The sequence below is a fragment of the Salmo salar genome, chromosome 23 (assembly GCF_965601325.2).
Source record: "Salmo salar chromosome 23, fSalSal1, whole genome shotgun sequence".
Classification (NCBI taxonomy): Eukaryota; Metazoa; Chordata; class Actinopteri; order Salmoniformes; family Salmonidae; genus Salmo; species Salmo salar.
In genome coordinates, this window is record NC_138313.1 from 15,103,018 (window position 1) to 15,247,196 (window position 144,179).

At 41.8% G+C, this 144,179-nt stretch overlaps 2 protein-coding genes and 1 pseudogene across 3 annotated transcripts; 1 reads left to right on the forward strand and 2 right to left on the reverse strand.

The window, feature by feature from the left end:
* Positions 1 to 5,732: 5,732 nt before the first annotated feature.
* Positions 5,733 to 51,834, forward strand: LOC106584194 (beta-1,4-galactosyltransferase 6). 2 transcript variants are annotated; one of them, XM_014169187.3, is made up of 9 exons: positions 5,733 to 6,605; positions 25,635 to 25,751; positions 32,422 to 32,535; positions 37,534 to 37,658; positions 37,925 to 38,041; positions 41,452 to 41,639; positions 42,378 to 42,500; positions 44,035 to 44,136; positions 46,150 to 51,834. In XM_014169187.3, the coding sequence occupies exons 1-9, from the start codon at positions 6,491 to 6,493 to the stop codon at positions 46,295 to 46,297; spliced, it is 1,149 nt and encodes a 382-aa protein (XP_014024662.1). In that variant the 5' UTR covers positions 5,733 to 6,490; the 3' UTR covers positions 46,298 to 51,834. The 2 variants fall into 2 exon arrangements, with proteins under 2 accessions (XP_014024662.1, XP_045562485.1); XM_045706529.2 differs by lacking the exon at positions 5,733 to 6,605 and adding an exon at positions 30,036 to 30,259.
* A 447-nt stretch (positions 51,835 to 52,281) lies between these two features.
* On the reverse strand, positions 52,282 to 55,095 carry LOC106584193 (transthyretin). Its single transcript, XM_045705893.1, has 4 exons — positions 55,022 to 55,095; positions 53,325 to 53,462; positions 53,039 to 53,150; positions 52,282 to 52,395 (listed from the first exon to the last, which is right to left on the reverse strand). The coding sequence occupies exons 1-4, from the start codon at positions 55,093 to 55,095 to the stop codon at positions 52,282 to 52,284; spliced, it is 438 nt and encodes a 145-aa protein (XP_045561849.1).
* A 67,309-nt stretch (positions 55,096 to 122,404) lies between these two features.
* Positions 122,405 to 122,983, reverse strand: LOC106584083 (E3 ubiquitin-protein ligase RNF170 pseudogene; annotated as a pseudogene).
* Positions 122,984 to 144,179: the final 21,196 nt, after the last annotated feature.

Consider the following 144,179-nt stretch of genomic DNA (forward strand, 5'->3'; position numbering starts at 1 on the left):
CTTTTGCCCCATGTCTTTCAACCATACTGTTTTTCAATTCCTTATCAATCCATGGAGCCTTAACAGTTCTAACAGTCAGTTTCTTAACAGGTGCATGTTCATCAATAATTGGAAGAAGCAATTTCATAAATACATCAAGTGCAGTGTCTGGATGCTCCTCATTAATCATTTACACAGGCAGACAAATTCTGATATTTTTCCACTAATTGGTATTTTGACCAATCACACCAGAGCATTTTCAGAGCTGATCTGATTGGTTAAAAAAACTATTAATGAAACAAATATCAGAATTGGGCTGCCTGTCTAAATGCAGCTCATGATGTGCAAAAAGCCTGTAAGATGTATGATTTCACAAATCAATTGCAGCAAAATGCATAATGCTCATTTTGAAATGTTCTGAGTAGGCTCTTATCTTCATGCATTTGATGTCTCATCTCCAACTGCCACCATAAAAGTCTCTATTTGAGTCATGGGTAACTGCATACTTGGAGTGTGTCTGGAAGAGGGTGTGTCAACAGAAGTGGGTGTATCAACAGAAGTGGGTGTATCAACAGAAGTGGGTGTATCAACAGAAGTGGGTGTATCAACAGAAGTGGGTGTATCAACAGAAGTGGGTGTATGGAAAGCGAATCAGCTAATTGGGCAGATTTGTTGCCACTCGAACGTTTTGGGTGGTTGCTGTGTTTTCAAACTTCCTGTGTTTTCAAAGTTCTTCGTTGATGTATACTAGCTTTTTATTGCTGTCTAAATTGTGTGGCTGTAATCTACCAAGCTAACGTTAGCCAACTGTTAAAGTACGTTAGCTATCATCACCGAGAGTCCTGTTTGTGGTGAGAAACTGTTCGCTAACGTTATCAATTAATCTAGCAAGCTAACTTACTAAACTATTTGTCATTTATGTTTGTGTTTGACAGCATATCATATGAATAATGATATTACAGATAGCTACACATAGGCCTACTCATTTCTTGTTGTCTATTGCTAGCAAAGCATCCAGGACTTCCTTGAACTCTTAATTTTTTTTTAAAGGGAGCATGATTATCCACAATAGTATTGAAGACATCTGCAAAAAGGCTAAACGCTAGATAGGGATAGCTGAAATACAATCAAGGTCACTGAAATAAAGATCATGTAAAAAAAGCCTGTTTACTCTAGTTTTTAAAAGTTGCTTTTTGTGATTACATGAGGCTTAGATTTTTGTATTCTCACATCTCTAACATAATTCCACTTTGACATTATGGGCTATTGTGTGTGTGTAAGTAAGCAAGTGACAAAAAAATCTAAAATATATCAATTTTAAATTCAGGCTGTAACACAACAAAATGTGGAAAGAGTTTAAGGGCAGTATCATCAGAAAACTATATAGTTAGCAGGTGTCTACTTGTGCATTCATTTGTATATAGTCTGAATAGGATGGGTGAACTATCAGCTTATGGGGCACCTTAATGACAAACTCAGTCAGGGTCTCGTTCACTTGGACCTGCTGGTTCCTGTTGGTCAGAAATGCATCATGCCACCTAATGGTAGGGTTTGACTGTCTGAGCTTACTGATGAGGATGTGTGTCTGCAAGATGTCAAATGCTGAACAAAAATTCACAAATAGCAGTGGAGCATAGGCCTTGGGGTTCTCCAGATTTTTCAGGATGAGATGCACTATGGTGAGGATTGCTTCTTCAGTGCCACATTTGTATTTGGAAGCAAACTGATAGGGGTCCAACAGTGTGTTTAGGCTGACTGAAGCTTCTGCACGATGATCATTTCAAGACACATCATTATAATGGAGGTCAGAGCAACATGTTTACAGTCTTTGTTTTCTTCAGGAGAAGGATTCTGGAGAAGAGGGGTGATGATTGGGGATGCACAGACCGTTGACAGGGACCCAGTCTGGTGTAAGTTCCTCTACACAAAGCATAGACGTCATCGTGGCCTGTTGCCAGTTTGCTTAAAGACTCTTGTGGCCTTTCTAGGGTTAAATTCTAACTTGGGGTCACAGCCTTCAATAACAATGGTGTGGAGCATGTTAACACACTTGGCAGAGAAATAATGTCAGTCAAACTTTATGTAGAAGTCATTAAGTTACCACCTTCTGCCACCTCCCCTGCTCTTCTTTGTCCCCCTGTTCGTCCCCCCGTACAGTAGTCTTCCTCTGCGCCTGGGACCGCTCATATTAGGGATGGATTTTATTGTTAACCCTTGTCCTTGAATACTCGTAATTCTAAACTGGTTTGCTGCACAATTCTACAAGGGTAATTATTTTGAGCCAAACAGCATTTTGTCATCATCTGATGATAGTCAAATAGATGTCATGAGTTATAATAATCAAACATAGATCTATTGGTAAATGAAAAATCGGTAGGCTGTTTACTGTTGTATAATTGGGCAGCAATTATAATTAGCCTTATTCACAAAACACACTTTTATTTTAAACATCAGATGATAGCCGGAGAGACGTCATAATGAGTTATAGGCAATGTTCCCTCAAATGTTTTGAATCACTGAGAAAATGTCAGGTCTGCTGAGTGCAAAAAAGAACGTTGTGAAAATTCTGTGCAACTTCTGGCACGCATTTACTGTTAACACTGAGGCTGTACCGGCTTTAAGTTAGTAGCCTACTTGGCCACTGTTAAAACTGAGGCTATATGATCATAATGTAGGCCTACCAGAGTGGCCTACCATCAAAAACAATGGAGAAAATGGAAATAGCTGTTCTATCATTCAGCCTACAGTAGCAGCCAATGTGTGGTGTTCAATGTAGGCCTACATTCCAGACTTTTAAAAAAACATGCAGAGCTTGACATTAACCTGTTTATACACTTCAGGCAAGGTGACTGAAAATGTTATTTGATGCAAGAAACCACTTCATAAAATAAAATGCATTATTATTCCCATACCATTATTACAGAGAATCAGACAAATTATGCTATCCTCTGCCTATTGGCTACTTAGATTATTCAAAATACAACATTGCCCCTTTAGGACAAAAAAAAAAGCTCTTTACCTGACTCGCTTTTCAAAGATGTCTGGAAATGTTGTAGGATTGTAGGAAGCAATCACTCCTGCATTGCTGACTATGTCCCTTCCGTCTTCAAGAGAGCGAGAGTTGCACCCCTTCTCAAAAAACCTACACTCGATCCCTCCGATGTCAACAACTACAGACCAGTATCCCTTCTTTCTTTTCTCTCCAAAACCCTTGAGCGTGCCGTCCTTGGCCAGCTCTCTTGCTATCTCCCTCAGAATTACCTTCTTGATCCAAATCAGTCAGGTTTCAAGACTGGTCATTCAACTGAGACTGCTCTTCTCTGTGTCACGAAGGCTCTCCGCACTTCTAAAGCCAACTCTCTCTCCTCTGCTCTCATCCTTCTAGACGTATCTGCTGCCTTTGATACTGTGAACCATCAGATCCTCCTCTCCACCCTCTCCGAGTTGGGCATCTCCGGTGCGGCTCACTCTTGGATTGCGTCCTACCTGACAGGTCGCTCCTACCAGGTGGCGTGGCGAGAATCCGTCTCCGCACCACGTGCTCTCCCCACTGGTGTCCCCCAGGGCTCAGTTCTAGGCCCTCTCCTATTCTCGCTATACACCAAGTCACTTGGCTCCGTCATATCCTCACATGGTCTCTCCTATCATTGCTACGTAGACGACACACAATTAATCTTCTCCTTTCCCCCTTCTGATAACCAGGTGGCGAATCACATCTCTGCATGTCTGGCAGACATATCAGTGTGGATGACGGATCACCACCTCAAGCTGAACCTCGGCAAGACGGAGCTGCTCTTCCTCCCGGGGAAGGACTGCCCTTTCCATGATCTCGCCATCACGGTGGACAACTCCATTGTGTCCTCCTCCCAGAGTGCTAAGAGCCTTGGCGTGACCCCGGACAACACCCTGTCGTTCTCCGCTAACATCAAGGCGGTGACCCGATCCTGTAGGTTCATGCTCTACAACATTCGCAGAGTACGACCCTGCCTTACACAGGAAGCGGCGCAGGTCCTAATCCAGGCACTTGTCATCTCCCGTCTGGATTACTGCAACTCGCTGCTGGCGGGGCTCCCTGCCTGTGCCATTAAACCCCTACAACTCATCCAGAACGACGCAGCCCGTCTGGTGTTCAACCTTCCCAAGTTCTCTCAAGTCACCCCGCTCCTCCGCACACTCCACTGGCTTCCAGTTGAAGCTCGCATCTGCTACAAGACCATGGTGCTTGCCTACGGAGCTGTGAAGGGAACGGCACTTCCGTACCTTCAGGCTCTGATCAGGCCCTACACCCAAACAAGGGCACTGCGTTCATCCATCTCTGGCCTGCTGGCCCCCCTACCTCTGCGGAAGCACAGTTCCCGCTCAGCCCAGTCAAAAATGTTCGCTGCTCTGGCACCCCAATGGTGGAACAAGCTCCCTCACGACGCCAGGACAGCGGAGTCAATCACCACCTTCCGTAGACACCTGAAACCCAACCTCTTTAAGGAATACCTGGGATAGGATAAAGTAATCCTTCTAACCCCCCCCCCCCCCACCCCCCAAAAAAAAATATATATAGATGTACTATTGTAAAGTGGTTGTTCCACTGGATATCATAATGTGAATGCACCAATTTGTAAGTCGCTCTGGATAAGAGCGTCTGCTAAATGACGTAAATGTAAATGTTATGTACAAATGATCTATAACTGGGTTAACAACTCACTATCTAGCAAAAGATATGAACAAATGTAAAAATGTGCACAAGTCGCTACATGTAGCTCCAAGTTTGATCTCAAAACAAGTGCCTCTAGTCAGGACCACTCATACTGTAAAAACAGTCCAGTTCAAAGTGAATGGCACAGATCTATACATGGCAATGGTCTATTTGCATATAGGCCTACTGCAGCTCTGATTGGTGCCTGTCAAGTATGGGCCTGAGTGGTGCCTGTCAATGCAATAGAATACTACTCTGATGTGTTCTCCCTAGTGGTGCAGCGGTCTAAGGCACTGCATCTCGCTATAGTACCTGGTTCAAATCCACGCTGTATCACATCTGGCTGTGATTGGGAGTCCCATAGGGTGGAGCACAATTGGCACAGCATCGTCTGGGTTCGGCTGGAGTAGACTGTCATTGTAAATAAGAATTTGTTCTTAACTGACTTGCCTAGTTAAATAAAAAAAAATACAACAAAATCTCTTGCATAGTTAGTTTTGTTTCGGTATGTTGCATTTAAAGTGGCTAATCTTGTGTTTTGATCACAATTCTCACAGTAAATTTAAACATTGATAGTGTTATCTAATGAGGAAAACTCTAGATAGTTGAGTGAAGTTCAATCTCCTGCTTGTCTGCACACTGATATTTCTTCTGTGCAGCAGTCCTGGGGGGAGCATCGCACCCTGCAGCTTAGAGGGAACATTGGTTATAGGCCTAATAATGATGATTTATTGGTAATAAAAAAAATCTGGTAGACTTAAGTAGGTCAAAATTACTTTACTTTCATATTTAGGCTATAAGTGAGTTGTTTGTGGCACAGTATGATTCTCTCTTAAGACCTGAGCTAGTGCTTTCTGTCTTATTTCACACGGTCGGGAATTTAACAACAAAAACGTGAAAAGAAATGAAAAACAACAAGCTCAATCAAAACCGTCTAACCAATTACAGAGCGCTGGTGTAACACCTATCGCTGTTGATCCTCCCACTTCTGCTGACCCACCTACTTTCAGACACAACATATAAGAAATTATTTGAGAGAAGCAGCGACCCCATGAACCCAAAGGCCCTTACTGCAGCCCCCACGGTGTCTATGGCGACAAAATATAACGGGGTTGGGCGGACGGAAAGAGAGCACTTACACCCACCGGAAACCATGTCTGCAGCACCAGCAGAAATGAAATTGAACGAATCCAAATTTATTTTTGTGATCACTCTAAAATCCCCGCACAAATGTATATTTGGTGCAATGAGAATCGCCCGATATACCTGCTAAACCGCTCGCCGTTATTGGATTCCGTTCAGCGATTTGGTGAAGTAGGTAGCCAAGTGTGAGTGTTTTAGAAACATCGTTGAGTTTTGTATGAGAGGAGGCAGCGGTGCAGACCCGCTCCCATGGTCTGTTTTTAAACCTTCGTCGCCGGGCGAGAAAATACATATCTAACTAGCAAGCTAAACATGGATCAGTATCACGAGTATTATTAAGAAATTAACCAGTATTATTTGTTTACTCATGTCAGTAGCTACAGTAGTTAACGGTTTCAGTATGCCCGATCGATGGTTTCGTTGAAGCTTGACTGCCTGATGCAGGCCTGCTTTTTTCTATCTGGAAATTTCTTGACTGGGGAAAGCCGCCCTTAACGGATTTCATGACTTCCTAGCATTAGCCTTTTTCGCTGCATCCCCGACTCAAATGATGCGTGTTGTGTCGTTGCATTGATTTTGGATGATCATATCATCTACTTTTAGCATATCAATGTAATATTTTTTTTTTTTATCCAAACGGTATATTTTTATGGGATTATCGGTAAATTCGAAGCAAATATGGTGAATTGGAAGCGGCTGCTGCGGGTGTCGAACCGCTCATTTTTGGCCTTCATTTTTTTCTTCTCCATGTCTACGACTGGTCTCTACTTCATATATGTGGCTCCTGGAATAGGTGAGTTTATCTTAACATGAACAGCTAATTTTGTGTTATTATCCAAGCTTGTGCCAAGCAAGCTACATTGACATCAACAGGGATGCCACGGACAGTACAGTGTGAAACTGTGGGGATGCTTTCTGCCAGTTAATACTACTGTAGCTTCCTGCTAGCCTAGTTAGGTTATCCATTTAACGTTAGTTATTTAACTAACGTTAGTTAGCTGGATAGCTAGCCATCCGATCCGCTTGCCTACAGCTGCAGTATTCCTGTGTATATGAAGACACAGCAGAGCCGGCGGGAGATATGGCTAGGAAAACGTCCCTCAATCCAACCGGTTTCCTTACAGCTTAACTAGGGTCGGACAACATTCCTGTGTATATAAGACACCCGGGACACGACGCGAGATATGGCTTGTAGAACAAACCTACCTCAACCCAAGGATGAGAAATGCCTTGTACTCCGAACTGTCCCATTATATCAACTGTCACACCGTTTAGATTGAACGACTCATTTAACTAGCAGTCTTTCAATCTTCGTGGTGTAACAGTTGTGATAATGGGACAATTCGGAGTACAACGTATTTCTCATCCTTGGGTTGAGGTAGGTTTGTTCTACAAGCCATATCTCGCGTCGTGTCCCGGGTGTCTTATATACACAGGAATGTTGTCCGACCCTAGTTAAGCTGTAAGGAAACCGGTTGGATCTCCTGGCGAGCTAGATAAACTAGCTAATCGTCCAGGGATCAGTTTACAACCTATTGGGCTTAACAAGTGAACCGATTATTTATCTTCTCTATATAGCTAGATAATCTTTCGGATAATTGCATGATAAATTACCTGCTTTGGCCGCCTTTCCATCCAGTTCTCTGCTGCCAATGACTGGAACGAATTGCAAAAATCGCTGAAGCTGGAGACTTGTATTTCCCTCACTAACTTTAAACATCAGCTATCCGAGTAGCTAACAGATCGCTGCAGCTGTACACAGCCCATTTGTAAATAGCCCATCCAATCTTACTACCTCATCCCCATATTGTGTTTATTTACTTTTCAACTCTTTTGCACACCAGTATTTCTACTTGCACATCATCATCTGCACATCTATCACTCCAGTGTTAATTTGCTAAATTGTAATTACTTACTACTATGGCCTATTTATTGCCTTAGCTCCTCACGCCATTTGCACACACTGTATATACTTTTTTCCCCTATTGTGTTATTGACTGTATGTTTGTTTATTCCATGTGTAACTCTGTGTTGTTTGTGTCGCACTGCTTTGCTTTATCTTGGCCAGGTCGCAGTTGTAAATGAGAACTTATTCTCAACTAGCCTACCTGGTTAAATAAAGGTGATATATTTTTTTTAAGTTAATTAGGCAGCTCGATATAACGTCAGCTGGTCGCTGTAACGTCAGTCAACATTGAACAGTCATGCGCTGTCTCTTCTACAAAGTGTGTGCTTGCTCAGAAACAAGCCATCTACTAATAATGTAGTAAACAAGATAGTTTAACTAATTGAGTAATTCATTTTCTTACAGGGATTTCAGAAAGGAACATTTAACTGATTATTCACTAGGTCTAACTTAGTAACTTTACACATAGCAGCAATCTTGTATGAATATCTGCCATGCTGCTGAACCATGCCATGCTGCTGAACCGTGCCATGCTCCTGAACCGTGCCATGCTGCTGAACCATGCCATGGTGGGAAGGGATATGGAGTTGTCCACGTTCACTAACCGTTGCATTGGTCGAGTTTGTTTTGCGTGGCCCGGTACCCCGAGTGAGTGGAGATTTCACTTAAGGACCAATGGAATGGTAGAAAATGAGCAAACTCTGCTCACCCTGGGGACCAGGCCATGCAAAACGTACTCGCCTGCTGACAGAGCCAGCAAGTAGAGCCACATGACCAACACTGCTAACTACCTAGTTGTGTGGTTTAGTAGCTAGGTAGTGTACATCTGATAGGCCTATATGTATTTCACATGAACAGAGTGAGCAAGGTAACCTAGAATAAGATCCATGTTTATGCCATTAATCCAATCAGCCAATGTTTAGTAAGATGGCAAATATGCCAGCGTTTCCCAAGTAAGTCATGTCTTGAAACAGTTTGTTTCTTTGAGTATATTAGTGGTCCCAGGGGTAAAAACCCCACAGCATATCAGTAGCTAAAATTAATTGGGCCTTTGTCTGAAGCAACACAAGAAAAGGGTGTTAGCTTTTATTTACGCATGGTTAACCAGCTGTTAGGCTTATATCTGTAGTTCCAACACTGTCACTACGAATGGTACAGTGTTTTGGCTACTGCTAGGCCATAAGGATCACGCTATGGACATAGTGCTGATCAAAGGAGGCTGGTGGGAGGAGCTATAGGAGGATGGGCTCATTGTAGTGGCTGGAGTATAATCAATGGAACAGTATCAAACACATCAAAACATGTAAACCACGTTTGACTCCGTTCCATTGATTTTAGTCCAGCCATTACAATGAGGAAGTCCTCCTATAGCTCCTACCACCAGCTGCCACTGGTGCTGATATAATATACAATATTCTGCAGCACTATTTTGAACAGGACAACACAGATAGCCAGGCGACTATCCTGGTCCCAGATTTGTTTGTGCTGTTAAGCCAACTCCTATGTCCTACAATGATAACGGTAAGACTAATAATAATTGATTGAATGTATTAACTGAAATGACCGTTACCAAACAAACATTGTATATTAGAAAATGTAAATGTACTGCTGGTGATACTGGTGTACTATCCCCGTGGCCTCTGCAATGGATTAGTCCACTCAGACAGGTGTTAATCAGACAAGTGTCTCGTGAACCATAAATAATTTTTATATATTTTCCACTTCCAAAAAAACAAATCTAGGTTGACCAAAAGCCTATCGACCAAACAATTCACTAAATGGGGTCAGCCCTACTGTATATACAATAGTATGTGGACACCCCTGTAAATTAGTGGATTCGGCTAGTTCAGCCACATCCATTGCTGACAGGTGTATAAAATCGAACACACCGCCATGCAATCTCCATCGACAAACATTTGCAGTAGAATGGCCTTACTGAAGAGCTCAGTGACTGTCAACGTGGCACCGTCATAGGATGCCTCCTGTCCAACAAGTAAGTTCGTCAAATTTATGCCATGCTAGAGCTGCCCCGTTCAACTGTAAGTGCTGTTATTGTAACGTGGAAACGTTTAGGAGCAACAACTGCTCAGCTGCGAAGTGATAGGCCACACAAGCTCAGAGAACTGGACTGTCGAGTGCTGAAGCGAGTATCGGGTAAAAATAGTTTGTCCTCGGTGGCAACACTCACTACCAAGTTCCAAACTGCCTCTGGAAGCAATGTCAGCACAATAACTGTTAGTTGGGATCTTCATGAAATGGGTTTCCATGGCCGAGTAGCCGCACACAAGCCTAAGATCACCATGCACAATGCCAAGCGTTGGCTGAAGTGGTGTAAAGCTCGCTGCCATTGGACTCTGGAGCATTGGAAACAATTTCTCTAGAGTGATGAATCACGCTTCACAATTTGGCAGTCCGACGGATGAATCTGGGTTTGGAGGATGCCAGGAGAATGCTACCTGTCTGACTGCATAGTGTAAGCTGTGAAGTTTAGTGGAGGAATAAAAGTCTGGAGCTGTTTTTCATGGTTCGGGCTAGGCCCTTTAGTTCCAGTGAAGGCAAATCTTAACGCTACAGCATACAATGTCATTTTAAACGATTCTGTGCTTCCAACTTTTGTGGCAACAGTTTGGAGAAGGCCCTTTCCTGTTGCAGCATGACAATACCCCTGTGCGAGGTCCATACAGAAATGGTTTGTCTAGATCTGTGTGGAAGAACTTGCCTGGCCTGTACAAAGCCCTGACCTCAACCCAATCGAACACCTTTGGGATGAATTGGAAAGCCGACTGCGAGCCAGGGCTAATTGCTCGACCACACTAATGCTATTGTGGCTGGATGGAAGGAAGTCCCTGCACCAATGTTCCAACATCCAGTGGAAAGCCTTCCCAGAAGAGTAGTCGCTGTTATAGCACCAAAGTGGGGACAAACTCCATATTAATGCCCATTATTTAATTTTCTTATGAGATGTTCGACAAACACGTGTCCACATACTTTTGGTCATGTAGTGTATTTATGTAGTTGGTGCTGTGTATTAACAAATATATATGGGTTTTAACTAGGGATGCAAGATATATCGGTGAGCATATTTAGGAATCGGACGATTTTAGCTAAAAATGCCAAAATCGCATCGGCCCGATGTCTAGTTTACCGCTGATGCGCAAAACCGATGTCAAAGCTGACGTGCATACGTATATAACGTAAGTAGATGACATAATGACGCCACGAAAAATACAGCGCTACACAGAACAAAAGCAGAAAAATACTAAGCGCACTCTTCCAACAACTAAACAAGTTCAAGTTGAGCAGTCTTTTGAAAGAGTAAGAACATTTCAGCAAGACAACTCGAAGGCGAAACCCATTAACGCCAAGATAATGGAATTCATTATGCTATGGGCGTCACGACTGACATTTGGACCAGCGACGTCAGCCCCATGAGCATGCCGAGTCTGACGGCACAGTGCGTTGACAAGGATTTCGTACAGAGGAAAGCCATATTGCATGCTCAAGAATGTGCTGGTTCTCATACTGCTGCTGCCATTTCAATGGCATTTGAGAGCATGTTTGAAACTAGGAGACATGAATACGCTCCTAGCGCCATTCGAACAACTGACTTGAGAAATAAGCTAATCAACTGCATCTGCAGCAGACTTGATTCCGTTTGTCATGGCATTGAAACGCCTCCTAAACAAAACTGCTGAAACTTAGAAATGTACTCGAGGCTGTAAACAAGCGATTCGGTGGTATTCTCTCTGAGCCTCTTTACTGTGCTCGATGCTAGGTACAAGGACCGCTACTTCGATGCAGACAAGAAACAGGGTTTACGTGAAATGTTACATACACAGCTGGACAAGATGGTAACGGACACAGTGCTCACTGAGGAAGAGGGGCCACGGACAGACAGAGCTGAAACTTCACTGCTTGACAGGTATGATGAAATCCTGGTTGAGAATGAAACGACTGAACAAATTAACAACGAAACAGCACAGCAAGTAACTGAAAGAAATAGGTTTTGATTATGTTTTACTGGTATTTTGTATTTTATTAGGATCCCCATTAGCTGTTGCAAAAGCAGCAGTTACTCTTCCTGGGGTCCACACAAAACCTGAAACAATACAGAATGACATAATACAGAACATCAATAGACAAGAACAGCTCAAGGATAGAACTACATTCATTTTTAAAAAGGCACACGTAGCCTACATCAATGCATACACAAACTATCTAGGTCAAGTAGGGGAGAGGCGTTGTGAGGTGTTACTTTCTCTATTTTTTTTAAATCTAGGTTTGCTGTTTATTTGAGCAATATGAGATGGAAGGAAGTTCCATGCAATAAGGGCTCTATATAATGCTATACGTTTTCTTGAATTTGTTCTGGACTTGGGGACTATGAAAAGACCCCTTGTGGCATGTCTGGTGGGATAAGTGTGTGTGTGTGTCAGCTGTGTGTAAGTTGACTATGCAAACAATTTGGGATTTTCAACATATTAATGTTTCTTGCCGTCAGTCTCTCCTCAACTCTTAGCCAAGAGAGACTGCCATGCATAGTATTAATATTAGCCCTCTGATTACAATTAAGAACAAAACGTGCCACTCTGTTCTGTGCCAGCTGCAGCTTAACTAGGTCTTTCCTTGCAGCACTGGACCACACAACTGGACAATAATCATGCTTTGTTTAATGCCAGTGGCAGGTCAAAATAGAAAAGAGGGCCTAGAGAGCTGCCCTCCGGTACACCACACTACATGTTTGACATTAGAGACGCTTCCATTAAAGACAACCCTTTGAGTTCTATTAGATGGATTGCTCTGAATACACGATATGGCAGAGGTTGAAAAGCCATAACACATTTTTCCAACAACAGTTTATGGTCAATAATATCAAAGGATGCACTGAAATCTAACAGTACAGCTCCCACAATCTTCTTACTATCAATTTCTTTCAACCATTCATTAGTCATTTGTGTCAGTGCAGTACACGTTGAGTGCCCTTCTCTATAAGCATTCTGAAAGTCTTGTTAATTTGTTTACAGAGAAATAGCATTGTATTTGGTCAAACACTATTTTTTCCAACAGTTGCTAAGAGATGGCAGCAAGCTTATAAGTCTGCTGTTAGAACCTGTAAAGGCCGCGTTACCACTCTTGGGTAGCGGAATTACTTAGGCTTCCCTCCAGGCCTGAGGACAAAGACTTTCTTCTAGGCTCAGATTAAAAATACGATAGATAGGAGTGGCTGTAGAGTCAGCCACCATCAGTAGCTTTCCTTCTAAGTTGTCTATGCCAGGAGGTTTGTCATTATTGATCATTAACAATAATTGTTCCACCTCTCCCACACTAACTTTACAAAATTCAAATTTGCACTGCTTCCAATATTAGTTTTTTTATACATGATATAAATGCTCTGTTTGTCATGGGCATTTCCTGCCTACGTTTGCCCACTTTGCCACTGAAATAATCATAAAAATAATTGGCAAATTCAAATGGTTTTGTGATGAATAATCCATCTGATTCGTTGAAAGATGGAATTGAATTTGTCTTTCTGCCCATAATTTAAAGTACTGAAGTTTTTTTCCCATTATTCTTGATATCATTGATCTTGGCTTCATAAAAGTTTCTTCTTTTTGTTGAGTTTAGTCACAATTTCTCAATTTGCATTCAGTAAGCCAGTCAGATGTACAGCCAGATTTATTAGCCAATCCTTTTGCCCCATCACTTTCAACTCTACAGTTTTTCAATTCCTCATAAATCCATGGAGCCTTAACAGTTATAACAATCAGTTTCTTAACAGGTGCATGTTTATTAATAATTGGAAGAAGCAATTTCATAAATTCATGATGTGAAGCGTCTGTATGCTCCTCATTAATCACATCAGACCAACAAATATTTTTAACATCATCCACGTAAGAGTCACAGCAAAATCTTTTGTATGATCTCTTGTACACTATTTTAGGCCCAGCTGTTGGAACTTTGGCTTTCCTAGATACAGCCACTATATTGTGATCATTGCATCCAATGGGTACGGATATACAGTTGAAGTTGGAAGTTTACATACACTTAGGTTGGAGTCATTAAAACTCGTTTTTCAACCACTCCACAAATTTATTGTTATCAAACTATAGTTTTGTCAAGTCGGTTAGGACATCTACTTTGTGCACGACGCAAGTAATTTCTCCAACAATTGTTTACAGATTATTTCGCTTATAAATCATTGTATCACATTTCCAGTGGGTCAGAAGTTTACATGCACTAAGTTGACTGTGCCTTTAAACAGCTTGGAAGATTCCAGAAAATGATGTCATGACTTTAGAAGCTTCTGATAGGCTAATTGACTTCATTGGTTTCAATTGGAGGTGTACCTGTGGATGTATTTCAAGGCCTACCTTCCAACTCAGTGCCTCTTTGCTTGACATCATGGGAAAATCCAAAGAAATCAGCCAAGACCTCAGGAAAAAAATTGTAGACCTTCACAAGTCTGGTTCATCCTTGGGAGCAATTAACAAACGTCTGAAGGTACCACGTTCATCTGTACAAAAAATAGTATGGAAGTATAAACACCATGGGACCACACAGCCATCATACCGCTCAGGCACGAGACGCGTTCTGTCTCCTAGAGATGAACGTACTTTGGTGCAAATCAATCCCAGAACAACAGCAAAGAACATTGTGAAGATGCTGGAGGAGACGGGTACAAAAGTATCTATATCCACAGTAAAACGAGTCCTATATCGACATAACCTGAAAGGCCGCTCAGCAAGGAAGAAGCCACTGCTCCAGAACCGCAATAAAAAAGCCAGACTATGGTTTGCAACTGCACATATGGACAAATATTTTACTTTTTGGAGAAATGTCCTCTGGTCTGGAAAAAGGGGGAAGCTTGCAAGCCAAAGAACACCATCTCAACCGTGAAGCACAGGGGTGGTAACATGTTTGTTGGGGTGGTTTGCTGCAGGAGGGACTGGTGCACTTCACAAAATAGATGGCTTCATGGGGTAGGAAAATTGTGGATATATTTAAGCAACATCTCAAGACATCAGTCAGGAAGTTAACGCTTGGTCGCAAATGGGTCTTCCAAATGGACAATGACCCCAAGCATACTTCCAAATTTGTGGCAAAATGGCTTAAGGACAACAAAGTCAAGGTATTGGAGTGGCCATCACAAAGCCCTGACCTCAATCCTATAGAAAATTTGTGGGCAGAACTGAAAAAGCGTGTGTAAGCAAGGAGGCCTACAAACCTGACTAAGTTACACCAGCTCTGTCAGGAGGAATGGGCCAAAATTCACCCAACTTATTGTGGGAAGCTTGTGGAAGGCTACCCAAAACATTTGACCCAAGTTAAAGGCAATTCTACCAAATACTAATTGAGTGTATGTAAACTTCTGACCCACTGGGAATGTGATGAAAGAAATAAAAGCTGAAATAAATTATTCTCTCTACTATTATTCTGACATTTCACATTCTTAAAATAAAGTGGTGATCCTAACTGACCTAAGAATGGGAATTGTTACTAGGATTAAATGTCAGGAATTGTGAAACTGAGTTTAAAGGTATTTGGCTAAGGTGTATGTAAACTTCTGACTTCAACTGTCGCTTTAGAACTACGTTCTACAGCATTAGTAGAAATGTGATCGATACATGTCAATGATCTTGTTCCTGTTGTGTTTGTAAACACCCTGGTAGGTTGATTTAATAACCTGATTACAGACGCTTGGGACATATGTAAATGCCAACAAAATAACTTTTTTGGTCAGCGTGTGTGTGTGTGACCTTTTTTTTTCACTAGGCAAGTCCGTTAAGAACAAATTCTTATTTACCATTACGGCCTACCCCGGCCAAACCCTGACGATGCTGGGCCAGTTGTGCACCGCCCTATGGGACTCCCAATCACGGCCGGATGTGATACAGCCTGGATTCGAACCAGAGACTCTAGTGACTCCTCTTGCACTGCATCTTAGTGCCTTAGACCGCTGTGTGTGTAACTATTTAACTGTACTAGAATGCTTAAGGCCTAAGGTTTTATTTTTTGGGGGCAAGCAAATATTGGTATCGGCCAAAAATGTCATCGGTGCATCCCTAGTTTTAACTGTATTTGTTAGTTTGCAGTTGGTCAATTTATGCTCCCCACATATATAAAAACCACAGTGATGGAATGCCTCGAACGCAAGATCATAATTTCTGCGTCACACGGTGGAGGATCATATTGCCTCTAGCCTACGGCACATGGTAAGCTGTAAGTGTCACTTCCCTTTTTAGTATGGTAAATGGCTGTAAGGATTTTTCTACAATATTCACAACATATTGACACAATTACAATCTTTATAGAATAAAAATCTAATTTCCTCAATTACATGTGGTAATATGTATTTGTGTGAACATTTTAGCTAGTAAGTGAGCTGTAAATGAAACGAAGTGAATTATCTCCTCCCTCTCTCCCCGGTTTTAGCTTACGGCTATCAGTTTAGCTGGCTAGGTTTAGGATACTAATACTAGCTCACAAGTGACAAACTTTGCTAGCTACAGTGCTTTTAGAATGTATTCATACCCCTAGACCTATTTCGCATTTTGTTACAGCCTGATTCAATAAAATAAAACGTGTATAAAAAAAAAAATGTTCTCACCCATCGACACACAGTACCCGCAAATGACAATGTGAAAACATGTTTTTAGACATTTTTACAAATTTGCTGATGAGAACTAATTTACATAAGTATGCACAACCCTGAGTCAATACATGTTACAATCACCTTTGGCAGTGTTTACAGCTATGTCTCTTTCTGGGTAAGTCTCTAAGAGCTTTCCCACACAAGACTTTTCAACATTCTTCAAGCTCTGTCAAGTTGGTTGTTGATCATTTCTAGACAGCCATTTTCAAGACTTGCCATAGATTTTCAAGTAGATTTAAGTAAAAATTTACTAGACCAATATTCAATGTCATCTTGGTTAGCAACTCCAGTGTATATTTGGCCATATGTTTTAGGATATTGTCCTGCTGAAAAGTGACTAGGTCTCCCATTGTCTGTCGGAAAGCAGATTGAACCAGGTTTTCCTCTAGAATTTTGCCTGTCCTTAGCTCCATTCTGTTATATATATATATATATATACACACACACACAACACACACACACACACACACACACAAACTCCCTAGTTCTTGCCTATGACGAGCATAACTTTAACATGATTCAGCCACCACCATGCTTGAAAATATGAAGTGGTGTGTGTGTGTTTGGATTTGCCCCAAACAACGCTTTGAGTTCAGGACATGAAGATACATTTTTAGCAGTTTCACTTTAGCGCCTCATTGCAAACACGATGCATGTATTCTGATCAGGCTTGCTTCTTTTCACTGTCATTTAGGTATTCATACACCATCCAAGTGTAATGAATAACTTCTCCATCCTCAAAGAGAGATTTCATGTTTTACCAATCTACCAATAGATGCCCTTCTTTGCGAGGCATTGGAAAAGTTCTCTGGTCTTTGTGGTCGAATCTGTGTTTTAAATTCAGTGCTTGACTAAAGGGCCTTACAGAAAATTGTGTGTGTGGGGTACAGAAATTCGGTAGTCATTAAAAAATCATGTTAAAGACTATTGTTGCACACTGTGAGTCCATGCAACTTATGTGACTTGGTAAGCACATTTTTACTCCTGAACTTATTTAGGCTTGCAATACAGAAGGGGTTGAATACTTACACATTCAAGATATTTCAGCTTTTTAATTAATTAGTAAAAAATTCTAAAAACCACTTTGACATTGTGGGGTATTGTGTGTAGACCACAACATCTCAGTTTAATCCTTTTTAAAATTCAAGCTGTAACACAACACAATGTGGAAAAGTATGAATACTTTCTGAAGGCACCTTATGCTAGCGACATACACAAACAAAATCAATCTAGTTGACTTATTTTGCTAGCTAGAAAGAAATTGCCACATTAATTCAGAAAGGAATAGGATAGCTAGCTATATAGCAAGCGAAGGTTAGCAGCTGCATCATCAACAAGAAGCAACTGGGACAACATTGATCCTAAGATCACAGAATAAGCAAAATCCACAGAATGAGCAAAAACCACAATCCACCCCTCCAAAGAAAACATGGCTCTGGGGCTTCTCCGAAATGTCCCCAGCCTAGCTGCAAAGCGTAGCCCCTTAACTTGATCTATACCTCTGTTGCAGCCAGGCCTGGATTTTTGTGATTTGAGGGGCATGGCCATTTGGCCTTCAAGAAATTCCCAATCTGCCAGGGCACCAAGGCCATCTTGCTAGGGCACTAAGTCCATTAACCAAAATAGGCCATTTTATATTGATTTGAAAACCGAAAAAAAGCAATTCTGTTAGGGAAAAACATAAGTATATGTGAATGTACATAAATAATTGACCTACATGTTGAGTTGTAGGTGATAGCCGATGCTGACATGAAGAGTGTGCCTGAAAATCCACACTTTAATGAGACTTAATTACACGTGTGTGTGTGTGTGTGTGTGTGTGTGTGTGTGTGTGTGTGTGTACATTTGAAGTCGGAAGTTTACATTCACCTTAGCCAAATACCTTTAAACTCAGTTTTTCACAATTCCTGACATTTAATCCTAGTAAAAATTCCCTGTCTTAGGTCAGTTAGGATCACCACTTCATATTAAGAATGTGAAATGTCAGAATAATAGTAGTGATTTATTTTATTTCTTTCATCACATTCCCAGTGGGTCAGAAGTTTACATGCACTCAATTGGTATTTGGTAGCATTGCCTTTAAATGGTTTAACTTGGATCAAAAGTGTCGGGTAGCCTTCCACAAGCTTCCCACAATAAGTTGGGTGAATTTTGGCCCATTCCTCCTGACAGAGCTGGTGTAACTTAGTCAGGTTTGTAGGCCTCCTTGCTTACACACGCTTTTTCAGTTCTGCCCACAAATTTTCTATGGGATTGAGGTCAGGGCTTTGTATGCTTGGGGTCATTGTCCATTTGGAAGACCCATTTGCGACCAAGCTTTAACTTCCTGACTGATGTCTTGAGATGTTGCTTCAATATATCCACATCATTTTCCACCCTCATGATGCCATCTATTTTGTGAAGTGCACCAGTCCCTCCTGCAGCAAACCACCCCCACAACATGATGCTGCCACCCCTGTGCTTCACGGTTGGGATGGTGTTCTTCGTCTTGCAAGCCTCCCCCTCTTTCCTTCAAACAATGTTGGGCATTATGGCCAAACAGTACTATTTTTGTTTAATCAGACTAGAGGACATTTCTCCATAAAGTACGATCTTTGTCCCCATGTGCAGTTGCAACCGTAGTCTGGCTTTTTTATGGAGGTTTTGGAGCAGTCACTTCTTTTTTGCTGAGCGGCCTTTCAGGTTATGTCGATATAGGACTCATTTTACTGTGGATATAGATACTTTTGTACCTGTTTTCCTCCATCTTCACAAGGTCCTTTGCTGCTGTTCTGGGATTGATTTGCACTTTTCGCACCAAAGTACGTTCATCTCTAGGAGACAGAACGTGTCTCCTTCCTGAGTGGTATGACGGCTGCATGGTCCCATGGTGTTTAAACTTGCGTACTATTGTTTGTACAGGTGAGCGTGTTACCTTCAGGTATTTGGAAATTGCTCCCAAGGATGAACCTGACTTGTGTACCATTTCTGAGGTCTTGGCTGATTTTTCTTTTGATTTTCCCATGATGTCAAGCAAAGAGGCACTCATTTTTGATGGTAGGCCTTGAAATGCATCCACAGATACACCTCCAATTGACTCAAATGATGTCAATTAGCCTATCAGAAGCTTCTAAAGTCATGGTATCATTTTCTGGTATCTTCCAAGCTGTTTAAAGGCACAGTCAACTTAGTGTATGTAAACTTCTGACCCACTGGAATTGTGATAATTGTTGGAAAAATTACTTGTCATGCACAAAGTACATATCCTAACCGACTTGCCAAAACTGTAGTTTGTTAACAAGAAATTTGTTGAGTGGTTGAAAAACAAGTTTTAACCTCTTGGGGCTAGGTGGGACGCTAGCGTGCCACCCGTGGTGCACTCCATCAACAGCAGGTGCATTTCAAGAGCGGCAAATTTGAATCCAAATAAATGTCAAAATTCTAATTTTTCAAAAATACAACTATTTTACACCATTTGAAAGATAAACATCTCCTTAATCTAACCACGTTTTACGATTTCAAAAAGGTTTTACGGCGAAAGCATAAATTTAGAGTATGTTAGGACAGTACATTTACAAGAGTTGTGTGTAATGTTTTGTCAAGTCAAAGACAGGGTCACCAAAACCATAAAACCAGCTAAAATGATGCACTAACCTTTTACAATCTCCATCAGATGACACTCCTAGGACATTATGTTAGACAATGCATGCATTTTTAGTTCTATCAAGTTCATATTTATATCCAAAAACAGCGTTTTACTATGGCATTGATGTTGAGGAAATCGTTTCCCTCCAATAACCGGCAGTCAAGTCAGCGTAACAAATTAAATAATTAAAATTAGAAAACATTGGTAAAATATTATATTGTCATTTAAAGAATTATAGATTTACATCTCTTGAACGCAATCAACTTGCCAGATTTAAAAATAACCTTACTGGGAAATCACACTTTGCAATAATCTGAGCACTGCGCCCAGAAAAATACGCGTTGCGATACAGACTAGACGTCATGTTGGGGAGATCTAAAATCGAAAATACTATGTAAATAATCCATTACCTTTGATTCTCTTCATCAGATGTCACTTCCAGGTATCACAGGTCCATAACGAATGTAGTTTTGTTCAAAAAAGCTCATCATTTATGTCCAAAAATCTCAGTCTCGTTAGCACATGATGTAAGCCAGCCGGACTTCTCGTCATGAACGAGGGGAAAAAATATATTTCCGTTCGTTCAAACATGTCAAACGTTGTATAGCATAAATCATTAGGGCCTTTTTTAACCAGAACATGAATAATATTCAAGGTGGACGAATGCATACTCTTTTATAACGTATTGGAACGAGGGTACCCAACATGAACTCGCGCGCCAGGTGTCTAATGGGACATCACCGTTCCATGGCTCTTGTTCGGTCAGATCTCCCTCCAGAAGACTCAAAACACTTTGTAAAGGCTGGTGACATCTAGTGGAAGCAATAGGAAGTGCCAAAATATTCCTAAACCCCTGTGTTTTTCAATGGGATAGGTTTAAAGTCAATACAACACATCAGGTATCCACTTCCTGTCAGAAAATGTCTCAGGGTTTTGCCTGCCAAATGAGTTCTGTTATACTCACAGACACCATTCAAACAGTTTTAGAAACTTTAGAGTGTTTTCTATCCATATATAATAAGTATATGCATATTCTAGTTACTGGGTAGGATTAGTAACCAGATTAAATCGGGTACATTTTTTTTATCCAGACGTGCAAATGCTGCCCCCTAGACCCAACAGGTTAATGACTCCAAGCTAAGTGTATGTGAACTTCCGACTTCAACTGTATGTATCTCTATCTCAGAAAAATAAGAAATGTGGCCAGAAACAAAGCACTTCCTTCTGAAACTGTCAGTCTATTCTTGTTCTGAGAAAGGAAGGCTATTCTGTTACTGTAATTGAATTATGGAAAAATGTGTAATGTAATTACTGCAATTAAGCTACAATGGGAAATCCTAGTACTGACAAAACACAGTTGGGTCACCTGCTACTGTCCTCGCTTCCACTGGCATACTGTTGTGTTCTGCTCGTAATGTTTTTTTTCTCTCTTTTTGTGGTCAAAGCAAGAATGTGAAATAGTCTGGACAACCCCCTCACGTACCCTCTTTCTCTTTGACGCTCTCTCTCGAATGTCACTTCTCCTGGCTCTTACTGACACCATGACGCATACCACTTATCCTCTTTCCATTTACTGTAACAAGCATCCTCACCCACTGATCACTGACCAACATCAAATTATATTAGTCACATGCGCTGAATACAACAGGTGAAGACCTTACAGTGAAATGCTTACTTACGAGCCCCTAACCAACAATGCAGTTAAATAAATAAATACGAATAAGAAATAAAAGTAACAGGTAATTAAAGAGCAGCAGTAAAATAACAATCGCGAGACTATATACAGGGGGTACCGGTACAGAGTCAATGTGGGTGGGGCACCGGTTGAGGTAATATGTACACGTAGGTAGAGTTATTAAAGTGACTATGCATAGATGATAACAACAGAGTAGCAGTGGTGTAAAAGAGGGAGGAGGGGGGGGGGGCAATAGTCTGGGTAGCCATTTGATTAGGTGTTCAGGAGTCTTATGGCTTGGGGGTTGAAGCTGTTTAGAAGCCTCTTGGACCTAAACTTGGTGCTCTGGTACCGCTTGCCGTGTGGTAACAGAGAGAACAATCTATAACTTGGGTAGCTGGAGTCTTTGACAATTTTTAGGGCCTCTGACACTTCCTGGTATAGAGGTCCTGGATGGCAGGACTCTTGGCCCCAGTGATGTACTGGGCCGTTCGCACTACCCTCTGTAGTGCCTTGCGGTCGGAGGCCGAGCAGTTGCCATACCAGGCAGTGATGCAACCAGTCAGGATGCTCAACGTCCATGGATGTTGACATTTGGTCAGTCCGCCCTGGCAGAACCAAATCTGAACCAATCATAGATGTCTGTTTCGCAAGTTTGGAAAGTACAATACAGTAGAGTACAGAACAGTACAGTAAAGCACACGAGTGCAGTATAATGTGCTATACTGTGTGTTCAAACTTGTGAAACATAGACGTCCATGATTGGTTTCAGATTTGGTCTGGTCCGACCAAATGTAATAGGTATATTTCTACCTTTGTGTAACTATTCAGGATACATCACAATGAAGAAAATTGTAATTCATATCCATAATAATGCTTTTCTCTATAGTACTGATCAGGGACCCATGATGTAATTCCGTAACCATAATTACGTTACTGGATCTAAGTCCACTTCATATACTGTAGTTCAATAACCAAAATATCTATATTTTTTTAAACTCAAGGTGTCACGTCATAGCTGACACCACATTCTTTCTGCAGACATCTTTGAATCTTAATTCGGAGCAGATATTCTTTGGAAAATGTGATCTCATAAGTAATTTTTACCATAATTCTGTTACCAGACTTTGCATCTGCACAGTTCTTCCAGTAAAGATTTTTTTGTTGAAATTGTTCAAAGCAGTCCTCGTGCATAGAGTTGTATGGTTTGTTAAGCTTTTAAATCAATGTTTTTTTTGTTTGGCATAGCCTATAGTTTAATGTGAAATATCTGAGTCAAAGCGCAGTTCCGTTAGCATGAATTGCCCTTGTGCAACAACTATTTTACAAAATGTTTACATTTTATAAAAGGCTTTTCAATTTACTTTGACATTATGGAGCATTTTATGTAGACCGATGACAAAAAAAAATCTCAAATCTATTTTATTTCAATCCGACTTTGTAATACTACATAATGTGAAAAAATCCAGGGGGTGAATACTTATGATACCCACTGTACAAATAAACACATTTCAAAGTGCTTGAAAAGCAAAACAAACATCAATTAAAGTATGAATTAGAGGTCGGCCGATTAATCGGAATGGCCGATTTAATTAGGGCCGATTTTCAAGTTTTCATAACAATCGGTATTTTTGGCCACCGATTTGCCTTTATTTTTATTTTAATTTTTATTTTTTTTATATATATCTTTATATTTATATATACATATATTTATATGTTTTCATCCTCTGAGCCATCGAACACCAGCTTTCTTTTTCATATCATATGGAAGTCCCATAGGTTATCCGCTATGTTCTATGTTTATTATCACATATTATTCCTGAGTATCCGTTCTTTAATACCAGATGTGTATGTCCAGTCAGGGATGACTGTGTGTACAGTATCTGAGACAATGTCAGTATGTAGGCTAACAAGATTGGATAATGCTGGATTATATGGTCAATTGGTCAGTCATTATTAGTCAGATATGGTCAGCACAGAGAGCGTGGTGTATGATGCCACACACACACACACACACACACCTTCTCATCGGGAGTGTGTGTGTGAGACAGTGGACTGTGCTTTTGCAATGCTTTACATAAGTGTGGTACCACCCAAGTTGTGGTGAAAGGGCACAGCACTGACCCTGATATGCACATGTTTGGTGATTCAGACTCAGAGATTGGCCTACCTGTCCAATTTAATTATATAGTTAAACCTGAATCAGTCTCTAATAACAGTAACAGGGGATGTTTGCTTTATGCTGTTGCTGGGATACAGGCTAGTCAGATATGTTGGTTGAAATTTGGTTATTTAGCCTCAGAAGGCTTCTCAAAACTAGGCTTCTGTGAATTAGTTGGTAGAGCTGGGCAATATGGACAAAATATCATATTACTATTTTTCTACACATTTGACAGTATGACACTATTTAGTTGTTATAATTGCCACACTGTGCCACGCATCATGATATGGGCAAAATCTAGTCCTAGTTTAATTAGTGAACTGTTGGAATCTTGGAAATATAACAATTCTAATTATATAGTTGGAATATAGTGGGCAGGACCTAGAATACATTGTTTGACATGACAATGAATTAATAAGCCAGGGAGGAATTATTGACAGAGTAGGAACCAAAGTGTTGGTCAGTGTTTCCAGGGGACCCTAATTAGATGTTAGATCACAAGTTTTGTTGGCTCGCTAGCTAGACAACATAATCATGCTTCGCCTATTTCTGATAAGCATGTTTGTGCAATGGTATCTAGGCAATGGTACCAGGCGGTATTAGCTAGCTAGTTACGGCTACTCTGACTCTTAGCTGGCTAGCTAGCTTGCTAAATGTACTAACTAGCAATTAGCGTTAGCGGCTAACTAAGTTATTTTAGCAACACATTACTAAGAAAAAACAAAACTAGCAGACACTAGTTACACAAACAAATAGTGTAATTTTATAAGACTTGTGGAAGCAGCATGTCACCAACATTTGTTGCATCCGTCTGACCATTGAGTGAACGGCAAGTTGTCGAGCAACTACTATCTCCTTGAGTGTCAGGGCTGGGTGTGGTCAGCGGCATGCAGGAGGATAGGGAGAGATATGACTCATGTAGAAAACGAGGTGAACTATAAAAAAAAATGTATTATACATGCCGGAGTTGCACATCACATTTAACAAAGCAAACATTGAAATACCATTATAGAAGGTAAAGTAAAAACTCATACCGGTCCGTGCATCAGTACCGGTATATAGTAAAATACGGTATACCGCTCAGACCTATTAGTTGGCGTTTCAGTGTAAAGGACTCTTAGTGCTTGACCGGTCCTCTGTAATGGGTGATAGATCAGATGGTGTGTGGTGTCTGTGTGTGAGTTTGTGTAATTTATTTGGTGCCTGTGTTCGTAATTGATGAGATGGGTGTGTAAGTTGATGAGATGCATGAGTGTGTAAACTGATGAGGTGTGTAACCTTAGCTGATGAAATGTGTGTGTGCCCTGGCTGTTTTGCTGCAGTAGTGGTAAATGTTAAATGATTCAGAGCCCCTAGCAGCCTCTAGGCTGGGAGTGGGACTGAGACTGTGTCCCAAATAGACGCACTACTTTTGACTGGGGCCTATAGGGTGAGGTGCACTATGTAAGAAATAGGTCTCTATTTAGGATGTAGCCAGAGAAAGGGATTTCCTGCCGCTTATCTCGCCTCCCTGTGTCTCATCACTGTTAGCGGCTGGGACCGTGTTAAACCGTGGCATTGGGTGACAGCTGAGGTTGTTCCTTTATGGCCAAGCGACTGGGGGAGGGAAAGCTTTTACGCTGACGACTTGAGCAGTCAGCAAATTTACTGTCGTGGACAGGTACGTGAGGGGGGTGTAATTGAACCAGTCAGACTAAAGTGATTGCACTCTCTTTCCTTTTGTCCCTCTCTTTCCTACGTCTCTCTCCCTCCTTTTCCTCACCCTCCCCTCTCGCTCTCCCTGTCTCAATCCCTCTCTCCAGCCAACACCTACTTCTTCATGGTGCAAGCCCAGGGCATCATGTTGAGGGATAATGTGAGGACCATTGGTCAGATGATCAGACTCTACACCAATAAGAACAGTACTCTCAACGGCACAGGTGAGTTTGATAGGAGTTGAGCCAGACGGGGTCTCCAATCTTAGGAGGGTAGTAGAAGGGCATTTAACACCATAGTACCCTCCAGGTGGTGACGGGTGTTGAGGGTAGGTAACAACATATCCACCCCGCTGATCCTCAACACTGGGGCCCCACAAGGGTGCATTCTGAGCCCTCTCCTGTACTCCCTGTTCACCCACGACTGCATGGCCATGCACGCCTCCAACTCAATCAAGTTTTTAGACGACACTACAGTGGTTGGCTTGATTACCAACAACAACGAGACGGCCTACAGGGAGGAGGTGAGGGCCCTCGGGAGTGTGGTGTCAGGAAAATAACCTCACACTCAACGTCAACAAAACAAAGGAGATGATCGTGGACTTCAGGAAACAGCAGAGGGAGCATCCCCCTATCCACATCGAAGGAACAGTAGTGGAGAGGGTAATAAGTTTTAAGTTCCTCGTCGTACACATCACGGACAAACTGAATTGGTCCACCCACACAAACAGCGTGGTGAAGAAGGCGCCGCAGCGCCTCTTCAACCTCAGGAGGCTGAAGAAATTCGGCTTGTCACCAAAGGCACTCAAACTTTTACAGATGCACAATCGAGAGCATCCTGTTGGGCTGTATCACCGCCTGGTATGGCAATTGCTCCGCCCATAACCGTAAGGCTCTCCAGAGGGTATTGAGGTCTGCACAACGCATCACCGGGGGTAAATTACCTGCCCTCCAGGACACCTACACCACTCGATGTCACAGGAAGGCCATAAAGATCATCAAGGACAACAACCACCCGAGTCACTGCCTGTTCACCCTGCTATCATCCAGAAGGCGAGGTCAGTACAGGTGCATCAAAGCAGGGACCGAGAGACTGAAAAACAGCTTCCATCAAGGGCATCATACTGTTTAACAGCCACCACTAACATTGAGTGGCTGCTGCCAACATACTGACTCAACTGCAGCCACTTTAATAATGTAAAAATGGATACATTTATCACTAGCCACTTTAAACAATGCCACTTCATATGTTTACATACCCTACATTACTCATCTCATATGTATATACTGTATTCGATACCATCTACTGCATCTTACCTATGCCGTTCTGTACCATCACTCATTCATATATTTTTATGTACATATTCTTCATTCCTTTACACTTGTGTGTGTATAAGGTAGTTGTTGTGAAATTGTTAGGTTAGATTACTCGTTGGTTATGACTGCATTGTCGGAACTAGAAGCACAAGCATTTCGCTACACTCGCATTAACATCTGCTAACCATGTGTTTGTGACAAATAACATTTGACTTTAACCAACATGACACGATGGGCAGCCAAAAATCACGATTGGCCCTCGCTCAAATTCTGAAAATCCAATAAAATGTTATTGTTCACATACACATGGTGAGCAGATGTTAATGCGAGTGTAGCGAAATGCTTGTGCTTCTAGTTCCGACAGTGCATTAATAGCGACCAAGTCATCTTAACAATTCCACAACAACTACCTAATACACACAAATCTAAAGGGATGAAATAAGAATATGTACATATAAATATATGGATGAGTGATGGCTGAGCGACATAGGCAAGATCCAATAGATGGTATAAGATACAGTATATACTCATATACAGATGAGTAATGTAAGATGCATATTTAAAGTGACTAGTGATCCATTTATTAAAGTGGCCAATGATTTGAGTCTATGTAGGCAGCAGCCTCTGAGTTAGTGATTGCTGTTTAACAGTATGATGCCCTTGATGGAAGCTGTTTTTCTGTCTCTCGGTCCCAGCTTTGATGCACCTGTACTGACCTCGCCTTCTGGATGGTAGCGGGGTGAACAGGGAGTGGCTCGGGAGGTTGTTGTCCTTGATGATCTTTTTGGCCTTCCTGTGACATCGGTTGTTGTAGGTGTCCTGGAAGGCAGGTAGTTTGCCCCCGGTGATGCGTTGTGCAGACCGCACCACCCTCTGGAGAGCCTTGCAGTTGAGGGCGGTGCAGTTGCCATACCAGGCTGTGATACAGCCCGACAGGATGTTCTCAATTGTGCATCTGTCAAAGTTTCAGGTTTGAGGTGACGAGACAAATTTCTTCAGCCTCCTCAGGTTGAAGAGTCGCTGTTGCGCCTTCTTCAATGTGTACGCTGAGGAACTGTAATGTGTACGCTGAGGAACTTAACTTTCCACTGCTGTCCCATCAATGTGGATAGTGAGGTGCTTCCTCTGCTGTCCACGGGCATCTCCTTTGTTTTGTTGACGTTGAGTGAGAGGCTGTTTTCCTGACACCACACTGCGTGTGCCCTCACCACCTCCCTATAGGCTGTCTCGTTGTTGATGGTAATCAAGCCCACTACTGTGGTGTCGTCTGCAGACTTGATTATTGTGTTGGAGGCGTGCATGGCCACGCGGTATTTGGTGAACAGGGAGTACACTCGGGGCCTGAGCACGGACCCTTGTGGGGCCCCGGTGTTGAGGATCAGCAAAGTGGAGATATTGTTTCCTACCTTCACCACCTGGGGGTGGCCCTTCAAAGTCAAGGACCCAATTGCACAGGGCGGGGTTGAGACCCATGGCCTCAAGCTTAATGATGAGCTTGGAGGGTACTATGGTGTTGAATGCTGTGCTGTAGTCAATTAACAGCATTCTAACATAGGTATTCCTCTTATCCAGATGGGATAGGGCAGTGTGCTGTGATGGCGATTGTATCGTCTGTGGACCTATTGGGGCAGTAAGCAAATTGAAGTGGGTCTAGGGTGGCCGGTAAGGTGGAGGTGATATGATCCTTGACTAGCCTCTCAAAGCACTTCATGATGACAGAAGGGAGTGCTACGGGGCGATAGTCGTTTAGTTACCTTTGTTCCTGTACCCAAGAAGACAATGGTGGCCATCTTGAAGCATGTGGGGACAGCAGACTTGGATAGGGAGCGATTGAATATGTCCGTAAACACACCAGCCAGCTGGTCTGTGCATGCTCTGAGGACGTGGCTAGGGATGCCATCTGGGCCGGCAGCCTTGTCAGGGTTAACACGTTTAAATGTCTTACTCACATCGGCCACGGAGAAGGAGAGTGGAGGCCCCCAGTCCTTGGTAGCAGGCTGTGTTGGTGGTACTGTATTATTCTCAAAGCGGGCAAAGAAGGTGTTTAGTTTGTCTGGAAGCAAGACGTGGCTGGTTTTCTTTTTGTTGCTTGTAGACCCTGCCACATACGTCTTGTGTTTGAGCCGTTGAATTGCGACTCCACTTTGTCCCTATACCGACATTTCGCTTGTTTGATTGCCTTGCGGAGGGAATAACTACACTGTTGATATTTGGCCAGATTCCCAGTCATCTTTCCACGGTTAAATGCTGTGGTTTGCGCTTCCAGTTTTGCGCTAATGTTGCCATCTATTCACGGTTTCTAGTTAGGGTAGGTTTTAATAGTCACAGTGGGTACAACATCTCCAATGCACTTCCTTATAAACTCACTCACCGAGTCAGTGTATAAATCAATTTTATTCTCTGAGGCTGCCCGGAACATTTCACAGGCTGCGTGATCAAAACAATCTTGAAGCGTGGATTCCGATTGGTCAGACCAGCGTTGAATGGTTCTAGTCACAGGTACGTTCTGTTTGAGTTTCTGCCTATAGGACGGCAGGAGCAAAATGGGGTCGTGGTTGGATTTGCCGACGGGAGGGCGGGGGAGGGCCTTGTATGCGTTGCGTAAGTTAGAGTAGCAGTGGTCCAGTGTACTGCCCACACGAGTGCTGCAATCATTATCTTGATAGAATTTAGGTAGCTTTGTTCTCAAATTTGCTTTGTTAAAATCCCAAGCTACAATAAATGCAGCCTCAGGATATATGTTTTCCAGTTTACATAAAGTCCAGTGAAGTTCCTTGAGGGCCGTCGTGGTATCTGATTGATTGGGGGATATGCACAGCTGGGATTATAACTGACAATAATTTTCTTTGGAGATATTATGGTCGGCATTTGATTGTAAGGAATTCTAGGTCGGGTGAACAGATACTTGAGTTCCTGTATGTGATTTGTATTTATTATGGATCCCCATTAGCTTCTGCCAAAGCAGCAGCTACTCTTCCTGGGGTCCAGCAAAACTAAGGCAGTTTATGATTACACCATGAGTCGTTAATCATGAAGCATACACCCCCGCCCTTCTTCTTACCAGAGAGATGTTTATTTCTGTTGGCGTGACGCATGAAGAAACCCGGTGGCTGTACCGACTCCAACAACATATTGAAAGAGAGACATGTTTCCGTTTAACAGAGAATGCTACAATCTCTTTCTCTCTGGAAGGCAACCCTTGCCCTAATTTCGTCCACCTTGTTGCCTGGAGACTGGACATTGGCGAGTAATATACTCGGAAGCGGTGGGTGGTGTGCACGCCTTCGAAGTCTGACCAGGAGGCCGCTCCGTCTACTTTGTTTTGGGTCGCCCTCTGGGATTAGATCCAATGTCCAGGGTGGAGGTCCGAACAAAGGATCTGCTTCGGGAAAGTTGTATTCCTGGGCATAATGTTGGTAAGTTGACGTCGCTCTTATATCCAATAGTTCTTCCTGGCAGTATGTAATAACACTTAAGATTGTCTGGGCTAACAATGTAAGAAATAATACATAAAACACTACTGCATATTTTCCTAAGGACTCGAAGCGAGGTGACCATCTCTGTCGGCTCCGTCTTGCCAAATACTAAAGGGACTGCAGTTGCTACTATTTTCCTTCTGAGGTTCTTGTGATTTTTGGCTGCACTTTGTCACGTTGGTCTAACTGCTGTCTACTCTCCTCCCCTCCACCTCCTATCTTAACCAGCATTCCTCTCTTACCAAAAAAAGGAAAGTCAATGTCCATTAAATACCCTACTAATTTATTCACACAGTGAAGCTAAAATATTTAATTTGGCTCTAATCACCAGCATTTTGGATTTGAGATCAAATGTTTCATTTGAGGCAACAGTACAGAATATCACCTTTTATTTGAGGGTATTTTCATATCTGTTTTACCGTTTTTAGAAATGAAAGCACTATATCTAATCCCTCCCCATTTCAAGGTGTCATAAGTATACTGAACAAAAATGATAAACGCAACCATTTCAAAGAATTTACTGAGTTACAGTTCATATAAGGAAATCAGTCAATTGAAATAAATTAATTCGGCCCTAATCTATGGATTTCACATGACTGGGTAGGGGTGCAGCCACAAAAGGGCTTTATTACAGAAAAATACTCCCCTGTATCTTCTTCTGTCACCAAACCACAAATTTAAGTGCCTGGAGTTTGCTAAATGGCATTGGAACCAGGTTCTATTGTCTGATGAGACTAAAATAGAGCTTTTTGGCAACAAGGTTTGGTGTAAAAAGAGCCATGGTCATGCAGAAAATAACCTAATCCCCCACTGTGAATTATGGTGGTGGATTTGTGATGTTGTGGGGCTGTTTTACTTCCAAAGGCCCTGGGAACCTTGTTAGGATGCATAGGATCATGGACTCCATCAAATACCAGGAGATTTTAGGCCAAAACCTATCAGCCTCTGCCAGGAGGCTAAAACTGGGTCGTTGTTAGATCTTCTAGCAGGATAACGATCCAAAGCATACTTCCAAATCCACACACAAATGGTTCACTGACCATAGAATCAAGCTTTTGCAATGGCCGGTGAGTTGAAGAGGAGAGTCTACAAGTGAGGACCAATGACTCTGATGGACCTGGAGAGTTTCTGTATGGAGGAATGGTCTCAAATATCTTCCTATGTGTTTTCCCACCTCATCAAACATTATAGGAGACGACTCAGAGCTGTTATCTTGGCAAAGGGAGGGTGCACAAAGTAGTAAATGCTGGGGTGCCAATAATTGTGTTATTTACATTTTTTTTAAAATTGTTGTCATTTATCTGATGCTCTTATCTAGAGTGATTTACAGTAGTGAGTGCATACATGTTCATATTTGTTTTCTTTTCATACTGGTCCCCCCGTGGGAATCGAACCCACAAACTTGGTGTTGCAAGCACCATGCTCTACCAACTGAGCCACACGAACAATGCATGTTTTTACATAAAATATTTTTTTCCTAATGACTATTTTTGAACAATTTTAAATCAAAGGTAAGATTCATATATTTTTTCATACTCTTTTGTTCATATTTACCTAGGGTGCAAAAATTCTGTAGGTCACTGTTTGACAAGGGGGGACTAGATGCGTAAATCGCTTTCATTTCCGAGCTTTAAAACATATCTATGAAAATTTTGCATGATGTACTGTCGCCTTATGAAACATTTTGTATAGCCAAATTAAAAGTTGTAGCTTCACTGTCCAAATATTTATGTAGGGGAGTGTATAAATGACATCTCAATCATCTCCGTTTTAGGTAGTTAAGTGAGAGGGGCATCTTGCTGATTTAATAGGTAGTGGAGGGGAGTAGGCAGTGCTTCAACCAATATGAGATGAGGGGCAGCCAAAAATCCCCAAATGACCCTCACTCTAGCTGCGAGAGAGCCAGAGTCGGTCAGGCTTAGGCCTATTTTTCTTCCAATATGTTTTTGGCTTTACTTCGTCTCATGTTGGTTGAGACACCGTCTACTCCCCTCCACTACCTATTAATCAGCATGATCCAGCTCTAAGCTACCTACAAGGGGAATATAGAAAAGTAATTTATACAATTAATCAAAAAATAAATGTCTTGTGTGTTCCTGTAGATTATCCAGATGGCAGTAACTCCAGTGAATACATGTCCCAGCCAACCGCATACCTCCCTGAGAACTTCACATACGCCCAGAACCTTCCCTGCCCAGAACGCTTACCTTCTATGAGTAAGTAACCAGAACACTTGTCTTCAAACCATCAGTTTGCCTACTGAGAGGATTTTTCCACTGGGTTTTCAAACCCAGTGGTAAAACAAACGCATGATACTTACAGGAATGCATTGCGAAGCAGACTCGACAGACCAGACTGTGGTTTGGCATGTCGCTGGGAGGAGTGAAAAAATGTGTCCTTGGTAGTATTTTTCTCCAAAACTAAAGACAACAGATTCGAGCCAATGTCTTAAGTAGCTGAAACTGTCATTACTACAACCTTTTGAAAGTGACAAAATGAACATGTTAAAATTGTCAAAAACAACTTTATATCGAGTGGGTGCCTTTTTTGATTTGACAGGCCTGCACATGCTCAGTTCTGCTCAACACGACCATTAGACCCGATGACGTGTTTCTACGCATGAGCTGTGCTAGCTAACATCGTGAGAAGCAGTTTCTGCCTATCTTGAATTTTACTATGATCAGGTCATGTTATTATGTAACTCTCATGAGATAAGCTACTCTTGGCTGTCTCTGTGCATCCTCTTTCTCTTACTTTTCTCAATCTCTCGCTCCTCATTCTGTCACACTGTCTCTCCCTGTAGGATGTGTGTGGCTTATCATGCCGGTTATATCTACATAGGCACTTTAGCTACAGTTAAACGTATTGCATTACCCATTGTCCCCTCTGCTATCAATGAAATCTGAAGATAAACGGTAGGAGAGTTCCATGACACATACAGTGTATTCGGAAAGTATTCAGATCCCCACATTTTGTAATGTTACAGCCTTATTCTAAAAATGATTAAATTGTTTTTTCCCCTCGTCAATCTACACACAATACCCCATAATGACAAAGCAAAAACAGGTTTTTAGGAATATTTGCAAATGGATGAAAAACAAAACTGCTATGACATTTACATAAAAGTATTCAGACCCTTTACTCAGTACTTTGTTGAAGCACCTTTGGCAGTGATTACAGCCTTGAGTCTTCTTGCGTATGACGCTACAAGCTTGGCACACCTGTATTGGGGGAGTTTCTCCTATTCTTCTTTGCAGATCCTCTCAAGCTCTGTCAAGTTGGATGGGGATCGTTGTTGAACAGCTATTTTCAGATCTCTCCAGAGATGTTTGATCGGGTTCACGTCCGGGCTCTGGCTGGGCCACTCGGACATTGCGACTTGTCCTGAAGCCAATTCTGCTTTATCTTGGCTGTGTGCTTAGGGTCATTGTCCTAATGGAAGGTGAACCTTCGCCCCAGTCTGAGGACCTGAGCGCTCTGGAGCAGGTTTTCCTCAAGGATCTCTCTGTACTTTGCTCCGTTCATATTTTCCTCGATCCTGACTAATTTCACAGTCCCTGCTGCTGAAAAACATCCCCACAGCATGAGGCTTCCACCACCATGCTTCACCGTAGGGATGGTGCCAGGTTTCCTCCAGATGTGACGCTTGGCATTCAGGCAAAAGAGTTCAATCTTGGTTTCATCAGACCAGAGAATCTTGTTGCTCATGGTCTGAGAGTCCTTTAGGTGCCTTTTGGCAAATTCCGAGCGGGCTGTCATGTACGTTTTTACTGAGGAGTGGCTTTCATCTGGCCACTCTACCATAAAGGCTTGATTGGTGGAGTGCTGCAGAGATAGCTGTCCTTTTGGAACATTCTCCCATCTCCACAGAGGAACTTTGGAGCTCTGTCAAGAGTGACCATCGGGTTCTTGGTCACCTCCCTGACCTAGGTCCTTCTCCCCTGATTGTTTGGCTGGCCGGCCAGCTCTAGGAAGAGTCTTGGTGGTTCCAAACTTCCATTTAAGAATGATGGAAGCCACTGTTCTTGGGGATATCGGGGTAGGTTCCTTGTCAATCATTGGCTTATTGGTGAAATCAGCAGTCAGACAATATCTTCTTTAAGTAAATCAATCTAACCTTTATTAATGCAATTGCAGACAGAAGTTGACAATGGAAACACAGCACGTATGTTTCAGAGTAAGTTCTGCAACATAAAACCGGTAAAAGTTGCTTTAACTTTTCTGGCGAAGGCGTTCCTCTAGCGACCCACCTCGACAACATCCGGTGAAATTGCAGAGCGCGAAATTCAAATTACAGAAATAGAAATATTTAACATTCATGAAAATACAAGTGTCATACATCAAAATAAAACGTAACTTCTTGTTAATCCAGCCGCTGTGTCAGAATTCAAAAAGGCTTTACGGCGAAAGCACACCATGCGATTATCTGAGGACAGCGCCCCGCATACAAAAGCATGAAAAACATTTTTCAACCAGGCAGGTGCGCCAAGAAAGTCAGAAATAGCAATATAATAAAAGCCTTACCTTTGAAGATCTTCTTCTGTTGGCACTCCAAAAGGTCCCAGCTACATCACAAATGGTCCTTTTGTTCGATAAAGTCCTTCTTTATAACCCCAAAAACTCAGTTTAGCTGGTGCGCTATATTCAATAATCCACCAGTTTCCCTCCTTCAAAATGCATACAAAATGAATCCAAAACGTTACCAATAAACTTCTCCAAACAAGTCAAACAACAGCTACCCTAATACTTAAATAAACGATACAATTTAAGATGGAGAATCATTATTGTCTTTACCAGAGATAAAAAACAAAGAACGCGCTCTCATCCACGCGAATGAAAACACTACAGCCAAAATGGGAGCCACTTAGAAAAACTACAAATTCTAGCTAATTTTTCCAAGAACAAGCCTGAAACTCTTTCTAAAGTCTGTTGACATCTAGTGGAAGCCCTAGGAACTGCAGTCTGGGAGGATTTCGCCTCATAATAAACATGACAGCCATTGAAAACAGTGGTAGGCTGAATTATTACTATTTTTGGATGGTTTGTCCTCGGGGTTTCGCCTGCCATATCAGTTCTGTTATACTCACAAACATAGTTTTAACGGTTGTAGAAACTTTAGAGTGTTTTCTATCCAAATCTACCAATTATATGCATATCCTAGCTTCTGGGCCTGAGTAACAGGCCGTTTACTTTGGGCACGCTTTTCATCCAGACGTCAAAATACTGCCCCCTAGCCCAAAGAGGTTAATATACTTGCAGTCAAACCCTAGTGGTGTAACTGCCTACGCCAACACCTACTCATGAGACCAAGCCCATGCATATACACTTATACAATAGTCCAGTGTTTTCTAAGGGCTCAGCAGTAATTTTCTATTCACGTGTGGCTTACAGTGGTGTGTCTGACTTGTCTATCTATTTACTCCCCTGCAGGTGTCTGTGTCTCTTTTAGCCTTGAAGCGCTTTCTCTCACACACCCTGTTTTGACCGCAATTGCTCACACTTCTGCTCAGACCGTTTCTATAAGAGGCAGAGACTAGAAAAAAACCGTGGAACAGTATTAAACCTTACAATGCATGCATATATTGCTAATCTGTGGTTCAGGACCCTATGCATGTAGTGGGGGAGGGTCTTAGCCCTTCCCCTTGTATTAATAAAACAAGCATAATCAATTATAATACATCAATCATTTGGTGCAGCCCCTATCATGACCACAAGGTGACCCCAACCAGGGACCTTCAATGCTGCAGACATTTTTTTGGTACCCTTCCCCAGATCTGTGCCTCGCCACAATCTTGTCTCTGTGCTCTACTGACAATTCCTTCGACCTCATGGCTTGGTTTTTGCTCTGACATGCACTGTCAACTGTGGGACCTTATGTAGACAGGTGTGTGCCTTTCCAAATCATGTCCAATCAATTGAGTTTACGACAAGTGGACGCCAATCAAGTTGTAGAAACATCTCAAAGATGATCAATGGAAACAGGATGCACCGGTGCTCATTTTCGAGTCTCATAGCAAAGGGTCTGAATGCCTATGTAAATTGGGTATTTCTGTTTTTTATTGTGCTAATATTTAAGAAACCCTTTTTTATTTATTTTTTATTTTTTAGCTTTGTCATTATGGGGTATTGTGTGTTGATTGATGAGGATAAATGTTTATTTAACCCATTTTAAAATACGGCTGTAACCGTATTAAAATGTGAAAAAAAGGGAAATACTGTTGTACGTGCGTACGTACACCTCTCTCTAGTGCTTCGGCCTCGTAATTCACTTTTGGTTCAAATTGATTTGAATCAAATTTGGTTTACAGTGACAGGGTTGGGTCTGACTGTTCATCATGACAATACATCAATGCGTGATGCATCTTTTTTCTACCCGCATGGATTGAATACCCATGATTACGGATTGAATACCCATGATTACTGACAGAATACCCATGATTACTGACAGTATGAAATAGGCCTAATCTATAGTTGCATATGTGACATTTAGTGCCTTCTCTGTAGGCTGTCCTTCTATTCCTCATAACTGATGTTTGTGTTTGTTAAACAGGTGTGTGTGTGTGTGTGTGTGTGTGTGTGTGTGTGTGTGTGTGTGTGTGTGTGTATTCACGGAAGTTGTGTGATTGTGTTGTGTGTAATCAGTGAGTTCTATGGATGTTAACATGACTGTTTGTGAAACAGGTGTGTTTGTATTGACATAGGTGTGTGTGTGTGTATTGTCTGTTCTCTGAGTGTGTCCTATGGATGTGAATATGACTAAACAGTCCCTCCAAGATTTTTCGACTCTACGCTCAACGTTTTTGGGGCAAAATCAACAATTCCCCCATATTACACAAATTCGACATCACTGCACTTGTTTCTATATAAAACAGTTAAATCAAAGCTATATTACTGCATTAAACTGTCAAATCACTGCAATACAATAAGAGAGCTCGTAATGAACTAATCATCACACTTTTACCGCATAAAATGGTTCAATCAAGCCACATGTCAACAAACCTTTTCTGTGTAAGTGCATTTTTGTGGCAAATTGGACAAAAAACATTGAAAAACAGGCCATGCAAAATGTCAGAATTGCCTCAGAAAAATCCAGCATTTTTTCCTGCAACTATTTTATTTTTAAAGCAATGCAGTGAAATCCTGGATGGACTGACTTAAGATCCCACAGTGTGTGTGTGTGTGTGTTTACTGAAGGTTTATGTGTATGTTCTCAGAGGGTCCTATGGATGTCAATATGACTGAGATCCCTATGGAGGAGATTGATCTGAAGTTCTCTAAGTATCTGGACGTTCACTTTGGAGGACACTGGAAACCCAAGGACTGTAAACCACGCTGGAAGGTATGACTGTTAACATGTATGACTGAGGAAATGTGTGTGCTTGTGCGGCTCAGTTATTTTACTACTTTTATGCTCCTCTCTATTAGAAAATGAAATTGAACTGTAGCCATATTTGTATACACCTGTGTCTTTCCTCTATTAAAAGCATTTGATTTTCTACTTTTGGTCTGTCTGCCCTGCTCCCTCTGTATTAGATGCACAGGAGCTTATACATGCTGTGTGTGTGTGTCTGACTATCCACTCCCTCTCTCCTGCTTCCTGTGTAGGTGGCCATCCTCATCCCGTTCCGTAACCGCTACGAGCACCTTCCCATCCTGTTCCAGCACCTCACCCCCATGCTGCAGAGACAGAGACTGCAGTTTGCATATTACGTCATCGAGCAGGTAACACAGCTTTAAACAAGTTCTGTTATTATTGCACACATTTAGTCTCCCTTCATTCTATTCAGCCTCACTACTTTGTCAATTCTGTCACCCACTGGTGAGAAATGTAGAATCTATGATGAAGATGAGCTTTAGACAGATTAGCTCACAACATTGCTCTTTCTTCGACCTCTCTCTTTCTCTTTCTCTCTCTTTCTCTCTCTTCCCCCCTCCCCCATCAGTTTGGGATCCAGCCAGTGTTCATTTTGGCACTTTTTTTTTGTCTAGTCTTAGTCACATTTTTGTTATTTGAATACTGATTTACTCTAGTTATTGTCAAAATGACATTTAAGTCAACTAAATGCCGTATTATTAGTCACATTTTAGTCATCACATTTTTATTGCCTCATTAACTTATAGTAAACATAAATCACTGACTTCGATGTGCACAAACATACATAGCCTTGTCCTACCAACATTTTTTTAGGCATAACATCCTATTGCATGATTCTCTTCCCAAAAGCCAAATTGGCAGAAGAACACATTACTCTGCAGCAGCTTTAAAATCACACCCCTTGACAATTCTCCAGATTTTCCCCGTGTCACTGGTTCCACTACCTTTTTCAGTTGGTGGCACCAGCCCATGATTTGGTTGCATAAATGTTTTCCCCCACGGTGTCACACACTATATGTATAGTACCAGTCAAAAGTCTGGACACACCTACTCATTCCTGAGTTTTTCTTTATTTTTACAATTTTCTACATCGCAGAATAATAGTGAAGACATCAAAACTATGAAATAACACATATGGAATCATGTAGTAAAGAAAGTGTTAAACAAATCAAAATATATTTTAGATTTGAGATTCTTCAAATAGCCACCATTTGGCATGATGACAGCTTTGCACACTCTTGGCATTCTCTCAACCATCTGCATGAGGTAGTCAACTGGAATGTATTTAAATTACAGGTGTGCCTTGTTAAAGGTTCCTTTGTAGGGGTGGCATACAGAAGCTAGCCCTATTTGGTAAAAGACCAAGTCCTTATTATGGCAAGAACAGCTCCATCGTTACTTTAAGACATGAAGGTCAGTCAATACGGAACATTTCAAGAACTTTGAAAGTTTCTTCAAGTGCAGTCGCAAAAACCATCAAGCGCTATGATGAAACTGGCTCTCATGAGTTACTTCTGCTGCAGAGGATAAGTTCATTAGAGTTAACTGCACCTCAGATTGCAGCCCAAATAAATTCTTCACGGAGTTCAAGTAACACACACATCTCAACATCAACTGTTCTAAGGAGACTGTGTGAATCAGGCCTTCATGGTCGAATTGCTACAAAGAAACCACTACTAAAGGACACCAATAAGAAAGATACTTGCTTGGGCCAAGAAACACGAGCAATAGACGTTAGACTGGTGGAAATCTGTCCTTTGGTCTTATGAGTCCAAATGGGTCATTTTTGGTTCCAACCACCCTGTCATTGTGAAACGCAGAGTAGGTGAACAGATGATCTCCGCATGTGTGTTTCCCACCGTGAAGCATGGAGGAGGTGTGATGGTGTGGGTGTGCTTTGCTGGTGACACTGTCAGTGATTTATTTAGAATTCAAGGTACACTTAACCAGCATGGCTAACACAGCATTCTGCAGTGATACGCCATCCCATCTGGTTTGTGCTTAGCTGCACTATCATTTGTTTTTCAACAGGACAATGACCCAACACACCTCCAGGCTGTGTAAGGGCTATTTTGACCAAGAGAGTGATGAAGTGCTGTATCAGATGACCTGGCCTCCACAATCACCTGACATCAACCCAATTGAGATGGTTTGGGATGAGTTGGACCGCAGAGTGAAGGAAAAGTAGCCAACAAGTGCTCAGCATATGTGGGAACTCCTTCAAGACTGTTGGAAAAACATTCCTCATGAAGCTGAATGAGAGAATGCCAAGAGTGTGCAAAGCTGTTAAGGCAAAGGGTGGCAACTTTCAAGAATCTAAAATATATTTTGATTTGACCCTTTTTTTTTGGTGACTACATGATTCTGTATGTGTTATTCACAGGAAAAAATGTTATAAAGAACAATGAACATAAAAGCTGAAATATTTACCACACAACAAACTTACAAAAACTAAAAGACTAAAAGCACCCTCAGGAAAATATAGATTTTAATTATGTCCACAGTTTCGGCCCCCTCAGGTTCTCTGGCAGGCTCTTCCAGAGGCTGTGGGCATAATAACTAAAGGCTGCGTCTCCATGCCACTTGGACCAAGGCTTTGGGATAGTTAAAAGGCCACTGCCAGAGGACCTGAGGGACCTGCTGGGTACATAACTTAAAAGCATGTCTGACATGCATTTGGGTGCGCAATCATGGATTGATTTAAAAACCAATATAATAATCTTCAACTTAATTCTGAAACTCACAGGCAGCCAGTGCAGAGATCGTAAAACCGGTGTAATGTGTGCTGCTCTCTGTCTGGTCTAGGTCAGTACCCATGCTGCAGCATTCTGCAGGTTCTGCGGTTGACCAATGGCTTCCTTGGTACACCAGACAGGAGAAATGTTTTTAGTGAAGTGACCATGTAATGAATGTTCAGCTCGCACTGATGCGATCAGTAAAAAAATGTAACTCGCACAGCTAAGTCAAAGGGTCGCGAAATGTGACAATGGTTGCAGTGTGGAGCCCTGCCCCTTGACATAATGTAGCTATATTCTAATCAAAGTTCTGATAGGTTGCAGCAAGCAAATTAGCTAGCATTATCAATGTCTTATTTCCTGAGCGTTTATGTTGGAATAATGTGCTTTCAGATGTCTTGAGGTTGGTAGTATTTTTTTCCCCGTCATCTTGTAGGTGCTAACACTGTCTTCTCCCATGGAAACATTGCATTAGGTCTTGTTTGAATCGACATAAGTAAAGTGACTCCAAACATTGACCCTTTTTCTACCGGGAGCTTATACCATCGGGAGAGTAGCCATGGCGTGTGCCTTATTTGCATCAAAGATTTGTTGCCGCCAGATTGGAGAACGGTTGCTGGGCAGAGAGGTGACTCATGAATGACCTGGGCATGGTATTTATTTTCTACCGCATTGCGATAAGAAAGCCTTACAATTCTGCTTATGTCATGCATGCTTTTGATTGGACCAAACAAAGGACACTGAAAAGCTCTCCAAAAACTCTTGTACAGTCCACTTACTAGTCAGATTTTAGTCACAGACATGCTTTAGTCTTGTCTCATTTTCCTCAAGCAAAGTCCAAAAAAAAATTTGTTTAGTTATTTTTTTTCTGGGTCTCTTTAGTCTGTTTTATCGTCTTGTCAATTGCCACTGATAAATAGGTGTTTGACAAATATATCTGTCACTATTTTTGTTGACAAAATGTAACTCTGGACCAGCCCTTCTTGGGTTAGTCTAACTCTTCTTCTTTCTCCGTCCATCAGTCTGGTACCCAGCCGTTCAACAGAGCAATGTTGTTTAACGTGGGTTTCCTGGAAGCCATGAAGGATCTGAACTGGGACTGTCTGGTGTTCCACGATGTTGACCACATCCCAGAAAACGACCGTAACTACTACGGCTGTGGTCAGATGCCTCGCCACTTCGCAGCCAAACTGGACAAGTACATGTACCTGTAAGTCACGGCTTAAATCAGTCCGGAATTGGCGGAAAATAGCAAAATGCTGTTTTCCAGCTAATTTCCTACATTTCTATATATTTCTCAATGTAGCTTAGATAATTTGTCATGGTTAGTTTGTGTTCTTATGCTTAAAAAAAAAAAAAAAATAATAAAAAAATGGGACCTCTGGCACGCACCATCAGTAATCCACAATTCTATCATTAAAAAAAATATATAGGTCAATCATTTTTTCTACATATTTAGTCATTTAAGTTTACACTTAAAGCGTTTTTACAATCCTGAAAACATATTTCAAAAAATTCGAATTATTTTTTGGTCTTGCGGCAACAATTTAGCAGTGGCGGTGCGCTGCTGCTAAATGAATACAAGGGAAACACTGTGGTCCTGGACTAAGGCTTAATTTATGAACAGATTTTACAGTCTGGTTATGACTCTCTTCTAAATTTGCAGACTGCATGGTAAATTGTCTGAAAACATAATTGTTGGTCTGTGTGTTGCATCACAGCCAAACTTGTTCTTTGTTACCTGTTTGCTTTCCAGTGATACTGACTGGTAAGGTCTCTCCTTTTTTCTTTTTCCTTTCTGTCGTTTTGTTCAAAACTCAGTCTTTCCCCAGGCAAAGCTAGGCTATGTTGTTGTCTGTGTCTGTCCTCTGTCCGTGTTGAATGTGTGTTGCGCGTGTTACAGGTGTGTGTCCTGTGTGTTGTGTGTAACGCTGTGTGTTGTCCACAGACTACCATATAGTGAGTTCTTTGGGGGCGTGAGTGGACTCACAGTGGAACAGTTCCGGAAGATTAATGGCTTTCCCAATGCGTTCTGGGGCTGGGGAGGAGAGGACGATGACCTCTGGAACAGGTCAGTTTGTGTGCGCCTGTTTGTGTTTGAGAGAGACAAATCTGTTATCTGATTGGGTAACTTAACCTCTTGGGGCTAGGTGGGACGTTAGCGTGCCACCCGTGGTGCACTCCATCAACAGCAGGTGCATTTCAAGAGCGGCAAATTTGAATCCAAATAAATGTCAAAATTCAAATTTTTCAAAAATACAACTATTTTACACCATTTGAAAGATAAACATCTCCTTAATCTAACCACGTTTTACGATTTCAAAAAGGTTTTACGGCGAAAGCATAAATTTTGAGTATGTTAGGACAGTACATTTACAAGAGTTGTGTGTAATGTTTTGTCAAGTCAAAGACAGGGTCACCAAAACCATAAAACCAGCTAAAATGATGCACTAACCTTTTACAATCTCCATCAGATGACACTCCTAGGACATTATGTTAGACAATGCATGCATTTTTAGTTCTATCAAGTTCATATTTATATCCAAAAACAGCGTTTTACTATGGCATTGATGTTGAGGAAATCGTTTCCCTCCAATAACCGGCAGTCAAGTCAGCGTCACAAATTAAATAATTAAAATTAGAAAACATTGCTAAAATATTATATTGTCATTTAAAGAATTATAGATTTACATCTCTTGAACGCAATCAACTTGCCAGATTTAAAAATAACCTTACTGGGAAATCACACTTTGCAATAATCTGAGCACTGCGCCCAGAAAAATACGCGTTGCGATACAGACTAGACGTCATGTTGGGGAGATCTAAAATCGAAAATACTATGTAAATAATCCATTACCTTTGATTCTCTTCATCAGATGTCACTTCCAGGTATCACAGGTCCATAACGAATGTAGTTTTGTTCAAAAAAGCTCATCATTTATGTCCAAAAATCTCCGTCTTGTTAGCACATGATGTAAGCCAGCCGGACTTCTCGTCATGAACGAGGGGAAAAAATATATTTCCGTTCGTTCAAACATGTCAAACGTTGTATAGCATAAATCATTAGGGCCTTTTTTAACCAGAACATGAATAATATTCAAGGTGGACGAATGCATACTCTTTTATAACGTATTGGAACGAGGGTACCCAACATGAACTCGCGCGCCAGGTGTCTAATGGGACATCATCGTTCCATGGCTCTTGTTCGGTCAGATCTCCCTCCAGAAGACTCAAAACACTTTGTAAAGGCTGGTGACATCTAGTGGAAGCAATAGGAAGTGCCAAAATATTCCTCAGCCCCTGTGTTTTTCAATGGGATAGGTTTAAAGTCAATACAACACATCAGGTATCCACTTCCTGTCAGAAAATGTCTCAGGGTTTTGCCTGCCAAATGAGTTCTGTTATACTCCAGACACCATTCAAACAGTTTTAGAAACTTTAGAGTGTTTTCTATCCATATATAATAAGTATATGCATATTCTAGTTACTGGGTAGGATTAGTAACCAGATTAAATCGGGTACATTTTTTTTATCCAGACGTGCAAATGCTGCCCCCTAGCCCTAACAGGTTAATGAACGGCTTTGTTTGTCCCTCTCTCTCATAGAGTACATTATGCTGGTCTGAACATCACAAGGCCGGAGGGAGAAATGGGTAAATACAAGTCCATCCCACACCACCACCGGGGAGAGGTGCAGTTCCTGGGCAGGTCAGTACATGCATGCTAGTAGTTCATAGCAGGTGCCGTAACCATGTCAAAGAATGTTTACCTAACTTTACCTCAAACATCACATTAGCTTAGCTCTGTCAATACAGCGTTGCTCCAAGAAGTCCTCGTTATATGTGGTATTCATGAAAATACACTACATGACCAACAGTATGTGGACACCTTGCAGGGGTGGGAAACTCCAGTTCTCAGGGGCCTGATTGGTGTCAGACTTTCTCCATCCCTAGCAAACAGCTGATTTAATCAAAGTGCATTCTAAACTGAAGATCATGATTAGGTGATTATTGGAGTTGGGGCTAGGGCAAAACTGTGACCCCAATCAGGCTCCCGAGGACTGAAATTGCCCACCCCTAGTTGAATATCTCATTCCAAAATCATGGGCTTTAACATGGAGTTGGTCTCAACCCCCCCCCCCCCCCCCCTTTGCTGCTATAACAGCCTCCACTCTTCTGGGAAGGCTTTCCGCTAGATGTTGTAACATTGCTGCCGGGACTTTCTTCCATTCAGCCATGAGCATTAGTGAGGTCGGGAAAGACTATTTTTATGCGCTTCAGTACTCGGCGGTCCTGTTCTGTGAGCTTGAGGGCCTACCACTTCGTGGCTGAGCCGTTGTTGCTCCTAGACGTTTCCACTGTACAATAACAGCACTTACAGTTGACCGGGGAAGTTCTAGCAGGGCAGAAATTCGACGAACTAACTTGTTGGAAAGGTGGCATCCTATGACGGTGCCGTGTTGACAGTCACTGAGCTCTTGAGTAAGGCCATTCTACTGCCAATGTTTGTCTATGGAGCTTACATGGCTGTGTGCTCAATTTTATACTCCTGTGAGCAACGGGTGTGGCTGAAATAGCCAAATCCACAAATTTGAAGGGGTGTCCTCATACTTTTGTGTATATATAGTGTACCTAAAACAGTCCCTTGCTTTAAAAATCTCAAGGTAGTGAACGCTGTTAATCCTACTTCTTGAGTGCAGCTGTTCCTCATCTCTATCTCCATTTGTGGACAGGAGTAAGTATCTTAATTTCTGTTTTATTTCAGTACCTTCAACTTTTCACTATATCCAGCCATCTGCACTTTCTCATGTTTTACTTCACATTTTATGTACTTAAAGCAGTGGACTATATAGGGAATTGAATGTCATTTGGGACGTATCCCAGGTACTGGAATATCATGGTTTTTTTTTCAAAATTATTTTTGTTTGTTTATTTCAACACAATTCTGTGCTCACTCTAGCCTTGGTGCAACCACAGAGCTATGATTGATATAATAAGAGTTGCTTACCTTCCAGGCCTAGTGTCAGTGGTTTGTGGTACTGTATGTGCGTGTGTGTTTTCTGTGCCTGCATTGCGTTAACTCCCCATTCGTTGGCCAAGTCCCTTTCGCCGTGTTGACAGTCGTCAGTCCTTTTTTAACATAAGTTAACCAGGTCTCATCCGCATTACAGTCCTCATCGTAACTCTGCACTAGAGGGCTATGTTCAGATGCAGGGAGGGACAGAGGAGGAGAGGGGGAAGAATAGTTTCTCTCTTTGGGTAAGGGGTTTCCTTCTGCAACTAGAGCACAAGTTCCTCCAGACAGTGTAAGCTGATTCATTAGCGTTAAAGCTAACTAAAAGATCCTCCTGGTTTCATTATGCAAATGCTAACTATGGATCTCCCTAATGTCATTAGCATTAATGCTAACTAAGGATCCCTGTGGTGGTGTGTATAATTGGATTCATTACTGTCAATGCTAACCGCTAACTAGGCTAATCCCCTTTCATCTCCTCTCGCTGTGACTCCAGGTATAAATGCCAACTGCTATCTTATCCTCCTCTCCCTGTGACTGCACCTGAAATGACACCCTATTTCCTACACAGTGACCTACTTTTGATCAGGGCCCCTAGGGAATAAATATTTATATGTAGGTAATAGGGTGGCATTTTTAGCTGTGACTGCTGGTATGAATGCTAACGGCTAGCTAATCCTCCTTCCCCTTCCTTTCCTCTCTCTGCAGGTACAAGCTGCTGAGGTATTCCAAAGAGAGGCAGCACCTGGATGGCCTGAACAACCTCAACTACACCCCTGAGATCTCCCTGAGCTCCCTGTATAAGAACATCACCGTGGACCTGCACCCTGATCTGGCCCCCATAGCAGACTACTGAACTCTGACTCCCACCTGACCCCTTAAACCCTTCACACTCCCTCAAGCATCAAACTGTACCCCAAAGAGGGGCTAGGGGTGGGGGTCGGAGGCACACCATGTAACGCTGCCAAGAAACCTTACTCAAAAAAACTTAAAAAAAACACAAAAGAGGAAGGGGCATATAGGGTCTGTTTAATCGAACAATTGATTGTGTATGTTTCTGTGATGATTGTGAATGGTGTGTGTGTGCTTGCAAGGATGTGTGTATCTGACATTTTGTGTCCGTGTGTCACTGCATGTCAGTGTGTTCATGCTGGCTTTAGCTACTAAGCTACTTCACATCAACACTTCATAATACATTATGAGGAGGGAAGGACAGTATTCGTTTTTTTTCTCCACATCTGATGTTTACTGCAACGCCTTAAAGTGTCAGGCTCAGCTGCAGAACCACAGCTCTCTGGCTGCCTCCCAAATGGTACCCTATTCCCTATAGGGCTGGAATTGCCAAGGACCCCACAGTATGATATTGTCACGATACTTCGGTGCCGATATGTATTGCTATTCGATACTGCAATTTTTTTTATTTTATTTTATTTTTTATTGCCATTTGATATTCCAAATATATTGCTCACTATATGCTGAGTGTACAAAACATTCCACAGGGATGCCGCCCCATATTGACTCCAATGCTGCCCACAGTTGTGTCAAGTTGGCTGGATGTTTTTTAGGTGATGGACCATTCTTGATACACATGGGTAACTGTTGTGAGTGAAAAATCCAGCAGCGTTGCAGTGACATACTCAAACCGGTGCACCTGGCACCTACCCTGTTCAAAGGCACTTAAATCTTTTGTCTTGCCCATTCACCCTCTGAATGGCCCGCACAATACCCGTCTTAAGATCGAAAATATCCTCCTTTAATGTCTCCTCCCTTCATCTACACCGATTTTTGAAGTGGATTTAACAAGTGAAATCAATAAGGGATCATAGCTTTCACCTGGTCATTCTGTTATGGAAAGAGCAGGTTTTCCTAATGATTTGTACACTCAGTCTATGTCTGCTGCAGAGAGACGAGAGAGTATGAGAAGACGAGTTTTGATCAGTCAGGGAAATAAGTGCTAAAAACATTTTGGATCACTATTTAAAAAGATGGAGAACAAGCTATGGTATTTTTCATCCAGTAGGTTTGGCGTAGGTACAGCCGACTAGCACTAGTTACAGTTACGAGAGGGGGAAAAAAAGTTAGATTTTTTCCTTTTACAAATCGATTCGTAGAATCGGGTATTGATATCGTCCAAAAATAATACTGCTATATGTAACTCGATTTAGTTTTTTCCCCCCATCACAAATTCCCTATAAACTGTAGTGCACTACTTTTGACCAGAGGCTTAATGCACTACTTTTGACCAGGGCCATTCGGGCTCTGGTCAAAAGTAGGGCACTATATAGGGAATAGGGTGCCATTTGGGACTCTGACTTTATCTCACAGCACCGCCCAGCACAGCTTTAACTTCTAACGTCTCAGTATCACCTTACGAGCCAACAGACATTTTTGTCTTCATGTTATATAATTTTTTTACACATCGTTCGTTTTTTAAAGATGAAACATGTATTCAAACATATTCCTTAAAGAGGATGAAATAGGAGAGGAGCTAAGCGAAGGTGACTTATGTGTTTATTGTGGTGTACATTTTCTGATATGATCTATTTTCTTAGTATTTATTTTTTCCTTTTTTAACGGATGTTTTAGATCACTCGATCCTACTTCTCTGTCTGTCACATGAGGAGCGGTTTGCTGTTTCTTTGCTGCACTGCCGACACGCATGATGCACAGAACACGTGTTAATACTGGCCACTTAAAAGCTTGAGCACAGAACACGTATGTACATATTTGGCCTTTTTAAACGCTCAGAGCCTGTTAGTAGTTATTCCAGTGGATTTGAATTTTGTTTTGGCAGCTACCTTCTTCCTGAGGACTTAAAGGACTTAACAGAGTGAGTGGTTCTTCCATTTCACTGGGAAGTTGTAACAATAGATGGACATTTGGCTTTAAAAAAAAAATGAAAAAATCTCTTAGGTTAACTATCTTTTGCATGCCTTGATTTATTTTGTTGCTAGATGTTTTTTTAAGCATAATTTATTTGATAATTTCAAGATGTTTACTTTTTCAGTTTTGCCTTTTAGTGTTTGTTTTTTCCTCTCTTGAGGCACACAGTGTGAAAATGGACTAACTGAAGTTATGGAGTGTGTTCCTGTACAGAAACACAGATGGAGGCCAGGGTTCAAAGGACTGTAGTAGCTCTGGTCCAGGGTGTTATGTGTAGTTTGCTGATGCTGAGCATTCAACAGCAAGCCACACGTAATGCCCTGGACCAGAGCTAAGGACTGTTGCTGCTAAGTGGTAAGCTGAGCTGTCATTCTATCTTCCTCTGGTGTGTGCAGTTTGCTATTATGGAGGAGGAGTGTATACAGAGCGAATAGCGTGTTTGGCACAGGATTATGTTTCGGATGTGTCTGTGGCTCATGTGCGTCTCATGTGTTAGGTAACTGGCCATGCGCATGAGCTTGTGGTTTGGGCTTGTGTGTGTGTGAACTGTGATGTGGTCCTAATAGGCTTGTGAGGTATTTAGGGGCCAGAATGAAAGAACAGCAGCAAAAGCTAACAGTTAACCCTGTTCTTGAATGGCACAGACTGAAATTTGGGCCATGAATACTTTAAATTGTTAAAGTTTTGAGCACTGCAAAGATTAGCAAGGAAAAAATGTAGGCAGTTGATTTCTTTGTACTTATTAGCGTTTTTTCTCTTGTACATATATTTTGCCCATACAGTTCATATTTAAATTGTCTGGGTGTTTTGCTAGTGATGTTGAGTTGATTTATCAAATGTATGTCTCAAGTAGAACAGCTCTATTCAAACTACCCATGTTTTCTCCATCACAGTATTGCAGTACTGGGAACCTCCTGTCCTGCTCCAAACATGGGGTTTGTCCAAAATGGCACCCTGTGTCCTATATAGTGCACTACTTTTGACTGGAGTCCTATGCGTCCTGGTCAAAGTAGTACACTATATCGGGAGTAGGGTAATTTGGAACGTAGCCTAGCTCTCTCTGTCCCGTCACTCTTGTAGTGCTGTGGAGGAGCGGCCTGAAGATGTTTACAGTCATTTTCGCTTCAAAGCTAAAGTGGCTAACAAAGTGCCAGGCTAAAGTCTGTTTTGGTTAACAGACATTAGCTACGGTTACATAAGACCTCAATGGTGTATTTCTGACCAATCGGGTGAGGTGAGACGGAATCAAAGAAGACACGGTAGTGATAAGACATTCTGTTGGAGGTGGTCAACTGTGCCAAAGTTCCAATTCTGATACCTACCCATCCTAATTCTTCCACCTGCCTCTTCTTCTACACTTCTTATCTCTACTCGTCTTTCCTTCCTTCCCTTTTTAAATTAATTCTACTCCCATGAGCTCCTCTATGGTGTCTCGGCATCCAGATAGACTAGTGTTGATAGTAGGCATCAGGGTGTAAGTGTTAAAAGAGCCATATATCTATGACATATATGACATATATACAACATACAGGTAACTACTAAAATAAAGGAAACACCAACATAGTGTCTTAATAGGGCGTTGGGCCGCCAGAACAGCTTCAATGCGCCTTGGCATAGATTTTACAAGTGTCTGATAATGGGCAACTGGGCATTTTTATACATGACCCTAACATTGATGGGATGTTAATTGCTTAATTAACTCAGGAACCACACCTGCATGGAAGCATCTGCTTTCTATACTTTGTAGCCCTCATTTATTCAAGTGTTTATTTTATTTTGGAAGTTACCTATATATCTCTGTATATGTCTCTGGGTGTTGGGTATAGCTCAGTGTTAGGGACTGGGTTGGGGGCTTCTCTTTTGCTATGCCTTTTGCTCAGTAACAGATTTTTGCATAAGAGGATAAACGCTGTCATTGTTTTTATATACATTGTAGAAGTTATGGGCAGCCTAGCTGTCCCCCCCACTTGAGGGCACCTTGAGTTACTGTAGCAGAGAGATGCACTCTTGAGTCAGTAGCTTCTTTTTCTGGATCCCATCATCTCACTCGCTGGAAGGGATCCGCTTCTTTATATTCTCTCTTCCTGTCATAGTGTCTGACTTTCAATCTGTTCAGGGAACAGTGTGAAGAGTATTAAAGAGATGAATTAGAGAAAGCACCCGTCACTGAAGATTATTTAGCGTCAGTATTCTCTCTGTGTCCCAAATGGCACCCTATTCCCTATATAGTGCACTACTGGCTCTGGTCAGAAGTAGTACACTATATAGAGAATAGGGTGCCATTTGGGACTTAACTCGGAGTTGTACATATTGTTATTGCCTCTGAGAGGAGTAGGGGGTGAGGTATGGAAGGAAGGGTAGTTTAGGGGGCGGCTGGGCAGTGTGCTGGCTACACCCGGTCGCTAGTGGTTTGGTTTACACCCCCAGCCCAATTGGGAGGGGGGCAAGGGACCCCCCCTACTCTCCCCTCCTACTGCCTCTGTTGGTTGTACGAATATCCAAAAATAGAAATACAATTTTTCTAATTAGTATATTCACCATTACATCATTTGTAATGTAGAGTATGACATTTTTGCAGTATTCATATTTGTGCCTTGAGTTATTATTTTTTTAATTCTTTTTTTTTTTGTTCAAACTGTTCACTTTGGATTCTTGGTTGAAAGATACAGTAAAGGTTTGGATTGTTTTTAAACTGAAGTTAGTGTATTTGCTTTTGTATTTTCCAACTAGAATGGAGCTCTGGCACAAAGTTTCCATGACAACAGGCTGTGTAGGATTTCAAAAGGAATCCTACTCAAGTGTCTGTCTATTGTGTCTGTGTTGGTGTATCAATGATTGGCTGTATCCAATTTTTCCTGCTGTCCAATCAGAGCCCTGTTCTACTTTGGCTACTTGGACCATGACATGTACAATCCTCTTGGATCCTCAGCTCTCTGGTCTTCTCACTATACTCTGCTCTGTCTGAACAAAGAGTCATAGCTGGAGCCTGAGTGCAGACTCTTGCATTACTACCATCCACCAGGAAGTGGAGGATGACACAGAGGAAGTAGTGACTTTTGAATGGAAATCTATGGAAATGAAGTGTCAAATCTGGTATACAAATAATATATTTGCTCATTCAATGTCAGGCATATTCATTCGACTTTATGGGTTTGTACTTAGATTGTTCGGAAGATGCATTTATAGAAATATGAACTTTAAACACGTTGTCGATTTGGCCCCAAAAAACAAGCTTAATTCAATGTAGCGCCTACTAATGCGCCTCTTGCGTCTAGTTTAGCAATTTCATTTTGCTAGAGTTCCTCCCCCCTCCGACAACGCAGACAACTTTCTACATGGTGAAGCCGAACGGTTAGCCATCTTGTCAATCTTCCACAATCTTTGGTGTAACAGCCAGTAAAAGACTATACACTAGAGTTGAACTGTTGGACTTTGTAAAGTTTAGTTTTTTTGTCAACAAAATATTAATAAAACACATTCATTGCCATGTTCTGGGAAACACCTCTGATACCTCACGTCTTTTCTTTGTCTTTTTTCTGCATCTCTCGCCACTGCTTTCTATAGTGACTTTTTTTGTCAGTCGGACACTGAAAAAGTAATACATAGTCCTACACAAATGAAATGCATAGACATCTTACAAGCTAATACATGCGTATAACAAGTTACATTATACAGTACCTGTAGGCTTCAGGTATGTGCTACCCACAGATTCACCTTCCCTACAATTATCCACTTTTATCACTAGTAAACCTACACAGTAGCCTATAGAAGGGAGCTGAACTAAATCATTAATGTGCATTCTCTTCCGACAGTTGGTGTTACTCCTACGATACGCTCTTCCCTAACTGACCAGTGCAGACAATTGTCCCACTTTATGTAGTAATGTGTGTGGTAGTGTTCGTTAAACAAAGGAAGGCTCAGTCAGTCGTTTACCTGCTCTTTATTTGTTAAGCTTGGTCAGGTGTGTGTGTGTGCGTTTATCACGACAGCCGTGGTAGTGTAAGAGAAGGGACTCCGCAACAGGGCCAGGGTGTAGTGACGATGTCCCTCCGCGTGGGCCTCGAACACCACCTGTACACACACACACACACACACACACACACGGCACATCAGTTTGTACTGCTTTTTTCACCTCACTCCCGCAGACCAACATTCAGGAAGGCAGATAACTTTTGGCCAACTAGGTCTGTGACCTCTTCACTGAGGACAAACAACATTTTAGAGTAGCAAAGAAAGCTATTGAATCAAAGCCAGTGTGCGGTCATACGCAAGTCAGTCACTTTTCATGCGATTTATACTGTCACATTTTATTTTCCCTCTACCCAACTAATTATTTTGTCTCTGATTTTTAGGTCCAAATGTTTACATGGTTTGTCTACTCCATGGTGAGTAATTTCTGTTGCTCTTTTCTGGTCTGGGGACAAGACTAGTGTAGTACTAAAGGTAATCTAGTCTCTAGCCACATTCCTCTATTACAAATGTCCACCTTTGCTTATTACACACTCCAGTGTTACTGATGTACAAGATTTGACAGAATTTCTCTGCACAAAATGTTCACACAACCCTTCAGTTGTACAACCTGTGTTAATAAGGAAACGGGGCACCATAGTAAAACAAAACCGGATATAGTTACAGAGCATTACATCATGCTACATAACCTACATTTGTGTACTAGGTCTCTGAGAGCACTGAGCGGGTTAGGGATTGTACTCACTTCGGCAGTCTTGTGGAAATGCGTGGTTCCCTGAGACTTCCAGTAGGCCTCAAGAGTCAAACTCAACACGGTACACCCCCGTCCAAATGATGTACTTGTCACGTCTGTCATTCTGAAGGAGAGAGGGCGCTGTCACAGTTTGAAAACTTTTCTAGATTAGTAGAATACCATTTTAATAATGCAATTGGTTGAAAAATTTGTCCACATAGTAGAATGTACATTTTGTATTAGTAATGAACAACATTTCACATGTACACACCAAACAGTAGTGCATCCTCATACGTACCTACTAGCAACCTGTGCCCAGATCATTCCATCGGCGTCTCGTCGGGATACACTCAGTGCCACGGAGCCTGCTGGTACACCCTTCACCGCATCCAAAATCTTCACCATCAACGGGCATTGAGCGTCTGACTCGCCGTGCCTGTCCTGGACCACAAACCACAGCCATTGATATAACTAAAATACCAATCCATGAACAGTCACATAGTACACACAGTCATAACCAACCATACACAGGGCCTGGTATACAAAGACGAACGCTACAAACTGACTACACCAATATAGACAAATAGTAACACTTTTTACCATCAGTTGGCGCCAAGCATTGGCACATCTATGCAGCTATGCCAGACACAACACAGCCATCAAGGTCAGAAATACAGACATGGCAACACGCCAACCATGGTCCTAGAGAACGAAAGTAACCTACTGTAATGCATTCTCTCACAACCGTGCCATTTTGTAATGTCTGAGCTTTGGATTTCGAGGATCGAAAATTATAGGTAAGCCTAGGCAAGGAATAACAGGAAATTTGTCTGTTCCAGTGCTCCTATGTAAAATGGGAGCGGAAAGACTATTTTTTTCCCCCCTGATTTGAGTCAAATTTCTAGTGTAGTAAGAGGACAAAAAGGTCAAAGTGCGGATGTGGACCAGCATGAACAGGTGGTGATGTTACACTGATGGTCAGCTACTGGCCGTGTAGCGTTCCATCCCACACTGACGGTCAGCTACTGGCCGTGTAGCGTTCCATCCCACACTGACGGTTAGCTACTGGCCGTGTAGCGTTCCATCCCACACTGACGGTCAGCTACTGGCCGTGTAGCGTTCCATCCCACACTGACGGTCAGCTACTGGCCGTGTAGCGTTCCATCCCACACTGACGGTCAGTTACTGGCCGTGTAGCGTTCCATCCCACACTTATATTAAGATGATGATAGCTTCTGATATCTCAACTTCAAACACAAACTGTGCAAATGTTTAATATTGTAAGTATTTTTTCCTTATCTAGTACTGTACGTTTAAACGGCTAATAAACCTTATCAGTTGACATAGCTTTCATATTGTTATCTATGATATGCATTGCAAAAGTTATTACAGGTTAACTATCCTAATTAAGGCCACAGAACAGTTATGTTAGCCTATTCTTCTGTATGTACAGAACATTGCTCAGAAAACTCATATGCCGTTCCAGTGTGATGAGGTCCAATCAGTGTATTGCCATAAGTTGGTCAGCCACCAGGCGGCAGATAGCCGCTGAAAAATCTGTCAATTAACCCTAGTTGCTCTGGATAAGAGTGTCTGCTAAGTGACGTAAGTATAAAATGTCAGCAAAAGTATCTGCTGTGTATCACTATACATGCCACTTCTAAACAAACAGAGATTAATTGGTATGTATTCCCTCATACCAATCTCAAATAGGACACACAACTTTAGGTCATTTAATGTCAATCGCCCTTTTGTACTAATACCCATAGGCATCTTGGCCTGCGTGCTCTTTATACACACATCATGTTAGACCTGTGTTCTGGAGGATACACAGTAGAAGTACAGTGTCCACCACCTGTATAGGATCAGTGAAGTGCAACCTTTACATCTGTCTGTACACACCTCTTTGGTTTAATATGCCCTGACAACATACCATGACAAGCCCACACAGAATGGCACTGTGACCCCCCCCAACAAAAACAGACAAACGCACACTTACTCATCACTGGGGCAGTGTTGCAAAGCAGGACAGCAGTGGGTAGCAGCACACAGATCAATGATCTGTCCATTTGGAGTGATAACTGGTTGACAGCTCTAACACAGGCAGACCTATAGACAGACTGACTGACTGGCATAGAATTGGGCAACACACCCCTCTCTGGTACCTTTATATCCCCCATTATTGACTAAGTCAATAATGAAGGAATCAGAAACTCTTGCACACAAACCACGCTTTCCGGCCATTTTATAAAAATGGGATTAGGAAGAGGATAAAATGATTACGTGTGTGTACATGTCTTCTCAGAGTACAGATAAGTCTAATCTGGAACAACAATGGATGGGTCCAGTAGCGTATATAAATGACACCTTCATCAACTGAAGTTATGATTTTTTTCCCCCCCTCCTAAATATGTAATTGACAGATTGGCTCCTCAAGAATTAATTCAAGGCCCTAGGTAACTGTTGACTCTTCAGATATCTGTTTGATTTTGTAAAATGGTCCTGTTCTAATAATTCCTCTCCTCTTGACTATTGATAGAGAGGCTTACTGAATTTTAGAGTGCCAACCTACTGTAATACGATATGAGATTCAGGTTTGGTTATCTTACATTTAGCCTGAAGATGGAGCCAAAGCATGTACAGTATAGCTCATGTTGGTTAGTCATAAACCACTGAGGATAGACTTATATTCAGACACTGATCTCTATTCCCCATTTGCCAAGTTCTGAATGTTGGCTCATGAAGCAGTAATTTTGACTGTTCACTACTCTGCGGAACACTGAAAATGTACTGAACAAAAATATAAACGCAACATGTAAAGGGTTGGTACCATTTTTCAAGAGCTGAAATAAAAGATCACAGAAATGTCCCATATGCACAAAAAGCTTATTTCTCGCAAATGTTGTGCACAAATTTGTTTAAATTGCTGCTAGTGAGCATTTCTCCTTTGCCAAGGTAATTCATCCACCAGACCGGTGTGCATATCAAGAAGCTGATTAAACAGCATTGTCATTACATAGGTGCACTTTGTGCTGGGGGCAATAAAAGGCCACTCTAAAATGGGCAGTTTTGTCACACAACACAATGCCTCAGATGTCTCAAGTTTTGAGGGAGTGTTCAATTGGTATGCTCACTGCAGAAACAGAGATGTTGCCAGATAATTTAATGTTAATTTGGCAGTACGTCCAACCGGCCTCACAACAGCAGACCACGTGTAACAACCCCAGCCCAGGACCTCCACATCTAGCTTCTTCACCTGCGGGATCGTCTGAGGTGGGTGGGGGTGGGTGCTGAGGATTATTTCTGTCTGTAATAAAGCTCTTCTGTGGGAAAAAAACACATTCAGATTGGCTGGACCTGGCTCCCCAGTGGGTGGTTGGGCCTATGCCATCCCATGGCTGCGCCCTTGCCGAGTCATGTGAAATCCATAGATTAGGGCCTAATGAATTTATTTAAAATTGACTGATTTCCTTCTATGAACTGTAATTCAGTCAAATCTTTGAAATTGTTGCATATTGCATTTATATTTTTGTTCAGTATAGATACATTTGGCTTCTTCAACCTGTCATGACATGTCTTAACCACTAGATGAGCTGTAATAGGAGTAGGAAATGCTGGAGGACAAATTTTAAGAACAAACTGGAAAAGAGGGTGTGAAGTATAAAGGTGTTAAAATGTATGAATCAGAGTATTTGCACATAAAACAGGACATTCTTTGGCAACAGGTGCATGTGCTATTGTCTTGACTTTCTCCTGTCTTATCCGGTGTCCTGTGTGAATTTAAGTATGCTCTCTCTAATTCTCTATTTCTTTCTTTCTCTCGGAGGACCTGAGCCCTAGGACCATGCCTCAGGACTACCTGGCCTGATGACTCCTTGCTGTCCCCAGTCCACCTGGTCGTGCTGCTGCTCCAGGTTCAACTGTTCTGCCTGCGGCTATGGAACCCTGACCTGTTCACCGGACCTGCTACCTGTCCCAGACCTGCTGTTTTCAACTCTCTAGAGACAGCAGGAGCGGTAGAGATACTCTGAATGATCGGCTATGAAAAGCCAACTGACATTTACTCCTGAGGTGCTGACCTGTTGCACCCTCGTCAACAACTGTGATTATTATTATTTGACCCTGCTGGTCATCTATGAACATTTGAACATCTTGGCCATGTTCTGTTATAATCTCCACCGGCAGAGTCAGAAGAGGGCTGGCCACCCCTCATAGCCTGGTTCCTCTCAAGGTTTCTTCCTAGATTCTGGCCTTTCTAGGGAGTTTTTCCTAGCCACCGTGCTTCTACACCTGCATTGCTTGCTGTTTGGGGTTTTAGGCTGGGTTTCTGTACAGCACTTTGATATATCAGCTGATGTAAGAAGGGCTTTATAAATACATTTGATTTGATCTATCGTCCACCCTCCGCCAAGAACTGTGTACTAAACAAACTCTCTGATTTAATTGCCATTTTTATTACGACCTTTTTTTGTGACCTTTATTTTGGTGACTTTGATTGCATTGCATCTATATCTGACCCAGAGTTGGCTGTGAAACACTTCACAAATGTTTTCAATTGTATTGTAGATAAACATGCTCCCTTTAAAAAACTGAGCATTAAAAATCGGTCTAGCCCTTGGTTCAGTCCAGAGCTATCTGAAGTCATACATAAGAGAGATGCTGCCTGGGCAAAAGCTAAAAAATGCTGTGCTGCCTTGTTCATTGACCTGTCAAAGGCGGTCGACACTGTTGATCATTCTGTTTTGCTGAAGAAATGATCAAGAGTAGGCCTGGGATATACAGCCCGTTTATGGTTTCAGAATTATCTTAGCGAACAGAACTCAGGCCATCTTCATAGATGGGGTTAAATCTGAATTTCTTGAAATTCAGAAAGGTTTTCTTCAGGGTTCGATTTTGGGTCCATTATTGTTCACTTTGTATATTGATGGCATTGGAAACACTGTTAATACTTGTAACATTCATTTTATTGATGTATTATATTAAGTTAAAATAAGTGTTCATTCAGTATTGTTTTAATTGTCATTATTACAAATAAATAACAAAAAATCGGTCGATTAATCGGCAGCGACTTTTTTTGGTCCTCCAATAATCGGTATCGGCGTTGAAAAATCATAATCGGTCGTCCTCTAACTGCCACCCCCGTGCTTCACGGTTGGGATGGTGTTCTTCAGCTTGCAAGCATCCCCCTTTTTCCTCCAAACATAACGATGGTCATTATGGCCAAACGGTTCTATTTTTGTGTTGTCAGACCAGAGGACATTTCTCCAAAAAGTACGATCTTTGTCCCCATGTGCAGTTGCAAACCGTAGTCTGTTTTTTTTAATCGCGGTTTTTGAGCAGTAGCTTCTTCCTTGCTGAGCGGCCTTTCAGGATATGTCGATATAGGACTAATTTTAATGTGGATATAGATACTTTTGTACCTGTTTCCTCCAGCATCTTCACAAGGTCCTTTGCTGTTGTTCTGAGATTGATTTGCACTTTTCGCACCAAAGTACATTCATCTCTAGGAGACAGAACGCGTCTCCTTCCTGAGCGGTATGACAGCTGCGTGGTCCCATGGTGTTTATACTTGCGTACTATTGTTTGTACAGATGAACGTGGTACCTTCAGGCGTTTGGAAATTGCTGCCAAGGATGAACCAGACTTGTGGAGGTCTACAATTTGTTTGCTGATTTCTTTTGATTTTCCCATGATGCCAAGCAAAGAGGCACTGAGTTTGGCCTTGAAGGTTGGCCTTGAAATACATCCACAGGTACACCTCCAATTGACTGAAATGATGTCAATTAGCCTATCAGAAGCTTCTAAAGCCAGGACATAATTTTCTGAAATTTTCCAAGCTGTTTAATGACAGTCAACTTAGTGTATGTAAACTTTTGACCCACTGGAATTGTGATACAGTGAATTATAAGTGAAATAATCTGTCTGTAAACAATGGTTGGAAAAATGACTTGTGTCATTCACAAAGTAGATGTCCTAACCGACTTGCCAAAACTATAGTTTGTTAACAAGAATTTTGTGGAGTGATTGAAAAACGAGTTTTAATGACTCCAACCTAAGTGTATGTAAAGAGTGGCTTATTTGACACGAAACCAACAACATTAGTTACTAATAACATAAATTGCTAATGTATTATGTAAAATGTGGATTTTATGATGTAACGTCAACTTTATACATTTCTATCCCGGGACTATTCATTTTCCAACTCACCCACAGCAATTCTCCATAGATCTGCTGTGGATTACCCAAAATCCCATACCTTTATCACTGAGTGTATTAGACAATGTAAACACACTAATCCACCAGGAGGTGGCATAATACCCATTTAACAACTTAATTACACCGTTACAATTGCAAAGGGTGTGAACAATTATGTAAATAAGGCATTTCTGTTTATTATTTTGAATACATTTACAAACATTTCTAAACTGTTTTCGCTTTGCCATTATGGGGTATTGTGTGTAGATTATTAGTTTAATCCATTGTAGAATAATGTGGAAAAAGGGAAGGGGTCTGAATACTTTCCGAATGCACTGTATACAAATGTACAGTGGGTATATGGTTTATATACGGTGGATGTACAAATTTACAGTATCAGTATGAATATATCTAAATGCAGAGAGATTGACAGATTACAATGCAGTATAGTGCAGTTATTTTGTGTACAGTTCAGAGATGGCTTGTGCAGCATAGAGTGCATAGTCCTTTAGTCTCTAAATTCTGTTGAAGGGAGGATTTGTTTATGAGTGAACTGAACCGCCTGCCAGAGGGGAGTTTTTGGAAGAGGGGGTAACTTGGTTGGGAGGGGTCGGTGATGATCTTTACTGCATGCTTCTTTGCCCTGGAGTTGTGCAGGACCTTGATGGATGGCATGTGGCAGCCGATGACCTTCTCTGCAGACTGGACAATGCGTTGAAGTAAGCCCTTGCAGCGGGCAGGCGCAGACCCAAACCAGACGGTAATGGAGGTGAGGATGGACTCAACGATTGATGCATAAAATCAGATCGTAGTTGACTGGGAGATTTAGTTTTTTCAGCTGCCGCAAGTAGTACATCCGCTGGTGTGCCTTCTTGGTGACAGCTGTGATGTTGTCCACCCACTTGAGGGAGATGATGGTACCTAGTCATTTAAATGTCAGCCATGCTAACAGCAGAGCTGTCAATCTCGAGGGGAAGAGATGGTGGGAGGGGCGTTCTCTGAAGTCAACTACCATTTCCACAGCTTTGTCTGTGTTGAGTTCCAGGTTTTTGCGACTGCACCAGGCCACTAGCCGGTCATCTTCTCCACTGTACATTTACATTTGACATTTTAGTCATTTAGCAGACGCTCTTATCCAGAGTGACTTACAGTAGTGAATGCATACATTTCATACATTTTCTTTTCTTTCTTCTCCGTACTGGTCCCCCGTGGGAATCGAACCCACAACCCTGGCGTTGCAAACACCATGCTCTACCAACTGAGCCACACGGGACCATAGACTCATCGCCGTCGATGATGATACTGACCAGAATAGTGAATAGTTTGAATAGTTTGACAGATGCATTGTTGGAGGTGCAGTCATTGGTGTAGAGTAGAGGTGAGAGCACGCATCCTTGCGGCGCTCCAGTGCTGAGGGATAAAGAGTCCGAAAGGTGTTTTTCCCAGCTTCACAGCTTGCTTCCGGTTGGTCGGGAAGTCAGTGATCCACTGACAGATGGAGCTGGACAGGTTCAGCTGGGAGAATTTGACTTGTAGCAGTTCTGGGATGATAGTATTGAATACAGAGCTAAAGTCCACAAACAATATCCTTCCATATGGCTTCAGGTTATCGAGGTGTTTGAGGATGTAGTGTAGGCCCATGTTGACAACGTAGTCCACAGACCTGTTAGCTCTGTACGTAAACTGCAGTGGGTTGAGGGAGGCGTTAGTGATGGTTTTAAGATGTTACAGTACCAGGCGCTCAAAGGTTTTCATAATGACACAGGTCTATAGTTGTTCAGGCATAACTTTAGATTTTTCGGGACTGGAACAATGATGGAAGATTTTAAACAGGCAAGAACAATGCATTGCTCTAATGACTGGATGAAAATGTCAGTGTAAAACAGGGGAGAGCTGGTTAGCGTAGTGCTGAAGTGTGGTTGGAGAGACCTTGTCATGGCCGGAAGCCTTTCTGCTGTTCTGTTTCTGTTGACCTGCTCTGTGATGACCAGGGGTGGAGCGCAGCATGGGACTGGCTGTGGGGAAGGAGGGGGCCAGGGGGTTCCTGGAATGGCAGAAGAGTGGAGGAGTGGCAAGGAGGGGAAGGTGGAGGGGGGTATTGCCCTGGTGATTGAGGGGCATTTGTGAGTCAAATCTGCAGTAGAACTGGTTTAGTTTATTTGGCAGTGAGGGGCTGTCTGCTGTCGGGGGAGCTTTAGGTTGGACGTTGGTAATTTGTTTCAGTCCTTTCCAGACAGACGAGAAGTCGTTGCTGGAGTGCTATTGCTCTAGCCTGTCTTTGTACTAATGTTTGGCGTGCCTTAATTCCTGAGTGTAGCTTTTTCTTGGCCTCTCTATAGAGGATCTTGGTCTTGCTTCTGTAGGCTTCCTCTTTGGCACTGCGGAGAGCCCTAAGCTCACCAGTGAACCATGGCTTGTCATTGCTGTGTGATAGAATATCTGATGGTATGCAGTTCTCCTCACATACACTGATGTAGGACGTGACCCTGTCTGTGTATTCGTGTATGTTGTCATTGAATATGTTCCAATCTGTGGTGTCTAGGCAGTCCTTTAACTCCTCAATGGTCTCGCCAGTCCATTTCCACACCGTATGTTTGACAGAATTGGCGGTTTTTAGTTTCTGTCTGTAAGAGGGGATGAGGTTTAGATAGTTTTGTATATTTTGGGGAATATTCAGAGGTGGAAACTTTCTGTGGGAATTAATGGGAATATTTGGGAATTAACGGGAATATATGCAAATTAATATTAATACCATTTAAATGTAGATGTTTTTTGCATTGGATATATTTACCATATATGGAGACAGAAACATAAACCTTTCACCTTATCATAAGTAGACATAATTGCAAATGATTAAATCCTTCCAAAAGAAACGATTTAGTTACAAATTGAACTTTAATTAAATGAGTTGACTCTTCACATGGGATGATTTCACTAAACGACAAAAGAAAGGGAATATTGAATGATCCCCAATGATCCATCGCATCTCCCAAAAACGTTGTCAACATACATCTGTAAAATGATAGTGTAGAAACTAAAGCATTGGCTGTCTTCCTCTCAGGCTTCCATGTCTTCTCCCTGGACCTCCTCAATGTCACACTCTTGAACATCAGACTCTGAGGCCTCATCTTCACTGTCACTTTACAACCTTGCTGAGGATGGCTCGTTGTCAGGTTCTAAAAGCCTCAAATTTGCCCTGATGGCCACCAATTTTTCAACCTTTGTATTGGTCAGCCTGTTGCGTGCTTTGGTGTGTGTGTTCCCAAACAAGGACCAGTTTGAGGTGCCTGATGTTGGTGGGATTTGGCGGATGATGGAGGCAACAGGGGAAAGAGCCTCATATCCATAAAGTCCCTTCCACCAGGTGGCTGATGAGATATGTTTGCATGACTGCCATATTGCATCTCCATCCCAAATCCCTTGCTTGGAAGTGTACTTCGCCAGACTGCCAAGAACCTTGCCCTCATCCAGGCCAATGTGGCAAGACACGTTATTGATGACACCATACGTCTTGTTGATCTCTGCACCAGATAGGATGCTCTTGCCAGCATACTTGGGGTCCAACATGTACACTGTGGCGTGAATGGGCTTCAGGCAGAAGTCTTAACGCTTTTTGATGTATTTCAGAACTGCAGTTTCCTTTGGTTGGAGCAACGGTGAAGTGGGAAGGGCAGTACAGATTTATTATCTTACATCTGCAGGCAGAGTCTGAACATTAGACAGGATGGCATTGTCTCCCTCAATCTGTGCAATGGCTACTGCTATAGGTTTTAGTAGTTTCAGGCAGCTTACCACTCTCTCCCAAAATATATCACCCAGGAGGATCCTCTTGATGGGGCTGTCCATATCGGCAGACTGTGATATGGCCATTTCTTGGAGAGACTCCTCCCCCTCCAGGAGACTGTCAAACATGATGACAACACCACCCCAACAGGTGTTGCTGGACAGATTCAATGCAGTTCTCTTATTCTTCTCACTTTGCTTGGTGAGGTAGATTGCTGCTATAACTTGATGACCCTTCACATACCTAACCATTTCCTTGGCTCTCTTGTAGAGTGTATCCATTGTTTTCAGTACCATGATGTTCTTGAGGAGCAGATTCAATACATGAGCAGCACAGCCAATGGGTGTGATGCGAGGGTAGGACTCCTCCACTTTAGACCAAACATCGTTCATGTTCGCTAAAATCACCATAAAAATCTGTCAATTTAAGCTAGAGATATGTTTTTTTGCATTTGTTGCGTCTGAATTCACCACATCCGCTGATGTGGCACTTTCACATCTGCGGTGAAAGGTGACGGAGCTAGAGACCATGAAACATCCCAAAAAATTGGTCTCCTCACAAAATCTTCTGTAGTATCCAAAATATTTGGCCTATAACTATTATCGACCTCTCTGTGGAAAGATGATAATCTCACAAACACAATGGTGTTCTCTGTTTTGCTCTACGACCACAAGTGTATTGGGACTCGTCTAAAATCATCTGATAAGCCAAAATCTGTCTGTAGCATCCGAACAGTTTGGGATTCACACTGTGACCCCTCTGTTGAAATGTGAGACTCTCACAAAGACATACATGTCAGTTGTTTTGCTCTATTATTGGAAGTATATATGGAGATTAAGTGCCAAAAAATAAGGGGTTAACCCTTGTGTAGTCTTAACATTCTGTATACTCCCCTTGTCCTAAGGGTAAAAAAATCACCCGCCCTCACTCAAGGATGTTATGGAAGATGACTAGGGGCCAGTGGGCTTTCATCCTCCTGCAGCTGGAAGTTCCAATCACCTTGTCCAGGTTGTCCACGCCTCCTTTGTTGTGGTTGTATTTCAGGATGATAACTGGCTTCCTGTCCTCACTATCACTGATCTCAGCCATTTTGTGCAGTGTGCTCAGGAGGACCACATTCTTGTTCCTCTTTGGGAGATAAGAAACTGAAGGTGGGGGTGAAGGCAAACTTTGATGAGAAGGCCTCTCTCCCCCTTGTTGTGAGGTGCGTAGGGGAAGCTCAGGCTTGTTCTTTCTAACTTTGCCAACCATGGTAATCTTCCTCTTCAGGAGCTGCTGGCTGAGTTCATAAGAAGTGAAGAAATTGTCACACGTGACATTGTGTCCCCTCAGTCCATCTGTCACATCAAGCACAACCTGCATCCCCTGGTTCTTCTCTGGGCCTATCACTCGGCTACACAGCTGATGCTTCCTGGACTGTTTCAATAACACGGTACCTCATTTTGTTTACCTGTCGGCCCCAGCCTCAAACTTAGGTCTTGTATGTACCTAATTGACCCGCTCTGCCGATTCATCGCCATTTACTCGTTGTCTTAGCTCCTGATCAACACGTGATTTCTTTATGCCTCTCTCTAATGTCAATATGCCTTGTCTACTGCTGTCTTGGCTAGTTTTTACTGTTTTATTTCACTGTAGAGCCTTCAGTCCTGCTCAGACTGCCTTAGATAGCTCTTTCGTCCCACCCCACACACATGCGGAGACCTCACCTGGCTTAACATGTCCCTCCAGAGACGAAACCTCTCTCATCGTCACTCAACGCCTAAGTTTACCGCCACTGTACTCACATCCTACCACACCCTTGTCTGTACATTATGCCCTGAATCTATTCTACCACGCCCGAAATCGGCTCCTTTTATTCTCTGTCCCCAACGCACTAGACGACCAGTTCTTATATCCTTTAGCCGCACCCTTATCCTACTCCTCCTTTGTTCCTCTGGTGATGTAGAGGTTAACCCAGGCCCTGTAGCCCCCAGTTCCACTCCTATTCCCCAGGCGCTCTCATTTGTTGACTTATGTAACTGTAAAAGCCTTGGTTTCATGCATGTTAACATCAGAAGCCTCCTCCCTAAGTTTGTTTTATTCACTGCTTTAGCACACTCCATCAACCCTGTTATAGCCGTGTCTGAATCCTGGCTTAGGAAGGCCCCCCAAAATTCTGAAATTTCCATCCCCAACTACAACATTTTCCGCCAAGATAGAACTGCCAAAGGGGGTGGAGTTGCAAACTACTGCAGAGATAGTCTGCTGAGTTCTGTCATGCTATCCAGGTCTGTGCCCAAACAGTTCGAGCTTCTACTTTTAAAAATCCACCTTTCCAGAAATAAGTCTCTCACTGTTGCCGCTTGTTATAGACCACCCTCAGCCCACAGTTGTGCCCTGGACACCATATGTGAATTAATTGCCCTCCATTATCTTCAGAGTTTGTACTGTTAGGTGACCTAAACTGGGGTATGCATGACACCCCAGCCGTCCTACAATCTAAGCTAGATGCCCTCAATCTCACACAAATTATCATGGAACCTACCAGGTACAACCCTAAATCCGTAAACACGGGCACCCTCATAGATATCATCCTGACCAACTTGCCCTCTAAATACACTTCTGCTGTCTTCAACCAGGATCTCAGCGATCACTGCCTCATTGCCTGCATCCGTAAATGGTCCGCGGTCAAACGACCACCCCTCATTACTGTCAAACGCTCCCTAAAACACTTCAGCGAGCAGGCCTTTCTAATCGACCTGGCCCGGGTATCCTGGAAGGATACTGAACTCATTCCGTCAGTAGAGGATGCCTGGTTATTCTTTTAAAAGTGCTTTCTTCACCATTTTAACCTGTCTGGGATAGGGGGCAGTATCTTCACGGCCGGATAAAAAACGTACCCGTTTTAAACTTGTTACTACTCTTGCCCAGAAACGAGAATATGCATATAATTAGTAGATTTGGATAGAAAAACACTCTAAAGTTTCTAAAATTGTTTGAATGGTGTCTGTGAGTATAACAGAACTCATATGGCAGGCAAAAACCTGAGAAGATTCCAAGCAGGAAGTGGCCTGTCTGACAATTTGTAGTCCTTCTGTTGCATCTCTATCGAAATTACAGTATCTGTGCTGTTACGTGACACTTTCTAAGGCTTCCATTGGCTCTCCAAAGCCTTCAGAAACCGGATTGACGCGTCTCCTGTCTCTGGGCAGATAACAGCAGCACAGTTTGTCAGTGGACTGCCTGGTTACAGAGAGACTGGAGATGCGCGGTCACGAGACCTCGCCATTTTTTCTATTCCTTTTTGAATGAATGCAGCATTGCCCGGTTGGAATATTATCACTATTTTACGAGAAAAATAGCATAAAAATTGATTTTAAACAGCGTTTGACATGCTTTTAAGTACGGTAATGGAACATTTTGAAATTGTTTGTCACGAAATGCGCTCGCGCGTTACCCTCTGGATAGTGACCTGAACGCACGAACAAAACGGAGGTATTTGAATATAACTATGGATTATTTGGAACAAAAACAACATTTGTTGTTGAAGTAGAAGTCCTGGGAGTGCATTCTGATGAAGAACAGCAAAGGTAATACAATTTTTTGAATAGTAATTCTGAGTTTAGTGAGCCCCAAAGTTGGCGGGTGTCTGAATAGCTAGCCTGTGATGGCTGAGCTATGTACTCAGAATATTACAGAATGTGCTTTCGCCGAAAAGCTATTTTAACCTCTTACATCTAGACGTTCCGCTAGCGGAACACCTGCTCCAATATCCAATGATAGGCGTGGCGCGAATTACAAATTCCTCAAAAATACAAAAACTTCAATTTTTCAAACATATGAATATTTCACAGCATTTTAAAGACAAGACTCTCCTTTATCTAACCACACTGTCCAATTTCAAAAAGGCTTTACAGCGAAAGCAAAACATTAGATTATGTCAGCAGAGTACCAAGCCAGAAATAATCAGACACCCATTTTTCAAGCTAGCATATAATGTCACAAAAACCCAGAAGACAGCTAAATGCAGCACTAACCTTTGATGATCTTCATCAGATGACACACCTAGGACATTATGTTATACAATACATGCATGTTTTGTTCAATCAAGTTCATATTTATATCAAAAAACAGCTTTTTACATTAGCATGTGACGTTCAGAACTAGCATACCCCCCCGCAAACTTCCGGGGAATTTGCTAACAATTTACTAAATTACTCACGATAAACGTTCACAAAAAGCATAACAATTATTTTAAGAATTATAGATACAGAACTCCTCTATGCACTCGATATGTCCGATTTTAAAATAGCTTTTTGGTGAAAGCACATTTTGCAATATTCTAAGTACATAGCCCAGCCATCACGGGCTAGCTATTTAGACACCCGGGAAGTTTAGCACTCACCAATATCAGATTTACTATAATAAAAGTTTGATTACCTTTTGTTGTCTTCGTCAGAATGCACTCCCAGGACTGCTACTTCAATAACAAATGTTGGTTTGGTCCAAAATAATCCATCGTTATATCCGAATAGCGGCGTTTTGTTTGTGCGTCCCAGACACTATCCGAAATGGGAAATCAGGGTCGCGCGCATGGCGCAATTCGTGACAAAAAAATCTAAATATTCCATTACCGTACTTCGAAGCATGTCAACCGCTGTTTAAAATCAATTTTTATGCCATTTTTCTCGTAAAAAAAAGCGATAATATTCCGACCGGGAATGTCCATTTAGCTAAACAGAGGAAAGAAAACAAAGCGTTCGGTCGACGCGGGCACGAGCCTGAGTCTCACAGTACTGTAACCAGCCACTACCCAAACGCGCTACTTTGTTTCAGCCAGAGCCTGCAAGGCCACGATTCAGCGTTTTGCCGCCTTCTGAGAGCCTATGGCAGCCGTAGGAAGTGTCACGGGACAGCTAATTGATTTGATTTGATTTGACGGGACAGCTAAGATCCTCACTCTTCAATAAACAGAGACAAGAAGAACGACACCTTGTCAGACAGGCCACTTCCTGCATGAAATCTTCTCAGGTTTTTGCCTGCCATATGAGTTCTGTTATACTCACAGACACCATTCAAACAGTTTTAGAAACTTTAGGGTGTTTTCTATCCAAAGCCAATAATTATATGCATATTCTAGTTACTGGGCAGGAGTAGTAACCAGATTAAATCGGGTACGTTTTTTATCCAGCCGTGAAAATACTGCCCCCTAGCCATAACAGGTTAAAATCTGACATAGCGATTGCATAAAGGAGTTCTGTATCTATAATTCTTAAAATAATTATGTATTTTGTCAACGTTTATGATGAGTAATTTAATAAATTCACCGGAAGTTTTCGGTGGGAATGCTAGTTCTGAACATCACATGCTAATGTATAAAGCTGTTTTATGATATAAATATGAACTTGATTGAACAAAACATGCATGTATTGTATAACATAATGTCCTAGGAGTGTCATCTGATGAAGATCATCAAAGGTTAGTGCTGCATTTAGCTGTGGTTTGGGTTTTTGTGACATATATGCTTGCTTTGAAAATGGCTATGTGATTATTTTTGGCTGGGTACTCTCCTGACATAATCTAATGTTTTGCTTTCGCTGTAAAGCCTTTTTGAAATCGGACAAGGTGGTTGGATTAACGAGAGTCTTATCTTTCAAATGGTGTAAAATAGTCATATGTTTGAGAAATTGAAGTAATAGCATTTTTAAGGTTTTTGAATTTCGCGCCACGCTCTACCATTGGATATTGGTGAGGCGTTCCGCTAACGTAATGTCTAGATGCAAGAGGTTTAAATAATCATGCCCCATTAAAAAATCTAGAACTAAGAAAAGATATAGCCCTTGGTTCACTCCAGACCTGACTACCCTTGACCAGCACAAAAACATCCTGTGGCGTACTGAATTAGAATCGAGTAGCCCACGCGATATGTAACTTTTCAGGGAAGTTGGGAACCAATATACACAGGCAGTTAGGAAAGCAAAGGCTAGCTTTTTCAAACAGAAATTTGCATCCTGTAGCACAAACTCCAAAAAGTTCTGGGACACTGTCACCACTGATAAATCTACGATTATCGAGAATTTCAATAAGCATTTTTCTACTGCTGGCCATGCTTTCCACCTGGCTACCCCTACCCCGACCAACAGCTCTGCACCCCCCACAGCAACTTGCCCAAGCCTCCCCCATTTCTGCTTCCCCAAATCCAGATAGCTGGTGTTCTGAAAGAGTTGCAACATCTGGACCCCTACAAATCAGCTGTGCTAGACAATCTGGACCCCCTCTTTCTAAAATTATCCGCCGCAATTGTTGCAACCCCTATTGCTAGCCTGTTCAACCTCTCTTTCGTATCTTCTATATCCCTAAAGATTGGAAAGCTGCCACGGTCATCCCCCTCTTCAAAGGGGGTGACACTCCAGACCCAAACTGTTACAGACCTATATCTATCCTACCCTGCCTTTCTAAAGTCTTCGAAAGCCAAGTTAACAAACAGATCACCGACCATTTCAAATTTCACCGTACCTTCTCCGCTATGCAATCTGGTTTCCGAGCTGGACATGGGTTCACCTCAGCCACACTCAAGGTCCTAAACGGTATCATAACCACCATCGATAAAAGACAATATTGTGCAGCTGTATTCATTGACCTGGCTAAGGCTTTCGACTCTGTCAGTCACAACATTCTTATTGGCAGATTCAACAGCCTTGGTTTTTCAAATGACTGTCTCGCCTGGTTCAGCAACTACTTCTCAGATAGAGTTCAGTGTGTCAAATCGGAAGGCCTATTGTCCGGACCTCTGGCAGTCTCTATGGGGGTGCCACAGGGTTCAGTACTCGTGCAGACTCTTTTGTCTGTAAACATCAATGATGCTCTTGCTGCTGGTGATTCTCTGATCCATCTCTACGCAGACGACACCATTCTGTATACATCAAATCAAATGTATTTATATAGCCCTTCTTACATCCGCTGATATCTCAAAGTGCCGTACAGAAACCCAGCCTAAAACCCCAAACAGCAAGCAATGCAGTGTAGAAGCACGGTGGCTAGGAAAAACTCCCTAGAAAGACCAAAACCTAGGAAGAAACCTAGAGAGGAACCAGGCTATGAGGGGTGGCCAGTCCTCTTCTGGCTGTGCCGGGTGTAGATACAGAACATGGCCAAGATGTTCAAATGTTCATAAATGACCAGCACGGTCAAATAATAATAATAATAATCACAGTGGTTGTCGAGGGTGCAACAAGTCAGCACCTCAAGAGTAAATGTCAGTTGGCTTTTCATAGCCGATCATTGAGAGTATCTCTAACGCTCCTGCTGTCTCTAGAGAGTTGAAAACAGCAGGTCTGGGACAGGTAGCACGTCCGGTGAACAGGTCAGGGTTCCATAGTCGCAGGCAGAACAGTTGAAACTGGAGCAGCAGCACGGTCAGGTGGACTGGGGACAGCAAGGAGTCATCATGCCAGGTAGTCCTGAGGCATGGTCCTAGGGCTCAGGTCCTCTGAGAGAAATAGAGAAAGAGAGCGTTAGAGAGAGCATACTTAAATTCACACAGGACACCGGATAAGACAGGAGAAATACTCCAGATATAACTGACTGAACCTAGGGCCGACACATAAACTACTGCCACATAAATACTGGAGGCTGAGACAGGAGGGGTCAGGAGACACTGTGGGCCCATCCGATGATACCTCCGGACAGGGCCAAACAGGCAGGATATAACCCCACCCACTTTGCCAAAGCACAGCCCCCACACCAGTAGAGGGATATCTTCAACCACCAACTTACCATCCTGAGACAAGGCCGAGTATAGCCCACAAAGATCTCCGCCACGGCACAACCCAAGGGGGCGCCAACCCAGACAAAAAGACCACGTCAGTGACTCAACCCACTCAAGTGACGCACCCCTCCTAGGGACGGCATGGAAGAGCACCAGTAAGCCAGTGACTCAGCCCCTGTAATAGGGGTAGAGGCAGAGAATCCCAGTGGAGAGAGGGGAACCGGCCAGGCAGAGACAGCAAGGGCGGTTCGTTGCTCCAGAGCCTTTCCGTTCACCTTCACACTCCTGGGCCAGACTACACTCAATCATAGGACCTACTGAAGAGATGAGTCTTCAGTAAAGACTTAAAGGTTGAGACCGAGTCTGCGTCTCTCACATGGGTAGGCAGACCATTCCATAAATACTTCTGGCCCTTCTTTGGACACTGTGTTAACAAACCTCCAGTCGAGCTTCAATGCCATACAACACTCCTTCCGTGGCCTCCAACTGCTCTTAAATGCAGGCAAAACTAAATGCATGCTCTTCACCCGATCGCTGCCCTCACCCGCCCGCCCGTCTCGCATCACTACTCTGGACGGTTCTGACTTAGAATATGTGGACAATTACAAATACAGTTGAAGTCGGAAGTTTACATACACCTTAACCAAATACATTTAAACTCAGTTGTTTACAATTTCTGACATTTAATCCTAGTAACAATTCCCTGTCTTATGTCAGTTAGGATCACCACTTTATTTTAAGAATAATAGTAGAGAGTGATTTATTTCAGATTTTATTTCTTTCATCACATTCCCAGTGGGTCAGAAGTGTACATACACTCAATTACACTCAATTAGTATTTGGTAGCATTGCCTTTTAAATTGTTTAACTTGGCTCAAACGTTTCGAAAAGCTTTCCACAAGCTTCCCACAATAAGTTGGGTGCATTTTGGCCCATTCCTCCTGACAGAGCTGCTGTAACAGAGTCACATTCGTAGGCCTCCTTGCTTGCACACACTTTTTCAGTTCTGCCCACAAATTTTCTATGGGATTGAGGTCAGGGCTTTGTGATGGCCACTCCAATACCTTGACTTTGTTGTCCTTAAGCCATTTTGCCACAACTTTGGAAGTATGCTTATTGTCATTGTCCATTTGGAAGACCCATTTGCGACCAAGCTTTAACTTCCTGACTGATGTCTTGAGATGTTGCTTCAATATATCCACATAATTTTCCTACCTCATGATGCCATCTATTTTGTGAAGTGCACTAGTCCCTTTTGCAGCAAATCCCCCCCACAACATGATGCTGCCACCCCCGTGCTTCACGGATGGGATGATATTCTTTGGCTTGCAAGCCACCTGCTTTTTCCTCCAAACAAAACAATGGTCATTATGGCGAAACAGTTCAATTTTTGTTTCATCAGACCAGAGGAAATTTCTCCAAAAAGTACCATCTTTGTCCCCATGTGAGGTTGGAAACCGTAGTGTGGCTTTTTTATGGCGTTTAGCAGTGGCTTCTTCCTTGCTGAGTGGGCTTTCAGGTTATGTCGATATAGGACTCATTTTACTGTGGATATAGATACTTTTGTACCTGTTTCCTCCAGCATCTTCACAAGGTCCTTTGCTGTTGTTCTGGGATTGATTTGCACTTTTTGCACCAAAGTACGTTCATCTCTAGGAGACAGAACGCGCCTCCTTCCTGAGCGATATGACGGCTGCGTGGTCCCATGGTGTTTATACTTGCATACTATTGTTTGTACAGATGAACGTGGTACCTTCAGGCATTTGGAAATTGCTCCCAAGGATGAACCAGACTTGTGGAGGTCTACAATTGTTTTGGCAGATTTCTTTTGATTTTCCCATGCTGTCAAGCAAAGAGGTACTGAATTTGAAGATAGGCCTTGAAATACATCCGCAGGTACACCTCCAATTGACTCACATTATGTTAATTAGCCTATCAGAAGCTTCTAAAGCCATGACATCATTTTCTGGAATTTTCCAAGCTGTTTAAAGTCACAGTCAGCTTAGTGTATGTAAACTTCTGACCCACTGGAATTGTGATACAGTGAATTATACGTTAAATAATCTGTCTGTAAACAATTGTTGGAGAAATGACTTCTGTCATGCACAAAGTAGATGTCCTAACCGACTTGCCAAAACTATAGTTTAACAATACATTTGTGGAGTGGTTGAAAAACGAGTTTTAATGACTCCAACCTAAGTGTATGTAAACTTCTGACTTCAACTGTACCTAGGTGTCTGGTTAGACTGTAATCTCTCCTTCCAGACTCACATTAAGCATCTCCAATCCAATATTAGATCTAGAATCGGCTTCCTATTTCACAACAAAGCATCCTTCACTCATTCTGCCAAACATACCCTCGTAAAACTGACTATCCTACCAATCCTTGACTTTGGCGATGTCATTTACAAAATAGCCTCTAACACTCTACTCACCAAATTGGATGTTGTCTATCACAGTGCCATCCGTTTTGTCACCAATGCCCCATTATACTACCCACCACTGCAACCTGTATGCTCTCATTGGCTGGCCCTCGCTTCACATTTGTCGCCAAACCCACTAGCTTCAGGTCATCTGTAAGTCTTTGCTAGGTAAAGCCCCGCCTTATCTCAGCTCACTTGTCACCATAGCAACACCCATCTGTAGCACTCGCTCCAGCAGGTATATTTCACTGGTCACCCCCAAAGCCAACTCCTTCTTTGGCCGCCTTTCCTTCCAGTTCTCTGCTGCCAATGACTGGAACGAATTGCAAAAATCACTGAAGCTGGAGACCCATATGTCCCTCACTAACTTTAAGCACCAGCTTTCAGAGCAGCTTACCAATCATTGCACCTGTACATAGCCCATCTCTTGCCCACCCAACTACCTCATCCCCATATTGTTATTTCTTTGTTTTCTCCTTTGCACCCCAGTATCTCTACTTGCACATTCATCTTCTGCACATCTATCACTCCAGTGTTTAGTTGCTAAATTGTAATTATTTTTCCACTATGGCTTATTTATTCCCTTACCTCCCTAATCTTACCTCATTTGCACACTGTATATAGACTTTTCTATTGTGTTATTGACTGTACGTTTGTTTATCCCATATGTAACTCTGTGTTGTTTTCGTTACACTGCTTTGCTCTATCTTGGCCAGGTCACAGTTGTAAATGAGAACTTGTTCTCAACTGGCCTACCTGGTGAAATAAAACATTTAAAAAAAATACTATCAGTAATTAGTAACAGTGTCACAGAAAACAATCACATAAATCAATGATATTACAGAAATACATACAAATTAACAGTGAAAATCACTTACAGATATTAAAATAAAATGTACCTCTGATTGAACCAGTTGCTCATCCACTGTTACTTCAGGCCCAGGGTTGTAGACGTTCCACCCAGTTCTCTTTAATTGCCGCCAGTTTGTCTCTCACACAGTTATCAAATCGTAGCCTTCTTGAGAAAGACTTTCAGTGGCATCGTGGCACAGAAATTCACCCTTCCACTCTCGGCATCCCAGAGACTACATGTAGCCTCACCTCAGGACCTATACACACCTGCTAAGATTACCAGCCCTATGTAAGCACGCAAGTCCATCTCATCCATCCTTTTCCAGTTGTCTCCATATTTACAGAAACCCTCCAAACTTGTCATTTTTTCAATGGCTGGTGTGATGAACATGTGGAGGCAATGTTCTGGGCATGGGCAACTGCATGTCTTGTGGTCACCCTTATGACATTTTGTGCTGCCTTTCTGCCATATTTTTTTTACCTGTTATTTTACCAGGTAAGTTGACTGAGAACACATTCTCATTTACAGCAATGACCTGGGCAATTGTTACAGGGGAGAGGAATGAGCCAATTGGAAGCTGGGGACGATTAGGTGGCCATGATGGTATGAGGGACAGCTTGGGAATTTAGCCAGGACACCAGGGTTAACACCCCTACTCTTACAATAAGTGCCATGGGATCTTTAGTGACCACAGAGAGTCAGGATACCTGTTAACATCCCATACAAAAGACTGCACCATACACAGGGCCCTGGGATATTTGTTTTTTTTAGACCTGAGGAAAGAGTGCCTCCTACTGGCCCTCCAACAACACTTCCAGCAGCATCTGATCTCTCATCTAGAGACCGACCAGGACTAACCCTGCTTAGCTTCAGAAGCAAGCCAGCAGTGGGATGCAGGGTGGTATGCTGCTGGCATACAATAACAAGAACTATGTTATTTTGCTGTTCTTTGACAAACATGTCTCTCTTTCAGCTTGGGGGATTTCTTCTTCATCTGAAGATGATTCATCATGCTCTGGGTTGTATTCTTCCCCATCTTCTTCTTCAGATACCTCCTCCTCTTTGAAATTGTTCTCTTGCTCCTCCTGGACATCTGAATAAATCAGATCTATGACCTGTTGGGCACAGAAATGTGCACTCAGGGCTTCAGCAAAGAGAGAACTGGGGGGACTGTTATCTGCAGCACCTTTATAGCCTCTGACTGCATTCCCTATTAGTTAACAATGCTTTGAAGAAATTTTTATTTTGTCTGAAATTGTGTTTATTTTGTCTGTGAACTTGAGTCACAAGTGGGGTCGTGGAAAGAGAAAATGTGGCACATGCAGAAGAAAGTTTTAGTTATATCTGAGTTCAATCAGTAGCACACATCATCTCAATTTCTCTCTCTGTGTGTGTGTGTCTTTGTGGTTTTTGTGGTGTGTAAATGATTTTAACTGCCGGGTCAAAAATGACCCGAAGGCAATCTTTGTACCCTGGTGGTGTACAGCTTTCATGGAAATATGAACAAAGGCGATGTTTCTCTTTTTCTAATGTTGGGGTCACTCTAGAAAAAGTCATCAAATTTCAAGTTGAAAAAATATCATTTTGGGTGTTTTCTCCGCTGTTAAACATAGTGGCTGGTCATTTTTTTTACCTTTAAGACAACACAAGGGTTAACTACAAAAATATGAATTGGGTAATTGTATGGTCCTGGTGGCCAAGTGCTTACAGTGTATTGTGTAGGCCTACCTGTTTGAGCTCCTGTTGGATAGATTCGATTTGGTTTCTCAATGGGAGGCTATACTGTCTTGCCCTCTACCTTTGTCTGTTCAGATTGGACAGGTTAAGCCCGATACAGAGGACCTTGCATATTTGGTAAATCTGCTTGTATATTTTGTATGATATGACGCTTTCACCATTGGATAACCAAGACCTGTAAATAAATCTACACTCTGAGCCCGTCATCCTGCCTTGCCTTCTGCTGATTTCATGCCCTTACGACTGCTACAAGGTCCCTATTTTGCAATTACATAGGCTAATCGAAATGTGTTGTAGACAAAATTATGAAAAGGTCTGTCAGTAGCCTCAATAAATAGACAAAGATTTGTAGTTGAACAAACACTGCATGTATCATTTTTTATTTTCTTTTACTGGACTTGAGTTTTGACTTAAACTTGTGACTCGACTCATCTTGACTTGCTTTAGAATGCACAGCTTGGACTTGACTCGAGTCTTGACCCGTTCTACTTGGGACTTGACTTGAGACTCGGCCCTTGTGAATTGAGACTTGCTTGTGACTCAAATAATAGTGACTTGATCCCATCTCTGGCATTTTCCAGCCCTAACGCCAGGTTTGGCTATTTACCTGTCTTATATCCGCTCGCTTGTGCTGAGGGAAGTGTGGCAATATTGAGCTGTGTTCTTAAAAACAAGTGCAAAAGTGACATTTCCATGCCGCACTAATGGGGAAGTTTTAAGACCCACAAAATTAAAGTTAAAATTCACACAAATTACATGTTGGTTTCCTTGCCCTTAAGCAGTCTATGAACTATGGAATTGTCATTTTGTAATTTGGGTGAACTATCGCTTAAAGGGACAATCAGCAGTTAATGATATGTACTCATTGATTCTTGAAGAATATAACGTAACTTATAAATGCCTCATGAGGTTAGTTCAACTGTCTTATCCCATTAGAAACAAAAATATAATTCCAATGATTGTGAACAATCATCCATTGATATCATGGATGCTCAGTCCTTGCATCCATAGCTCTGTCTATGAATATGAGAGTGGTTATACTATGTCTCCAGGCCATCCCTCAGCTTTTTACCGAAACGGACGCTTTGTTATTGTTTCTACTGTTGATTGCCACTTCAAATGATGCCTTCTATATGGAGGCGAAATTCACAGTATTCAGAGAATTGTTTTCTCAATTATTCTGTATTGCTTTATAATTATACAACATATGCCATTTAGCAGATGATTTTTCTAAAATGATTTACAGTCATACATTTTTTTACACAAGGGTGGTCCCAGGAATCAAATCCACTATACTGGCGTTGCAAGAGCCATGCTCTACCAACTGAGCTACAAAGGACTACAACAAAAACAACACAACCACCACACCTGATACACACCACAACATGCCCACACTTGTCCTTGAACACACAAAACCACACTGTTGCCTCTCTTTTCAATACACATGTACACTGACTGTACAAAACATTAGGACCACCTTCCTAATATTGAGTTGCACCCCCCTTTGCCCTCAGAACAGCTTCAATTCACTGGGGCATGGACTCTAAAAGGTGTCGAAAGCGTTCCACAGGGATGCTGGCCCATGTTGACTCCAATGCTTCCCATAATTGTTTCAAGTTGGCTGGATGTCCTTTGGGGGGTGGACCATTCTTGATACACACACAAAACTGTTGAGTGTGAAAAATGGCATTGCAGTTCTTGACACACTCAAACCAGTGCGCCTAGCACCTACTACCATACTCTGTTCAATGGTACGCATACACAATCCTGCTTCTTTACACTACCTCCTCCCCTTCATCTACACTGATTAAGGTGGATTTAACAGGTGACATCAATAAGTCATCAGAGCTTTCACCTGGATTCACCTGGTCAGTCTATGTCATGGAAAGAGCAGGTGGTCCTAATGTTTTGTACACACAGTGTACAAATCAAATTCAAACCTGATTATATCTGTTGGGAAAATGTCACACTCCTCAAGATAGTCAATGTAAGGTTTCCAGATTATATCAAACTTTATTTTTTTTTGCTTAATTTGATAAAACACAGAATATATTGGAATGTAACTATGCAGTTCAGCCCTCCAGTTCGTCATTGACGGTGAGTACGATGCTTTCCAATTGATAGCTACATATTGTTTTGCAGCAATTAGATCTAAATTACAAAATGTTGATATTGGTCACCATTATTTACCTTTTCCCAACAGACATAATCATGGAGATGGATGGATACAAATTCCTAGACACCATATGGTGCCATATGATACCACAGATTATTACAAAATGGTGTCAGTTTGTCACAGGACCACACCATTTTATATTTTTATGCATCTCCAATGTGACATTTCTGGGTGCACTACATGCATTCTGGCAGGATTGTAGTAAATCCTATGGATTATCTTGAATTGCAATAATTTATCTCTAAGCTTTTACAAGCAAATATGAAAATGTTCACATATCTGTGACCAATAGGTCTCTGTGGCTGAGTCATTGTTGCTCCTAGACGTTTCCACCTCACAATAACAGCACTTGCAGTTGACCGGGGCAGCTCTAGCAGGGCAGAAATTTGACAAACTGACTTGTTGGAACGGTGGCTGTGGCAGTGCCACGTTGAACGTCACTGAGCTCTTCAGTAAGGCCATTCTACTGCCAATGTTTGTCTATGGAGATTGCATGGCTGTGTGCTCGATTTTATACCCCTGTCAGCAATGGGTGTGACTGAAACAGCCGAATCCACTACTTTTTTGTTTATTGTATATGTTCCCAATTATTTAATGGGTATGCTATTACTCCGTTAGTCAACACTTTTTTTGGGGTGTCAATTCTTGTTTTTTACTCGACTGACACAAACAAAAATACTGCTACAGAGAGAGAGCACTACAGACTGAGATACTGACTCAGACACAGAGAGACACTGACAGAAAGATTAATGATGACAATATAATATGCTCACACTGTCATAATTCAGAGGCAGCTCTTTGGAAAGCTGAGTGTGGAATTCGTCTTGGCAGACTTGTCTCTTTCTCGTGTGTGTGTGTGCCTGCTTGTGCATGTCTGTCTAAGTTACAGCAGTGATAAGAGAGCGTGGTAGTTATCGTTAGCTGGTCAGTGTGTCTCTGCTCTCTAGTAGGTGGGTGTTAAATGAGTCAGAGGTTGGAGACATCAGCCTGACGTGAGACATGACAGTAACGCTTGGCACAGAGCACAGGTTGTGTTCCAAATAGCACCCTAGGGAACTTGACAAGAGAACATTTCTTTAAAATATTTTACTTCTTCTTTCAAAATCTCTGTTGGTTAGATAAGGATTTCTCCATCGTTTGTAACTATACTGAACAAAAATATATAAAAACGCCTCCATCATCATTTTAGAGAAGTTGTCAGTACTTCCAACCAGCCTCACAACCACAGACCACGTGTAGCAATGCCAACCCAGGACCTCCACATACGGCTTCTTCACCTGCGGGATCATCTGAGACCAGCCACCCGGACAGCTGATGAAACTGTGGGTTTGCCCAACTGAAGAATTTCTGCATTAACTGTCAGAAACTGTCTCAGGGAAACTCATCTGCGTGCTCGTCGTCTTCACCAGGGTCTTGACCTGAATGCAGTTCTGTATCGTACCGATTTCAGTGGGCAAATGCTCACCTTTGATGGCCATTGGCACACTGGAGTGAATCCCGGTTTCAACTATACCAAGCAGATGGCAGAAGTATGGCGTCAAGTGGGCGAGCGGTTTGCTGATGTGAACAGAGTGCCCCATATGGCGGTGGGGTTATGGTATGGGCAGGCATAAGCTACGGACAATGAACACAATTGCATTTTATCGATGGCAATTTGAATGCACAGAGATACCGTGACGAGATCCTGAGGCCCATTTTTTTGCCATTCATCCGCCGCCATCACCTCATGTTTCAGCATGATAATGCACGGCCCCATGTCACAAGGATCAGTATACAATTCCTGGAAGCTGAAAATGTCCCAGTTCTGCATGTTTCAGTTCTGGCCTGCATACTCTCCAGACATGTCACCCATTGAGCATGTTTGGGATGCTCTGGATTGACGTGTACGACAGCGTCTTCCAGTTCCAGCCAATATCCAGAAACTTTGCACAGCCATTGAAGAGGAGTGGGCCATCAGGCCACAATCCACATCCTGATCAACTCTATGCGAAGGAGATCCACATCCTGATCAACTCAATGCGAAGGAGATCCACATCCTGATCAACTCTATGTGAAGGACATCCTGATCAACTCAATGCGAAGGAGATCCACATCCTGATCAACTCAATGCAAAGGAGATGTGTCGCGCTGCATGAGGCAAATGGTGGTCACACCACATCCTGTCTCATATTCTGATCCATGCCCCTACCTCTTTTAAGGTATCTGTTTCAATTGACTGATGTCCTTATATTAACTGTAACTCAGTAAAGTCTTTTACATTTGTGCATGTTGTGTTTGTATTTTTGTTCAGTCCATATAGCGAATAGGGTGGCTTTTGAGACATAGCCAGACCTGTGTGTGTGTGGGTGTGTATCAGCCCTAGCCAGACCTCTGCAGCCTCAAAGAAGTGAAATGTCAAACTAAATGTCAGGCAACACACAGAAAATGTCAACCTCCATTTTGTGGCAGAGTGTGTGTTTGTGTGTGTCACCCTCCATTTAGTGGCAGAGTTAATAAATACACAGCAATTGGCCAGTGTTACCTAGTGTTGATCGATGTAACATTTATAGTGTTGATTCATGTTAAATTAACACTAAGTGTTAAATTAACACTCATTGGTGTAAAATAATCCCCAGTGTTGGTGTTAGTAACCCGTGTTAAACCAAAACCAAGCCCATAATTATCATATTTCCAAGCATGCTCTATTGCAGATAGATTTTTATAATTGTTTTCTTGATTAATCAATCTTATGCTGCTCAAATATGAAGAGCATACATTTTTCTAAACTAATCCAATCTGTTATTTGCACCCGTTACTAAAATAGTTGTTCCAGTTTACATGGTTTAGGTAGTCTCATATCTTAGTCTTCCTAACCTGAATGCAGTTTGTGGATTAATAAAAATGAAAATGTTGGATATCCCCACACTGGCTGGATTCCAATAGGAATTACACATCACTTTGCCAACCAGCATAATGTGGCCTGTAAACCATGAGTGTCAGGCCACTGTATTAGGGTAAAAATAGGCCCTCAAAATAATGTCATAAAGAATTTAGTTATGATCTCACTTGGGGAAATTCCACATGACTAGATATTGATGAATGCAACAACCATGTCTCTGTCACTAGCAAATGCCGTCATGGGTGGTAACTCCACAATTCACTCGAAAGGCAAGGAACTCTTGGTAATATGCAAATAAGACTTTACACTGAGCAGTGTTCATTTATCACTGAAAAGTGTGGACCCATATAGACACTGGACCAGTGTTACATTTTTAACTCTGTGTAGATATTACACTGAAGGATTTGCTGTGTATGTGGATTATTCCCTAAACAACCACATACCTTAGAACGCTAACAATGCAGACAGACAGACACACACACACACACACACACACACACACACACACACACACACACACACACACACACACACAGTAGAACAAACATACCGCAGGGCATACACACTTCGGTAAACACACACTGCAGGACACACATATACATTACACACAGACTCCAGGGCACATCCACATGCTGCAAGGCACATACTGTACACTGTCAGGCACACAAATACTCTGCAGGGCACACACACACACACACACTGAGAATGGTTACATGCACACAATAATGCAATTATTGTGGATAGATTAATATAATAGTTTGACTAAATAATCCCGTTTACATGTACAAATCTGAAATCAGGCTACCTGATGATAAATGCAGAAAATCGGCAATCAATATAAACGTTCTACCACAGCGACCATGTTATTTTGGGGAAGCATATTTGATTCTGAGTTTGGACATATAAAGTTTGTGTGAAAACCACTTCTGAGACGCATACATTCAGTTGTTCCGAACTCACTTCACTCATGCTAAAGAGGGAGGCTTTCTCAGCTGGTGCTAGCACATGCGCGGATGAAATACACTGCTGGAACGCCGATTAAGGTGTTACCATTTGGGGCGGCAGGTAGCCTAGTGGTTAGAACGTTGGGCCAGTAACCGAAAGGTTGCTGGATCCAATCCCCGAGCTGACAAGGTAAAAATCTGTCGTACTGCCCCTGAACAAGGCAGTTAACCCACTGTTCCTCGGAAGGCAATCATTGTAATTAAGAATTTGTTCTTAACTGACTTGCCTGGTTAAATTTTTTTACATAATTATTACTGTGCATGTAAACACAGGAGAACACCAAACATAGAGGGAAACCGTCTGAACACTGAACATTCAAAAAATGATCTCCTTACGGTGCATTTATCCTCTGGATACCACTGTAATCCTTCTGCTTTCTCTTTCGCTCTCTCTCTCACACACACACTCTGCCCTCTAACTTTATTCCCCCTCTCTCTCTACCTAACTCTCTAAATCCCCTTTCTTGATAATTCCATCCCTCTTCATACTGTCAATCACCTCTTAACTCCCTTCCATCCCTCCCACTATCCCCCTACCCCCCCGCATGTGTATTCATTCCATATCATCACTTAGTCATATCTGATACTTTGTCCTTTTATTACTACATAAAATACTTCACTACACAGAGTGCACATACCATTGGATATTAATATGACTTATCCTACAGTATACTACACATCTATCATTTTTGTCAACTCTATTTCATATGCAGGTCTATTATTTGTGTTTTACTGCACCACGAAGGGAGTGAAGATCTACATGGATGTCTCTAGTGATGGCAAATTTAAAATGGAAATGTTGCTGAAGTCTAAAACAGAGGCTCTCAGAGAGGAAGGGGTGAGATGAGTTTTCCTCTGGCCTAGCTCATCTATCGTTGATGAGTGTGTGTGCTTGTGTGTTTGTTGGTATGTGTGTTTGTGGACATCCATTATCAGTGTCCTTACCCTCTCTGATATCTCTGGTCAGAAATCTGCTGCCCTGCTGATTGCACCTTCCACTGGTCTTGCAGTGGACACAGACGGCTCCCTGAAAGGCATGGGGCTAGTTGGGCCTCTGAACAAGAGTGGGGCGGGGTCTTTGGCTCCAGGTCCTCCTCTGATTGGTCAGTGGACAATCAATCTGAATCGGGAGAGCATGTATCAGACGACAGCTAAGGGACAGAGTAGCTTTTTCTCCTCCGGACAGTACGGGGAGATAATTTCCACACAGACACAACGTTCCTCAAACAGTCCCAGGCTTCCTCCACTCTATCTGCCCTGCACACTTGGAAGACCAACAGATTCTACCTGGATAAGGCAAACCATTAGAAACATACGTAAACATATATATATATATATATATATATATATATATATATATATATATATATATATATATATATATATATATATATATATATATATATACATACATACATTATGAGGTTTAATATTGTTCCACAGTACTTCTCTAGTCTCTCTGTCTATTATGAAGAAACTGTCTGTCTGAGAAATGTGTGACTGTGAAGACAGAACTCTGCAGGGGAGTGTAAGAGATTAGTCAGACATTCCACTATAAATCAACTTGGACATTTACTGCTAAGCTTTTAGATAGCTATATAAACAACAGTTTTAGTGTTGTGTAGGCATGGTTTTGGTCTCATAAGTAAAAGATAATGACATAGGCAGTGACATCACTAGGGCTGTACTTCGGGTTTAATAAAATAACTTGGGACCTTTTCTTTGATGCAGAACTTACTCGGAAACATGTGTTATGTTCCTGTTGTCAGCTTCTGTCTGCAGTTGCATTAATAAAGGTTCTTGAATGATTTAATTAAATATATTGTCATAATGCTAATTTCACCAATGAGCCAATGATTGACAAGGAAATGAATAATGGGTTGCATTAGCAGGTTTAGTCTAAAAGGCTGTTTCAAAGAATGCCATTTCAGCACTCAATTTGTTAATGCTATCAAGTGTTTTTGCAAGATCTATATGGGTTGGTGTGAGAACAGTTAGGATCTGGTTGTATTCCTGGTAACACTTTATTTGGATAGTACATCTGTAGATGCTCTATAGACTATCCACAGACTATTAGTAACGTTTCAAATAAGTATCTACAAACCCTAACCTTAACCCTTACACTAACCTTAAACTTAACCCTTATCCTAACCCTAGCCCTGACCCTGACCGTAACCTTAACAAACAGCTGATAATCAACAGATAGTATGTTGATAGTATGATCATCTGTAGAGCATCTACATATGGCAAATCTGGGCTATCCAAATAAAGTGTGATCGTATTCCTAAAACCTTCTGTAATCTGTGTTCACACCTTTTGTTTTCTCTGTCCTGTTTTCTCTGTCCTGCTGTGTATTTTGGGGATGAGTCAAAGGAGCGTTATGAGGACGACCTTGTCCGGCCGTATGAGTACGAGAGAGAAGGGTCACTAGCCGGGTCAGTGGGATGCTACAGTGACTTTGGTGACCAGGAAAACCTGGACTTCCTAAGGGGTATTCCAGAAAGATGGTTTAACAAATTCAGGATTTTCTGAACATATCCGGCTTGTCTTAACCAGATGAGGGAGTCCTGAATTTCTTGGTTCCAGAACGGCTGCTTCTCGTTTAAGTCATTAGGCTAAGTGAATCGCAGATTGGTTGATCCCAAAACTGTGCAACATTCAAAAAGGTCCTCATGTTAATGACAGAAATAACAATAGACATCATGGAGTCAAAAGACACAGCGCAATATTTTACACCTCAAGAACAAGAAAGGATAGTAACTGTCTACAAGGATTATCTTGAAATCTTTACCAAAAAAAGTAACACTACTGCCGCGGCAAATGCCAGAGAGGGAGCATGGCAGAACATTACTGACAGAGTAAATGCGTAAGTGAAGTGACAGAATTTCAATATGTAATACCTATACACATATGTGTTTAGTAATAATGCTTTCACTTTACAGAGCACTTTTATTGATGCTGGGGATATTATGTGTCAAGGCTATAGCCTGTAAGTTGTATAGCAGCCTATGTCACAATGCAAATGTAGCTAGGATGAATCATTTATTGAATGTATAGTGCTTTTCAGGACAATGCCTCTATTCTGTGTTTAGTTGTAAACCCGTGGGTGCCAAAATAACCTGGCAACAGATAGAAACAAAAAAATGTAAAGTTATTTCATATTAATCAGATGGCTGCTTGCCCGGAAAGTAATTTCTGGGCCTGCAGAAACTGTAGCCTAACCCATGGTTTCCCCTGGCCCACAGGCTACTGCTAAGAAAACCTCTGAGTTAAAATCATGTAACATGCTATTTAAAGTCATCACATTTCTTTGATTTATCTAAATGCCAGTTTTGCTGATGATGTTATTTGTTGCACTGTATTCCTTCAGCCACCAAAATAAAGGCTGAACAGAGGAAGACAGGAGGGGGGGCCTCCACCTCCAGGGTTCACCCCAGCTGAGGAGTTGGTCCTGGACCACAGTAGAGGCTCAAAAACGGCTCCCAAGTGGCGCAGCATCTCAGTGCTTGAGGCGTCACTACAGGCCCTGGTTCGATTCCAGGCTGTATCACAACCGGCCGTGATTGGGAGTCCTATTCGGCGCACAATTGGCCCAGCGTCATTAGGGTTTGGCTGGGGTAGGCCGTCGTTCTAAATAAGAATTTGTTCCTAACTGATTTGCCTAGTTAAATAAAGAGGGAGGGCCAATCATAGAAGGCATCGCTGGAGGTTGCTTATCAGACATGACTGCACCCTGGACAGGAGCCCGTTTTATAAAGGGTAGCCATAAATCCATATGAATACTTCTCCTTCTCTTTATTTCTGAGATTAATTCATGTTTATATTTCTCCATCTCTTTATTTCAGTCACTGGCCACTCAATAACTATTCTGGAGGGGTCATCGACTGAATACATTGCGGTACAACAGCAGAACCGTTTTATGTTGGAGGACGAGCATTATGATGAGGAGACCATCTCGGCGTCTTCCGAGAGGCCTTTTGAGGTAAGAATATGTAGTTTAGGCTGACTATAAAGTACTTTAGTTATAATTAATATAATGAAGACCCTGTCTTTAATGTATTTCATTATGCATTCTACCCTTCCACTATTTAGATGTGCAACTCTGCTGGACTTTACACTGCTGGACCCCCTAACTCTACTGGACCTTGCACTGCTGGACCCCCTAACTTTGCTTTGTATAGCAATCAAAGTGAAACCGTGTAGGGTTACTTTTGCTAAATATGGGTTGAGAAAATTGACCAGATACATGATTGATTGTGCGGAAAAACGATAACGTTCAAAAATAAATTCTTTTGAATGATCTAAAGGATGTATTCGAGGTCCAATAATTTGTACCCTTTGTAAAGCACGATGAACAATGCAGGCTCCAATGTCAAGTGGATTTTCCAAGAAGGGACAGGCCATAGTGAAGAACCAGAACCCGATTGGCGGAGAAGTCCAGTACTTATTCACCAGGACAGGCTAAGATCAAGTTAACCTAGTAGGTAGCAGGTTTGCTTCAGAGCATTCATTTGCTATGGTTTCTGATCAGGCTCTCTTTCAAGCTCTTTTCTGGAGCCGGATGTTCTGACTAGGCTGACTTAGTTCTGGTTTGATTGATCTTGCTTAGTCACTAATTCGGCTCTCTGGAATACCCCTCTGGACTCACTGGGGTTAAAGTTCAAAACACTGGCCAACATCAGCATGAACAAAGAGAAGGAGATCTGAGAAAGACTGGGATGGGCAATAAATATCAAATTACAATTACAAAATACAGCTACGAAATACCCCTAAAGACCAAGGTTTCAAAATAAATTATTTTGCAAAGTATTGTATTTAATTAGAATACATGTATTTTGTATTTTCAAATACATTTGCAAGTAGCCGGCCGAACAGAAACAACATTCTCAGTAACGATTACAGAAACTTCTTACTTGCTATGACTATGATATGTATAAGCAATAAAGCACGAGGGGGTGTGGTATATGGCCAACATAACACGGCTAAGGGCTGTTCTTATGCGCAACGCGGAGTGCCTGGATACAGCCCTTAGCCGTGGTATATTGGCCATATACCACAAACTCCCGAGGTGCCTTATTGCTATAATAAACTGGTTACAAACATAATTAGCGCACTAAAAATAAATGTTTTGTCATACCTGTGGTATATTAGTACTATTTTCTACATTGTAGAATAATAGTGAAGACATCAAAACTATGAAATATCACATATGAAATCATAACACAAAAAAAGTGTTAAACAAATCCAAATATATTTTAGATTTGAGATTCTTCAAAGTAGCCACCCTTTGCCTTGATGACAGCTTTGCACACTCTTGGCATTTTCTCAACCAGTCTTATGAGGTAGTCACCTGGAATGCATTTCAATTAACAAGTGTGCCTTGTTAAATGTTAATTTGTGGAATTTCTTTCCTTCATAATATGTCTGAGCCAATCAGTTGTGTGTGTGACAAGGTAGGGGTGGTATACAGAAGATAGCCCTATTTGGTAAAAGACCAAGTTCATATTTTATATTATTTTTATGTAACTGGACAAGTCAGTTAAGAACAAATTATTATTTACAAAGACGGTCTACCAAAAGGCCTCCTGTAGGGACGGAGGCTGGGAATAAAAATAAATTACATTAAAATATAGGACAAAACACACATAATGACAAGAGAGACAAAACAACACTACATAAAGAAAGACCTAAGACGACAACATAGCATGGCAGCAACACATGACAACACAACATGGTAGCAACACAACATGACAACAACATGGTAGCAACACAACATGGCAGCAGCACAACATGGTAGAAGCACAAAACAGGGTACAAACATTATTGGGCACAGACAACAGCACAAAGGGCAAGAAGGTAGAGACAACAACACATCACGCAAAGCAGATACAACTGTCAGTAAGAGTGTCTATAATTGAGTCTTTGATTGAAGAGATTGAGATAAAACTGTCCCATTTGAGTGTTTGTTGCAGCTCGCTCCAGTCGCTAGCTGCAGCGAACTGAAAAGACGAGCGACCCAGGGATGTCTGTGCTTTGGGGACCTTTAACAGAATATGACTGGCAGAACAGGTGTTGTATGTGGAGGAATAGGGCTGCAGGAGATATCTCAGATAGGGGGGTGTGAGGCCTAAGAGGGTTTTATAAATAAGCATCACCCAGTGGTTCTTGCGACGGGTATACAGAGATGACCAGATTACAGAAGAGTATAGAGTGCAGTGATGTGTCCTGTAAGGAGCATTAGTGGCAAATTTGATGGCCGAATGATAAAGAACATCTAGACGCTCGAGAGGACCCTTACCAGCCAATCTATAAATTACGTCTCTGTAATCTAGCATGGGTAGGATGGTCATCTGAATCAGCGTTAGTTTTGCAGCTGGAGTAAAAGAGGAGATTTAACTTTAGCCTGCAGCTTTGATATGTGCTGAGAGAAGGAGAGTGTACCGTCAAGCCATACTCCCAAGTACTTATATGAGGTGACTACCTCAAGCTCTAAACCCTCAGAGGTAGTACTCACACCTGTGGGGAGAGGGGCATTCTTCTTACCAAACCACATGACCTTTGTTTTTGAGGTGTTCAGAACAAGGTTAAGGGCAGAGAAAGCTTGTTGGACACTAAGAAAGCTTTGTTGTAGAGCTTTTTTTTTTTATCCGGGAGGGGCCAGCTGAGTATAAGATGGTATCATCTGCATATAAATGGATGAGAGAGCTTCCTACTGCCTGAGCTATGTTGTTGATGTAAATTGAGAAGAGCGTGGGGCCTTGGATCGAGGATTGGTGTACACCCTTGGTGACAGGCAGTGGCTGAGACAGCAGCTGTTCTGACTTCATACACTGCACTCTTTGAGAGCGGTAGTTAGCAAACCAGGCCAAAGACCCCTCGGAGACACCAATACTCCTTAGCTGGCCCACAAGAATGGAATGGTCTACGGTATCAAAAGCTTTGGCCAAGTTAATAAAAATAGCAGCACACCATTGCTTAGAATCAAGGGCAATGGTGACATCATTGAGGACCTTTGAGGTTACAGTGACACATCCATAACCTGAGCAGAAACCAGATTGCTTACCGGAGAGAATACTATAGACATAAAGAAAGCCAGTCAGTTGATTATTGACAAGTTTTTCCAACACTTTTGATAAACAGGGCAAAATAGAAATAGGCCTATCAGTTAGGATCAGCTTGATCTCCCCTTTAAAATAAAGGATGAACTGTGCCTTCCAAGCAATGGGAACCTTCCCAGAGAGGAAAGACAGGTTAAAAAGGTCAGAGAGAGGCTTGGTGATTGTAGCAACCTTAAAGAAAAAGGGTCTAAACCATCTGACCCAGATGTTTTTATTGGGGTCAAGTTTAAGGAGCTCCTCTAGCATCTCGGACTCAGTGACCACCTGCAGAGAGAAACGTTGTGCTTCTTGTCAGTAACAACCACATCATCAACTTTAAGGGACATGAGGGTTTATTCTACAGGTCTTTCAAGTTTTCCTGAACTTCTTGGGGTTAGACCCACAGAGAGAGAACTGCTCCTTAAAGTTATTTAACTTCGGCCTTCCGGATAGCCTGGGTGCACTTATTTCTCATTTGCCTGAACGAGAGCCAGTCAGCCTGAGTATGCGTGTGCCGAGCCTTTCGCCAAATGCATTTCTTGAGGTGTAGTAACTCTGCAAGATCACGGTCAAACCAGGAGCTGAACCTGTTTTTAATTCTCATTTTCTTTATGGGGCGTGTTTGTTAACATTATCAAAAATATCAAAAAAGAAGGTCCAAGCGTCTTCGACAGAAGGGATCAAGCTGATTCTATACCAATTTACAGAGGCCAGGTCATGAAGGAAGGCTTGCTCATTAAAGTTTTTTAGCAAGCGTCTATGACAAATCAGGACAGGTCATTTCACTTAGCAGTGATCACTAAGGTCATTACAGAAAACACCAGACTGATACCAATCAGGATTATTTGTGAGGATAACATGGAGGAGAGTAGCCTTTTCAGTGTTTGGAGTCATACCAGAAAGATTGAGGGAGTCCTATTGCTTTAGGATTTGGTCAGGTGGTTTAAGCGTGTCCCAGTTTAGGTCACCTAGCAGGACACATTCAGACTCAGTGTAAGGGGGCAGGAGAGAACTTAGGGCAGTTAGGGTACAGGCCAGTGCTGATGGTGGACGATAACACCCAGTAACAGTCAACAAAGAGCTATTTGAAGGCTTAATGCTTAAATCCAGCAAATCTAATTGTTTGGGAACAGACATGGTGGAGACAACTGAGCACTAAAGGTGTTCCTTGGTAAAGATTGCCACTCCCCCACCTTTGGAAGATCTGTCTTGCCAAAAAAGGTTAGAACCAGAAAGGTTAACATCAGTGTTCAAAACAGTCTTCCTTAACCACGTCTCAGTAATGACCAACACATCTGGATTGGAGCTGTGAACCCACACTTCCAATTGATCCATTTTAGGTAATAAGCTTCTAGTGTTAACATGCAGAAAACCCAGGCTTTAACAACTGCTAGTCTTTTACGAGAGCAGAAATCAGTGAAACAGATATCAGAGCACAAGTCAGAATTGGGGCTTGCAACAGTAGATGGGCCAGGGTGTACATGCACATTTCCAGATTTCACCAACAGTAATACAAATAAGGCACGGCAGAGGACATTGAGTGCTCTGCAGTGTTGATTTATGACATCTGAATGTGCATTAGATGGCAACAACATATCATACAGCAATTTCATCAGGTAACGTGAATACAAAGCTGGCGAGAGGTGGTTAGAATAGGATGGGAGGTCAAAAGTCTGTGTAATCAATAGAGAGTCAGAATCCCGAGTTCAATTCCACAAATTAACTTTTAACAAGGCACACCTGTTAATTGAAATGTATTCCGGGTGACTACCTCATGAAGCTGGTTGAGAGAATGCCAAGAGTGTGCAAAGCTGTCGTCAAGCCAAAGGGTGTTTACTTTGCAGAATCTCAAGTATTGAATATTTTTTTCTTTGTTTAACACTTTTTTGGTTACTTCATGATTCCATTTGTGTTATTTCCTAGTTTTGATGTCTTCGCTATTATTCTACAATGTAGAAAATTGTAAAAAGAAAAACCCTGTAATGACCAAACTTTTGACTAGAACTGTATATCCATTGATTCTTGAAGAATATAACTTCAAGGGGTATAACATTTATTTGAATTATTGGAATTCTGATAGACTTAGGTTTTTAATGTAAAAATAAAATGTAATCGTATTATTATATGTAGTAGAAAGCGATGGGTTAGAAAAAGCCTACATAACCAACCCATAAAGTAAAATGAAACATCCATATATGGCCAGCTGTGTGAACTTTGACATTGATTTATCCTGTGATAGATGTCATTCAATTGGTAACATACATTTTTGTCTTCTTCTAATGACTCTTAAGGGTCACTCTTAAAAGTAACTGAATGTAATCAGATTATGTCACCGAGTTTGGGTAATACAAAAGTTACATTACTGATTACAATTTTGGACAGGTAACTAGTAACTGTAACGGATTACATTTATAAAGTAACCTACCCATCCCTGATGATTCCAAATGTGTTATTTCATAGTTTTGATGTCTTCACTATTAATCTACAATGTAGAAAATAGTAAAATAAAGAACAACCCTTGAATGAGTAGGTGTGTCCAAACTTTTGACTGGTACTGTACGTGAAAATGAACAACTGCAAAGCACACTGGGTAGTCATTGGCTTTGTTTTGGGGCGGAGCTCATTAGAGTTATACTCAGCATGCTTTACAATTGTTCATTTTTACTATACATTTTTACATTACATACAGAGCCGATGCTCTTATCACACCATAGTGCCGTCAGACTTTTGATACCAATGTAGGGTATAAGGGGGCCACAAAATTGTGAACCGCTATAAAGAAATAGTATTGAAAAGTATTTTGTATTTTGAAAATACAAATTACAGCTTTCGAAAGAATCTCGTTACATAATACATTGGAGTGTAGTTCAGTCTAGTGTAATACAACATACAAAATACTATGAATGAATTCAAATAAGTTTAGCTGTGTTGTCTGGACAGAGAACGCAGCTAAAGAACACAACTAACAGGAACACAAATCAGCTAATGAGATCGGAACATTAGAGAGATCGACAGTCACTGAGATCGATGGAAGGTGAATTCCAGGAGAGTGTCAGTGAGTGAGACTGGTGAGAGGTCTGTTGTTTTGGATGGGAGACAAAGATATGGCAGTTATTCTCTCCCTCCTCAGCCTACTGCATTGCCTCATACACTGCTAAACTGAAGAAGAGTGAAGAAGGGAGACATCACCCAAAGACTATTCTCACACTGAGGTACACATGGTACTGACTCTCTGTTGTGCTCTGATCTGTTGTCTGTGATGCTCTGCTTTGACACCAGGGGGTGTATGTCCCTTTGTTTTACTGTAAAACAATACTGGTCAGGACCTGCGTGTCTGTATGTGTGTGTGTGTGTGTGATAGAGATCATATTGCCGGAGTTGTCATTGCTGAATGTGTAACACAATCTCAGTGTAAATTGGTTACTGTAGGAGACAAGATCATGCTGCATAATGGCTGCTGTTTGTCAAGGGTTTATACTACGTTGTAATTTTCGAATAAGAAAGTAAACAGCAAATTTAAGAAGAAGACAGCTTTGTTTTGTACATTTGTGCTTGGACCACAGAATAATTGTCTATTGTACGGCATGCATTCAAATTGTCTGCATTTGATTGTTTGTTTGTCATAAATTCAACCCAAATGTAATTTGGAAGAGGGAATAGAGGTAAGAATGTGTGTGCTGTGAACTGAGGAAAAAAATAATAAGAACGATGGTTGCTCTCTCCAACACAGTCAGGAATTGTAATGAGGTTTAAAGGGTGACTAGACCTTAAAGGTCCTGAACAGTCCTTCTGAATTATTATTTTTTTCTCTCATGGCTAACTACCATGATGTTTGAAAAGGCAGGCTGAGCGGGCAGGGAGATTATATTCATAAGCTTACCTTGATTGACACCTATGTCAAGCAACTTGGACGCAGTGAGCAGTGTTACAGTAAAATCATCTCAAGCTAATTTGATGATAGACAAAGCAACTCAAACAACATTGAAATTGCATAAATGATATCACATTTTAATATATACAGTACCAGTCAAAAGTTTGGACACAGCTACTCATTCAAGGGTTTTTCTTTATTTGTACTATTTTCTAAATTGTAGAATAATAGTTTAGACATCAAAACTATGAAATAACACATATGGAGTCATCTGGTAACAAAAAAATGTGTTTGTATGTGAGATTCTTCAAAGTAGCCAACATTTAATTTGATGACAGCTTTGCACTCTTGGCATTCTCCAAACCAGCTTCATGAGGTAGTCACCTGGAATACATTTCAATTAACAGGTGTGCCTTGATAAACATTTCTGGAATTTCTTTCCTTAATGTGTTTGAGCCAATCAATTGTGTTGTGACAAGGTAGGGTTTGTATACAGAAGATAGCCCTATTTGGTAAAAGACCAATTCCATATTATGGGAAGAACAGCTCAAATAAGCATAGGGAAACGACAGTCCATCATTACTTTAAGACACTAAGGTCAGTCAATGTTGAAAATTTCAAGAACTTTGAAGGTTTCTTCAAGTGCAGTCGCAAAAACCATTGAGCACTATGATGAAACTGGCTCTCATGAGGACCACCACAGGAAAGCAAGACCCAGAGTTACCTCTGCTGCAGAGGATAAGTTCATTAGAGTTACCAGCCTCAGAAATTGCAGCCCAAATAAATGCTTCACAGAGTTCAAGTAAGAGACACATCTAAACATCAACTGTTCAGAGGAGAATGCGTGAATCAGGCCTTCATGGTCGCAAAGAAACCACTACTAAAGGACACCAATAAGAAGAAAAGACTTGCTTGGGACAAGAAACACGAGCAATGGACATTAGACCAGTGGAAATCTGTACTTTAGCATGATGAATCCAAATTTGAGATTTTTGGGTCCAACTGCCATTTCTTTCTGAGACGCAGAGTAGGTGAACGGATGATCTTCGCATGTGTGGTTCCCACCATGAAGCATGGAGGATGAATGGGTGGGGTTGTGGGGAAACTTTGCTGGTGACACTGTCTGTAACTTACATAGAATTCAAGACACACAACTAGCATGGCTACCACAGCATTCTGCAGTGATACGCCATCTCATCTGGTTTGCGCTTAATGGGACTATCATTTGTTTTTCAACAGGACAATGACCCAACACACCTCTAGGCTGTGTAAGGGCTATTTGACCAAGAAGGAGAGTGATGGAGTGCTGGACCAGATGACCTGGCATCCACAATCACCCAACCTCAACCCAATTGAGATGATTTGGAATGAGTTGGATTGCAGAGTGAAGGAAAATAAAAAAGCAGCCAATGAGTGCTCAGCATATATGGGAAGTCCTTCAAGACTGTTGGAAAAGCATTCCATGTGAAGCTGGTTGAGAGAATGCCAAGAGTGTGCAAAGCTGTCATCAAGGAAAAGGGTGGCTACTTTGAAGAATCTAAAATGTTATATGATTCCATATGTGTTATTTCGTTGTTTTGATGTCTTCACTATTATTCTACAAATGTAGAAAATAGTAAAAATAAATAAAAAACCTTCAATGAGTAAGTGTGTCCAAACTTTTGACTGGTACTGTATATATACAGTATATACACTATATATACAAAAGTATGTGGACACCCCTTCAAATTAGTGGATTCAGCTATTTCAGCCACACCCGTTGCTGAAAGGTGTATAAAATCGAGCACACAGCCATGTAATCTCCATAGACAAACATTGGCAGTAGAATAGCCTTCTGAAGAGCTCAGTTACTTTCAATGTGGCACCGTCATAGGATGCCACCTTTCCAACAAGGGGCAACATCGGCTCAGCCGCCACGTGGTAAGCCACACAAGCTCACATAATGGGACTAACGAATGCTGAAGCGCATAGCATGTAAAAATTGTCTGTTCTCGGTTGCAACATTCTGTTTATCATAGTTTGGGCTAGGCTGCTTACTTCAAGTGAAGGGAAATATTAACACTACAGCATACAATGACATTCTAGACAATTCTGTGCTTCCAACTTTATGGCAACAGTTTTGAGAAGGCCCTTTCCTGTTTCAGCATGACAACGCCCCTGTGCACAAAGCGAGGTCCATACAAAAGTGATTTGTCGAGATCGGTGTGAAAGAACTTGGCTGGCCTGCACAGAGCCCTGATCTTTATCTTTTCTGTTGCATAGTTATAACATGTTAAAAGTCATGTACAGTAAAATACAATCATGACATGTTATGATATTTGAAGGAAACCAGATCAAAGTATAAGGGCCAAAGTATGAAAAATGACTCATATTAATACCAACTGTTTTGTGAGTGCTCCTTGGCCAGGCGGGTCTAAGCCCTGTCTTTTCCCTCTGTCCTACAGCTTTGAGCGTCCAGACTTTTTAACTTGAATTCCATTTCAATCATGTTTGACTTATGCATAACTAAATAAAATTACCTTCCAGAAGAGTTCCCTAAATCCTCATGTAAATCCATTGGTGGGAAACAATAGGGTGGTATACATTGTTATTATAATATATAATAAATAATCTTAATATTATCGGTACATTTTTTGGGTTATTCCAATTTTTTTTATTCCAAATAATAAACAATTCAAACAATAAGTCATCAATTCAATGTAGGAAAAACAAACGGTCATTCAATCAAACAAAACAACAAAAAAGCAATCAATCATTCCAAAAATAATCAGAAAAATCTGTCAGTCCATTTAGTCAGTCAATTATTCATTAAGGAATTGGCAATTGTGGTTGGTCTGTGCTGTGTCCAGGGATGGTGCTGGTGTTGTAGCTTGGACCAGAAAAACCTGGGTTGGTACCTATGTTGGGGCCGGGACTGGAGGGAAAGAGTTGGTCACTAAACACACATGCTTCATTTAAGCAATAAGGCCCGTGGAGGTATGGTACATGGCCAATATACCACGGCTAAGGGCTGTTCTTCGCACGACGCAATGCAGAGTGCCTGGACACAGCCCTTAGCCGTGGTATATTAGCCGTATATCACAAACCCCAGAGGTGCTTTATTGCTATTATAAACTGGTTATCAATGTAATTAGAGCAGTAAAAATTAATATTTTGCCTTACCACGGCTGTCAGCCAATCAGCATTCAGGGCTGGAAACACCCAGTTCATAATCGTAAATAATGTCTGAGCGTAGGAGTGTGCCCTTGGCTATCCGTAAATACATTTTAAAAAACCAAGAGAATGGTGCTATCTGGTTTGCTTAATATAAGGAATTTGAAATTATTTGTACTTTTGATACTTAAGCAATTACATTTACTTTTGATACTGAAGTATATTTAAAACCAAATACTTTTAGACTTTTACTCAAGTAGTATTTTACCGGGTGACTTTCACTTTTACTTGAGTCATTTTCTATTAAGGTATCTTTACTTTTACTCAAGAATGACAATTGGGTACTTTTTCTACAACTGGTGCTATGTGCCAGGTTATTAGAGAGGTGTACCAGGACGGTCACTCGTCTGTCTGGAAACCGGATGCTTCTGGTGTTGAGCGTGGATATTGTCAGGGGTATAAGGGATTATGAAGATGGTCCGGGTCTGGTGATGGCCATGTCATTGCAGATTTAGATGAGGGCTTCAAGTGAATCTGAGGTGCTGGATGGTGGCCCCTCCCCTTGGCTGTTCATGGGTTTTGACGTGCCTCCCCTCTGACTGCCCGGTGGCCCCCTAACCTGTCTGGATGGAGGGATGTAAAGATTATAGGAGGGGTGAAGGTGGTGAAAATTTGGTTGGTGGCGTGGGCCTTGACCTGCTGGCGTAGGAACCGGGGAAGGTTCTGATAAAGTGGCCCCCTTTCCCACACAGGTTGTAGTGGCGTGTGGATGTACAGTCTGAGGAGGGATTGTTGTCTTTATAGATCTTGCAGATGATGGCTGTGCAGGCTACAGCCAGATGGCCCAGTTGGCAGCAGTTCCTGCACAGTTTGGGCATGCCATAGTAATGGTTCTCCAGCGTGATGTTGCTAGGGAGGTGTTGGACTCTGCACACTCCAGTTGGGTCCGGTCTTAACATTACTAGTCATATCCGTGCCCCAGTCCAGACGTTGTCTTCTTCGAGGTTCCTCGTAGCCGCTGACTTGAGGGTGGAAAATCTGCTTAAACAAACTTGTATGTCATAGTCCTGGATGCATTCATTGCGAAACTATACTTGAACTACCTTGGATTCTATGTCGGAAAGGGGGTATGCTCAGAGTTCAATGCACACTGAATCTTTGTACTTTCTGAATCTTGACCAAATCTGCTCTAGTAACTGGGGGGGGGGGGGGGGGGGGGGGGTATTGAAACTGGCTTGGAATGATTCCTGTGGCCTTGGGGGTTTCATCAGGCAGTTCAGGTCAGATGGCACAAAGCCCATTCCTCTCTGGAGAGAACTGCCCTGCTGAATTCCAGGCAGATCATGGTTTCTGGTCTGGTGGTTGTTGTTGCTACTTCCCGGCGATTGGCGGCTCTGTCCTCGGCAGCCTCTTCATTGGGGATTAGCGTCAACATCGTCGCATTTTAGCGGGGCATCGCTCCTGGGTTCACCCCGGTCATCTTGTTCAGGTGGGTGTTGGTGAATTTAGGGTCTGCTCCAGTCCTGCAAGGGGAGGAAAGACAAACCTCAGAGCAGGCAGATACACCTGGAAGCCCATAACCCATAGGTCAAAGGGGGCACTCCCTTGTGGTCTTCTCGCTCCAGGCGTAGGTTGGTGTCCTTGGTCCTTCCTCCACACATCTGGTTCTGGTGGTAATGCCCTCTGGTGTTCTCCGGGTTGTTGGCAGTCTGCTGGTTCTGGTCTGGTCAGTGGTGGCCTAAGGCAGACAGATCAGAAATAAGAATAGAATGGCAGGCAGGGGATGAGGGCTGCAGGCCAAGAGTAGACAGAATAAAGCTAAACTGAGCAGCAATACAATAAATTAATAAGGCACTACTACCACATATAAGTTCAATTGGTACAGCATTCTCACTAACGGGTGCAACAAATATAGCCATGTACAAGGCTCGAAATATGTTGATGAGCCAGTGATTCTTTCTCCTCCCACAGCATTATGTACAGAATGCTGCAGTAAATATACAACTAAACAGCAATTTATTGTTAAATTGTTATTGTAATAACATTACAGCAATTGCTAACAGTGAATATGTAGTTATATAATACAGCGTTCCAATTACATTTTTTTTCTGATTGCTTAGGCAATATCTTTTGCAAAAATAGCCTATAGTTTCAAACTCTACACACTAACCACAAAACCTTACACCAAACCAGTAAAACATTATACATCTCTTGTAAAAGCAAACCATTCTTGCAAAACTCTTAAAAAATTGTGTTTTTGCGTCAATACAGTACTTACAAACCATAATTTGAATAAGCACATGAAGCACCAACTACGCACTGATAGTACAAATGAAAAACACTTTTGCTTTTTATGTGTGCAGGGCATAGCAGTTTGCAATAAAGTTTTGTCATACATATATAAACACACATACACACAGGTATCCAAATGTGTAAAGTATGGATGTGTATTCCGAACATAACACACTAACACACTAGCATAACACAATCCTCCAAACCAGAAAATGTAGGCTACGTTCGTCCAAGCGCTAACTGAGGAAAGATTGATGTAACACAAGCGGTCATATTTAGCTATCTCTCGGCTGACAGAGACCATAATATCAATTAGCTAATAGCAATTACTATTTACAATTTATCACATCACTGGTGAGCTCACCATTGATTGAAAATAATTGAGTAAAATACTTTCTAAAAATGTAAAGTAATCCTACGATGGGTAGCTCTGCGTGCCTCCATGTTTGTTTTTTGAGTCAACCAAAGATAAGAAGAGGAGACAAGATGAGTTTGGTCTGTTTGCAGTATGCATGTTGAATGGGGTTTGTTGTCTACCATCATTCACTTTGTTTCATTCACATCCGGAAATTTACTCGAAAGATGTGTGAACCATCCCTTCACCTCATTTTTCTGTAACATCTTTGGTCTGACAGACGTTTATGTGACACCGAGAATGCATTGTATGATGTCAACAAACATGGCGCCACACATAACTGGCACATAGCTTAGCATTAGCTCATCATAATCAATACAACCTTCATATATGCAAGAATCGGAATGTATGATTTGTCACCAGTACTTGAAAACGTGAATAAAACTGTAAATACATTTAAACTCCATACATACATACATACATACATACATACATACATACATACATACATACATACATACATACATACATACATACATACATACATACGGTAGGCTACAGTAGAAATGACAACACAATACACATAAAATAAGGCAATTACTTTGATAGGAAAGCACAAATGTCAAATTAAATTGGACTACTTATATGTGAATTACTGAGGAGTTGGAACACCTCTCAATTGAAACTGTTGTTAGCAAATAAAACTTGTAAAAAAGTTTTCAAACATAGCCTATAGATAATTAGCAGGTAGCATGTCTTGGTTTGAGGGCAGCGCAGGGTTAACTGTCCTGTTGCGTAACAATGACATTTTGGAACAGTAAGAGCGTTTTGAAAACAGGTGCATAAAAAAAACTCATGCTGGGGCGACCGTTAGAGATATTTGGAACTCGCACGCAAATAGGTTAACCACAGTCTCTCTATGCAGACCTGTGCTTGTCTTCTAAGCTGACATATGGAATTGTTTTAACCTCTTGGTCATACCAAGATGGTCATACCAAGGATAATTTAGCTATTTGGTTTTGAATTTTAGGACCCCTTAAGGTAGCATATACAAACATTTGATTAAACATTGAATTTGGCCTTACTACTATTAGCCCACAAAAACACATTGAATAACAGCTTCATACATGGATAAACAGATAGTCCCCCCAAAATGTCGTTTAAATTAAGTTTGTTCAGAAGTATCTGTCCTATACCTGAGAGATATAACAAATATCAGGAAACAACATTGCCTTCGGAAAGTATTCAGACTACTTCATCTTTTCCACATTTTGTTATGTTACAGCCCTTATTCTAAAATGGATTAAATTAGACAGAAAAAATCTCTGCAATCCACACACAATACCCCATAATGACAAACCCGAAAACAGATTTTAAAAAGTGAGAAAATTTGTTACAATTAAAAAAATGAAATACCTTATTCATATAAGTATTCAGACCCTTCTCTATGAGACTCGAAATTGAGCTCAGACGTTACAAGTTTGGCACACCTGCATTTGGGGAGTTTCTCCAATTCTTCTCTGCAGAACCTCTCAAGCTCTGTCAGGTTGGATCGGGAGCTTTGCTGCACAGCTATTTTCTGGTCTCTCCAAAGATGTTAGATCGGGTTCAAGTCTGGGCTCTGGCTAGGCCACTCATTCAGAGACTTGTCCCGAAGCCACTCCTGCGTTGTTTGGGCTGTGTGCTTAGGTTCGTTGTCCTGTTGGAATGGGAACCTTTGCCACAGTCTGAGGTCCTGAGCGCTCTGGAGTATGTTTTCATCAAGGATCTCTCTGTACTTTGCTCAGTTCATATTTCCCCCGTCTCTCAGTCCCTGCCGCTGAAAAACATCCCCACAGCATGATGCTGCTACCACCATGCTTCACCGTAGGGATGGTGTCAGGTTTCCTCCAGACTTGACGCTTGGCATTCAGGCCAAAGAGTTCAATCTTGGTTTCATCAGACCAGATAATCTTGTTTCTCATGGTTTAGAGTCTTTAGTTTTTATTAATTACTTGTAATTTTTTATTTAACCTTTATTTAACGAGGAAAGTCAGTTAAGAGCAAATTCTTATTTACAATGATGGACTACCCCGGCCATTACTGGACAACACTTGGCCAATTGTGCACCGCCCTATGTGACTCCCAATCACAGCTAGTTGTGATACAGCCTGGAATTGAACCAGGGTCTGTAGTGTCACCTCTAGCACTGAGGTGCAGTGCCTTAGACTGCTGCGCCACTCGGTTTGCCTTTTGGCAAACTCCAAGCGGGTTGTCATGTGCCTTTTACTGAGGAGTGGCTTCCGTCTGGCCACTCTACCATAAAGGCCTGATTGGTGTCCTTCTGGAAAGTTCTCCCATCTCCACAGATGAACTCTAGAGCTCTGTCAGAGTGACCATCGAGTTCTTGGTCACCTCCCTGACCAAGGCCCTTCTCCCCCAATTGCTCAGTTTGCCAGGTCTAGGAAGAGTTTTGGTGGTTCCAAACTTCTACCATTTAAAAATGATGGAGGCCACTGTGTTCTTGGGGACCTTCAATGCTGAATAAAATGTTTTGATACCCTTCCCCAGATCTTTGCATCGACACAATCATGTCTCGGAGCAATTCCTTTGACCTCATGGCTTGGTTTTTGCTTTGACATGCACTGTCAACTGTGGGACCTCGTATAGACAGTTGTGCCTTTCCAAATCATGTCCAATCAACTGAATTTACCACAGGTGGACTTCAATCAAGTTGTAGAAACAATTGATCAATGGAAACAGGATGCACCTGAGCTCAATTTCAAGTCTCATAGCAAAGGGTCTGAATACTTATGTAAATAAGGTATACATATATGTTTTATATACATCTGCTAAACTTTCTACAAACCTGTTTTTGCTTTACCATTATGGGGTATTGTGTGTAGATTGCAGAGATGTTTTTTTTTATACATTTAATCCATTTTATAATAAGGCTGTAAAGTAACAAAATGTGGAAAAAGTCAAGGGGTCTGAATACTTCCTGAAGGCACTGTATATGGAACCATTTTGGTTCAGTGAAGAAGAACCTCTAGGGTTCTGAAAAAATAACCCAATAAGAGGGTTCTATATAGAACTTTTAGGGGTTCCATATATAAAGCAAGCGGTAAAACCCTTTTTGGCTCTATAAGGAACCTTTTTTTAAAAATTAGAAATGAAGGGGGAAGGAAGAAGGAAGGGAGGGAATAATCATTAATCATAAACTAATCATAAACTTGCAATGCTCTCAGTTGTTGGGTAGAGCCTGATTTGTTTGGGGACTATGCTCTGCTTCTCAGCATATTTCTCCATAGACTTAATATATTCATTAATTTCAAATGTAAATGGGGAAAATAGACATGTGGGCTGTGCTAAAGTGTGCCGCTTAGTTGATTCAACAATTCTAAAAATGTGTTTGTACACAATGTAAGATCACTGATATTATTGCTGCTGCAGCAATCATTAGTACTGCTGCACTTTTAATAACATGACTAGAGATAGTCACAGGCACATTTATTAGGTACTCAGGATTCAATAGGGATTTTATAGGAGGTGAAATTGTGGTGGGAACATAAATCTGTTCCAATTCCCCAATTGTCTGTAGTTTTCAGATATTGTTGTTTGTATATGGTGATCATCTTTTCAACCTCCATACAACAAAATGTAATCTCATCGTGGCTGTGTGTTTGCAACTGGAGGAGAATGCAGGCAGGAATACAGTCACTCGAATATCTTCCCTGCTTTATGCTTTTTTTCTTTCTCATCATTGTATAACCCAGCATAACCACTTGGTGTCACTGTATCCTATTCTGACTGCTCTCACCTCAGAGAATTCTAGGTCCCCAACAGACATAATGATTCCTATGTAAAATAGCCTTTTGAGAGACTAAAATATCACCCAGAATATTTTTTGCAGATAGCCACGAGATTTTTTTTTAAATATTCCTAACTACCAGGAAGTTTGGAAAGACGGGCTGAGTGGGCAGGGAGCTTATATTCATGAGCTTGCCTTGTCTGACAGGTCTTTGAGACACCTATGTCAAAAAAACATGGATGCAGTGAGCAGTAAAATCATCTCATCAAAATCTGGTGACACATAAAGCAACTCAAACAGCATTGAAATTGCATCAATGCTGTCAATTGTTTCATACATCTCCCATTTGGCATGCCTCTTGTGATGCAATTCACAGCAGCAGTGATGAATGCTTTCACATGACAACTGCGCCAGTTTGGAACAAACCTTCTCCCCCCTTTTGTTCCATGCTGGCTGAAGACCGAGCGAGCCAGTAACTAGCTAAAACCAAACACAGATGAAAGGGGAGACATATAAGTATCTTTGCTATTGATGAATAGTGTAAACTTTTAATTACATATATTTACTGACACCCTATAGTCACATGTTGTCACCAGTAGAGTAGCTATCTAGCTATATATGCCACTCCCCTGGACAAACACACCTTCTCTGATGTTGGTTACTAGGTGATACTTATTTAAATTAGGTAAGAGAGTATCATGCAATGGTGTATTAACTTCCTTATTGTATTACCCCCGTATGTATGACTTGTTTTAAGCCATACATAGATCTATATGACATAATGGAACTATCCCTTTGTACACTCTAAAATATGCATGGTTTAAAAACAACCCAATTTGGGTTATTTGGTATGCCAGCACTGGGTAAATATTGGACAAAACACACAACAGGTTGTTTTGACCCAGTCAGTTGAGTTGTGTGAATAACCAAACATGAGGTTGTTATGTTTACCCAAACATGGGTTAATTTAACCATCAGTTGGGTATTTTTTTTATGTCATGCTGGGTTGACCTAGCAGCTGGGTATTTAAACTAGAAAGGTTTAAATTAAATGTATATACATCTGTAAACCTCATTGAAACTAAAAAGAAATTGCAACACTCAACCTTAAAACCTGTTGGGGCTAGGGGGCAGTATTTGCACGGCCGGATAAAAAACGTACCCGATTTAATCTAGTTACTACTCCTGCCCAGAAACTAGAATATGCATATAATTAGTGGATTTGGATAGAAAACACGCTAAAGTTTCTAAAACTGTTTGAATGGTGTCTGTGAGTATAACATAACTCATATGGCAGGCCAAAACCTGAGAAGATTCCATGCAGGAAGTGCCCTGTCTGACAATTTGTTGTCCTTCTATGTTATGTTATCTCTATCAAAAATACAGCATCTCTGCTGTAAATTGACATTTTCTAAGGCTTCCATTGGCTCTCAGAAGGCGCCAGAAAGTGGAATGAGAGCTCTGCAGTCACTGGGCTAAGTACAGCAGCACTGTTTCTTACTGGCCTGCCTGGGGACAGTGACACTGGAGATGCGCATTCATGTGAATTCTCCATTTTGTTCTTTCAGTCTTTGAATGAATACAACGTCGCCTAGTTGGAATATTATCGCTATTTTACGAGAAAAATTGCATAAAAATTTATTTTAAACAGCGTTTGACATGCTTCGAAGTACAGTAATGGAATATTTAGAATTTTTTGGTCACAAAATGCGCCTGCGCGTCACCCTTCGGATAGTTACCTGAACACATGAACAAAACTGAGCTATTTTAATATAATTATGGATTATTTCGAACCAAAACAACATTTGTTGTTGAAGTCGAAGCCCTGGGAGTGCATTCTGACGAAGAACAGCAAAGGTAATCGAATTTTTCTTATAGTAAATCTGAGTTTGGTGAGGGCCAAACTTGGTGGGTGTCAAATGCTAGCCGTGATGGCCGGGCTATCTACTCAGAATATTGCAAAATGTGCTTTCGCCAAAAAGCTATTTTAAAATCTGACACCGCGATTGCATAAAGGAGTTCTGTATCTATAATTCCTAAAATAATTGTTATGTATTTTGTAAACGTTTATCGTGAGTAATTTAGTAAATTCACCGGAAGTTTGCGGTGGGTATGCTAGTTCTGAATGTAACAGTGTAGGTTCCGTCCCAACCTGGGCTCGAACCAGGGACCCTTGCACACATCAACAACTGACACCCCACGAAGCATCGTTACCCATCGCGCCACAAAAGCCGCGGCTCTTGCAACGCAAGGGGAAACCCTACTTCAAGTCTCAGAGCGAGTGACGTCACTGATTGAAACGCTATTAGCGCGCACCACCGCTAACTAACTAGCCATTTCACATCGGTTACATGAACGTCACATGCTAATGTAAAAAGCTGGTTTTTGATATAAATATGAACTTGATTGAACAAAACATGCATGTATTGTATAACATAATGTCCTAGGAGTGTCATCTGATGAAGATCATCAAAGGTTAGTGCTGCATTTAGCTGTGGTTTTGGTTTTTGTGACATATATGCATGCTTTGAAAATGACTGTGTGATTATTTTTGGCAAGGTACTCTCCTGACATAATCTAATGTTTTGCTTTTGCTGTAAAGCCTTTTTGAAATCGGACAGTGTGGTTAGATTAACGAGAGTCTTGTCTTTAAAATGGTGTAAAATAGTCATATATTTGAGAAATTGAAGTTATAGCATTTATGAGGTATTTGTATTTTGCGCCACACGATTCCACTGGCTGTTGACTAGGTGGGACGCAAGCGTCCCGCCTTGCCCAGGGAGGTTAACAAATGTTAAGTTTACAATACAACAGATGAACAGGAATGACATTTACTCTCATGGGTGGCTAAACATAACTGCCTGAAAGCCACGCCCCTACTAAACTACACCACCAGTCTTCTGATCTGACTGCTTTGTTACAGCTCAATAACCCAACACCAATAACCAGCACCAATTAAGTTTGTTTTCCAGATCGCAGGTCATTCCTACATCTGATATTGTTTTTAAGGCTCTCACTGCACACTTAAGATATACACACAGAGACTGACCCCAGGTAGAGAGAGAATGATGAACTAGACACATTATATACATTAAACAGCTATATATGACACTAATCTTAATTCTGATTTATGCTTAATTATGCATAATATAGCATTTATTGCCTTCCAAGCTGGAGACAGGAATAATAAAATACATAAAGAAATCAATCTGACACTTTGCAGTGCATGCTGCGCAGTGTCTCTGACACATGTTAACTATTTTATCACTGTTGATGTGCTTTGTGGATAGCCCCCCCCCTCCTCTCTCTTCTCTTTCTTCCTCTATTTTCTGAACTGTGCTGATTTGCTCTTTGCTGGCTCTCTCATCATAACAGGCATCTATGGCACAGGGCATCTATCAGTGACTGAAAGAGAGAGAAAGCGAAAAAAAATTGAGACTCAGAGCAAGAGAGTGCATTACCTAGTGCAAGAGAGAGAAAACGAGAGTGAGAGCAAACAACATAGAGAGTTAAAGAGAGACCTCCGCAACAGACTCAATGATGAAACATTTAACTCTAACTTGTCTGTGCCTCTCAGACTGGCCTGTTCTTTCTGACAGTATTAAAATGGGACAAGCAAGTATTCAGAACCCCTGACTTTTTCCACATTTTGTTATGTTACAGCCTTATTCTAAAATGGATTGAATACAAAACAAATCTTATTAATCTACACATAATACCCATTAATGACAAAGCAAAAACAGGTTTTTAGACAGTTTTGCACATTTATTACATATAAGAAACTGAAATACCTTATTTACATAAGTACTTAGACTCTTTGCTATGAGACACAAAATTGAGCTCAGGTGCATCCTGTTTCCATTGATCAACCTTGAGATGTTTCTACAACTTGATTGGAGTCCACCTGTGGTAAACTCAATTGATTGGACATGATTTGGAAAGGCACAAACCTGTCTATATAAGGTCCCACAGTTGACAGTGCATGTCAGAGCAAAAACCAAGCCATGAGGTCAAAATAATTTTCCATAGAGTGCTAAAACAGGTTTGTGTCGAGGCACAGATCTGGGGAAGGGCACCAAAACATTTCTGCAGCATTGAAGGTCCCCAAGAACACAGTGGCCTCCACCATTCTTAAAGGGAAGAAATTTGGAACCACCAAGACTCTTCCTAGAGCTGGCCGCCCTGGCCAAACTGAGCAATCGGGGGAGAAGGACTTCGGTCAAGGAGGTGACCAAGAACTCGATGGTCACTCTGACAGAGCTCTAGAGTTCCTCTGTGGAGATGGGAGAAACTTACAGAAGGACAACCATCTATGCAGAACTCCACCAATCAGGCCTTTATGGTTGAGTGGCCAGACGGAAGCCACTCCTCAGTAAAAGGCACATGACAGCCCGCTTGAAGTTTACCAAAAGGCACCTAAAGACTCTCAGACTATGAGAAACAAGATTCTCTGGTTTGATGAAACCAAGATTAAACTATTTGGTCTGTATACCAAGCGTAACGTAAGGACAAAACCTGGCACCATCCATACAGTGAAGCATGGTGATGGTGGCAGCATCATGCTGTGGGGATGTTTTTCAGCGGCAGGTACTGAGAAACTAGTCAGGATCGAGGGAAAGATGAACGGAGGAAAGTACAGAGATCCTTGATGAAAACCTGCTCCAGAGCTGTCAGGACCTCAGACTAGGGCAAAGGTTCACCTTCCAACAGGACAACGACCGTACGCAAACAGCAAAGACAACGCAGGAGTGCCTTCGGAACAAGTCTCTGAATGTTCTTGAGTGGCCCAGCCAGAGCCCGGACTTGAACCCAATCGAACATCTCAGGAGAGCCCTGAAAATAGCTGTGCAGCGACGCTCCCAATCCAACCTGACAGAGATTGAGAAAATCTGCAGAGAAGAATGGGAGAAACTCCCCAAATTAGGTTTGCCAAACTTGTAGCGTCATACCCAGGAAGACTCGAGGCTGTAATCGCTGCTAAAGGTGCTTATACAAAGTAATGGGTAACGGGTCTGAATTCTTCTGTAAATATGATATTTCCGTTTTTTTGTTTGTTAATTAGCAAACATTTCGGGGAACCTGTTTTTGTTTTGTCATTATGGAGTATTGTGTGTTGATTGATGAGATAAAAAAAAATCAAACATGTAATAATGCTGTAACGTTACAAAATGTTGAAAAAGTAAATGGGTCTGAATACTTCCGAATGCACTGTACATGAACCATGTACATGGTCCGCTTACAAAATGGAGGCAGGCTTTTATATGGAGCGACGGGTGAATAAAGACTTATTAGAAAGTGTTGGATAGTGTGTGACATTATTATTATTCTCAGGACACTTTCTCATAAAATGTGTGGTGTATTTGTGTGTGTGTGTGTGTGCGCCTTCACTCTTCTGGGAAGGCTTTCCACTAGATGTTGGAACGTTCCAGCAGGGACTTGCTGCGATTCAGCCACAAGAGCATTAGTGAGGTTGAGCGATTCGGCTTGGCTTGCATTCGGTGTTCCAATTCATCCCAAAGGTGTTCGATGGGGTTGAGGTCAGAGCTCTGTGCAGGCTAGTCATGTTCTTCCACACCAATCTCGACTAATAATTTTTGTATGGACCTCGCTTTGTGCACAGGGGCATTGTCATGCTGAAACAGGAAAGGGCCTTCCCCAAACTGAATGTCATTGTATGCTCTAGCACTAAGATTTCTCTTCACTGGAACTAAGGGGCCTAGCCCGAACCATTATTCCTCCTCCACCCAACTTTAAAGTTGGCACTATGTATTCTATGTATTGCGGCGGGTAGCGTTCTCCTGCCATCCGCCAAACCCAGATTTGTCCGTCGGACCGCGAGTTTATGAAGCGTGAATCATCACTCCAGAGAATGCGTTTCCTCTGCTCCAGAGTCCAATAGCGGTTAGCTTTACACAACTCCAGTCGACGCTTGGCATTGCGCATGGTGATCCTAGGCTTGTATGCGGCTGCTCGGCCATGCAAACCCACTTCAGGAAGCTCCCGGCTAACAGTTCTTGTGCTGACGTTGCTTCCGGAGGCAGTTTGGAACTTGGTAGTGAGTGTTGCAACCGAGGACAGACGGTTTTTACGCCCTACGCGTTTCAGTCCCGTTCTGTGAGTTTGTGGGCCTACCAGTTTGTGGCTGATCCGTTGTTGCTCCTAAACGTTTCCACGTTACAATAACAACACTTACAGTTGACTGGGGTAGCTCTAGCAGGGCAGAAATTTGATGAACTGACTTGTTGGAAAGGTGGCATCCTGTGACGGTGCCATGTTGAAAGTCACTGAGCTCTTCAGTAAGGCCATTCTATTGCCAATTTTTGTCTATGGAGATTGCATGGCTGTGTACTTGATTTTGTATACCTGTCAGCTACGGTTTGGCTGAAATAGCAGAATCCACTAATTTGAAGGAGTGTCCACATACTTTTGTATATATAGTGTATCTCTCTCTCACCCAAAGGCCATCTTCTTTACAGACATCTCTCACTCACCCACGTCTGTAGTTCCTGAGCCAAGCCCTGTACTGTGAGAGACTCTGCCTGTCTTTCTGTGTGGCTGCCTCCTTCTCCTGCATATCATTGGTGTCTCGGATGGAATGCGTTGTAAACAAGTGAACTTAATGAAATCTGTTATCGCAAGAGCTGCACTAGCCGCTGGGGATGTGCAGAGCCTAATACTGCAATTAATTCTGCAAATGAGTTGTGAGTGAGTTATGCAAGGCAATATTCCCCATTACAGCAGAGATGATTGTATTATGACTGGGGGATAATAGATAGATGCAGTGTTCCCGTAACATACCCTCTTGTACAGGCCTCTGTGAGTCTTTGCAGGCCCACCAAGGCTTAACTACCCTATTTTAAAGGGAGTAATCTGGGAATCAACTCACAGATTCCTAATTATACAGGGAATTATCTGTGAATCCACTCACTTATTCCCCTATAATAGAGGGAATCATCTGAGAATCAACTCATTGATTCCCCATTGGGAGTCATCTGGGCATCTGGGAATCAATTCACTGAATGAACTCATACTTTGTATGAACCAATTTATATTACAAAGTCTGGACAAACTGAAATCCCATTGAGAAAACTGACTCACAATTTGTTTCCAGGAAAATTGATTAAATTCAACTAAACACCAAATGTGGGCCTTATTAGTATAAGATCAATATGTTTGCTATAAATCTGTCTGCTAAGCAGAGATGCAACATATTGGTTTTCTTCTAATAATTGGACCAACTGAGATGCAGTGTTCTTTTGTAGAGTACTGTAGTCTAATCTGTTGGGAATGCTGATCTGCTATTCAGTGAACTCTTATTATGCAGCCTATGTTTAAAACAGTTGTATTTGCGCTTGAGTATTTTTGTTAGTGGTTAGTTTGTGTCGTTTGAGAGTTGAGTTGCTTCCAGGTTAATATTGAGTTGAGAAGACAATGTTGGTTGGGAGCTGAGTTGGTTTTGCCAGTTGAGAGTTGAGGAAATGAAAGAGAGTTGAGGAGTTCAGCCCCATAGCCCTGAGGGTATCAGTTCCACCCACATACCACCAGCATTCTAGAACAATCCACACAAGCTGATTTGCATGCTAGGTCAAGGGGTCAGGCTGCCTAGAGCTAAAATGTCTCAGAGATCCTGGTGCCCCGCCTCTTCCCGGGCAGACATCCAACTAAAGCGCGACAACCCTCGCTGAGAGGATGAGTCACTGCTTAGCGACAGAGGTGACATGCAGAAACATATTTCTCCAATGGAAGAAAGAATAAACACTTTTAATATACTCCCTATGTCCCACCCACTCTTTACAACTCTGGTTTATCTTCATTACGCAGAATGATTTTATGATGTTGTGTCCTTCCACTTTCTCTCTCTCATATTTTATTTTCCATCGACGGTATATGGGACAGTACTAGTAACAGTGGCTTGATCGCGGCTAGTGCTGTTCCCCTATTTCACGGACCACCCGACACCGGAAGGACTAGAGAAAAATGGAAGGTTACAGCAGCCGACCTTACTCCCCAGCCCATGGACCACCCAATACTTGAAGGACTGGGGATGAAGGAAAGGTAACAGTGGCATAACCGTGGCCTGACTCCCCAGTCCATGGACCACCCCGGACCCCGCCAGTATCCAGAACCAGTACTGAACCAACAGCCTGAGTAAGAAATGACCAGACAACAGCCCGTTGAACAAACTCAGAGCATACCCCCTTTCCAACATAGAATCCAAGGTAGTTACAGTACAGTTTCACAATGAATGCATCCAGGACTACAACATACAAGTTTGGTTAAGCAGGTTCGCCATCCTCAAGTCAGCATCTCGGAGGGTCCTGCTGGTCCTGTTAAGGACCTAACCACAGTGGGCGGAGTCCAACACCTCCCCAGCACCATCCCCCTGGGAAACAACAGAGGCTCCGTCCACTACTACAGCATGCCTAAACTGTGCAGGAACTGTGGCCAACTGGGTCACCTGGCCGCAGCCATCATTTGCAAGTTTTGTATAGACAACCATCCCACCACAGACTGTACCTCCACACACCACTGCAACCTGTGCGGGAAAGGGGGCCACTTCTTCAGAAAATGTCCCAGTTTCTTCACACTAACCCAAATCCCAAACCCACTGCCCCCAACCAGACAACAACAATGAAGATCCAGAATCAAATCAAATCAAATGTATTTATATAGCCCTTCTTACATCAGCTGATATATCAAAGTGCTGTACAGAAACCCTGCCTAAAACCCCAAACAGCAAGCAATGCAGGTGTAGAAGCACGGTTGCTCGGAAAAACTCCCTAGAAAGGCCAAACCTAGGAAGAAACCTAGAGAGGAATAAGGCTATGAGGGGTGGCCGGTCCTCTTCTGGCTGTGCCGAGTGAAGATTATAACAGAACATGGCCAAGATGTTCAAATGTTCATAAATGACCAGCATGGTCAAATAATAGTAATCACAGTAAACAGGTCAGGGTTCCATAGCCCCAGGCAGAACAGTTGAAACTGGAGCAGCAGCACGACCAGGTGGACTGGGGACAACAAGGAGTCATCATGCCAGGTAGTCCTGAGGCATGGTCCTAGGGCTCAGGTCCTCCGAGAGAGAGAAAGAAAGAAAGAGAAAATTAGAGAGAGCATACTTAAATTCACACAGGACACCGGATAAGACAGGAGAAATACTCCAGATACAACAGACTGACCCTAGCCCCCCAACACATAAACTACTACAGCATAAATACTGGAGGCTGAGAGAGGAGGGGTCAGGAGACACTGTGGCCCCATCTGATGATACCCCCAGACAGGGCCAAACAGGCAGGATATAACCCCACCCACTTTGCCAAAGCACAGCCCCCACACCACTAGAGGGATATCTTCAACCACCAACTTACCATCCTGAGACAAGGCCGAGTATAGCCCACAAAGATCTCCGCCTCGGCACAACCCAAGGGGGGGGGCTAACCCAGACAGGAAGACCACATCAGTGACTCAACCCACTCAAGTGACGCACCCCTCCTAGGGACGGCATGGAAGAGCACCAGTAAGACAGTGACTCAGCCCCTGTAATAGGGTTAGAGGCAGAGAATCCCAGTGGAGAGAGGGGAACCGGCTAGGCGGAGACAGCAAGAGCGGTGCGTTGCTCCAGAGCCTTTCCGTTCTCCTTCACACTCCCGGGCCAGACTACACTCAATCATAGCACCTACTGAAGAGATTCCTCTTCAATAAAGACTGAAAGGTTGAGACCGAGTCTGCGTCTCTCACATTGGTAGGCAGACTATTCCATACAAATGGAACTCTATAGGAGTTAGCCCTGCCTCCAGCTGTTTGCTTAGAAATTCTAAGGACAATTAGGAGGCCTGCGTCTTGTGACCGTAGTGTACGTGTAGGTATGTACGACAGGACCAAATCGAAAAGATAGGTAGGAGCAAGCCCATGTAATGCTTTGTAGGTTAGCAGTAAAACCTTGAAATCAGCCCTTGCCTTAACAGGGAGCCAGTGTAGGGAGGCTAGCACTGGAGTAATATGATCCAATTTTTTGGTTCTAGTCAGGATTCTAGCAGCCGTATTTAGCACTAACTGAAGTTTATTTAGTGCTTTATCTGGGTAGCCGGAAAGTAGATGTCACGTCCTGACCAGCAGATGGAGCTAGTGTTTTAATTTTGGTCAGGACGTGGCATGTTTGTTTTTGTTAAATGTTGGGTTGATGATTGGGACTTCCAATTGAAGGCAGGTGTGTATAGTTGCCTTTGATTGGAAGTCCTATATAGGTGTGTGTGTTTGTCTTTGGGGTTGTGGGGAATTGTTCTGTGTTGAGCCTATGCTTTGCCAGACTGTTTGTTGGTTGTTCGGTCATTCTCATGGTTTGTTATTTTGGCATTCATTTTGATAGTGAATAAAAGTCAAGATGAGCCTGCACATACCTGCTGCGTTTTGGTCCTCTTCTCTCCAGTACGACATTTTTAAGGATGAGTACAACTATTTTTATGACAGAATTCCCCACCAACAAAGGACCAAGCAACGGAAGAAGGCTGGCGAGGTAAGGGAGACCGAGAGGCACCCCCAATAATTTTTTAGGGGGGGGCACAAGGGCTGTTTGACGGGGCAAGAGCTGCCCGCCAGTCAACAGTCGCCAGAGCTGCCCGCCAGTCAACAGTCGTCATCAGAGCTGCCCGCCAGTCAACAGTCGTCATCAGAGCTGCCCGCCAGTCAATAGTCGTCATCAGAGCTGCCTGCCAGTCAACAGTCGTCATCAGAGCTGCCCGCCAGTCAACAGTCGTCATCAGAGCTGCCCGCCAGTCAACAGTCGAGATGGTCCACACCCCTGTCACCACCCAAGACGTCCCAGAAACAGCCCCCACCCCTGTCGGCCCCTCTACATTTGCCCCCCAACAAATCCCTTCCTTGCCACGTCCACGCTCTCCAAACCCCTGGTCAAAGAGGAGCCGGTTTCTAGAGAAATCATACAACTGGAAAAACCCCTCGCCTCCCAACTCACAACAGTTCCTAGACTACGATGACCCAAACTGGACAAAAAATTACCGAATAGAAATGACCAGACAACTAACAGACCAACAAGAGACCAGACCAGAAGACCATCCCAGAACCAAAACCTTGACACCAGAAAACATGACACACAAAATTCTGTATACACTCTGAGGAACCATCTCCTCCTCCTAGACCCCTCACCATAACCCTCGCCTCTTCCTTTACTTCCTCTAATTTCTCCTTCTTGCCTCTTACTGTCGCTGATTCCACACTACCACCCCAACTGCCCTTGACCCCCCTACCTCACCCACTCTTTGCCCCTGATCCCGCACAGCAGCACACTCCAAACAGAAGAACTTTCCTCAGACTGCTGTTCATGGTTGCCTCTCCACTAGGGAATTCATCTATAGCCGGCACATACAAAGAAATGCCCCCACGGAGTCACTCGCACTGAACACACTTACTTGTGAGTGCTCCGTGGCCAGGTGGGTATGGGCCTTGTTTGTTCCCTCTGTCCTCCAGTGTCCAGTCTTGCTGCTGCATCACTCCTCCTACAACACTCGCCCGGCGCAAGCAGGCCACAGCGAAGTACCGTAATTGAGCTCCGGGTCTTGGGCTACCAGGTGCGCATGCTCGCTCTGCCGGTTGCCTTCCACTCCTCTGCAGATCCAACACCAGTTCCAGTTTCAATACCAGAACACTGGAAGAGGCGCAGAGGAGGGACCAAACACCAGACCTTCACCCGGTGAGAGCGGACCACACTGGAGTGACACAATTGACCTCTGTGTCAGGGATCCCTTGCTTGTCTACTTCTCCTCAGGTTGTCCTTTCTCTCCTCTACTGATTCAGCAACAGCCCCAGCACTAATCTAGATCCCGGGTTTCCAGCATCAGTCGCAGCACCAGACCACCAAATTTTAGCTTGTAAAGGATTTAGGAAAAAACAAATAAAGGTACCTTTAATATATTGTAGAGGTGGTAGCATGTCAGAAGATTGGAGGCTTGGATTATTGGAGGTGTGGCTTCCAGATAGTTATTTTTGGCCACCCTTTAGAGTAAATGCCATTTAAATCAGGTGGGTAAGAGCAATGTGGAGTGCAATCTTGATAGCATCATCTGTTGGGTCTGTATGCAAATTTGAGTGGGTCCAGGGTGTCTGGTGTGAATGCTACAGGCGATAGTCATTCAGGCAAGTTGTCTTGGTGTTCTTGGGCACGAAGACTGTGGTGGTCTGCTTGAAACATCTAGGTTTATAGACTAGGTCAGGGAGAGGTTGAATATGTCAGGGAAGACATTTGCCAGCTGGTCATCGCATTCTCTGAGTATGCGTCCTGTTAACCTGTTTAAAGGTCTTACATCGGCTATGGAGAGCGTGATCACACTGACCGAAACAGCTGGTGCTCTCATGCAGGACTCAGTGTTGCTAGCCTCGAAGCGAGCACAAAAGGTATCAACACTGAACCAAAAAATATAAACGCAACATGTAAAATGTTGGTCCCATGTTTCATTAGCTGAAATAAAAAATCCCAGGAATTTTCCATATGCACAACAAACGTATTTCTCTCAAATTCTGTGCACAAATTTCTTTATATCCCTGTTAGTGAGCATTTCTCCTTTCTCCTAATCCATCCACTTGACAGGTGTGACATATCAAAAAACTGATTTAACAGCTTGATCATTACACAGGTGCTTGATCATTACACCTTGTGCTGGGTACAATAAAAGTCAGTGTGCAGTTTGTGCAGTTTTGTCATGCAACATAATGCCACAGATATCACAAGTTTTGAGGGAGAGTGCAATTGGCATGCTTACTGCAGGAATGTCCACCAGAGCTGTTGCCAGAGAATTGATTGTTCATTTTTATTACATAAGCTGCCTCCAACATCATTTTTGAGAATTTGGCAGTACGTCCAACCAGCCTCACAACCGCAGACCACGTGTAACCACGCCAGCCCAGGACCTCCACATCCACCTTCTTCACCTTCTGACGGGGAGTGTTGAAGTGTATTTCTGTCTGTAATAAAGCCAATTTGTGGGGAAAAACAAATTCTGATTGGCTTGGCCTGGCTCCTCAGTGGGTGGGCCTGGCTGCCAAGTGGGTGGGCCTATGCCCTCCAAGGCCCACCCATGGCTGCACGCCTGCCCAGTCAGGTGAAATACATAGATTATGGCCTAATGGATCTATTTCAATTTACTGATTTCCTTATATGAACTGTACCTCAGTAAAATCTTTGAAATAGTTGCATGTTGCTTTTTTTGTTGCTGTTCAGTTTAGCTCATCTGATAGTCTGGCGTCATTGGACAGCTCGCATATAGGTTTCCCTTTGTAATCCATGATAGTTTGCGAGCCCTTCCACATCCTACAAACGTCTGGGCCGGTGTAGTAGGATTTGATCTTGGTCCTGTATTGATGCATTGCTTGTTTGATGGTTTGTCGGAGGGCGTAGCTGGATTTCTTATAACAGGCTGACTACACCGCTTGCATTGTAAAATACATTTTGAAATCTGTTACTCAATTATTGCACCCACACTGCTCGAGCGCGCCAACGAGCGTCTGCATTTCCAAGGGCTAAAATAGAAGTCAGTTCTATTTCTGACACAGATTGTGCTGCAAGTCCTGCCTCTCCCATCTCCTCATTGGTTTATAGAAGCAGGTACCCACGTGACATCTCCTCATTGGTTATAAACACGTGGGTGACTGAAATATGAAATATCATCGGTGGTGGTAATGCACGTAATTTATGAAAGTTGCCAATTGCAATATAAAGTCAAGAGAAGAAAAAGCCTGGGAGGAGGAGAGATAACTATAAACGATTTGGTTGACCCTTTTATGTGTGGATTCATTGGTGGAGTAGAGGACCTTGTGTATTTCAGGTAAAATAACAACTCAATGTTTATATCCCAGGACAAATTAGCTAGCAACAGCTAGCTAGCTAAATTGTCATAAATGTTTAATGCTTTTCGACCTGTCCCCAAATTAATATAATTGGTTCAGAGTTTGTTTTGATATTTTAACCTGTGTGTCGTGATAGCGTTTGTTGTGGGGGACAAAATACATTTATGCACGAAAGCGCACGTGCGCAGCCGGTTTGGGTCCGTGTAAGAGTCTGGATTAGTGTCCCACTCCTTGAAAGTGACAGCTCTAGCCTTTAGCTCAGTGAGGATGTTGCCTCTAATCCATGGCTTCTTGTTGGGATATGTTTGTACGGTCATTGTGGAGACAATGTTGTCGATGCACTTATTAATGAAAGGGGTGACTGATGTGGTAAACTCCTTAATGCCACCGGTAGAATCTCTGAACATATTCCTGTCTGTGCTAGAAACAGTCCTGTAGCTTAGCATCCGCTTTATATGACCACTTCAGTATTGAAAGTGTTACTGCTACTTCCAGTTTGAGTTTTTGCTTAAAAGCTTGAATCAGGAGGCTAGAGTTATGGTCAGATTTGCCAAATGGGACTCATCTCCTCAATTTAGTCTTAAGTAGCAAAATTTGATTTTGTGTTTTTTACATTGGATAAAAGTATAGACTCAGAGCTATAAAATGGTATTTCATAAACTGCAGTTGAGGAACAATGTTAAGGAACAATAGGAAAGTATACTATGAAACAAAGATAAATTATATAAAGAATAAGAGTAAAAGCTTTGGACTGCATTAAATTACATTTTGAGCAAAAAGGCAAACTCAGCTCCATCATTTATTGAATCAGATGGCTCATTCATCACAACACCCACTGATATTGCCAATAACTTTTAGGGTTTTTTCATTGGCAAGATTAGAAAATTTAGGCATGACATGCCAGCAACAAACATTGACAAGTATAACTGGTAAAATTATGAAAGACAAGCATTGTAATTTTGAATTCTGTGGAAGAGGTGAAATAATTATTGATGTATAACAACAATGACAAGCCACCGAGGTCTGACAACTTGGATGGAAAAATACTGAGTGACAATAGCGGATGATATTGCCACTCCTATTTTCCAATTCTTCAATTTAAGCCTACTAGAAAGTGTATGCCCTGAGGCCTTTTACTGGCTCAAATAGCCAACCAATCAGCCTGTTACCAATACTTAGTAAACTTTTGGAAAAAAATGGTGTTTGACCAGATACAATGCTCTTTTACCGTAAACAAATTGACAGCAGATTTTCAGCATGCTTATAGAGAAGGGCATTCAACAATCAGGCCACTTATACAAATGACTGATGATTGGCTGAGAGAAATTGATAACAAGATTGTGGGAGTTGTTTTGTTAGCCTTCAGTGATGCTTTTGACGTTATTGATCATAGTCTGCTGCTGGAAAAACGTATGCATTATGGCTTTACACCACCTTCTATATTGTGGATAAAGAGTTACCTGTCTAACAGAACACAGAGGGTGTTCTCTAATGGAAGCCTCTCCGACATAATCCAGGTAGAATCAGGAATTCCCCAGGGCAGCTGTCTGGGCCCCTTACATTTTTCAATCTTTACTAATGACATGCCACTGGCTTTGAGTAAATCCAGTGTGTAAATGTGTGCGGATGACTCAACACTATACATGTCAGCTACCACAGCAAGTGAAATCCCTGCAACACTTAACAAAGAGCTGCAGTTAGTTTCAAAACTAAAAGCATTGCATTTGGGACAAATCATTCACTAAACCCTAAACCTCAACTAATTCTTGAAATAAATAATGTGGAAGTTGAGCTGACTAAACTGCTTGGAGTAACCCTGGATTGTAAACTGTCATGGTCAAAACATGTTGATACAACAGTAGCTAAATTGGGGAGAAGTCTGTCCATAATAAAGTGCTTCTCTGCCTTTAAAAAAAAATATCAACAAGGCATGTCCTACAGGCCCTAGTGTTGTGGCAAAGAGGGACCTCGGGAAAATTACAATTGGCACAGAACAGGGCCGCACGGCTGGCCCTTAAATGGACACGGAGAGCTAACATTAATAATATGCATGTAACTCTCTCATGGCTCAAAGTGGAAGAGAGATTGACTTCATCACTACTTGTTTTTGTAAGAAGTGTTGACATGCTGAATGCACAGAGGTGTCTGTTTACACTACTAGCACACAACTGGGACACCCATGCATACCCCACAAGACATGCCACCGGAGGTCTCTTCACAATCTCCAAGTCAAAAACAGACTATGGGAGGCACACAGTACTACATAGTGTGATGGCTACATGGAACTGTATCCACATCAGGTAATTGATGCAAGCAGTAGAATCCGTTTTTTTGTTGTTGAATATATTAAAATATATAAATATATTTTTATAAAAGCCAGATTACGGTTTGCAACTGCACATGGGGACAAAGATCGTACTTTTTGGAGACATGTCCTCGGGTTTGATAAAACATAAATGGAACAGCGGGGACTGTGAAGAGACAAAAACTCAGGCACAGACACTCGCTTACAGATACACATGATAACACACACACACTACACACACATACACATGGATTCTGTTTTGTAGATATGTCGTAGTAAAGTAGTGGCCTGAGGGAACACACTTATGTGGTGTGAAAAGTGTTATGAAATGTAATGTCATGTGATATTTTGTATAGTATATAACTGCCTTAATGTTGCTTGACCCCAGGAAGAGTAGCTGATGCCTTGACAGCACCTAATGGGGATCCTTAATAAATATAAATACAGTGTCCAGATTAAAATATTTTAAAAATATCAGATGACACTTACCCAGACACATTTGTCTTAAATTGATGGGTCATGTGAAAGAAATGCTATAACCCAGAGTCACAATCTTGCTAAGTGGATGGGTCTCTACAGAAGGTGTAAATGTACAGTAAATGGTTACTTGCATATTTGCAAAGTAGCAACATCTAAAATAGAAAGTGTCAATATAAAAATGATATAAAAAATTGTCAATGCCAGTAGAGAAAGAACAAAATAATATACAGTATGTACAATAACAAAATCAATAACAATATCAGTGATACTGTTGATAGACAAGGTAGTTACAGTTGAAGTCATAAGTTTACATACACTTAGGTTTCAGTCATTAAAACTCATTTTTCAACCACTCAACAAATTTCTTGTTAACAAACTATAGTTTTGGCAAGTCGGTTAGGACATCTACTTTGTGCATGACACAAGTAATTTTTCCAACAATTGTTTACAGACAGATTATTTCACTTATAATTCACTGTATCACAATTCCAGTGGGTCAGAAGTTTACATACACTGAGCTGGCTGTGCCTTTAAACAGCTTGGAAAATTCCAGAAAATTATGTCATGGCTTTAGAAACTTCTGATAGGTTAATTGACATAATTTGAGTCAATTGGAGTTGTACCTGCAGATGTATATCAAGGCCTACCTTCAAACTCAGTGCCTCTTTGCTTGACATCATGGGAAAATCTAAAGAAATCAGCCAAGACCTCAGAAAGAAAATTGTATACCTCAACAAGTCTGGTTCATCCCTGGGAGCAATTTCCAAATGCCTGAAGGTACCATGTTCATCTGTACAAAAAGTAGTACGCAAGCATAAACACCACGGGCCCACGCAGCTGTCATACCGCTCAGGAAGGAGGCACATTCTGTCTCCTAGAGATGAATGTACTTTGGTGCGAAAAGTGCAAATCAATCCCAGAACAACAGCAAAGGACCTTGTGAAGATGCTGGAGCAAACAGGTACAAAGTATTTATATCCACAGTAAAACGAGTCCTATACTGACATAACCTGAAAGACCGCTCAGCAAGGAAGAAGCCGCTGCTCCAAAACCGGCATAAAAAAAGCCATACTACGGTTTGCAACTGCATATGGGGACAAATATTGTACTTTTTGGAGACATGTGCTCAGGTCTGATAAAACATAAATGGAACTGTTTGGCCATAATGACCATCGTTATGTTGGGAGGAAAAAGGGGGAGGCTTGCAAGTCGAAGAACACCATTCCAAACATGAAGCACGGGGGTGGCAGCATCATGTTGTGGGGGTGCTTTGTTGCACAAGGGACTGGTGCACTTCACAAAATAGATGGCATCATGAAGAGGGAAAATGATATGGCTATATTGAAGTCAGGAAGTTAAAGATTGGTCGCAAATGGGTCTTCCAAATGGACAATGACCCCAAGCATACTTTCAATGTTGTGGCAAAATGGCTTAAGGACAACAAGGTCAAGGTATTGGAGTGGCCATCACAAAGCCCTGACCTCAATCCCATAGAAAATTTGTGGGCAGAACTGAAAAAGCATGCGCGAGCAAGGAGGCCTACAAACCTGACTCAAACCAGCTTTGTCAGGAGGAATGGGCCAAAATTCACCCAACTTATTGTGGGAAGCTTGTGGAAGGCTTCCCGAAACATTTGACCCAAGTTAAAGGCAATGCTACCAAATACTTATTGAGTGTATGTAAACTTCTGACCCACTGGGAATGTGATGAAAGAAATAAAAGCTGAAATAAATCATTCTCTCTACTATTATTCTCACATTTCACGTTCTTAAAACAAAGTGGTGATCCTAACTGACCCAAGACAGGGAATTTTTACTCTGATTAATTGTTAAGTATTGTGAACAACTAAGTTTAAATGTATTTGGCTAAGGTGTATGTAAACTTCCGACTTCAACTGTATATGCATACAATAAGGTATAAAGTGGCTGAGCAGCCGGATAAAAAAAAATAGTAGCAGCAACGTATGTTGTGTTTGTGTGTGTGTATTATGAGAGAGTCATGTGAATGTACATAGAGGCATTGCAGATTGTCCAGACTGATCCGTCCATGCATGAACAACTGAATATACACTACTGTTCAAAAGTTTGGAAATATTTTGGGGGGAATATCTACATAGGCGTACAGAGGCCCATTATCAGCAACCATCACTCCTGTGTTCCAATGGCATATTATGTTAGCTAATCCAAGTTAATAATTTTAAATGGCTAATTGATCATTAGAAAACCCTTTGGCAATTATGTTAGCACAGCTGAAAACTGTTGTTCTGATTAAAGAAACAATAAAACTGGCCTTATTTAGACTAGTTGTGTATCTGGAGCATCAGCATTTGTGGGTTCATTTACAGGCTCAAAATGGCCAGAAACAAAGACCTTTCTTCTGAAACTCATCAGTCTATTCCTGTTCTGAGAAATTAAGGCTATTCGATGTGAGAAGTTGCCAAGAAATTGAAGATCTTGTAAAACACCATGGACTACTCCCTTTACAGAACAGCGCAAACTGGCTCTAACGAGAATAGAAAGAGGAGTGGGAGGTCCCGGTGCACTACTGAGCAAGAGGACAAGTACATTAGAGTGTCTAGTTTGTGAAACAGATGCCTCACAAGTCCTCAACTGGCAGCTTCATTAAATAGTACCCGCAAAACACCCGTCTCGAGGTCAACAGTGAAGAGGCGACTCCGGGATGCTGGCCTTCTAGGCAGAATTGGATGTCTATCCATGTCCTGAGGATGTAGGGATATGCCTTCAAAACCGACTACTAGGGGAAACAGTGAGCGCTTTTACCATCAAGTAGGCTTGGGTTTTTCTAGGGTGTTGTGGATGGGCGTAATGCCTTTTATCTGGGTCCCATGTTCGTTCCCAGTTGTGGACACTGTGTTCAGAGGGGGGTTTAAACCCTATCCCACATTTTAACCCTTACCTCTACCATTCGGAATGAGTGCCTGAACTTAATCCTTAACTTCTAAATTTAGAGAAATGGAACGATACAGAACAGCAGGAATAATAAAAACACTTAAAAATTTGACTTTTGGAGCAACTTCGAAATTTGCAGTTTGGAGAAATTGGATGAACGTCTAATTCTGCAGTGAGACTGTGTTGGCTAGCTAGCTGATGTCAGCTTGGCTAAACACAAGGTCCGTGCAGGCTTTAGCCTACATATAGAACTGAATTAGCTGACCATCCTCCACTTCAAAATATTGTTCTCTCCATAGCAAAGCTAGCTCAGCTACCCTCGCTGTACTCACTACTGCACCTGTTTGTTGTGATTGAATGGCAAAGACACGCCCAAGAAACATCCACATCAAACCACACCACCAAGACAACTCTCTTTTGCCTTCTGTCATGTCCACTAGCATTTATTAATGAGCATTGTGAAAAACTAGGCCAAATCAGGAAGTATCCCTGAAGGCGTGGCGCTGCAGCGTGGGGACCTCCTGCAGGCGATCCATGAGAGATCTGGGCTGGCCTAAGAATCTGCGGTTGTAATCGTTGAGATTCTGCAAGATGAGTATCGGCTCAGCCTTCCCATCCTGAACTTGCTGCAATGAGGCGTGGTCATGGAAGAGCAGGAAAAGTAATGTCACCATTTGTTTACAGATGGAACATAGTTTATAGCACCAAGCCAGGTCCCACATCTCCAATACGTAACTATACAGGAACCACAGAAGAGTTGGCCACAGTTGGTTTCTACTGGCAGTGCAGCCTGTCAAGGACATGTCAGTGTAGTGCTGCGGCCTGGGCTCGGTGGGGGTTTCCTGCTCTGACTGAAGCTGCTCCCGAACAGCACGCACATGTTGTTGGTTCTCTGGGTGGATGTTTTGATCTTCTCTGCAGAACAGTGTTAGAAGTTCAATAAAAAATGTGACACTCAGAACTACCACAATCAGGACTGGGTTGCTGACCCCTTCTTTGAATGAATCTTAACCTTATCATAAATAGTCCACATTCCCACACTGGTTTTCATCCATTACAACCACTCATATCCTGCACTGGATATTCATTGGAATTATGGTAGTGTGTGAGAGAGAGAGAGAGAGAGACTGTCAATCAAAGAAGCCTTCCACAGTCATGCAAAATGGGGTGCAGAATCCCGGATGGGGCTTGTTCTCCCAGTCCCTCCCGTAACCTGCGGGAGACAAAAGAAGCACCAGTTTAGTGAATGTCAGTCGTTCCACTTTAGTTTAATAACATTGAAACTAATAGAGATTTATTTCCTACCAATTGAATATAACCAGTTTTGAATGGTGTATTATTATTGTGCAGGTTTGATGAGCACAGCTTCCCCCACTAATTAGTTTCTGGGACGATGGGGATAGCAAAATAATGAACAACATTACCTTTAATGGTAGTCAATTATTACAATTTTCATGTTAGTATTACTGCTCCCAATGTACATACTCTGATGCATTTGAAAAGGAGGCGAGGATATATGATGCAAAGGAATCGAGGAAAGATGAATTGAGATTGTATGTCCTCTCACTCCCTCTGTTCTAATTACCTCTCCCTTTCCCTTCCTTAGCTGGTGTTGAGGTAATGCAGGGTTCTGCATTCTCCTCCCAAGCTCACTGTGAATAAAATGACAATGAAAATGTGGGACATGGATGATTATGCACGTAGTAACAACATATAGCTAGTTCTTTCGGCCAGCTAAATACAACCAATGCATGGATCACACTCAAACAAACCAAAGTAGCTACTGTATTTGATTAATTTTTTTTGCAACGGGTGAGTTGAGGTTCAACTGTAATGCACAAACAACTTGTTTTGTAACCTCTTTCTCAATGACATACTTCATATACAGTATCTCTCATTTATTCATTTAATTATTAATTATTAAAATATGGTGTGGTGGTGTCCAAAACCACTCAAATAATACACTTGTATTACATAGGCTACAATAGCACACCACCGTTTTCTCTTTAAACTGGCTACTAGGAAAATACATTTTAGAAGAGGCATACATATTCAATGTAACAAAACACCATCGACTGTCAGGCAAGTGCTTAGTTAGTTAGCCGTTAGCTTTCGACATTCAACTACAAATGTAATCAAATATAACCGGTTAAAATACATATAGTTGGCGTGTCTCATATGTACACATGAAAATATTAATAAAATGAGCCTTAGTTTGCCCCTGTTGTTCCCCAGCATGATGGTACTTGGGAGGTGCTCTCCAACCACTCCGGTTGAATTTTGTTTTATAATAAAATGTTTGTGCCCCAGTCCAGATGTTGCCTTCGTCCAGGTCCCCCCTAGCCATTGACTGGAGGGTGGCTAACCTGCTTAACCAAATGTGTATGTCATAGTCCTGAATGCATTCATTGTGAAGCTGTTCTGTAACTAACTTAGATTCTGTGTCGGAAAGGGGTATGCTCTGAATATGTTAAACGGGGCTAAATCTTAGCAATTTCTGTATTTTAACCAAAACTGTTCTAGTTTCTGGGGTGTCTTGAAACTGGCTTCAATTGATTTCTGTAGCCCTGGGGGTTTCACCAGGCAATTGAGGTCAGTCAGCACACAGGCCATACCTCTCTGGAGAACTGCTTTGCTGAATCCCAGGCGGATCATGGTTTCTGGTCTGGCGGTTGTTGTTGCCGTTCTTGCTGCTCCATGTCGATTGGTGGCTCCAACCTCAGCAGCCTCCTCGTCGGGGATTAGCATCAGTCTTCTGGATGCTAGGGGTTTGGGGTTGTCCGTGGACTGGGAGTCAGGTCGGGCCACGGTCAAGCCATGGTACTAGCCTAGTCCGCTGGACTAGGGGAACAGCGTCAGCCAGGGTCAAGCCACTGCTACTAGCACTGTTCTCTAATCCGTCCGAAGAAAAGTGATAGAGGTGGACACAATTCCGGGGACTCCTCAGTGCAGGCTTGTGCATAATGAAGAAAAGAAACAGAGTCATATTATTAATATTATATTAGAATATGTAATATGTGTAAATATTCAAGAAAATTCTACATTTGCAGTATACAAACTTAACATGATGAACAGGAATGACATTTACTCTAACATTACTCTAGCAGGTGGCCATGAAGAAATATCTGAAAGCCCCACCTCCAATAAGCCATGCCACTGAGACAGCCTCTTTCATTTTACATCCCTCTCTCTCGCTTGCTCTGACGCTCAGATTCGATTTATTCTAGTTCCTGAAAGTTCTTTAATTACAAAGGGACATGGTGGTTTTACAATCTCCCCCCGCTAACACTGAGCTAGGTAGAGGAGATCAAGGAACAGGAGCAGCAGCTGTAGGAGCAGGGAACAACCACTTATCTCAGTAATGGAGCCCCAGGAGAACACAGAGATCAATAGAGATACAGAGAGGAACAGAAGAGAGACTCTTTGAACTCTGACTGAGACAAGATGGTTTCCTACATATTTACCTATGCTACAAAGACAAGTTCGCACACTCGCGCACATACACGTATGCACAGAAGCACACCCACTGAGTTTTAAATCTGAACTGAAAATGTATGCTCTCTGCCCATTTTTCATTTCCGCCCTCTCTTTTTTATTCCTTTTTCCTTTTTTTCTTTTCTTCAGACAGAGCTCAGCAAGAGACAATAAGTCTACACTGGTGTTGTGGAAATTCTTACATAGGACACTTAAAGTCAATATTAAATGAATCACTCTCACAGTCAAACTTAGATGCATAAGTACCAGTCTGAAGTGAGCTCCCCAAGGGTGTTCTTTAAATAGAGCCTTATATACTGCTATCCGGCTCCGTCTCCTATCTTAATTTAAAGAACATATTCTGGGCGTTCTGCCAGATGTTCCTCCGGAGGGCCCCCCGATCTCTTCACCAGACTCGGGCAGGGACCATGGATTGTTATGACACCAAAGATAAGATGCACAATGTAAAATTTACTTTATACTGGTTTCAAGATAATGTATTTTCTTTGTTTCTGTTGAGACAAGGACCTATCAGTCCAACGTCACTTACTCAAAGTCCCCACTGCCACCAAAACCAATTTGTGCTGCGACCAGTTAACTCAGCTACTCCTTCCCACACATACATAGCTCTATTCCTAACACTCCCTCCTCCTCCCATGCACACACACACACACACACAACTCTATTCCTAACACTCCTTCCTCCTTCCATGCACACACACACAACTCTATTCCAGACCTGCCAACATGCACGCATTTTGCGTACCAGCTACGTAATTCTCTGTCCATGTACGCAGGTACGAGATTCGAGTTAAAAGTATGCATAAATGAATAGGGCCTGATTTACTTATTTTTTACATTTAAAAAAAAACATTTTAATAAAAAATAAATCCCGATTCTCGAGCTACAACACACAGACATATATGGACTTTGTGTCAACGGACATGGAGATTAATACATCATTATTCGATGTAGCTACCCCGTGTCTGCCCCTCCTCCTGTTTGTTGTGATGCTGAGTTTGCCGACTGCCAGCTGTACGTAAACATATGGACAAATCCATTTTCGACTCTGTGTGTTGTGGAAAGGTAAACACGAATTGTTTCAAGCTAACGTTAGCGATCATAAGATGGACATTCAGTGGGCTCTAAAGTGCCAGCAGTTCACTCGCACTTGCTAGTGAAAAACATTAAATACAAATATGAAAAATAACTGGTCGCATTTGTGAGAGGGTGATATACATTTAATTCTGCGTCTCATTAGTTGTATTTTACATGTAACATTACGAGGATCACGCAACCTGATCACGCAAGACTGTAACTGTAAATATGATCCACGTCACAAAAAAGCATTACAAAAGTATTATAAAAAATAAATAGAAACACCTTGGCGTTAAAGGGAGTTGGGAGTTTAGAGGACTGATTAATAATGATTGAGTGTCCGGTATTAGCTATAGAGGTATGTAACGCAAGTTGTCATGGAGAGAAGACCAAGGCGCAGCAGGTATGTGAATACTCATCTTTAATTAAAATAAAGGAGTAAAGCATCCACTTAACAATACAAACGAAGTGACAACAGCTACAGTTCTGCAGGCTAGAAACGCAGTGCAAAAACAACCACCCACAACCCCAAAGAAAAACACACACACCTATATAGGACTTCCAATCAAAGGCAACTATACACACCTGCCTTCAATTGGAAGTCCCAATCATCCACCCAACATTTAACCAACACAAACATGCCACGTCCTGACCCCAAAACTAAAACACTAGCTCCATCTGCTGGTCAGGACGTGACAAGGTAATGCTTCTAAAATGTCTTTGCAATAGATTTGAGATTTTATCAATTTCGGAAATCTGAAATGATGTATGTGTGACAGGTTAAAGTAAATACTCATAGCATGTTATACATTAAAAAGTATTAGTAAGTTCATAGTATGTGAGGATCTTAAAACATCTAAGGTTAAAAAGATCATGCATTGTGTATTAGTTGATAGAGATTGATAACATTCATATAATTGTGTTAAAAAGTTAAAATCCGTCAAGCGTACAAAGGGAAAGAATTGTAAAAGGAATGTGTAAACGTTATATTGATTACTTTATTTTGTGGTGCCTAATTGAAGGGGAAAAGTGTTAATCTGTGATCTACTAAATGCTCTTAATCTATGAGCCTGAGATCGATTGCTCTGATCTCCACCCAAGTTCGCGGGGAAATCGCGGGTTTTTCCTCATTGCACTAAAGGTTATTGAGGAAACAATACCGCATCACTCTCGTGATTATTTCTCCCCTTTTTCAGGTACGTTAGTGATGATAAAACAGAGTAATTTAAATGTAATAACTCGCTAACAAGTCAAGAGTGTTTAAGGTGTGTCTTAGTAACATCTTGAGGAAGTTAGAGTTAAGTTTTATAGAGAGTAATATGAGCCCTGCTCGGTTGCAGCGATGGCTAGCTTCGTACTGAGAGTAGCTGCCATTTTATGTCGATCGTCAATGAACATGTGCGTTGTTAATAAGATATTTTGTAGTGTTGTTTGTATAATGGTTTTTCAAACACTTTATTGACTGTTGATAAATTGAGTTATGGTTTACTGAGTTACAGCTTTGTGCTTGACAGTTACATTGAAATTAGTATATGTTTCAGTGAATTACAGTGTATACTGTTGTGACTTGAATAAGCCTTGTACCCTACAACACTAGCTCTTTCCTGCAGATCTGTTGTTCTGTAAAATGTGTTACTTTTGTAAAATGATTACACTAAAGGTTATTGAGGAAACAATACCGTATCACTCTTGTGATTATTTCTCCCCTTTTTCAGGGGCGTAACATATGCGCTGCAAAGAAATACAATAGGCACCTTTACATAGGCTGAAACACCGGACTCTTCTAGAGAACAGCGTTCAGATTCCCTTCGCGCTAGCCTACTTAAGCCTTGTGTAGCCAGTTTGCGGTCTGTGTCGATGCAATCATTTGTTTTTGTTTTTATTTTTTCAAAATGATTTTGCTATTAGTGTTGATTAGGAACCATGTCTAAAAGGCCAATACTTGTGAGCTGGCCCTAGAGATTGGCCCTGTTTGAGAGGTGACAAGTTCTTCTACTATAGAGACTAAACTTGGGGACATGTGTGAAGAAAAACGTTATAGATAATTGTCTCCATTCTACACTGTACATGTAATGGAATAAACATACAGACAATCTGTGCTAATTCCACAAAACATATATTTATTTTATATGTTCTGTGTTTATCAGTTTGAATATTTTATTTATGTTTTGTAAATACCTTTTCAAAGGACCGAACTGAACCAGGTGTGATCCATAATGTTTGTCTAAGCACATTATGCTTAGACATTATGCTTATGCTTATGTTTGTCTAAGCCAATTTGCCGCACGTGTCTGGTACTCTAAAAAGTTAGACAGGGTTGGCAGGTCTGCTATTCCTAACACTCCTTCCATGCACACAACTCTATTCCTAACACATACACACAGGTTAATTTTGTTAATACAGACAACTGCCTTCAACAAACCAAACAATTACACAGATCACTTTTAATATCTCAAATGTTCCCAATGTAACTTCATCACGGTAATTAAAACTAAAAAAGGGAGAGAAAAAAGCATTGTTAAGATTCATGTGCATTCCAGATGGAACCCTCTTTCCAATATAGTGCACTACCTTTGACCATATCACACAGCGGGATCTGGTTAAAAGTAGTGCACACAGAAAATGTGCGGACGTTAAAATCTGTTAAGGTAAATGTGTTGTGAATGTTATATTGAAATGTTGATTCTATTGAGGTTAACACCAGCGGAATTGAAAGTGACACCACATGCAGTGAATAAATGAAGTGTTATTTAATCACAGCGTAATCAAAAATGTGTGGTATTGTTGTTAGTCGACTGTGTTGAGTTAATTTCTGTTAACTCTCTCAGCGTGAAAAATACATGGGGGGTAGGGCTGTGGCGGTCATGAAATGTTGTCAGCCGTAACTGTCATGCAAATAACTGCCGGTCCCAAGGTAATTGACCGTTAATTAACATTAACATATTTAGCATCTCCGGGCACCCATGCATACACAGCAAATTCATACACAGCTATCACAGTTTTTCTCAATTGCTAAAACACTAAAACCCATTGGCTGAACAAAGTTCTCAGTTGCCTGGACTCATTTAGCTAATTATGCAGTCTGTTGTCAATACCTTAAACCATTTCACATGGTAAAACACAATTTTCAGATCTCACTTAGACTTTTCAGCAAAACTCTAAACACATTCTCATTCTCAAAACACATTCTGCACTCTAATGCACATGTCATTCATACTGGTAAACACAAGTGACAACAATCAAATACAAATAGAGAACACATGTCATTTATTGAACACAACCACTCAAAATTGATTTAACCTGTTTCAAATGATGCGACACAACCAATATAAGCCAGTTCAGAGAGCAAACAGGTTGTTGAAGGTGGGAAGGAGAAAGTCTGAGAATGGATAGAATAAACAATGTGAGAGGACGAGTGCGTATGCGAGGTGGGCGACGAAGAGGAGGAGGAGGGCAAGAAAGAGGAGGAGGGCAAGAAAGAGGAAGAGGGCAAGAAAGAGGAAGAGGAGGAACAAAGAGGAAGACAAAGAGTGGAAATATCTGATGAAATTCGAGTAACAGTTATAGACCATGTTCTTGTCCATGGACTGACAATGAGGGAAGCAAGACTTAGAGTGCAACCCAATTTGAGACGATTTTCTGTGTCCACCATAGTAAAGACATTCAGAGAAGAGAACAGGTACAGTATACTACTGTATTTTTGTAATTGCAAATTTACTGTACTACACTATATGCAGCTGTTTCAATAGACATTTGTAAAGTTAATCACTGTATGTATTGTACTGCATGAATATGTTTTGTAACTGCACAACTACTTTTTGTAGAATTGCAAGGCTGCCACATGCAGGTGGAAGGACAGCTATATTCACTTGGGAGCAAGAAGCCGTTATAGTTGGCATGGTCCTTCAAGATAATGCAATACGACTCAGAGAAATCCAGGAACGAGTGATACAATACAACACACACTTCCAGGGAATCGACAGTGTGAGCATTTCCACAATTGAACGTGTCCTCCATCGTAACAGGATGCGAATGAAACAAGTATACAGAGTACCTTTTGAGCGCAACTCACCAAGGGTGAAAGAACTGCGAGCTCAGTATCTGCAAGTAAGTGTACATTCAGAAACATTTACTGTAATCCAGATTGTCTACAAAATCCTACATACAGTATATTGTATTTCTACACAGACAATATTTGACTTGGAATCCTTGGACAGACCCCACGAGTTCATCTTTGTCGATGAAGCAGGCTTCAATCTAACAAAGGAGAAGGGGAGGCCGAAACATGATTGGACAGCGGGCCATTGTTGAAGTCCCTGGTCAACGAGGTGGCAATGTCACAATCTGTGCTGCTATCGGCAACCATGGTGTTCTACATCACCATGTTACACTCAGGCCATATAACACCCAGCACCTTCTAAGATGTATTGCCAATCTAAGAGATATTTTATTTGAGCGGCAGGTTCAAGAGCAGCAGGGTCAAGAGCTAAATGAGAATCCCATTCCCACCTATGTGATAGTGTGGGACAATGTCAGTTTCCACGGAGTAAGGGAATGGTTTAACATCAATGGGCAGTTTATGAACTTGTACCTCCCTCCATACTCGCCTTTCCTGAATCCGATTGAGGAGTTTTTCTCCTCTTGGAGATGGAAAGTGTATGATAGACAACCCTACACCAGAGTAAATCTGCTGCCAGCCATGGATTTAGCCTGTGGTGATATAGGTGATGAATCATGTCAGGGCTAGATACAGCACACAAGAGGCTTCTTCCCCCGTTGCCTCAGGAGGGACAATATTGCTTGTGATGTCGACGAAGTGCTCTGGCCTGACCCAGCCCAATGACAAGAAGAAGCACATTGATCACGTTTACTCCTTTGATTTTTGTCCCTTTTAGTATTGTATACTGTAGTACAGTGCATTGTAGGCTGTATACTGTACAATGGACAAATTGTATGGCCCTGAACATTGTGCTTTCCATTTATTAACAGTACTGACTGCTCAATAGATTTTGACTGGTTGCAGGTTCATATCAACAAAGAACAAGAATTACAGTATCACAGAGACAAAGGACAAGTTTGTGAGATGCAGGGTACAGTACTGTAAAAATAGGGATACAAGGAGGAGGAAGAACAAAAAACAAAATTGCAAAGAGCAAAGCACAATAATCATTTCTGATCAATTTTGAGCTACTATGATAGAACATGTTTTCGTTCATCAAAAGACAATGACGGAAAAATATGAATATTTTTTTAGATTAAAAATGTACTTCTCCCTGAGAGTTGTATGTTTTGAACAATGTGTTTTCTATTTTTCGGTGTATTGTTTACTGACTGCTTGAGAGTGTATATCATTTTGATCACTTTGTTTATGATTTGAGAGCAGTGTTTGATTTTGAACACAGGTAAAACTGTTTTGAAGCGAATGTTTCATTTTGCGAGAGGAGTCAGAGGTCATGTAAATAGTGCTTGAAGATGAGGTTTTGTGTATAATGTTTTCAGGAAATGGAGCAAGGTTTCAGAAATTGTGTTTTAGCAATTGAGAAAAACTGTAAAAGCTGAAAGTGTTGAGTCTGTGGACCCATATAAACACCGGATGAGCGTTAAATTAACACACCGCTTAGTATAAAGGCTTATTCAAATATTTCCCAGAGTGCTTTGCCGTTCAATAAAATTGTAGAGTTTCCACCCATGACTGCATTTGTTAGTGACAGAGACATGGTTGTTGCATTTATCCATGTTCAGTCTGACAGATGTCACCAAGTGAGATCCAAATGGAAAATATAATCGTACAAATACAGTTGAAGTTGGAAGTATACATACACTTAGGTTGGAGTCATTAACACTAGTTTTTCAACTACTCCACAAATTTCTTGTTAACAAATTATAGTTTTGGCAAGTCGGTTAGGACATCTAGTTTGTGCTTGACAAAAGTAATTTTCCAACAATTGTTTACACACAGATTATTTCACTTATAATTCACTGTATCACAATTCCAGTTGGTAAGAAGTTTACATACACTACGTTAACTGTGCCTTTAAACAGCTTGGAAAATTCCAGAAAATGATGTCATGGCTTTAGAAGCTTCTGATAGGCTAATTGACATCATTTGAGTCAATTGGAGGTGTACCTGTGGATGTATTTCAAGGCCTACCTTCATACTCAGTGCCTCTTTGCTTGACATCATGGGAAAATCAAAAGAAATCAGCCAAGACCTCAGAAAGAAAATTGTAGACCTCAACAAGTCTTTTTCATCCTTGGGAGCAATTTCCAAACGCCTGAAAGTACCACGTTCATCTGTACAAACAATCGCAAGTATAAACACCATGGGACCACGCAGCCAACCTGAAAGGCCACTCAGCAAGGAAGAAGCCACTGTCCAAAACCGCCATAAAAAAGACAGAATATGGTTTGCAACTGCACATGGGGAAAAAGATCGTACTTTTTAGAGAAATGTCCTCTGGTCTGATGAAACAAAAATAGAATTGTTTGGCCATAATGCCCATCGTTATGTTTGGAGGAAAAAGGGGGAGGCTTGCAAGCAGAAGAACACCATCCCAACCGTGAAGCATGGGGGTGGCAGCATCATCTTGTTGGGGTGCTTTGCTGCAGGAGCGTCTGGTGCACTTCACAAAATAGATTGCATCATGAGGGAGGAAAATTATGTGGATATATTGAAGCAACATCTCAAGACTGGTTTAAGGACAACAAAGTCAAGGTATTGGAATAGCCATCACAAAGCCCTGACCTCAATCCCATAGAACATTTGTGGGCAGAACAGAAACAGTGTGTGCGAGCAAGGAGGCCTACAAATCTGACTCAGTTACACCAGCTCTGTCAGGAGGAATGGGCCAAAATTCATCCAACTTATTGTGGGAAGCTTGTGGAAGTCTACCTGAAACGTTTGACCCAAGTTAAACAATTTAAAGGCAATACTACCAAATACTAATTGAGAGTTTGTAAACTTCTGACCCACTGGGAATGTGATGAAAGAAATAAAAGCTGAAATAAATCATTCTCTCTACTATTATTCTGACCTTTCACATTCTTAAAATAAAGTGGTGATCCTAACTGGCCTAAAACAGGCAATTTTTACGAGGATTAAATGTCAGGAATTGTGAAAAACTGAGTTTAAATGTATTTGGCTAAGGTGTATGTAAACTTCCAACTTCAACTGTATATACAGTATACATATTTATTGTAATATGTATACTAATTTTAATTTTACCATAATACAGGGGCATGAAGCTCATACACATCACTCTGAACCAAAACTACACCCATCATGATCATATTTACCAGCATGCTCTATCGTAGGATGATTTTTAGAATTGTTTGTTTCAATATCTGTTTGTGCATGTACATTGATTGATTGATTAATCTTATGCTACAAAACAATAAATAACATACATTTTTCTAATCTAATCCAATCAGGTAGTTAGATTTTTTTTGCACACGTTACTGAAATGTTTGTTCCAGTTTAAATTCTTTAGCTAGACTCCACACAACATTTGTATGCTGTGGCAGACAACATATCAAATAAAATTTTATTTGTCACATGCGCGGAATACGACAGGTGTAGTCCTTACAACGAAATGCGTACTTACAAGGCGTTAAACACTCAATGCAGTGAACATTTTAAAAAAGCTTAAGAAAGTAGTTACTAAAATAAACTGAAGTAAACAATATAAAAATATGAATTTAAAATGTAATAAAAAATAAAAAAACAGTAGCGAGGCTATATACAGGGGGTACCTGTACAGAGTCAATGTGTTGTACATTTATGTAGAGGTAAAGTGACTATGCTTGGATAATAGGCAGAGTAGCAGCAGTGTAAAAATGGGGGGTTGGGATGGGGACAATGGAAATAGTCCGGGTAGCCATTTGATTAGCTGTTCAGGAGTCTTATGGCTTGGAGATATAAACTGTCAAGAAGCATTTTGGACCTAGACCTGGCACTCTGGTACCGCTTGCCGTGTGGTAGCAGAGAGAACAGTCTATGAATAGGGTGGCTGGAGTCTTTGGCAATTTTTTTAACCTTCCTCTGACACCACCTGGTATAGGGGTCCTGGATGGCGGGAAGCTTTGCCCCAGTGATGTACTGGGCCATACACACTACCCTCTGTAGTTCCTTGCGGTCGGAGGCCGAGCAGTTGCCATACCAGGCGGTGATGCAACCAGTCAGGATGCTCTCGATGGTGTAGCTGTAGAACCTTTTGAGGATCTGAAGACCCATGCCAAATCTTTTCAGTCTCCTAAGGGGGAATAGGAGTTGTCATGCTCTCGTCACAACTGTCTTGGTGTGTTTGGACCATGATAGTTTGTTGCTGATGTGGAAACCAAGTAACTTTGTGTCGAACCTGCTCCACTACAGCCCCGTCGATGAGAATGGGGGTGAGCTCAATCCTTTTTCTGTAGTCCACAATCATCTACTTTGTCTTGATCACATTGAGGGAGAGGTTGTTATCCTGGCACCACACCGCCAGGTCTCTGACCTCCTCCCTATAGGTTGTGTAATTTTTGTCGGTGATCAGGCCTACCACTGTTGTGTCATCAGCAAACTTTATGATGGTGATGGAGTCGTGCTTGGCCATGCAGTCATGGGTGAACAGGGAGTACAGGAGGGGATTGAGCACGCACCCCTGAGGGATCCTTGTGTTGCGGATCAGTGTGGCAGATGTTTTGTTACCTACCCTTACCACCTGGGGGGTCCGTCAGGAGGTCCAGGATCCAGTTGCAGAGGGAGGTGTTTTGTCCCAGGGTATTTAGCTTAGTGATGAGCTTTGTGGGCATTATGGTGTTCAACGCTGCGCTGTAGTCGATGAATAGCATTCTCACATAGGTGTTCCTTTTGTCCAGGTGGGAAAGGGCAGTGTGGAGTGCAGTAGGTCTGGGATAATGGTGTTGATGTGAGCCATGACTGTCACGACTTCCACCGAAGTCGGCTCCTTTCCTTGTTCGGGCGGCGTTCGGTCATCGACGTCACCGGCTTTCTAGCCATCGCCGCTCCATTTCTCATATTCCATTGGTTTTGTCTTGTTCCATTACACACCTGGTTTTCATTCCATAATTACTGCATGTATTTAGTCCTCTGTTCCCCTCCATTGTCTTTGTGTGTAATTGTTTGTTTATTATGTGGATTATTGTCAGGCGCTTTACTTTTGCTGTGTTCCGTGTTTTTGGCACGGTATTGTTTTAATGTGCTGTCATTTTTGGAATGGAATTAAAGTGCGCCTGTTCACTACACTCTGCTCTCCTGCACCTGACTTCGCCTCCCGTACACACCCTTGACAATGACCAGCCTTTCAAAGCACTTCATGGCTACAGATGTGAGTGCCACGGGTCGATAGTAATTTAGGCAGGTGGGCACAGGGACTATGGTGGTCTGCTTGAAACATGTTGGTATTACAGACTCGGTCAGGGACAGGTTGAAAAAAATCAGTGAAGACACTTGTCATTTGGTCACTGTATGCTCGGAGTACACGTCCTGGTAATCCGTTTGGCCCTGTGGCCTTGTGAATGTTGACCTGTTTAAAGGTCTTACTCACATCTGCTACAGACAGCATGATCACACAGTCGTCCGGAACAGCTGATACTCTCATGCATGCTTTAGTGTCGCTTGCCTCGAAGCGAGCATAAAAGGCATGTAGCTCGTCTGGTAGGCTCGTGTCACTGGGCAGCTAGCTGCTGTGCTTCCCTTTGTAGTCCGTAATAGTTTGCAAGCCCTGCGACATCCGACAAGTGTACGATTCAATCTTAGTCCTGTATTGGCGCTTTGCCTGTTTGATGGTTCGTCGGAGGGCATAGCGGAATTTCTTGTAAGAGTCCCGCTCCTTGAAAGAGGCAGCTCTACCCTTTAGCTCAGTGCGGATGTTGCCTGTAATCGATGGCTTCTGGTTGGGGTATGTACGTACGGTCACTATGGGGACGACGTCATCTATGCACTTTTTCATGAAGCCAGTGACTGATGTGGTGTACTCCTCAATGTCATCGGAAGAATCCCCAAACATGTTCCAGTCAGTGCTAGCGAAACAGTCCTGTAGCTTAGCATCTGCGTCATCTGACCACTTCCTTATTGAGTGAGTCACTGGTACTTCCTGCTTTAGTTTTTGCTTGTAAGCAGGAATCAGGAGGATAGAGTTATGGTCAGATTTGCCAAATGGAGGGTGAGGGAGAGCTTTGTATGCATCTCTGTGTGTGGAGTAAAGGTGGTCTAGAGTTTTTTTCCTCTGGTTGCACATTTAACATGCTGGTAGAAATTAGGTCAAACGGATTTAAGTTTCCCTGCATTAATGTGTGGATGAGCATTTTCTTGTTTGCTTATGGCCTTATACAGCTTGTTGAGTGCCGTCTTAGTGGCAGCATCAGTTTGTGGTGGTAAATAGACCATTACGAAAAATATAGATGAAAACTCTCTTGGTAAATAGTGTGGTCTACAGCTTATCATGAGATAGTCTTCCTCAGGCAGGCAAACCTCGAGATTTCCTTAATATTAGATTTTGTGCCCCAGCTGTTATTTACAATAGACACAGACTGCTACCCTTGTTTTACCGGAGGCAGCTGTTCTATCTTGCCGATGGCTGTGAAAACCCCGCCAGCTGTAGGTTATCCATGCTGTTGTTCAGCCACGACTTTACAGTTTTTAATGTCTCGTTGTTAGCATAGTCGTGATCAGAACTCATCCATTTTGTTATCCAATGATTACACTTTGGCTAATAGGACTGATGATAGAGGGGGATAACTCACTCTCCGTCAGATCCTTACAAGGCACCCCGACCTATGTCCCCGATATCTCCGTCTCTTCTTCATGCGAATGACGGGGATTTGGGCCTTGTTGGGTGTCTGAAATAAATTATTTCCCGTCTGATTTGTTAAAGGAAAAATCTTCGTCCAGTGCGAGGTGAGTAGTCGCTGTCATGATATCCAGAAGCTTTTTTTCGGTCATAAGAGACGGTGGCAGAAACATTACGTACAAAATAAGTTACAAATAACACAAAAAAACACGCAATAGCACAATTAGTTAGGAGCCCATAAAACAGCAGCCATCTCTTCCGGCGCCATCCTAGTAGAGGAAGATGGGTTAAGGGGGAGGGATCCTGAGAGGGGTGGTGTGAGTAGTAGATCTGAACCAATACAGAGGGATAGGCCGACAAGTGATACATGTTTCAGTAAGATTAGATTTTTTCGCATTTATAGCAATGGTTATCAACTGTACTGCAGGGATGGAACGTAAGTCACAGAAAATGTAGGTTGTGGTGGCAGCTGCAGACAGATATTTGGGTGTACGAGACATGACATTAGAAGAGTTACAGGGTGTGTTGAGTGGTGGTGCCCCATCCGTAGGACTAGATAGATTTAAATATTGGAGTAGTGTGGTGGGTTTTTAGTGAGTGTAGGGTTAGATGGCAGGGCATTTGTTGATTTATTTGTATTTTCAAGCAAAGTATAAGGGTGTTATACTCCATTCTGGTAAGTGGCGGTAATGCAACATTTATTGAATGTCAGCCGCCGTTAAACCTCATCGAAGAAGAAGACTACGTTCCTAAATATAGCACTCATTCTGAATGCTGGTTGCAGGTGAATAAAAATTCCAACTGTTGAATATCTGGCTGGATTCCAATAGGAATTACACATCACTTTGCAAGCCGGCGTTATGTGATTTGCAGGTAGGATTGCAATTTTCCAGAAAATCTGGGTGAACGTTTCCTTGACAGGGAAGCAGGAAATCCAATTTTGGGAAGGTCACCTGAAATTTGTCAACCTACTTGCAGGCCTGATGTGGCCTGAAGTATGAACTGGGATACAATTATGGACTTATAACTAAAGGTACAAAGGAGAACCTTATAGAGTACCACAACAGTGATAAGTGGTTGTAATCTTAACCGTTTTTTTCTGAGAGTGTAATACAATTATGGCCAGAAACTTATGGTTTACAGGCCGCCTCAGGCCTGCAAGTCACATTATGCTGGCTTGCAAAGTGATGTGTAGTTCCTATTGGAATCCAGCCAGTGTGGGGATATCCAACTTTTGGAATGTTTTTTCATCCGCGACCTGTATTCAGAATGACTGCCAGGGTTAGGAAGACTAAACTATGAGACATATTCACTTATGATCTCACTTTGTGAAGTCAATCGGAATGAAAATGGATGTATGCAACAACCATGTCTTTGTCACTAACAAATAGATCGGTAACTTTACAATTTTCTTGAAAGACGAGGCACTCTGGGAAATATTTGAATAAAGCTTTACACTTAGCAGTGTGTTAATTTAACGCTGTTCAGATGTCTATATGGTTCCGCAGACTCAACACTTTCAGTGTTTATTTAACACTTTCAGTGTTCATTTGTTATTTTTTTAACACTGAAAAATTTGCTGTGTACACAGCAAATTGACCAGTGTTAATTTTTAAGTGTAACATTTTTAGTGTTGATTCAGGAGGTAAATTCACTCTGTAATAGTGAAATTAACATTTAGTGGGGTAAAATAACCTCCAATGTTAGTGTTAATAACCAAAGGTATTGTTTTACACTGTGGAGAGTAAAACAGTCCACACCCCATCAACACCACACCCCATCTCAATCATATTTCCCAGCATGCTCTGCTGCGGGCAGATCTTTTAAAGATTGTTTTTACATGTACATTGATTCATCTTATGCTACACATAAATATTTCTAAACTACTGCAATCAGTTAGATATATTTATTGTACCCGTTAGATATATTTATTGTACCCGTTAGATATATTTATTGTACCCGTTAGATATATTTATTGTACCCGTTACTGAAATGGTTGTTCCGGTTTAAATGATTTAGGTAGTGTTTTATTTACATGAAGTCACATAATCCTGAAAGTCATTCTGAGTGCAGGTTGTGGGTGAATAAAAGTGTCTATTGAATTCTAATTGGCTGGATTCAAATAGGAATTACACATTCCTTTGCAACTCAGCATAATGTGATTTCCATGACTAATGTGGCCTGTACGCCAGGAGTTTACTAACACCACTGTGTTAAGGTGGTAGGCTATTAAGGCTTTGATATATGTAATGTATTGTCATAGTTTAATTTTCATAATATCGTTCACCCTAAAACTCAATTGGTGAAAGACCCAGGCCTTTAAAAGTAAAGAATTTAACTACCATGAAAAGGCAACCTATGAAAAATGTGAATTACACTTTACGCCCTACAGCATTAAAACAACACCCCAAAATTATTTGCTGTAAATCTACAGGTGTTCATTTCTTACAATGAGAAAGTGTAACCAAGTCAGCACCAAGCAAAGTGTGTCCAGTTTACTCTATATCAAGTGTTATGTTTTACACTGTAGGCGTTGCATATTACTCTTGAGTAGAGCTATGCAAACACCACAATCGAGCGCCTTTGAACATTTTGAGAGTCAAATGGGGAACACTGCAACAGAGTTAAATCTTTAACACTTTCAAAAGTGTTATTTTAACATCAGTACAGTGGGACTCATGTTTACTGACAATAGTGTACATTTGACACTTTCAGAGTTAAATGTACACCATTGATTGGGCTGTGTAGGGAATAGGGTGCCATTTGCGATGCAGCTCATCTCTGGCTAACAAGCTAATTATTGACTCTCATCCACTCTTGTCCTGTTGGTATTTAATGAGAGAGAGGCATGTGTGTGTGTGTGTGTGTGTGTGTGTGTGTGTGTGTGTGTGTGTGTGTGTGTGTGTGTGTGTGTGTGTGTGTGTGTGTGTGTGTGTGTGTGTGTGTGTGTGTGTGTGTGTGTGTGTGTGTGTGTGTGTGTGTGTGTGTGTGTGTGTGTGTGTTGAATAAGAGGCGGGTGTTCCATTAAGGACTCATCTCCAACAACATCAGCTAATTAAACAACAACAGCCAAGAGAAATCAACGATCGAGAATGTTTCAGTTAATTAATATCTCCAACTATAGTCTCTCTCTAACTCTGCTTGTACCTAACTCTAGTTTTGCTCTCTGTCTTTGTTTATCTGCCTGTAACTCTGTCTGGCTATCGATCTAATTAAACTAAGGAATAACTATTTCCCAACAGATTGAGAAGCCATCTTTCTATAAAAGTTTGTGGTTTTTGAGAAATAAGGTGTTCTCGATGTCCACCGAGCAATTGTATTCGGAACAAAATACATCACCATTAGAAATCCCCTCAGAACCACTGGGGTTATCCAGACAACCTAATCTTGGCTCTACCACTGAAATACCAATACTTCTCGGAAGCTCCGAAGGTGAATATGGCAAGTTTATTGGTGTGTGACATGCGTGTTTGTTCACACTCACGCAGGCATACACCCACACACACACAAAATGTCTGGCAAGTTTATTGGTGTTTGACATGAAGGTGGTTTATATTGCGTGTTTGTTCTCCTCAGGACCCTCAGTAAGCCTCCCAATTTATTATCTCAGCTGTGGAGAAAACAGCACATATCCCTCTCACACACTGCTCCCCCATAACAGGGGAGGTATTATTATAGACACACACAAACACCTGCATGCACACACACTCTCACACATACAGCGCACCTCAAATCCAGAGGTTGTTAGTTCAAATCCCAGGGGGTGTCATACTTTAGCTGAACAGCAATAGCATGTTTTCACATGTGAAATGTCACATGTAACGTATTCCAAAAACATGTCTTTACATGTAAAATATCACGTGAAGTGTTCCAAAAACATGTTTTTACATTGTTTCAAAATGTGTGAAATCGTGATTTTTCACGTGAAAACATGTGGTTCAACATATGTGACTGACCGTCTCGATTCGTTCTTAAGTAGCAAAATTTGAAATTGTGTTTTTTACATTGAATAAAAGTAGCGACTCAGAGCTAGAAAATGGTATATCATACACTGCAGTTGAGGAACAATGGGAAAGTAATTCTGTTTTGAAAATGTATAAACTTGTAACCCCACTTTTGAGAAAATGGCCCTTGAACGTTTTGGTACTGTATACGTACTGGAGAGCTCTCCTTTGTCTACACCCATTCAGCATCGCTTACACCCTCTTAAGCCTTAGCCCCACCCATCTCTTTAAGGATTTACATGTGAGGCCATGTGGTAAACACACACTATAACAAATTAAATGTTGTTTGCACAGGATATAGGAGGTGTCCAGGATTAAAAACAGAGAGTGTCCAGATAAAAATATTTGATCATTATTAGATGACACTTACCCAACACACTAAATTGATGGGTCATGTGAAGGAACAGCCACATCTAACTAAGTGGACGGGTCACTATTGTCTAGACATGTACACATGTTCATGAAATACAATAGATGGCTGTAATCACCCCCAGACATACCTGGCTAATTTGATGGGTCATGAAATAATCTGGCCCGAAGTGGAGTCTTTTGTTTAGACATGTAGCTAGCTAGGTAGATAGCTAAACAATGAAACGGCATAATCCCAACTCATACTATTACCAATACAAACATTGTCATAGCTATATGAATCAGCAGGTGGCTAAAGCTAACAAACTAGGTTCAATGTTAGCTAACTAACATTAGGCTATAACTAGCAATACAAATGGATTTCTGATTCTAATAATATTACAACACACATCATACACGTAATGTTAGCTAGCGAGCCAGCAAGCTAATGTTTGCTAGCTAACTAACAATATGCTTTAACTTGCAATAAAATTACTTTCTGACAAAATGTGAAACTGATATCTGAAAATGAGCTAGAGTCTTACCCGTATACATGGTTGGAAGCTTCACGGCAGACTGGAACGATTTAACTTTGTTTTGTTTGTAGCTACATCTTGTTTGGCCATCGTTGTGTCAAGACACTCCGGTTCACACTGAACGTTGCGTGTGCAGAAGGTAGCTCATCACTTTTTCCAACTGATCTGTCAATAGCGCCTATGAAATTCAGGGCATCAGTGTTGTTGAGAAAAGTAGCAAAACTTTTGTAGTTCTCGATGGCTAACGTTATGTCTTTCAAAAATGGTGTGGTAGAAAGGACTGTCAACCCATACTGAACAGTTCACGTTAAAGACAGAAGCATGCTACATGGCAGACCAATCAAAACGGCATGTCCCGGCATGTTCAGCCCACTCATTATCTCAGCCAATCATGGCTGGCAAGAAGGTTCCTGACTTTTTCCATGGCTAAACCAACCAGGTTCGTAATTGAACAATTGTATTTATATTCATAGATGGAATACAGGTTTGTTATTAAGGAGCATGAAAGTTCACATGTTCCAGAAGGTATTTTTGGCAGAAAACACATTTTGATAAAAAAATGCCGCTCCTGTGAAGTAGTGACGTGTGACAGTTTCCTGAAACGAATCACATATGATAACATGAAACTACACTGTTAGCCTTTGCTGGTAAATTTTACATTCATACGCTACATTTCTACAGTAATAGGATAATGTATTAGTGCTTTGCTATATATTTACTGTCAATCGCAATGGACTTGGATACTTTTTGGCAAGTCCTGTAAATTAAAACTTCTTAACCTGTTATGGCTAGGGGGCAGTATTTTCACGGCTGGATAAAAAACGTACCCGATTTAATCTGGTTACTACTCCTGCCCAGTAACTAGAATATGCATATAATTATTGGCTTTGGATAGAATATGCATATAATTATTGGCTTTGGATAGAAAACACTCCAAAGTTTCTAAAACTGTTTGAATGGTGTCTGTGAATATAACAGAACTCAAATGGCGGGTCAAAACCTGAGAGATTCCTTTACAGGAAGTGGCCTGTCTGACCATTTATTGTCTTTCTTTGACATCTCATTCCATTACAAAGGATCTCTGCGGTAACGTGACACTTCCCACGGCTCCAATAGGCTCTCAGAGCCCGGGAAAAACCTGAATGTCGTCATTCCAGCCCCAGGCTGAAACACATTATCGCCTTTCTCAAGTGGCCGATCAAGGGACTGTGGGCTTAGGCGCGTGCACTGGCCACCCCCGTCTTTGTGATTTTTCCTCTGTTTACCGAAAAGGAGATTCCCGGTCGGAATATTATCGCTTTTTTACGAGATAAATTGCATAAAAATTGATTTTAAACAGCGGTTGACATGCTTCGAAGTACGGTAATGGAATATTTAGATTTTTTTTGTCACGAATTGCGCCATGCGCGCGACCCTGATTTACCATTTCGGATAGTTTCTGGAACGCACGAACAAAACGCTGCTATTCGGATATAACGATGGATTATTTTGGACCAAACCAACATTTGTTATTGAAGTAGCAGTCCTGGGAGTGCATTCTGACGAAGACAACAAAAGGTAATCAAACTTTTGTAATAGTAAATCTGATTTTGGTGAACGCTAAACTTGCCGGGTGTCTAAATAGCTAGCCCGTGATGGCTGGGCTATGTACTTAGAATATTGCAAAATGTGCTTTCACCAAAAAGCTATTTTAAAATCGGACATATCGAGTGCATAGAGGAGTTCTGTATCTATAATTCTTAAAATAATTGTTATGCTTTTTGTGAACGTTTATCGTGAGTAATTTAGTAAATTGTTAGTAAATTCCCCGGAAGTTTGCTAGTTCTGAACGTCACATGCTAATGTAAAAAGCTGTTTTTTGATATAAATATGAACTTGATTGAACAAAACATGCATGTATTGTATAACATAATGTCCTAGGTGTGTCATCTGATGAAGATCATCAAAGGTTAGTGCTGCATTTAGCTGTCTTCTGGGTTTTTGTGACATTATATGCTAGCTT

Bases quoted from the DNA above. Each gene is read 5' to 3' on its own strand.
- LOC106584193 (XM_045705893.1), bottom strand. From the start codon at position 55,095: ATGGACAGATCATTGATCTGTGTGCTGCTACCCACTGCTGTCCTGCTT. The intron at 53,463-55,021 runs GTGTGCGTTTGT...GGTCCAGGACAG, and splicing joins ACTGCCCCAGTGATGAGTAA to GCACGGCGAGTCAGACGCTC. The intron at 53,151-53,324 runs GTACGTATGAGG...TCTCTCCTTCAG, and splicing joins TGGGCACAGGTTGCTAGTAG to AATGACAGACGTGACAAGTA.
- LOC106584194 (XM_014169187.3), top strand. From the start codon at position 6,491: ATGGTGAATTGGAAGCGGCTGCTGCGGGTGTCGAACCGCTCATTTTTG. The intron at 25,752-32,421 runs GTGAGTTTGATA...GTGTTCCTGTAG, and splicing joins CAGTACTCTCAACGGCACAG to ATTATCCAGATGGCAGTAAC. The intron at 44,137-46,149 runs GTCAGTACATGC...CTCTCTCTGCAG, and splicing joins GAGGTGCAGTTCCTGGGCAG to GTACAAGCTGCTGAGGTATT.